We start from the raw sequence: 140,022 nt of genomic DNA, 5'->3' as shown, positions 1-140,022 counted from the left end.
TCACCATGTAGCTATGAAAGAGAGGGACACAGGAATATTTCCTGATCATAAATGTAATGTTTTAGCCAATGGACTAAAACATACATTGTTTTGGTAGTGACCACTGATCTATATAATGACTCTATTATAGATCAGTGGTAGTGACATGAAAATGAAAATGAGCAACATATTTTTTTACATAAAGTTATTTAATTTACAAAGATATTTTTAACAACAATGATATTTCAATATCTTTTTAATAAATTTAAATGTAGGGGTTAGGGTTCGGGACAGCTACCTCCCAATTGGAAGTGCCCACTAAATGATAATTTTAAATATATTAAGCTTACTGATATTTTAAATATTATTGTGGCTTTCAATAGATTATAAAAGGATATTAGTAAACAATTAAGGTTTTGAATACTTAAATGCTTTTTAAATGTGTTTTTAGGTTGTGGGACAGCAATTTGCACCAATTCTGTAAAATGGCCCACATATACAGTGCTTTGCGAAAGTATTCATACTCCTTTTTTTGGTACGTTTTGTTCTGTTGCAGCCTTATGTTAAACTGCTTTAAATTACTTTTTTTCCACATCAATCTACATCTCATACACCATAATGACAAAGCACAAAAAGGTTTGTAACAACTTTGCAAATTTATTAGAAATAAAAAACTGAAAAGATCCCGTTGCATAAGTATTCATACCCTTTTCTCGGACACTCGAAATTTAGCTCAGGAGCATTCATATTGCTTCTAGATGTTACTACACTTCGAGTGGAGTTAAACTGTGGAAAATTTATTTGATTGAGTATGATTTAGAAAGGCACACACCTCTCAGAAAAGGTCTAACAGCTGAAAATGCATATCAGAGCAAAAACCAAGTACTGAGGTCAAGATGCGTTAAGACAATGATCTAGGGAAGAGTTCAGAAAAAAATCTGCTGCATTGAAGGTTCACAGAAACATTATCCATAATGGAAGATGATTGGAACAACTAGGACTCTAGAAAATGTCTGCCAGCCCCCATCCAAGCTGACAGAGCTTGAGAGGTGAAACGGTGAGGCAAAGAATGGCAGATAATTGCCAAATGCAGATGTGCAAAGCTTGTCACATCATACCCAAAAAGACTTGAGGCTGTAAAGGTGCTTCAACTATGTACTGAGTTAAGGGTATGAATACTTACACAATGTACAATGTACTTATTTCAGTGTTTTATTTTTAATAAATTTGTGCTTACTGATATTTTAAAATATTATTGTGGGTTTCAATAGATTATAAAAGGATATTAGTAAACAATTAAGGTTTTGAATACTTACATGCTTTTTAAATGTGTTTTTAGTTTGTGGGACAGCAGTTTGCACCAATTCTGTAAAATGATCCACATATATGTAAGATTCAAATTGTATTTGCAGAACAAGTGCTCTGACTCATCTTTCTGTGTGGTATCTGTCAATACAGTGTATGTGCCTACAACTGTCAAATTCTGCCATAACCGCCTGGGTGACAGTATGCTTTAAATAAGCAGAAATAATTCTCAGCTATTCTCACTTCTGTTGAGATTTATATCAAATATTTAGTGGTAATTAAAAAGCTAGGATCATGTTAGCTAACACATTAAAAATCAATGATGTGCAGGGAGTGATTTTAGGGTTGTAATTTATGCTGTTATCGCGCAGCTCCTCTGTTCCATCCTTGTTGCTGTGCTAAAAAGCAATGAACTGAAGTGCCTGTGCAGTAAATCATTTCTGACAAGTCAATTTCCTTTAATTCACCTCTTTAATGAAGATAAACAACTTTTGTGTTGTTTGGAATTTGTAGCTTAAGTAAACAGGGCTGAAAGCGATCTGCATAACAGCTGCAAACTGAAAAGGTTTTCTCGGTGCTAAGCTTGTCAATGTCACTAATGCGTAGGAGTGAATGGAAGAGGGATACAGAGACAGAGAAATACTCTACTTGAGGTTATTTGAGTTTATCTAAAATCCAAGGCTTTTTGACTAAGGAGCAAAAGTTCAGAGCCCATCTTTCCGATTTGTGCTGTGATTGCAGACAGTGCTTTTATTTGAATGAGTTCCGTCTGCAAATATGCACTCAGCTGACCTTGGATATGATTTCTCAAGCAGACAACTGGAGGTTTATAGAATTTTTATTTGAATAGAAAATGTTTTGAGAAATAGAACTATCAAACAGGCTTTGAAAATCATAACTTACATGAGGATTTGAGGCTATTAGGGTGCCCAGTCAATATCAGGTCATAAAAATAAGAACTTGCATAACATTTTGGCAACTCAATTGACACTGGTAGATCACATGAGAATGAAAACATGGTGAAAGTAGGGTGACCATACGTCCTCTTTTACCCGGACATGTCCTCCTTTTTGGCTATAAAATTATGTCCGGGGGGATTTCGTAAAATATCATAAAATGTCCGGGTTTTTTACGTCATTTCACTGACCGTCATTAATTCAACACTTTAAATGCAGCCACAGCACACCGGCATTATTCTGAGGTACCTGCAGGGATGTACTGGCCATCGGGAGCACCGGGACATTCCCAGTGGGCCGATCACCGAAGCGAGGGAGACCTCCCCCATATTAGGCGCTATTTTAAATTATAGCGCATTCAAAACCGCAAATAGCCGAAAAGTGTGAAGCGGTGGGATCAATCACCCGCACAGTGCTGACGAAGGCGCGCTGCACTTCTGCCACGATGTACAGTGATAAACAGTGTAAGTTGCTTGATCCATTCAGATAACACACAGAATTGTGTTATACAGTCATGTGATATGAGAACATTAAAGGATCTGTAAGTTCTGCTGGGCTGGCTGAAAACAGCCACGACATTGGATAATGTCACTGCATGATCAAGTGGAAAACGCCAATAAATAATTACTGTCAAACAAAATTATTACAAATTTCATAGTTTATTATTACTATTTATTTTAAAAACCATATAACTAATGTTTTCTTGTGACCACCGTCTTACTAATACTAATATTCTAAGCAATAATTTCTTTCTTTTAAATGTTTAGTTGTAATTCGTTTTAATTGGAGTAAAATGTTAATTCAATAAGCTGATTAAAGAATTAAATATGGGTCTTATATAAATTAGGTGTTTACTTTACATAATAAAGTTCTTAAAGGGACAGTTCACCCAAAAATAAAAATTGTCATCATTTACTCAACATCATGTAAATTTAATCCTGTATGAACTTTTTTTCTTCTGTGTAACATCAAGGAAGATACTTTGAGAAATTAAAAACTTTTTTGTCTATAGAGTAGAAATCAAGGGTAACCAAATATGTTTGATTACATTCTACAAAATATCTTTTGTGTTCCACAGAAGAAAGTAAGACATACAGTTTTGGAACGACATGAGGGTGATGATTATTGTTACTGAATGTTTTTTTATTACATAATTTATTAGCAACAAATTTCCTGCATTCTAGCTCAAAATCAATGCTTTACTGCATGCATTTCTCTGTGACAAAAATGCAATTAAGTTTGTTGCATTTGAATTCAGCAGTATTTATCATTATTTGTTTATGTCCTGTTTTATTCATTTATGTACTCCAATTAAATACCATATAACCCTGCTGAAATAAACAGCTAAAACCAGCCTAGGTTGGTTGGCCAGTTTAGGCTGGAAGTAGCTGGTTTTAGCTGGTCTTTTAGTTGGTGGTTTCCCAGCCTGACCAGCTAAGACCAGCCTGGCCAAGCCGGAAAAGTTGTCAAAACCCTTCTAAAACTAGCCTGCTGACCAGCTAAAACCAGCCAATCAGCACAGGCTGGTTTTAGCTAGGGTTTTTTTCACCAGGGAACCCAAGAAAACTTTCATGTGGAACTTGTGGGCCGGATGGGCTGAATTTGTCCAGGGCTGAATTTTAACCCCAGTCCAGCCCTGGGTACCTGTCTGATGACGTTAAAGACCCAATTGTCAAAACAAAACAAACGAGACAAATTGCAAAAAAAAAAAAAAAAAAAAAATTTTAACAATGCAATTCTTATTTAAGCATTTTATCTATTATTTATTTATGTTTGCTTTAGTCCTGTATAAAGAAAATACTTAAAGAGATTATATTTTTTACAGGGCAATAAGGTTTTCATGTAAGATTCAGTTCAAACAGAAAGAGAATTTAAATAAATGTGTGATTTCTAAAAGCGCTTTGTCAACATTGAGCACTTGGGTACTTTTGCTGAATCGGGGGGGGGGGGGGGGGGGATGTCCTCTTTTTGGATTCTCAGAATATGGTCACCCTAGTGAAAGTACAGATTACATTCATACTACACACTTTTATACTACATCCAGCTTATTCTTCAACGCAGAAGTAAGTTGCTAATGGAAGTAACAAGAAGAAATATAGCTGCAAGGAGAAATTACCAGGGTTCAAGCTCTTTAAAGCATTTGAGCACATATAAAAAAAGACATTTAGCAAGCCTGTAACCACCTAAATCAATTATTTAAAAAAAGCTTTTTGACAAATCTAGGTAATTTACCATAGAAATATTATGTTTTTTTTAATGTCCAGTAAAATGTACCGCAGTGTTTTTTTGTTTTGTTTTAGGATTTTGAGTAAATTTGGACAGGCCCCTTTTCTGAACGACCCCATTATAGCTTCCAAAAAGGTAAATTTCAACATTTTTTGGATAATTATTGACCTAGAGAGTCCAGAGAATTGTACAGTGTTTTTCCCAGATTGAGTGAAAAAGCCTATAGGATTAGTTCACAAAAGAAGGTTTTTACACCATTGCAATCATTTAACAAACGATTTGATTGACAGCAGTGGTTGTAGAGGCAATGTTGTCCGGAATAAGGAGTTCTATCATATGATACGAATATTGCATGTATGTGTAAAAAAACGCGCAATCTACAATCGTTTACGCCCTTGAAAAATGCAATATAGCCCCCAGTGGATGATTTCTTTCAAATTTCTCACAGACCTTTTTTTATTTTTTAGGCCGTGAGTCGAACAGGCTTCACAGGCAAGTTTCAGCCTCCATTAACCTTGTCTAACAGATGCTCAAACTTCATCGGCCAATGGCAGCTATGTTTTTTTTAATTATGCAAATGTCCTAAAAGGCACTTGTGAAATTTTGGACCATTTTCATGATGATAGGACAAAGGGTTGCGTAGGTATAGCCATTTTTATATTTTTTCCCTCTTGTAGCGCCACCAAGTGGCTAGGCTCCGTAATTGTTGTCCTGTGACCCCAGATTGAGCTCTTACACAAGTGTTCTGAGTTTAACGAAAGTATCTCATTCCATTCAGAAGTTATCAGCATTTTACTAAAAGTGACCCTGCCCCTTTTGAACATTTTGGCGTCCCTTTGCGACGGTGAGTCGAAAGTTCAACTTTTTTTTGACAAATATTGATTTTCACTCTAAAGAGAATCTCTCTGCATTGGTTTGGTTCCGATCAGGCTAAAAAACCTAGGACTAGTTTACAAAAGTAGGTTTTTCAAAAAATCCAAAATACCTGAAAATTTCAGTTTAAGTGTTATGAGCGATTTCATACTTTTGATCGCTGTAGCACCCCCGTCAGGCCGATTGGGGCGAGCCTTGGTGACGTTGTTGGTGGTGTGAGTACTACCATCCCTCCAAGTTTCAAGTCTCTACGACTTATGGTTTGGTCTTACCGGTCGGTTTGCACTACAAACCAGTTTGTTCATAATTAAAGGTGCAATGTGTAATATTTCAGAGGATCTCTAGACAGAAATGCAATATAGTATACATAACTATGTTTTCAGGGATGTATAAAGACCTTACTTAATGAACCATTATGTTTTTATTACCTTAGAATTATCAGTTTATATCTACATACACCGCGGGTCCCCTCACATGGAAGTCGCTGTATTGTTTCTACAGTAGCCCTAAACGGACAAACTGCTCTACAGATCGCGTTTTATCACTGTTGTTCTAGCGGAAAAACACTGACACAGTGATGAACAAGTAACTGTAATATTCACAATAACATCGTTTTATTTAATTATTAAGTAAATATAATTACTTAATTTACGTTTTAAAAGAAACCTCATTACTCTTTGCTGTCTAAAACGACGACATCTTAATCCCGTGTGGGCCACCGTAGCTTCTGTAAAGGGAGGGGTGAGCGGTGGACGGGAGCTGTTGGTTGCAATTCACAATCTCACCGCTAGATGCCGCAAAAATCTACACACTGCACCTTTAAAGGTCCCATATCGTACACATTTCTGGAGGTTTATTTTATTTGTTGATGTCCTTAAGAATATATATTTGCGGTATAAGTGCCAAAATCCATCTCAATATATTTTTACAGCTCCTTTTTTAGGAGCTCTGTCAAAAACAGGTCGATTTTGGCCCATCTAATTAATATTCATGAGCCTCTCTTCTGATTGGCCTGTTGTTTTCTGAGTGACGCACAACCAGGCCAATCACAGGTAACTACGGTCATGTATGCTGTAAGCGTAAGCGAGCTCAGAGCAATAGAGAGAGCTGATACTCAACAGGATATTTTAGAATGATCATTAATGTTTTTTCTTTTACAAACACCGAATGCAGTAGGCTACATAACTGTTGCTTTAGTAAAGCCCCTTTCACAATGCGCGCTGATTCTGGAAAATTACGGGAACAGTGTGAACCAAAGCCAGAACCTAAAGGCAGTGTTGTAGTAATGATGCACGTTATCAAGCGACTCTTCACAACGAAAAAATACGTTACCTGCAAAGTGGAATGAAGCAGCGATCATCAGGCAGAGCCAGCTCCTCACTATCAGCGCTGAAGCACAGTTTGTTCAGGTTAGTTTCAGTTTAGTGAAACGTATGCGTCGCATTACATCTCACATCCAAACGTCACATGTCTTTATGGTTTGTGTGTAAAGCACGCACAGATTCCGGAAAACAACTGTGAATGAACCAAATTAAACAATTCCGGAACAAATCGTGGGACACATTATCCGTGTATTTACCGGAATCGCTGTGTGAAAGAGGCTGAAGTTGACGTGCCGCTGGTCTCTTATATTAACGTTGTTCTGAAGCCTGTGCAATGATCGTAGCTTGACATCTATTGACTGAACAGGGTTTTCTCAACTTGTTTTCCTGTTGTTGTTGCTCAATGGAATGGATGCGTTGTTGTCTGGGGGCAGTGTTGGGCAGTAGCGTCGCTACAAGTAGTGACGCTACTAGCTTAACTACATTTCTCAGTAGCGTGGTGGTAGCGTCGCTGTTTTCTGAATCAAATAGCTTTTCAGTAGCTAAGCTATTATTTTGATCAAGTAACGCGGTAGCGTCAACAAAAGCTACAAGCTATATATTGTTCTATACTTTAAGCTCAAATCGGAAATATAACTGCTACGGATCACTGATCCCGGGTCAGTAAGCGACGCCACCGCCACTAAACCTCGTGATGCCATTGGCTCATTAAACTGTCAGTCAAACCGTATTATTCCTCCCGCCTCTCTCGTGAATGAAGTGCGGCACGCAGTTTGAAGCATCTCAGCGTGTTTGCAGACTTGAGGTAAATAAAGAAGTGTTGATTGAAAGTACATTAATAAAGGAGGCTAATGTTCTTTTTTTTTTTTTGCATTCGAAGATATGAGAAAAGTGTGTCTTAGTCTAGCACTGGTTGTCGAGACTTTTGTTGTCTATATTTTAGCTAAATGTCAGAAAAAAACTGAGCGCCCACATAGCAACAGAAAACTGTATAATCTGCAATGCTAGTGATGGGCGCCTTGATTTTAGTATTTGAAGCAGGCTAGTGCTCTGGGAAGATCTCAAACTCAGAAGTACAAGATGGGCAGAGAGTGGGTGTCAAATTCATGGCGAAAGGCAAAATATTTCGGTTCGTTAGTAAAAACAAACAAACAAAAAACGTCCAGGTTCCATAGCAAAATAAGAATGAAACCGTGTTCTAGTCTAAACGAATTATAATAATCTTTGCTAATATTCTGAATACTTCAAACTGCTTTGGACTTTGCAGTAGCAAATTATGCCTTTACTATGACCAACATGACAGAATATGATATTCAGCTGTTTGATCGCGCTGGTGTCTTACGCGCACACTATGTTCATTTGAAAAATAAAACACAGTCACCCAAAAGTTACACTAGTCAATTTAAATAGTGTGTATAACATGCAGTTCAGCATGACCACCGGTCCTGTGGCACATTTTTGCTCATCATGATATTTTCCGTCGACGTGCATGAAGTACAAAGCACCCAATGCATAATAATTTTGCTTCAAATACATTGCAGATATGGAAACATTTGTATTTGTGGCAAGAGAGGTAGTCTACATAAGCCCATCTTTACTTTCACAATTTGTTTTGGATTGTTTAGGCAAATTTATTTATTTATTTATTTCATCATTGTTCTGTTCTGAATAAGATTAAAGTTAAAGGATTTGTTGTGGAGTGAGGGAAATAATGTCATAACATTATGCTGTAGGCCTGTTTATTTCAGAATATAATAAAATGTGTCCCTGGACCACAAAACAAGTCTTAAGTCGCTGGGGTATATTTGTAGCAATAGCCAAAAATACATTGTATGGGTCAAAATTATTGATTTTTCTTTTATGTCAAAAATCATTAGGAAATTAAGTAAAGATCAAGTTACATTAAGATTTTTTGTAAAATTCCTACTGTAAACCTATCAAAATGTAATTTTTGATTAGTAATATGCATTTTTAAGAACTTAATTTGGGCAACTTTAAAGGTGATTTTCTCAGTATTTTGATATTTTTGCACCCTTAGATTCCATATTTTCAAATAGATGAATCTCGGCCAAATATTGTCCTATCCTAACAAACTATACATCAATAGAAAGCTTATTTATTGAGCTTTCATATGATGTGTATATCTCAGTTTTGTAAAATTTAACCTTATGACTGGTTTTGTGGTCCAGGGTCACAAATGTGACTTATAGGCCTAGCCGCTGTGACCTGTCGGTTAAATTTTTACGTTAATGCATTTTACCTTCTGCAAACGAAAATAGCCGCTTGATTCGGTTATATATTCTTACTGTCAGTTAACAAATTTACAATAGAATTTAGCTTTGCTTCCCAGATAGTAACAGAGTCTGGGCCAAATCTGGCTTACATTCCACACTTGTCTTTTATTCACAGTCTTGACTGCAAAAGTTTGTGATTTGTTTTTATTTTTGTATTTGTTATGTACTATAGATTCTGACAATTAAAAAAATCAGGCTCCTGTATTCATGAAATCAATCACTATCTTTGTTCAAACACGGCAGTAAATTAAAGTGCTGTTTTTGTGCGGTCTGTCATATTTTAGTAGCTATATACAACAAATCTACAGCGCTTCCTTTAGGCTATTTATTACGAAGCTGTCAACACTGTAAACTCTGACGACATGCAATCAGTTGACGAACACCCATTCATATATAGACTATGTTATTCAATAATATGTATAAAATTATTTTATTTACAAATTTTGTGTTTTCCCTGTTTTATTCGTTTAATATTGTGAGACTGGTGCCATTGCTTTTTTGTTTTTATTTTTTTCAAGAAAGAATTCAACCCCCCAGAATATGAGATAAATCCAGCCCTGTACATGATACAGATTTTTGTTGCCAAATTGGTTTGGAAGAGTGGTTGAATAAACAATTAAACTGAACTTGCATGCCTGTATGACTGACAATTTAATTGATCACTGAGAGAGCACTGACTTTGTATGATGTTGGTTCAATAGAAAAATGAAATTTTAAAAAATAGCTTAGATGTAGTGAACTACTTTTGCCATGATGCTGTAGCTTAGCTTGCTACATTACCAAAGGCTGTAGCTTTAGTGTAGTTAAGCTTCATTTAATGAAGAGTAACTGTTAGCTTAGCTCACTACATTTTCCAAGTAGCTTGCCCATCACTGTCTGGGGGTTTGACAAAAGGAGGGTGGGATGTTGGTTTGTGACAGAAGGCGGTGACTTGAGTCGATCGGACGTCACATCGTTACGGAAGTCACAGCTGCTCGTGAAAATGAACAGCTACTTTAAGCAGGCTGTGTGCAGTTTACTGTGGATTGACTGTTTTGAAACTCATATGGTAGTTAGATAGCCCCTAGACCTTAGTTATCATGAAAAAAGCCAGGAAATTTTGATTTTGACGATATGGGACCTTTAAAGTCCCCCTGAAATCAAAATTAAAGTTTTTTGTCTTTTAATATGAATATATTAGCCTTAAGGTGATCTATAAGCTAGTGTGCTGCAAAACAAAGACAAAATTCGCGTTTACAAGATATGGGCATTCAAAACTTACAGTCTCGTCACTTCCGCCAATACGAATCAAGGATTTGGATGATATCACCGTGCACTTCAGTTTCTCATCAAACGTTCTGTCCAATCAAATGCTCTCTAGAGTCCGTATTGTCCCGCCCCCTACACAGAGACGCGGAGCTGATCATAAGCGCTCATATGTGTGGTCGGCATGTATTAAACTACACAGCCTCAGCATGATAATGATCACGATTTCGTTTTAGCAAGTTTCATATTGAATCTGTGGGGTAATTTATTAGTCTGTGGCTGTCATAAGCTTACAAATGCGGCTTTTCCGAGCTCAACGGCTCTTCCCCGAGCAGATATAAATGGAACGCTATTGGCTATTCAAAATTAGTGGGCGGGGCTGGGCGATATCTTTTTGTTTCAGTTAAAAGTACGTCACCACGTAGAATAACGCTGCGTGTTTCAAGGCACTTCAGTGGACCTTTAAGATAATACATTAAATAATATGGTAAGACATACCAATATCAAGCAGCAAAACAAGCTGTTTTGTACAGCTAAAATTAGCTGGACACGAATAAGACCATAGCCAGACCTATAAAATTTACAAATGGCCACGCCTGCTTTTTTTTAATGGTCATTAAGCAATTACTTATTCAAAAGAAAAACCTACTCTGAAAGTGCGCCGTGCTTTACTACAAGGGTAATAAAACAAATGGTTTCATTATAAATTGCAGCAATGCATAATACATCATATAATGAACAAGATAAATGACACGTTTGTATTTCCAGCTATTTCAGTCCATGCACAACGTTATTTTCTTTAAACTGCGTTATTTTGTGATACCTTTTCACATCAACAATACTAAACCTGTGAGAGAACATTGCTGAGTAAGTCGCTGAAGATCATGTGCCTGAAAAGCTGAGATTGGAGAAAGCGAGCAGTTGCACCTGGTTGATCCAGAGCCAGAGTTTTGTCCTAGGAAGTTTTCTTTCAGACTCTTCAGCAAGCTACAGCCATCCTCTTAACCTGGAGAGGTGGCGAGACGTGTCTGTTTACAGAGAACAAGTGCTGTCTTTTTCCTCACTGCAGGTGCAAGTATCAAACCTAGAGGAAACAGCTCAGATGTGGCATGAATTCAAAAGGGAATGAGATGAACATTTGACACAGTCTTCCTTATAGCCACAATAGCGATACAAAGCAGAAAAATTTATGTCATGCATTTATTTGACCATATTTGATGATCGTCGTGTTTTTTCATTTTCTCTTTGCTGGATTGTTTTTAGCAAACACGTTTCTGTGATGAAAAGTTCTCTTCAAGTTTGAGTTTATGTCATGATTAGGTTGCTAAAACCAATCAAGCCTTGAATTCAGCTTCTTTGCTGACAAATGTCCTGTCCTTCAGTAATACTGAAGTGAATCTCATGAATGCACCTGGAACAAAAGGTTTTTTATTCCCCCATAATCTGTTTTCAAGGGCATTCGCTCCATTTCATTACCTAGTGCATCACCACTGGGGAATCATGTCAGTGTTCCTATTTACATCTCTCTGTAGAGAACACCACAATGTGGAGATTGAATGTGGTTGCACAGGTGAATTGTGGAAATGAAACCCCCAGAAATCCATCGACTTGCCTCAGCATGGGACTCAGCAGAGTTTATAATCGCAGTCTGCTGGCACGGAGGCCAGGATCCGCTACTGTGGTGGTTATTTGATCCAACTGTGGATTATCCTTATTCATGTGAAACGCGTGGTACATTTTGTTTACACTATAATTAGGCGGCAGATAATTATTATACTTGTCACCCATTTTTATTTTGAGAACGTTTATACTTCCCTACATTTCAAAGCTTACATTTTACTTCATACAGTTCAGAACAAAATATTCTGTTCTTCTTTAAAAAAAAAAAAACGATATGTCGCAATGGTGATGTTGAACTGGTTCATGAATGATTCGTTCATGAATTGGACTGATCCGTTTACCGCAGTTCTCGAGCACTGATTCAGTGATTCATTCTGTATTGAGCTGACGACTCACGATATATATCCTAATACAGAGCTTTAACATGTGGAGGATTTGACTGAGGCAAAACATAAGTTACTATCCACATTTTCCTGTAATGATGCGTTCACACCAGACGCGAATAGCGCAATTTATAGTTCAACGTGAATAGTTCAAGCGTAGTTGGAAGCTTGAACATTTTGAGTTTACTCGCTTCATTTGCGCGTGATATTCACTTCACAACAGACGCGACTTCGCGTCAAGGAGGGGCTTCTGCCACTCGTCAGCGGGAAAGTAGTTGTAAAATACGGCGAGTAAGCTCAATTTGCTGGCTAGCTTGTAGTCTCAATATGTATATATACATAGCTCAAATTGAGTAAAGAGCATTTTTTACAATTTACCAGATTGTCCGACCTCGTCACTCACTTTCTTCCAAGCAAGATCCTTTTTATTCCTGTTTCTATAAAAGTAATAAGATGTTTGGTACAGCTCCGAGTATTTGCCCTCCATTGTTTTTCGGATTTTTGCCTCCTTCACTACTAGAGCAAGCTCCTGGTTGGTTAACGCGGCATGAATTTTCGCCAAAGTTCAGATTTTTCAACTTGTGCGATTCGCGCGAATCACGCATTACGCGCGTCAAACGCCCGGAACGCTCAATTCGCGCTGTAACGGTTCTTAATATTCCAATGGCTGATTCTATACCCCGTGGTTGCAAAATCCGTTCTGTGAACTCTTCTACTGAGTGTTTGTTTGCAGATGCATTTTCGAGTGACATTTGCTCCATCAAGACTTCCTTTTTAGATCTGTCTGTGGCAGCTTTCTCAATTAAATTTTCACTGTAACAATGTCTTGAACTCTGTTGCCCCTATTAAAATTATGAAACACAAACTTCAGGTGAAACCATGGCTTAATAATGTTACTAGGACTTCTAGACAGGAATGGAAGAAGGCTGAAAGAAAGTGAAAGAAGGATAAGCTCCAAGTCTCATATGATATCATGAGAGCCTGTATGACAAATTATCAGCACTCAGTCAAGACTGCCAGGGAAAGTTATATTGCTAGTTTGATTTCAAAACATGCTCACAGTCCTAAGATTTTGAACACTATTGATCAAATCCTTCTACTCTTTTATTTCCTGATGCCTTTCCACAATTTGTGAAAAGTTTCTGCATTATTTTGTCGATAAAATCAACTGTATTCGTTCCTGTATTAGGCAGTTTGACCCGGATGTCTCTATTACTGATCCATGTTCTGTTTCTCTGACTGAGTTTGACCCTGTTTCTCCCTCCTTTCTCTCTGAAGTGCTTCAGAAAATGAAGCTTTCCTTCTGCTCTCTTGTTGTTGTACCTCCTCGTTTAGGTTTTAGGAACAGTTGAACCCTTAATTTTACTCATTTTAAATAGTAGTCTATCCCAAGGCACTGTTCCCTTAATTTTAAAGCATGCAGTGGTAAATCCCCTTAGAAAAAAGGCCAGCCTTGATCCTTATAGCCTCGATAGCTATCGTCCTATCTCAAAACTATCTTTTTTATCTAAAGTTTTGGAGAAAGTGATTTTTCATCAAGTGACAGCATATCTAACTTCAAATAATTTGTTAGACAAGCATCAGTCGGGTTTTAGGAGGTATCATAGTACGGAGTCTGCTTTGTTAAAGGTGTTGAATGATCTGTTAGTGGCAGCAGACCACTTAGGAAAGTCTTCCATTCTAGTCCTTTTAGATTTAAGTGCAGCGTTTGATACCATTGATCACAAAATCCTACTTGAAAGATTGAGAATTTGCGTGAGTATTCAAGGCTCTGCGCTAGAATGGTTTAAATCCTACCTCTCTGGCAGATCTTTTTCGGTGGAGATTGGAAATTTCTCTTCCTCTTCAGTTCCTTTAAATTGTGGTGTGCCTCAGGGTTCTATTTTGGGTCCATTGTTATTTTCGTTATATCTGCTTCCTTTGGGTCGTATTTTTCAGAAATATAACATTCCTTATCATTTTTATGCGGATGACACGCAGGCTTATTTTCAGCTAAACCATAAGGACAATTGCAATATATTTCCTTTGCTAAATTGTCTGACCGAAGTTAGATCCTGGCTCGCTGCAAATTTTTTAACATTGAATGACTCCAAATCTGAGATTGTAGTTTTTGGCCCACCTGCCTCTATTACTTTGATTAACAATCAGTTAGGCTCACTATCTGCTAACTCCCATGCTCATGTGAAAAACTTAGGGGTGATATTTGACAATGATTTAAAGTTTGATAAACAAATTAACGCAGTTGTTAAAAACAGTTTTTATCATCTTAGATCTATCGTGAATCATTTTTATCGCCAAAAGACTTGGAGACTGTGATTCATGCGTTTGTTACGTCTAGGCTCGATTATTGTAACTCACTTTATCTTGGTGTGTCTAGATCTACTTTATCTCGTCTGCAACTGGTACAGAAAGCCGCTGCCAGGTTCCTTACCGGAACTAGAAAGAGGGATCATATATCACCGATTCTTGCTTCTTTACACTGGCTGCCCGTTGAATATCGCATTAAATTTAAGGTGTTGCTGTTTGCTTACAAAGGATTACATGGTCAAGCTCCTGAATATATTTCAGATCTCCTCCTCCCTACACTGTAAACAAAATCTGTAGAAATTACAGTATTACTGGCAGCTAGTTGCCAGTAATTTACTGTAGATTTAAATTTATGCTATTTACTGGCAACAGTTTGTTCAAAGTTAATTGAACATTAAACATTTACAAGTCTTTATCTTTACAGAATAAAACTAAAATAACAGCCTCATGCAAAGCATTCTGAAGGAAAAAACAGAAAAAGGTTGATGAAGGTTTCTGGTTCTCAGAATGCTTTGCAGTAGGTTGTTATTTTATAGTTTTATTCTGTAAAGACAAAGACTTGTTAATGTTTAATGTTCATTTAACTTTGAACAAACTGTTGCCAGTAAATAACATAAATTAAAAATCTACAGTAAGTTACTGGCAACCAGCTGCAGAACTACAGCAAATTTTTTACAGTGTAGAAACTGTGGTAGAACATTACGGTTATCCGATAGGTTGCTTTTCGTGCCTCGATCACGTCTGAAATTAAAAGGTGATCGTGCCTTCTCGATTGCTGCCCCTAGATTGTGGAACGATTTACCAGCATATATTAGGTAGTCTCCAGATATTGTAAGCTTCAAATCTCATCTTAAGACATATTTTTATTCTTTAGCCTTTTGTTTTTATTTAAGTATAAGTGTATGCATGTGTGTAATTTATGCATTGAAATTGTTGAATATTGTTTTGTGAAGTTATGTTTGAATTGTACAGCACTTTGGTCAGCAGTCGCTGTTGTAAACGTGCTTTAGAAATAAAATTGCCTTGCCTTGCCTTGCCTAGTGCAAACAGTTTTAACGTTTATGGCACTTTGTTATTCTTCTCTTTATTTACGTGGCTAATGAACCGAAAGTCTTGCACATTGACTTACTTACTTCCCCATTCCCCGTTGAAAAATAAGGTGGAAAATGACGTATTTTGACATTGTTTTTTGTAAATATGTTGATACCATTTTGGTTATAAGTGACTGTAAGTAAGTGCTAAATCAGCTGTAGTTGTTTATCATGCTTAAGATGACATTTCACCATTGTTTTTTAGGTTGTTTCATTTGTTACCACACATTTTGACTGATATTGAAAGTTTGATCACTGAGGGGCAGTTTGCTTATTTGCAGAATATGCATCCATTTGCTATCTTGTACATCTATTAAAGGAGAAGTTCACTTCCAGAACAAACATTTACAGATAATTTACTCACCCCCTTGTCATCCAAGATGTTCATGTCTTTCTTTCTTCATTTTTTTTTAAGAAAACATTTCAGGGTTTCTCTCCATATAGTGGACTTCAAAATCCTACATCGCAGTTTTACCTTTTTTTGTAAAGGGCATTTGATCTTCTTTGCACGTTTACTTTGCAAACACTTGGTCGGTACTTCTGCAGCGATGTAGGATGATTTTGAAGTTGGAGGAGAAAATGAGATGGGAGTTTTTTAACATAAAAACTGTACTGAATCGGAATACACAGAACACACGCAGAGCTAGACAAGTTGAGCATTTAAGGTTAAAAAGTATACAAATTGGCAATTTTTTTTTAGAAAATAACTGGTCGTTTCACTAGATAAGACCCTTCTTCCTCGGCTGAGATCATTTAGAGCCCTTTGAAGCTGCATTTAAACTGCATTTTGGAAGTTTAAACTCAGGGGCACCATAGAAGTCTACTAAATGAAGAGAAACCCTAAAATGTTTTCCTCAGTCCTTTATGACTGAAGAAAGAAAGACATGAACATCTTGGATGACAAGGGGGTGAGTAAATTAACATTTTGGCGATACTCTGATGTTAACAACAGCATGGACTGCACGGTTAATGTACTACTGAATACATTGATCTGCTAATTTATGCTGTCTAAACCACAGAAAAAAATGTGTGGAAGCTGTTAAATCACATACAGAAGGATTTAACAAGCAGAAAAGGACGCAATATTTTGACAAACTAAAGATACATACAAGCAGTATTAATTAAGATATTAGCCTAATATTTCACCTATCTGACTTGAAATGATAAGAACAAACACGATTGTTGAGAAGATTCTTGCCCTGAAAATCCTGGTTCAGTTTAGCTGACCACAAATGCATTTTGTTCCTCAGACCGTTTCTCAGTATCTTTTGTCATTTAGATACTTATTTTCCATTCCATTTGGTGGAGATTTTACTATTTTTATTTGGCTATGTTTGTCTTGTGCCAAGTGATTTTTAGTCTTAAACAACTCTCAGTTTTTAAATGGTGAAAATAGTGAAAATGGTGAAAATCTATTAGGTCTACTGCAAAATGCTGCAAACCTTTACCCCAAAAACCTTGTGAGTCTAAGAGGAGATCCTAGAGCTGTAACAAAATGAAGTATTGACTGCTTGTCAGAAGAAAGAACACAATCATTTGTCTCCACTGAGAGGCAGGAACCAATCTTGAGAATGCAGGCCAAACAAATGATGGTGTGTTTGTCTGAAATAACGGAGTGTCTGCCACAAAGAGGTGAATACTGAGAAAAACTGTCTACAAACCATCTCTGGCACAAGATATTTATATTGGATAGGAAGCAACAGAACCATCCACAGTTTGCAAAGAATGTATTTCCCCACATCTCTATAAATAATTGTTTATTGATCATTGAAGGAACTATATGATTTATGAAACTGCTAGCCTAGAAAAAAACCCTCCATCATTGAGTCAGTATGATTAGTCTTTCAGAGCAGGGTGAAAACGCAGTGCCACGCCTGGCAAAAAATGTAATCATTTTCTGTCATTTACTCAGCACATGATTTAAGAGACTGCTGCAAGAGGATCCTTGACTGCTTTATGTAGGGACCGTGTTGGGGAGGAAGTCAAAACTTTAATAAAGATGGCACAAGTAAACATTTAAAGGGGTAGCTCACTGGAAAATGAAAAATTTGTTATTATTTATTTGCCTTTTTTTTCTTCTGTGAAATACAAAAGGATAAATTAGGCAGAGTCTTACACTGCCCTAGAAAAGGCAAACAGGCAAATTTTTATTTTTTGTGTGAAGTCTACAAAACCTGTCAGACCATTTGTACTGAGGTGACTCAAAGGTGGCTATTTCAATTTCCCAGATTTCTCAGCTGTGAAGGGAAGTGGAGATAAAGCAGTAGTCAGTGATCAAAGTTTTTTTCTTTCGTTCTTTCTTTCTTGTTAAATCGCCAATAGCCTTTAGTTACATTACAGGGGAAGGACATTGTCATTTTAGAGCATTAGTTTGGACAAAAAATTGTGTAGTGCAGAATGAGTCCTAAATATTTTTGTCCAGTTTCCCAGAAAAGAAAGACTATACATTTCTAAATCTGTATGTCTCCTAAAATGTAATCTTTAGACTAGCATATATACAGTTGAGGTCAAAAGTTTTCATACACCTTGCTGCGTCTGCAAAATGTGAATTATTTGACCAAAATAAGAGGGATCATACAAAATGTATGTTTTTTTTATTATTACTAACCTGAATAAGATATTTCACTTAAAATATGTTTACATATAGTCCACAAGAGAAAATAATAGTTGAATTTATAAAAATGACCCTGTTCAAAAGTTTTCATATGCTTGATTTATAATACTGTGTTGTTACCTGAATTTTTTGTTTAGTGATAGTTGTTAATGAGACCCTTGTTTGTCCTGAACAGTTAAACTGCCCGCTGTTCTTCAGAAAAGTCCTTCAGGTCCCACAAATTCTTTGATTTTTAGTTAAATCTTTTCACACTAAGGACAACTGAGGGAATGTACATATTCTTCATTCTGTGCAAAAGTTTTCACCCCCTGGCTTGTTTTTCCTTCTGAAGCATCAGTGAGAGTTTGAACCTTCTGTAATAGATGCATATGAGTCCCTCAGATGTCCTCAGTGTGAAAAGATGGATCTCAAAATCATACAGTCATTGTTGGAAAGGGTACACAAAAAATACACAGAAATATTTGTGGGACCTAAAAGATTTTTTTGAAAAAAAAGCAGGACAGTTTAACTGTTCAGGGTAAACAAGGGATTCAACAACGGTTGAGCAATTATCACTAAACAAACAAACAAACAAACAAAAAAAAAACAGCTCTGGATCATTCAGGTAACAACACAGTATAAAGAATCAAGCGTATGTAAACTTTTGAACGAGGTCATTTTTATAAATTCAGCTATTATTTTCTCTTGTGGACTATATGTGAACATCTTTTATGTGAAATATATTATTCAGGTCAGTAGTACTAAATAAAAAATAACATGAATTTTGTATGATACCTCTTATTTTGGTAAAATAATTAACATTTTGCAGATTCTGCAAGGTGTATGTACACTTTTGACCTCAACTGTATGACTTCATAAGCTTTGTAAAAGTTTAGATTTATTTAAACTTAATTGTTTTATTGTTTACTCTCGAACTGTGCATGTAAATTTTAAAAGGCACGATACAAACAGTATTAATTAGAATTAGGGATGCACCGATACGTATCGGCCAATCACTTGCGCGTTTTGTCAGTAAAGCCGGTTCTGTAATCAGCGGTAAATGCCATCAGGTGCGTGATTTCACATTGAGCCGTATATACTACACACAGCCGTTGTTCACTGACGAGTTGCGCACATTCACACTGATAATGAACATTGATTTGCGCAGCTCGTCCGTAAACAACGGCTGTGTGTAGTATATACGGCTCAACGTGAAATCACGCACCTGATGGCATTTACCGCTGATTACAGAACCGGCTTTACTGACAAAACGCGCAAGCATTATCGGCCGATTCGTATCGGTGCATCCCTAATTAGAATGATGCACGACGCAATATTTTCAGACGGTATTATTCATCTGGAAATAAACAAACATTGCATAACTGAGCAGAAAACAACAAACCATTTGCCTGAGGGCAGCAAGGAAAGTGGGAACTGGCTACCGGGTCATTTGTCATCTCTGTACAAAGCAAAAGCCCCCAGGACCTTCACACTGAGACACACTCATATATAAGGACTTACTCACAGTGAGAGGATCCTGGAAAGCAATATACACCGATTCTCATTCAGACAAAGCAAGAGATTGCTGCCTATTAATCATCTCAGGCCTGGACAGAGAACAACGGCCTTCCTTTGAGCATGTCTCCTGTCGTCAGCCTCTTTATGGGATTTGGAGGAAATGGGTCATGACTTCCTGCGCTCATTTTATAGCTGAACGATCTCACCTCCAAAGGTGAGGTTTAACAAGAACTTATGAGCCTGTGTGTGGGGAACATAAAGTTTGAAGGGAAAGTTCAGCAAGAGAGGCTGGTGTAATGCCATTCAGGGCTGGATATAGTAGAGTGCTGAGGTGGCTGACGCCCATCAAATTGTCTTAAAGTGCGACATTCAAATTGACTTGTGAAACGTTTTCCTAGTGAGTATTCATTAGTTCTGTCATGACAACTCTTGGAGAGTTTAGCATGGTAATGTAAATTACAGTGTTAATGTGTTTGGTCTTAGTGGAATAGATGTTTCCACTAAGCTGTTTCTGCTGCTGCAGCAGAGCAACTACTGAAACTTGCTATTGCCAAAACATCCACAGACATAATGCTGTGAGCATGTAAGAAATACTGCTGCTGCACATGAAATCACCCTGTAGCAGATCTATACAAGTGGAGGTGGGGAAGTGGAGGGTTTCTAAAGCACGCTGCAACTGCTAAAGCAAGCATTAGTCATATATTTGAATGTTGAACAGCAAGATCATTGGCTATTGATACAGGAGATAATCAGCTGTGCCGTGTGATAATGATGTTATTATGTCAAATTTAGTTAGACCTATCTGACTGCGGCATCTAGAGTTTCATGCCTGAACTTTGGATTTATTATTTATTACATTTGTATGAGTTTCTTTCTTCTCTTGAGCATGAAAGAGGATATTTTGAAGAATGTTGGTAACCAAACAGTTGACAGTAGCCATTAGCTGGGTTTTCATCCAAAGTTGCAAATTTAACTTGGAATATCGCATAAAACAGTTGCAAATAAGCACAATATCGTAATAATCGTATAGTATTGTTCATAAATAATAAATTACTTGCCTCAGTGGAGCAGATGAAACACAATAAATGCGGTCATTGCTTTCAGAGGTGGATGCCTGCTGTTTGGGAACTCGTGTAAGACAATTCTGGGAGGCAATTATACAAAAATACTTTGACGGCAGACTTTGCTCGGGCATTTAAGAATGACCATAAGAACATTTCAGATGCTGTGCAACAAAATTGGTCCTCTGGTTAGTAAGGTTGTGTGTTAAAATTGCAACATAAACAAGCAATTCTCACTTTTTTCTCAGAATTGTGTGATATAAACTCGCAACTGTGAGTTATAAAGTCAGAATTGAGTGATATAAATGCGCAATCGTGAATTATAAATTCTGTGATTCTGACTTTTTTCCTCAGAATTGCATGATATAAACTTCCAAATGCAAGTTAAAAAGCCAGAATTTCAAAATATAAACAGGCAGTTCTGACTTTTTCCTTAGAATAGTGTGATATGAACTTGCAATTTTGAGAAATTACATCAGAATTGCGAAACATAAACAGCCAATTTTGATTTTCTTCTCAGAATTGTGTGATATAAACTTGCAACTGCGAGTTGTAAAGTCAGAATTGAGTGATATAAATGCGCAATCGTGAGTTATAAATTTTGAACTGTGAGATATAAACTCGCAATTCTGACTTTTTTCCTCAGAATTACATGATATAAACTTCCAAATGCTAGTTAAAAAGTCAGAATTGCAAGATATAAACAGGCAGTTCTGACTTTTTCCTCAGAATGGTGTGATATGAACTTGCAATTTTGAGAAATTAAGTCCGAATTGGGAGACAAACACAGGCAAATTTATTTATTTTTTTCTCAGAATTGTGTGATAAAAACTCGCAACTGCGAGTTATAAAGTCAAAATTGAGTTATATAAACGTGCAATTGCGAGTTATAAAGTTAGAATTGTGAGATATAAACAGCAGTTCTGACTTTTTCCTCAGAATAGTGTGATATATGAACTATAACAAAAATATATATAAAATATCACATCAGAATTCTGGGATATAAACTTGCAATTCTGACTTTTTTCCCTCATAAACTTGCAATTGTGAGTTATAAGTCCAGTTTTAAGAGGGGAAAAAAATGATATTTTCTGAGAATAAATCTCAGAATTGCGAGTTTATATCCTGCAATTCTGACTTTATATTTCAGAATTGTGACTTTGTATAACGCAATTCTGAGAAAAAAATATCAGAATTGTAAGATAAAAAGTCGCAATTACCTTTTTTTAAATTCTGTGGCAGAAAAAGGCTTCCATAATTTTTAATAAAACATGCTTTTTTGGAAATAGACTCATTCTCCAACTCCCCCCGAGTTAATAAGTTGAGTTTTACCGTTTTGAAATCCATTCAGCCGTTCTCCTGTTCTGGTGATATCACTTTTAGCATAGCTTAGCAAAGATCATTGAATCCTATTAGACCAACAGCATCGTGTTCAAAAATGACCAATGAGTTTCGATATTTGTCCTATTTAAAACTTAACTCTTCTGTAGTTATATCGTGTACTAATACCGGCGGAAAATGTAAAGATGCGATTTTCTAGATTAGGAACTACCCTTTCATTTCGGCGTAATTGTCAAGGAAGTTTGCTGCCATAATATGGACGCAGCAGGCGGAGTATCACGCAGCGCCTGAAATTAGTTCCCAGCTAGGTTAGCATTTGCACATGTGCTGTGTGATATTACTGCGCCTGCTTCTGCCATGTTACGGCAGCAAACTTCCTTGACTATTACGCCGGAATGGGAGTGTAGTTCCTAATCTTATCGGCCTAGAAAATCGCAGCTTTACATTTTCCACCGGTCTTAGTACACAATATAACTACAGAAGAGTCAAGTTTTAAATATTACAAATATCGAAACTCGTTGGTTATTTTTGAATGCGATGCTATTGGTCTAATAGGATTCAATGATCTATGCTAAGCTATGCTAAAAGTGGTATCGCCAGAACAGGAGAACGGCTGAATGGATTTCAAAACGGTAAAACTCAACTTATTAACTTGGGGGGAGTTGGAGAATGAGTCTATTTCCAAAAAAAAGTGGAGTGTTCCTTTAATACATTTTGTCAGGTTACATGGTTACTTTTAAAGGGCTGTCAATGGAGAAAGATTCTTTTTTTCCAGAATAGTGTGGTTACATCATCTTACCAGTAGCAGATAAACTCTGACACATTAAACATAGCAGCCTAGATCCAGATTTCATTCATTTTTTTATTCAGCTTCAATCTTTTTACCAGAAGATCTGATTAAATGCAGTCTGAAAGTGTTGCTGAAACTCAAAAAGATGCGTCTGACAGCCTGAGGAGTGGGAAATGATGAATATCTGAAGTTTTCTTCTCAGCTAGAACAGCGAGCCTTGGGGCAATCTGAACCGAGCAAAGGCACAGACAAAGAACAATTGCACACTGCATATCAAAAATCATCTTCTGCAATCTATTATTAATCTAATATCACTGATAGCCCACCAGAGAATAGCAGTGTTTTCTCATTCACTCGTTTGTCTTGATGTCCACAGTTTCATCAAAGCACAACCGCTACCGAAACGAGCCAAAGTTTGGCTGAAAAGCAGTCAAGTGAGAAGCTTTCGGAAAGTTAAGCCTGATCAAGTTTTGGGTATTTTTCCTTTTCCTTTTTGAAGTTTGTAATGGAGTGCATATAACCCATACAATGTCTCAAGAGAGAATCGGGGTGTGAGCAAAACCCCTAGCGAGCCAATTAAACCTTGCAGAGCAAATAGAAAACAACATAGTATGCGTAACAATCTCCACTAGGAGTGCAAGACTTCAGTAAACTAATAAATGTTTTATCAAACCGTTTACACTGTCCAGCTCTAGAGAGACTATCTCTCTCTAGTGCACTACTGAACTTTTCATTGTTTTTCTGTTTACTATTCTGTCTGTGTAGACACTGCAAATATTGCTCTGAACATCTGAGCCAATAATCTTGAAGTTGATCGGTGAGAATGATACATGGCTTCTTATCTTATATATTAAATTCCGCCTGCCTTATCAATCAGTACTCCTAAAGAAAGAGTTCATCCAAAAATTAAAATTGAAACAGATTTGAAGAATTTTACCTTTACATCACTTGTTCACCAATGGATCCTGTACTGAATGAGTGCTGTTGGAATGAGATACCTAGAATGATAATAAAAGGATCAAATTTGAACATTTTTGTGATGGTTCTGTTAGGGTTTTAATACATTTTTGGCAGTACATCCTTGCAGTTACCCGGTTAAATGTCAAAGGCAAATGTAAGAAAACTTACAAAAGTAGCACAAAGAAAGAGAATGTCCTTGATGTCAAGTTATGGATAATTCAGAAAATCTCAGTGTGATCACATTGCTCATCCCTCCCATATTTAAGCTTCATGTTGAGATTGAATCTCCACAAGTGACACCAGAATTCACATGGAATTATAACAGATTGTAAGATATTATGGCTAAAATATTGAAATTCGTTTGATCATAGAGCATATAATCACATATGCAGTGGAAACAGACATGGTACTTTATTTAAGGCCAAGTGTGTGGATGAATCTGCAGAAAGAGGACTTGAGAGAAGCGCTATGTTTAATGTGAAGTTTGATGTTTCGTGTGGAATGGAGAACGTTCAAAAGAATCTGTGATCAAAGGGTGAGAGAAAGAGAGAAGTTTCAAAAGCAGATGGGCTGATCTTCATGTCTACTTCAGACAAACAGGGCATTTCAGCATTCTCGTGTCACTAGCGCAGGCATATGTATTCATTTTAACTAAAAAAAAAAAGCTAAAAAAGATGTCAATGGGTCTCCTGTTACGGCCAAAACTATGTATTTGCACAATTCTGACTTTTTTCTCAGAACTGCGTGATACAAACTCGCAATTCTGCCTTTTTTTCTAAGAATTATGATATAATCTCACAGTTGTGAGTTTATATCTCACAATTGTGACTTTTTTTTCTCAGAATTGCAATTTATAGGCTATCTCGCTAGCCTGGGTTTCCCCATCCTGCCTTGCGCAGCGCGATTTTATTCACGCTGCTAGTCAGTCTGGAAACCATGGACCTAATTTTCACCTAAGATAGGGAACCAATCACAGAACGGGGAGGGAGCAGCAAGACGATGACGTATTCTATGCGACTCACCGAAGCAGTTTGTTACTATGGATCCAGCATGGCAGCAGACGCGAAGTTATCTTTCGTGTCTACACCGGACGCGAGCGGCGTGACCAGACGCGACAAATGACATTAGAACCTATTATGCTGTCTACACTGAATGCGGCGCGACGCGGCCCGACAGTAATCTGCTGCCGCGTTCTATTTATGACGTGCTCACACAAAGTTTAAATGATTTGCAACGGTCGCCTTGTCGCGTCCGGTGTAGACACGGCATAGTGTTCTAAGTAGTTTAGAACGCAAGTTTATTTTGAAAAAAGAGCAACTTTTGGCGTTCGCTCTACATACGTCATCCGGTATAATTGAAACGATTGGCTATGAGCTACGCACAGGCGCATTTGATAGACATTCGTATCGCCCAATAAACGGCTCTGGGCATTCGTAAACCACGCCTCAAATACGAGAAAATGAACATGTGGTTCCCAGACCACGAATCATGACGAAGTCATAACGTGGTCTGGCGATAGCCAGGCTACTATCTCGCAGTTGTGACTTCAGATTTTTTTTTCTCAGAATTGCGAGCTTATATCTCACAGTTGTGACTTTCTTGCAATTGTTGTCACGTTAGCACAGAGGAGGTCAGGGTCCAATTGCAGGGAAGGTGAGTTTTAATGTAAAAATAAACAAACAAACAAACAAAACAAAGGCCAACACGGCACAACAAAACACAAACAAGGCAAGGTCAGGAACATAAACTTCGAGAACGAGAATGACGAAAAACAAACCACACAGAAACCAGGATACAGGAAACAATGCAGCCAGAATGAGTAGTGGGAAGTGGGCAACTTTATAGTCTGTATAATTGTGAACAGGTGTGGGTGAGACGAGTGTCATGATCACAAGACAGGTGTACACAATCAGGGGAGTGAAGTGCGGGAGGAAGGGAAACAGCGACATCGCGTGGAGGATGGAAAAGCTGCAGCCCAGAGTCATGACAATTGTGACTTTTTTCTCAGAACTGCGTGATACAAACTCACGATTCTGACTTTTATCTCACAGTTCTGACTTTTTTCTCAGAACTGCATGATACAAACTCACGATTCTGACTTTTTTCTCATAATTATGATATAAACTCACAATTGTGAGTTATAAAGTCAGAATTGTGAGATATAAACTCTCTCTATATAAATATATATATATATATCTAAAATCTTGCAGTTGTGACTTTTTTCTCAGAATTTCGAGTTTATCTCACAGTTGTGACTTTTTTCTTAGAATTGCAAGTTTATATCTCAAAAGTTCTGACTTCTCAGAATTGCACTCAGAATTGCCAGCTTATATCTCGCAGTTGTGACTTTCTCAGAATTGCACGTTTATCTTGCAATTGTGGCTTTTTTTCTCAGAATTGCAAGTTTATATTTTCCAATTGGGACTTCTTTTCTCAGAATTGCGAGCTTATAGGCTATCTTGCAGTTGTGACTTCTCAGAATTTTATATTTTTATAGTAATATGACAACAATCACAAATCACACACAGAGATGGCACTGTCATAGTGTTTGGGAATATTCATGCAGAATTTAAACACATAACCAAATGATATTAGATTAAAAAATAAAACATTTTAGAAAAGAATGCAACATCACAGTTGTTTGAACCAATGGGCATTAAGATGTGTCGTCAGCCAGTCGTTTCCCATCGTGCTTTTGGTCAGCGCAGTCGGTGAAAAGCTACTGCGCCCGACTGCTCAATCCGACACAGCCGCCTCGCCATCGCGAGAGTTTTTTGGCACACGTCAGCACGATGTCAGAGCAAGTCGGACGTAACTCGGACACTTTTCTAACCGGCATGCATCTTGCGTTGATCACCGGTGATCGATTCTGCGCAGATTTTGCTTATCTCAAACGAGCCTAATGGGAAGCGTTGACGCTTGCGCCCCGTGTGAACACACCGTCACTCCTCTTCTATGGGTGAGCATCCATTATAAAACACTCACAGGACAATAATTTGGACAACTAGGCAAATGTTTTGAAATTTCACGCAAAAATACGATAGGGATCAGAGCCCCGAGAGTGCGCATACGCGTGCCTAATGTACGACTCTGATATACGCGAGTGTTATACATAAGACACGCGCAAGTTCGTTGTTATTACATTAATCGTATTACATTAACGCTACGGTTAGCTTCATGCATGCAGCCGAGAGACGTAACATTAGTTTGCGTACAGCGTTTGAAAGTTTTGAGCCGCCATTCAGTCTGTATTTAACAGTGCGATTAGGCTTGCTGCGCCGAGTCTGAAGCAATCAATCACAGAACAAGAGAGAGGCTGTGCTTTTATTATTTTCATTTAGCATATTAATAATGAAATTAAACAGTTATAGAATAATATTTAAATTAATTTTAAGATATCTCGCGGCTCCCCTGGAGGATCACTGAGGCCCCCTAGTGGGTCGCGAATTTAAGCAATGATGAGCCAAATTAAATCAGAGGGAGGACCAAAAATGTCCACCCTGTTAGGGAAAAATGAACAACAACAATTTGAAAAATGTATGAATTAAATGTATGGACATTCTTTGAGAGACATACAGCCAATTACAATGCTAATTTTGTTTGAACTTGGTTGTGGTGGAAACACTAGCCTATGGAAAACATACAATGTGTAAAATGTAACAAACTTTAAATACACTACTTCTTCAACTTGCTGTCACTATCACTATGTACACTAAATGTGTCCACCCTTTTAGGTTCTCTTACAAGAGGGAACGAGTACTGCGTAAGAAGTATCTTACGCTAGGGGAAAATCCTTTTCTGCGAGATATTGAAGCCAAAAATTATCCTTAATTTTGAAATAATGTAAAGCGCATTGCAGCAGCATACAGACATAGGCGAAACAGCTTGCGCGCCTATTGGCTGCTCTGCGGCAACTGCAGCAGCCTATTAGAGCGAGGCCTGACGCGACGCCAGATCCAATGGGGGCATTTCGCGCCCTTTGCGTCGCTTCGCGCCCTTTTCGTAGCTTCCCGCCTAAAAGGGCGTGGTCTAGACCTATAAATATCGCTCATAGGCAGCTATTATCTGATTTTTCATCCTTCAAGCGAAGCACACGCATCGCTGGAGCCGGATAAGAAGCCGCCGTTTGACTGCAAGCATCTCAGCGGGACGAGCCACTGAAGCTGCTGGCCACGCCGCCTTCCGTGCATTCCTGCTGCGCTTTCCGGCGCCTATATCCTTTATAATCTACAGTGTGTGTCGCCGTTGCGGTACACACTGTTTCTCTAAAAAGAGCAAAGCGTCTTTTTAAAGATGCCTTCATACGGCTCGTGCAGATGCCAATGGTGACTCTGAGGACTTGCCTTGCCTTCTTCACTGAGACTGCTCCCCCGCCCGCCGCGGTGTAGCGCCGTAAAAAGCGCCGTGCCCAGCGGGCCCCGGACACTTCCCCCAGCCGACAAAGCTCGCCGGTTCGCCCGCCTGCTTCATCGACCTCGTCAGCCTCTGTTCCGGACGTAAAGCGGCCGCTGTCTGCCACCGCTTCCATCGACGCCGCTGACGAGGGGGGCCATGAAGGAGGAAGAGGTTTCTGATTCTGATTTCCGTTTCCCGCCAAAGCAGGAACGCGCATGCTGCTCAGAAGAGGCGATAGCAGCCCACTTATGTCTGCCCTCCGCTGGACGGCGTGCTAAGTCGGCCCTCCCCTCTAAAGCTTGCCGTCAGACGTCAAACCTGCTTCGCCGCGCTTTCGCCGCCGCCTAGCCGCGTCAGCGCTGCGTAACATGGTCTCTCACCGTTGCTGAGAGGCACCCGTGGTTAACGCTTTCTGACGTTTTTCTCGTCTGGCCGCCGCCCCGCCAGACGCGGCCCGCGGCCCAGGATTGAGTTGAAACCTGAGCCTCCGAAATCGTCCTAGCACAACTGGGAAAACGACGGTGTACGAGTCCCGCTGTTGCCGGACCCCCACCAAAGTTATTCGCTCGTCCAGTTCCAGGAAATGTGACTGTTCCAGTGTTTTCTGCAGCCAACAAACCGGCTCCGTCGCCCGTTTGCCTGCACACAAAAGTCGTTCCCACGGCTACACAGATAAACCCCCAATAAAGTGTATTGTCTGGTGTCCCGGCCACGGCCGATGGTGTTTCATGTGTCGTAAGAATGCCCACTAACCAGTGCTCATCTCTAACGTTACACACAAGCACAGCGCACATAAAATCGACACAGATCGATTGCGCTTCACAACCGGCCACGGCCGATGGTGTTTCACGTGTAAGAATGCCCACTAGCAGTGCTCATCTCTACACACAAGCACAGCGCACATAAAATCGACTCAGATCGATTGCGCTTCACACGTGGTAAATATGCCCGCTTCACAGTGGCCACAGACACCACATTATGCACGTCAAACGGTTTCTGTGAAAACGAAACCAAAAGTGCATTCGCCCTACGCAGGCGAACGTTGTTTGGAGTGTGTTAAATGTGCCCGCTGCCCCACAGCCACATCCACACACAGACATAATAGTTCCCGCTATCAGCGTGCCCCATGCCTCAAATATCACGAGCACGTTTTGCATGAAATCAGCGTGCATTCGCTCCATGCAAGCGAACGATGTTTGGAGTGTGTTAAATGTGACTGTTCCAGTGTTTGCTGCAGCCAACAAGCCGGTTCTGTCGCCCGCTTGCCTGCACACAAAGGTTGTTTTCACGGCTACCCAGATAAACCCCCAATAGAGTGTATTTTCTGGAGTCCCGGCCACGGCCGATGGTGTTTCACGTGTAGTCAAAAATGCCCACTCCTCCAGTGCTCATTTCTACACACAAGCACAACCTGTCATACAGACCCTGCGAACATAAAATCGGCTCAGATCGATTGCGCTTCACATGTGGTAAACGTGTCCACTTAACAGTGCCCACAGACATCACATTATGCACGTCAAAAGGTTTCTGTACAAACGAAACTAACGTGTATGCAGGCGAACGGTGTTTGCAGTGTGTTAAATGTGCCTGTTGCCACACAACCACATACACACACAGACATAATAGTTCCCGCTATCAGCGTGCCCCACGCCCCGAATGTCACGAGCACGTCTCTGGTGCCACAGCATACCGAAACCACTCCGTTAATGAAAGAACGGAGCGCGCTTCGTATTCAGCCTCTAGCTATTCATGCAAACGCATTGGAAAAGCTTCCAGGGGTCTCGAAATGGGTGCTGGACATTATAAAAGGAGGCTATTCGCTACAGTTTCACCGACGTCCGCGCCGCTATACAGCGCGCGTCGAGACCACAATGCAGACAGAAGCAGCACACCTGCTTCGAGCCGAAGTGGCGAAACTATTGAGCAAAGGGGTCATAGAGCCCCTTTCTCAAGCTCAAAGCGAAGGGAGGCTGTACAGCAGATATTTCCTGGTACCGAAAAAAGACGGGGGTCACAGACCCATATTAGATCTAAGGCAACTGAACAAAGCGTTGGTGAAGCGTCGGTTCAGGATGCTCACGACCAGAAAAATCCTCGCGCAAGTTCGCCAAGGAGACTGGTTCGTGTCAGTGGATCTGAAAGACGCGTATTTTCAAATACAGATAGCGTCACGTCACAGGCGATTTTTGAGACTCGCCTTCGAGGGCCAGGCATATCAGTACACAGTCCTGCCGTTCGGTTTGTCCCAGGCACCCCGTACATTACGAAGTGCATGGACTCAGCGCTCGTTCCTCTCAGACTGAAAGGCGTGCGCATACTGAACTATTTGGACGATTGGCTGATTCTAGCGCAGTCTCGCTCAGTGCTTGTACAGCATACGACCATGTTACTCGATCACCTCGAGAATTTGGGTCTCAGAGTCAATTGGGCGAAGAGCTCACTATCCCCCAGTCAGAAAACTTCCTTCCTGGGCACAGAATTGGACTCGCTGTCAATGATAGCGCGGCTGTCACCACAGCGCGCAGCAGACATTCAGCGCACAGCGGGCTCGTTCCGCTGCGGCGCGTCTGTCCCGCTCAAAAAATTTCAGAAAATGCTGGGTCTCATGGCCTCAGCGTCATCAGTTCTGCAGCTGGGTCTGCTATGTATGCGCCCACTGCAGTTCTGGCTGAAAGCGCGCGTCCCGCGTCAAGCGTGGGCGCCCGGTCGGCTTCGTATCACGGTCAATCAGTAATGTGTCACAGCCCTGAATCCGTGGAGAGCAATCGACTGGTACCAGTTAGGTGTAAGCCTGGGGACTTCCTCGAGAATAAAAGTGGTGTCTACGGACGCGTCCACCTCGGGATGGGGGGCTCTGCTCGAGGGCAGACCGTCTTTTGGCCAGTGGTCAGAACGGGAAAAGCTCCTGCATATCAACTGCTTTGAAATGTTGGCAGTACAGAACGCGCTGATGCGCTTCTGTCCCCAAATAAAAGGAAACCATGTATTAGTCCGCTCGGACAACATGTCAGTGGTTTCCTATATAAATCGCCAGGGCGGTCTCAGGTCCAAAAACCTATACAGACTTGCAGAACGCCGCCTGGTATGGGCTCAGCGCAACCTGCGCTCGCTGAAAGCAGCGCATGTGCCGGGGCTTCTAAACATAGGGCCAGACAGACTGTCCAGGAACAATGTTCCAGCAGGCGAATGGTCTCTACACCCACAGACAGTACAACTACTGTGGAAGAAATTCGGCAGAGCGGAAGTAGACCTGTTTGCGTCTCCGAACAACGCTCACTGTCTGGAATTTTACTCAAAAAGCAGAGACGCGCTGGCCCACGAATGGCCCCGCCGTCATCTCTATGCTTTTCCCCCCGTCTCTCTCCTACCTCAGGTGATAGAGAGGGTCAGCGAAAAAGGATGTTCAATACTGCTGATAACGCCGTTTTGGGAAAACCAGCCCTGGTTCCCAGCGCTGATGCAGCTGACGAGCACTGTCCCGTGGCCGATACCAGTGAGGAGAGTCCTTCTCTCTCAGGCCAGCGGCTCGATTTGGCATCCTCACCCAGAGCTGTGGTCCCTTCATGTCTGGGCCACCAGCGAATATATGATGAACTCCCTAAAGGACTATTAAACACGATCACGCAGGCTAGAGCCCCGTCTACGAGACGGCTCTATTCCTCAAAATGGTCAGTGTTTTCGGGCTGGTGCGCAGCTCGCGGCTCGTCACCCACTAACTGTGGTGTGATGGAGGTGCTTTCCTTTCTACAAGAGCTGCTGGACAAGGGCAGAACCCCGTCCACGCTCAAAGTCTATGTGGCGGCCATAACAGCGTTCTCGAGCACAACGCTAGGTCAGTCAATAGGAAGGAACGATTTAGTTATTCGCTTCCTGAGGGGAGCTAGAAGACTAAATCCCCCCAGACCTCCCACAGTCCCCGTATGGGACCTTTCTGTGGTACTAGAGGCCATGAAAGGTGGACCATTCGAGCCTCTGCAGACTATTGATTTGAAATACCTGTCTCTTAAGACCGTGTTTCTGCTGGCTCTCGCTTCAGTGAAGCGCATAGGGGATTTGCACGCACTCTCTGTGAGCGCGACGTGCATGGAATTTGGACCTAATGACTCTAAAGTCATACTCAAACACAAACATGGTTACGTTCCAAAATCACTCAACACACCGTTTAGGGCACAGGTCATCGCGCTGTCAGCCCTACCGGTCAATGATGAGGAAACGGACGCGAGCCTCCTATGCCCAGTCAGGGCATTACGAGCTTACGTGTCTCGCTCGTCTGCTTTTAGACAGACAGAGCAGCTTTTTGTTTCGTTTTACGGGCGTCCCAAGGGACTGGCCGCGTCGAAACAGAGCTTATCCAGATGGATAGTTGATGCTATTGCGTTGGCATATGCTTCCAAGGGCATGCAGTGCCCGCTAGGTGTCAGAGCACATTCCACGAGGGGCGTGGCCTCATCGTGGGCGTGGTCGAGTGGGATTGCCTTGCAAGATATTTGTACGGCGGCGGGCTGGGCCTCTCCGTCTACATTTATAAGGTTTTACAACCTGGAGGTTCCCGCCTTACAGGCCAGATTGCTGTCAGTCTAGATGTTCAGTGTTGTCTGACCTGATGTTATCAGCTCGGAATGCTGCGTCTACTGAGCACAGCTCTAGGGTCGACAGTGAAAGTGATAGCACAAGATGTGTCTGAGCAAACTGTGTGAAGACCCTTATTCTTACGTCAGCTCAGGCCGTAACCCCGCCCTGTATGTACGTTTACTTAGCGTCTGAGTGACGCTGCACTATGTGGAAGAGTGCGGCATTGCCCCTCCCTCTTCCCCGGACTCCCTGTGAGTTCCATAGGTGATTATGAACTGTATGAACCCCGGGCTTTCGCCCTTGGGTCTTTGGTGTCAGATCTCAGCATGCACGGCGTTTTACACTGGGTCCCCTAGCGTAAGATACTTCTTACGCAGTACTCGTTCCCTCTTGTAAGAGAACGTACTCGGTTACTAACGTAACCTCGGTTCTCTCTAGAGAGGGAACGAGTACTGCGTATCTTGCCGTGCATGCGCACGCTCTGGTTGCTTTGATGATGAAAAACCAGATAATAGCTGCCTATGAGCGATATTTATAGGTCTAGACCACGCCCTTTTAGGCGGGAAGCTACGAAAAGGGCGCGAAGCGACGCAAAGGGCGCGAAATGCCCCCATTGGATCTGGCGTCGCGTCAGGCCTCGCTCTAATAGGCTGCTGCAGTTGCCGCAGAGCAGCCAATAGGCGCGCAAGCTGTTTCGCCTATGTCTGTATGCTGCTGCAATGCGCTTTACATTATTTCAAAATTAAGGATAATTTTTGGCTTCAATATCTCGCAGAAAAGGATTTTCCCCTAGCGTAAGATACTTCTTACGCAGTACTCGTTCCCTCTCTAGAGAGAACCGAGGTTACGTTAGTAACCGAGTACGTTTTCTGACTTAACAGGGTGGACATTTTGACCTTAAATCAGCAAAAAAAATGCTAACACAAAAGGTCTGTCAAATAGAGGGTTTGCACTTATGTCATGGTTTGGTCAGTTACTCAGGTGCGTGGCTATATTGTAGATATTCGGATGTAAACAACAGCATGGGCTGCACAGGTTAGGGTTGCCACCCGTCCCTTAAAATACGGAATCGTCCCGTATTTGAGAATGAAATTGCGCGTCCCGTTTTGAATCAATACGAGACGGGTTTTGTCCCGTATTTTTTTTTATCATCGGGAGAATTCCCCGTGGCCTAGCAGTCAATTTGGCCCGCTGCCATTTTTTTTTTTTATATTTTATTTTCATATATATTGTTGTTTCTGTTGCCTGCCGAATGTACTAAAGTGATTATTTCCAAATTCGCCATTCAATAATAAAACTCTTAATAAATCGTAATCCGGTTCGTCTTGACTGACAATGCAATTCGCCTCGCGCACGCTCGCTCCGCCCATTCGCGCGTCCGACTCGAGAATAGAGCGCCCAGGTGGAGCAGAGAGGCAAAACTGTCCTGTTCAGGACATCATTTACAGGTCAGATACATTTGTAAATAGACTATTGTAGTTTTGTCTTTGTTTACTTAGTTAAGCATTAAACTGCTTGCAAATATTATCAATACCAGTCAGTTTGCTGCAAAATTAACAAAATTACATAACTGTTGTAAAGAGTTGGAACTTAGCAGACAAATATTCACATTGTTTTATAACAAGTTTAGAGGGAGCTATGGCTAGCAACAATATGGCCCTTACAAAAATTAACCATGTTTTCACTAAAAACCAAAAACCATGGTTACTATAGTTAAACTATGGTAACCACAAATTAACAAAGGGTTTGCTACACTTTATGGTATTTGTAGTAAAATTTTGGTTAAACAAATTGTAATCAAAATGCCAAAAAAAACCAAAAAAAAAAAACACGGATACTACTATACTTTTACCATAGGCCTAAAAAACCTTTAATTATTTTGCATGGCACCAGCCAATGGATTTAAACTTTTTTATGTGATAATGATAATGGCTATATATATATATATATATATATATATATATTGTCCATGGTTTGTTGTGGGTTTTTGGGATGGCCTGGATGAGTGTGAGATTTTCAGACCCCCGACCCCCTCCCCCCTCTCCAAACAGTATGCGTCCCTTATTTTTTTGTATTAAAAGTGGTAACCCTGAATATGTTATTTTGCTAATTTATGCTGTCTAAATGTGTGAACAAACATGTGGAAGCAGCTAAATCATATAGAGAAGGACTTAGTAAGCAGAAAGGGGTGCAATATTTTAACAAACTAAAGTTAATAGGTGGTAAAGATACATACGAGCAGTATTAATAAGAGTTTAGCCTAATATTTCAGCTACCTGACCAGAAATAATAAGAACAAACATGAATGTTGTCAAGATTCTGGCCCTGGAAATCCGAAAACTATTGCTGATATACCAAACAAGGTGAAAAAATCTAAAACAATCAGTCATATTAAGTGTTGTATCCTTTATCAAAATGGCAGACACAGGCCTGGGGACATAGGAAAAATTGTGACATTTGGTGATTAAAAATGCTAGAAATTGTTTAGAATAGTAATAAAAGAAAAACTTACATATGTCTACAGTTTAAAAGGTGTTATTTATGTCAAAGACAACTTAAAAGTTCATGTTGTTGAAAATTATAAGCTAATAATATTATGATCTACCCTGGAAATCCAGAGGTCTCGCGAGAGCACAATTAGGGTCTGGATTTTTCCAGGCTAATTATGATCTTTACTGGGGACACAAATGGCACTGAAGCTCAGGAATGACTCTAAAACTATAAACAAAGTTTGTAACTTCATTTTAAATGAATGTGGAGAAAATTAATGTGAAAGGAATTATGTGTAGAACTATTGCATACAAATAAATGCAGAGAAAAAAAAAACGTAATCTCCCCGTCGGGGAATCGAACCCCGGTCTCCCGCGTGACAGGCGGGGATACTTACCACTATACTAACGAGGAGTGAGTGCAAGGAATTTTAGGAATGTAAAAAAATGTAACTGTAAATTCCTCCTAAACATTACTTATAACTTCAAACTTCAATTTTGAGTTAGAGGAAAATTCTGTCAGTTCAAAAGAAACAGCTATGAATATTCTGTGAAAAATTACACGATTTCTCAGCCACAGCCAAGACTGTATTTTTTTTTTAATCAAAAGTAATCCAATAGCGCCACCTGGTGGATTGTTTTAAGTGAGATTCTGGGGTTCTCATGCTGACAAGCAATATCTGATTCAAGAACACCAACAAAAACGACATAATGATCATGGTCCACTTTATTGTAACTTTGTCTTCACATTACAGAGAAACAGCTTGCATTTACATAAGGCCATGAATGAATATTTCAATGTGGAAAAACTGATGATGAAATGAAAGACAAGCAAACTCCTATGGTAAGATAACCGAGTAAATATTGTTGGACATGGTTTGTGAGATAAAATCGCAATACAAAAAAAAGACTCATTTACAGTACTTGTCATGAGGAGATGTCATGTTTTAGATTAAAACTTAGTAATAAACATCCAGGGATACGTGCAAGGTGTTCTGTACAAATGGTTTTGGGAGGGTTACAGTTGAAGTCAAAAGTTTACATACACCTTGCAGAATCTGCAAAATGTTAATTATTTGACCAAAATAAGGAATTATTTTTTATTTAGTAATGACCTGAATAAGATATTTCACATAAAGGACATTTACACATAGTCCACAAGAGAAAATAACAGTTGAATTTATAAAAATGACCCCATTCAAAAGTTCACTTACCGATTTCCTAATAACGTGTTGTTACCTGAATAATGATCCACAGGTTTTTTTTTTTTTTTTGTGATAGTTGTTCATAAGTCTCTTGTTTGTCCTGAACAGTAAAACTGTGTGGGACCTGAATGATTTTTCTTAAGGAACAGCGGGCAGTTTAACTGTTGTTACCTGAATTTGTTGTTTGCCCTGAACACAGTAATAAGAATCAAGCGTATGTAAACTTTTGAACAGGGTCATTTTTATAAATTCAACTATTATTTTTCTCTTGTGGACTATATGTAAATGTCTTGAATGTGAAATATCTTATTCAGGTCAGAACTAAATAAAAAATAACATGCATTTTATATGATCCCTTTTATTTTGGTAAAATATTACCATCTACATTTTGTAGATTCTGCAAGGTGTATGTAAACTTTTGACCTCAACTGTATATTAAACCACTCAGTTGAGAATGATATAACCATTGGCCCTTTATCTGTAACAGACGACCTAGTCAAAGTATGTCCAAGTGTGTACATACTACGTCAACTCCAGCACCTGAATATAAAGCACTTCACGTAGCATAAAAAATAAAGCACATTAAAGTCCCTCATGCCTATAGTAGCTCAAATACATTAAAAAACGAATAAGGTGACACGTAGATGCCCACTACAGGTCCTGCTGAGGTTCCATTCCCCTCTGTATGGTCTTTTCGGACAAAGGCTGCATAATTACAACTTTCTGTCTGGGTACTCAGAGCGTCCTGCTCTCTGATGTCTCACTTCCAGGTGTTTGCTCTGGACTCTGTCAAAGTGCTGGAGCAGTTCACTATAGTCGATGTGCGGCTGGGCTAATCGCTTATCTTTGACGGGTGCCTTTCGGTCCTCACTGAAAAAAAAGAAAAAGCATTTCAGAATAGGCCGACTATCAAATCTAGAACTCAAATCTAAACTAGAGAACTTACACAGTCCTCATGAGTTCGGGGTTTGGTACACAGCTGAGCCGATGCGAGAGCATCTGGAACGCCTGACTCTGAGGAAGCAACATCAGCAGGCCGTACAGAGCCTTGATGAGATACGGGTTATGCTCTACATCCAGTAGCTGCAGACGAAGGTCTGCAAAGAAAACAAGTGTTAGTGTGGAGAGCTGGCAAAGAGTTTTAAATGGTGGATGAATGCGACTCACAGGTGAAGATGGGGCTCTCGATTAGCTGCACAAGCTTATCCACCTCCATCAGGAAATCCACAGTTACCTCCAGATCTCCACTGATCAGCTCATATTAAGGTGTTTTGGAAATTGGAAATTTTGGTCATTTTGGAAATATATTTACAGAGTTCTGACATTTTGATTAGACAGATTCAATTAAAGGTACAGTATGTAACTTTTACAGTTAAAGGGCGCAACAAGCAAAGGCTGATGTTTTTTTCCCGCATCAGTCCACACTCCATACACCATAATGACAAAGTAAAACTGAAATTTCTGGGACACTTGAAATTTAACTTAGGAGCATTAGGATCGCTTGTAGATATTGTTAACCTGTGGCAAATTCAATTAAATGGGTATGATTTGGAAAGGCACACACATCTCAATAAAAGGTCTAACAGCTGAAAATGCATATCTAAGCAAAAACCAAGCCCCGAGGTCAAAATAACTGCCTGTAGAGCTCAGAGACAGGTTTGCGTCAAGCCACACATCTGAGGAAGAATTCAGCAAAAAAAAAACTGCTGCATTTAAAGGGGTCAGCGGATGCCCATTTTCCACAAGTTCATATGATACTTTTCTAATATACTTTGTATAAAAAATTCTATGTAAAAATTCTATATGAAAATTACATTGTCAAAATCAGCTCTGCAAAATATCAGCTCATTTTATCACATGGGCCCTTTAAATGCAAATGATCTCTGCTCACCCCGCCCCTCTCTGCTGAGGGATTACAAGATGTAATGTTTACTTTAGCTGCATTTAGCCGTGTTTATCGGCGAAACTTGCCAACAAGCACATTATTAAGAAAGGCCATTTGGAAAGATGCATAAAAACCCTCATACTCACTTCTGCTGTGGGTGAAGCTGCATCACGAATGATTCACACAAACATAGATACATATGTAAATTGGGATCTGCGCTTTCCTTTTAAAACGAAAGTAACGTCCTCTGCCTCTTAAGCGGCTCAGATGTCAGGAGTAAATGACTACTGCTATGTTCATTATAACATCCAACAACAGAACACCTCAATCGCTCAATTACAGTCTTCCTCTGCACCTGAGTAACACAATGGCGTTCGTATATTACTTTTAAAGATTAAAAAAATACCACTGGGTGGATTTTTATCATTGTGGGGTGGTTGTGTACACAAACTGACAACACACATTAATGTTCAAACAACATGTAAAAGTTAGTTTTGCATCCGATGACCCCTTTAAGTTTCACAGAAGCATGTAGACTATGTTAACCATAATGGAAAAAATCTAGGACTCTTCCTAGAGATGGCCTCCTGGCCAGACTGCGCAACTGATGGAGAAGGGCATTGGTTAGAGTGGTGACCAAGAAGCTGATGGTCACTCCAGTTGAGCTCCATGATCATACATGCAGATGGAAGAAACTTAGAGAACGACAAACATCAATGCAACACTCCACTGATCTGGTCTTTATGGCAGTGTGGCCAAACTCAACAATGCAACAAAGCACCTAAAGAACTCTTAGACAGTGAGAAACAAGATTTTTTTGGTCTGATGAACCTCAATTCCAACCATCATTGTCTGGAGGAAACCAGGAACTGCTCATCACCTGCACAGTAGCATCCCAAAGGTAAAGTATGGAGGTAGCAGCCTCATGCTGTGGGGCTGTTTTTCAGCAGCAGGGACTAAAGGGACTCATCGGAGTAGAAGGAAAGCTCAACACAGGAAAATATAGAGATAGCCTATATTCAAAACCACAGACTGGGCAGAAGGCTCACCTTCCAACAGGACAATGAACCTAATCACACAGCAAGAGTGGCTTATAGATAACTCTGTGAATGTACTTGAGTGGCCCAGCCACAGCCTGGGCTTGAACCCAATCAAACATTTTTGGAAAAACCTGAAAATGTGTGTCTGTCCCCATCCAAGCTGACAGAGCTTGAGAGGTGAAGAGGTGAGGCGAAAAAAGGACTTGAGGCTGTAAAGGTGCTTCAAGTACCACGTTACGGGTATGAATACTTATGGAATGTACTTATTTCAGTGTTTTAATTTTCTAATTTGCAAAGTTTGATGTTGAAAAAAGTTATTTAAAGCAGTTTAACATAAGGCTGCCACAAAAAAAAAAAAGAAATACTTTCGCAAGGCACTGTATATATGAACTAGCAACTAGTAAACAGATTACAGAGTCAGTCTGAAAAAGAATGATATATTATGAACTCTTTACAGCAAGGATACAATTTCTGGATGAGGTCATAGGCATGGCGATAGTTCTGTGTCAGGAAACAGAGCGACACAGTGGCTACTGGATTGTGACACCAAGAGCGATAGAGGCAGCAGAACAGAGCACAGCTTTCCTGATGGGTAAAAAGCAGAAAGATAAAACAATGATAAGTACAGATACAAAACCTCAAGTAAAAACAGTCAGACTGGTTTGTGTGAGGTACTCTAAGTCTTAAAGATGGTACCTGTGTGCGCAAGTCCTTGAGCTGGTTCCGTAGCTGGAACAGTTCAGCCGAGGTAAGCAGAATAGTGTTTAGTGTCTGCACCATGGTGGAAGCAAACTTCAGATCTTCCTCCTTCAGTAGGATGTCTGCCATAGAATGAAATATGTTCTCCGCATGCAAGAGGAGACACAGCTGCCTGTTGAGAAGTAGAAAAAGTTTACTGACAAAATCTGTTGAAAATTTAAACCTTTGAGGAACTAGGATGGTTGATGGTTTTACCTGATAATGAAAGCCCCTCTCATTTCTAGAAGCTTCCTCTCTAAACTGAAGCGCTTGAGCAAATTAATCATGAACTTGTAGAAGTATGAGTTCATGCTGGGAGTCGAGGGAGATAAATCTGTCACCTTAGAACCTGTCGAATAAAAAGAGTGTTTGATTTCATGTTCACAAATCACATTTTGGTATTAATTTGTTTTTCAAACAGATATAAAGAGGACCAGGAATTGGTTACCCACCAACCACTACTGGCTGCCCATCTCTGATCCCACCTGGAATATGGAGTTCTGTTTTGCTATCTGTGTTGTCGCATGATCCAGACGTGTCCGTCTGACCAGCAGGTGATGATGCAATTTCTGCTAAAACCTCCAAGTCTTTTAAAATCACCTATAAGAGATATTCATTCTTTAAAATAGCTGCGTCTGGAAGATCAGCACTGACATGATTAGAACTTATGATGACTTACTTCATCAGATTCATCTGATAGGGTCTTCAGTAACATGGGGAACAAACTATCTGTGTGCTTGAACATCTGTCGTGGAAATATAGTGGAATGAGTCAACTTTAGCATTGTGCTTTTTAGCATTAAAACTGTGTATTTAAAAAGATAGTTCACCCAAAAATGGAAATTCTGTCATTAATTACTCATCCTCATGAAACCGTAAGACCTTCATTAGTCTTTGGAACACAAAGTAAAATAATTTTGATGAAATCCAAGAGATACTAGATGTTCTTAGTATCTTACTGGACCTTGAACCTGGACCTAATTTGTGTTCTAAAGAAAACAAAGGTTTTATGGGTTTGGAACAACATGAGGGGGAGTAATTAATGACAGAATTTTCATTTCTGTGTGAACCATCCCTCTAAAATGGCATCTGTAGAAACCTTGCGAGGAGTCTTGATGTACAAATGATATAACCACTTCAACACAGCGATGCGAGTCATCATTCCGGTGGATGTATCGTGTAAATGTCTGTCCAGTACTTGCACTATGCCATCCAGATCCAGATTTACCGCAGACCTGTCAGAACTAGACAGAATAGAGTAAATCAGAAATCTTGTAGAAATCCTACAATGGCTTAAGTGCTTTTAACTAGACAATTTGTTTAGTCTACTTCCTGTTCTTCATGTATTATGTCATAAAAATAGAAAGATATAAAGTGTTTTCTTGTCAGTGACTGTCAAAACATACCTTGCTGGAGTGAAGAAGGAGATGTTGCTGAAGCCTACTGATTCCTGAGACTCATTTAGGGAATCTAAATCCAAAACGGAGATATAAAATCAAAGCAGGCAAAGGTTTTCAAATTACTCTTTAGTATTGCATTTAACATTTTGTTCCGAAAACAACGAAAATGTTAACTACAGGGTACTTGTATTAAGAAAACACTATCAATGACTATTAACCCTACTGTATTTGTTAGAATGTCCAAGGATCAGCATTCTCCACCTAAAATGATCATGCAGACCAAACTGTAAGTTGTACAGACTTGAAACTGTTAGTCGCAGGAAATAACTAAAGTGCCTTATATCATTGGAATCCTTGGGTCACGGCAGACTTAACGGATTAATTCGTCACATGAAATTTTTTTGAAAACTTATATTTGCGACCTAGGCCTAGGTTTCTCGCACAATCGGAAACCAAACAAGTGCAGAAAGATTCTCTGGAGAGAATCAAATTTGAATTATTATAAAAAGTCTAAATTTTGACTGTTGCAAAGGGACGCCAAAACATTCGAAAGGCGTGGGGCCACTTTTACTAAAATGGCTGTAAGTCTTAAATGGAATAAGATATTTTCGCCAAACTTGGAACACGTGTAAAACCTCAATCTTTGGTCAAATTTAAAAAAAATGTGCAGTTTGTCACCCTAGTGCCGCTATAAAAGGGAAAAAACATAAAAATGACTATAACTATGCAACTAATTGACTTTAAAACGAGTCTTCTATTTCTTTGTCCAAAGTGTCACAAGTGTCTTTAAGGATATTTGCATATCTCAAAAAACATGGCCACCATCGGCCAATTAACTTTCTAAAATTCTAAAATGCCAAATATACCCAAAAGTCTGTAATTAAATGAAAACTTTGAACTATATGAAATTAGATTAGCACATCCAGCATATGATTCTAAAGAAGCATGCCAGCTTTTATGGAAATCAGACAATAAGTGGCCGTATAACAGCCATAAATGTTAAAAACATCACATTTCTATAGTAAATTACCTGGAAATGCTCTTTTTAATTATTGATTTAGGTCGTTACAGGTTTCTTAAAAAGTGTCTTGTTTTTTTTGTATGCCCTTAAATGCCTTAAAGTGCTTAAACCCCGGTAATCACTACTCGCAGCTGTTTTTATTTACATCTACAATACAAAGGTCGGTAAAATGTATGATTTTAAAGATTTTTAAAGTTAACCCTAACCACATTTACTTAATTAAAAATACAATAAAACAGTAATATTATAAAAATATATAATTTAAAATGAGTGTAACGGATTTTAATATATTTTTGTAGTTTCAGCAGCCATTACTCCAGTTTTCAGTGTTACATGATCCTTCAGAAATCATTCTAATATAATAATTTGGTGCTAAGGAAGTTTTTTTTTGTAATTTTCAGTTAAAAATAATTGCTTTGCTTAATACTTTGTGACACAAGATTCTCTAATGAATAGAAAGTAGACTAGAAAGAAAGAAACTTTGAGCAATTAAAAAAAAAAAATTTAGCTAAAAACAAGAATTCATTCATTAAAAAAAAAAAATACTAACCACAAACTTCTGATAAATAATATAAATAAAAAATATAAAGGAGCATGTGCAAAAAGAAAAAAAAGTGTGGATGCATTGGCCGGGAATCGAACCCGGGCCTCCCGCGTGGCAGGCGAGAATTCTACCACTGAACCACCAATGCGTTCATGACATCTAAACGTCGCCCCCTGGCTTCCAAGGTGAGGGACCTTTCAAATACAGTCACCATATTTGCCCACTAGGTGGCACACTTCAGTCCCTCCAACTGTCTAGGAAATTTCCTGAGCAACTACCACATTTATTCACTAGGCGGCACTTCAATCTCTAACGGTCTTGGCACTTTCCTCATATTGATAGACAGGGGGCGACATTGTCTTTGCAGATATGCATTGGTGGTTCAGTGGTAGAATTCTCGCCTGCCACGCGGGAGGCCCGGGTTCGATTCCCGGCCAATGCAATCACTTTTTTCCAGACCTTACTTTTACTCTTTTAAATTTAAATAAATAAATAAAATTAGAAGAAAATAAAAAAAATAAACTTGCCATTCAGATCACCCTCTTTCTTGGGAGTCTCATCGCTCGGGGGGGAGGTCTTGGTCTGTGACTCTTCATCATCTTCATCATCTTCAGGAGTCACAAGTTTCATCAGGCTATGATTACATGCACTGGCAGCCTCTTTAGTACCTGGAGATGGTTTATTGAGGAAAAAGATTTGAACAGAGACATTTAGCTACAAAACATGCATTTTTTATTAGGTATGCAACCACAGTTTAGGATACTCTTTTTGCGGTCATCATAGGAAAGGCAAGGCAGCACTGCTGTCAGTATGCCAGAGGAATATGGAAGAACCACTCTTCCAGCAAGCTGAATGAATTCTCTCATCCATGTCATCGATGTTAACTGGATGAGATCATTAGCTGCAGAAAGACAAAATAAAAGAATTACTTTACTTTCTGATAATAAGAATCATACAAAGTTTTAAATCTGACTCACTTGACTTTGATTCATCAGACACTTGACAGTGGATGACTAAAATGTTGGCCATTTCTGCAAATTTGACACTGGATGGATTCTTCTTAATTTCTTTCAGGAATTCCCCCAAAACCACCTCACACCTATTGAACAGCAGTGGTTAATGCTCTTTCAAAATAGAAAAGGGAAACAGAGAAAAGAGGAAGACGGAGAGACTATCTCAGGTAAAGGGAAAGATGATGAGACATACATCCGCCTGATTTCTTTGCTGCTGTCTCCAAGAATCTGAAAGAGTCCGTCTAGAAATTCTGGTAGATAGTCCAGGAGGTTGATATCAGGAACCGACTCCAACACGTGGATCTGGAGTCAAACCACAGGAAATCAATAAAAAATAAAATTAAATATTAAGCAAAAAAGCTAAACTTGAAAAACACAAGTTTGGCAACTGAAATAAAATAAGTTGAATCTGAAGTACTAAAATTACTCAAACTAAAAATAAATTAAAGCTAAATAGAAATTAAAAAATATATATTTTTAAACTCAACTCACCCAGGAGATAATGAATTGGCGGGCATACTGGTTGTTTGAGTAAATCCTCTCCCGCAACAACGGGACAAAAGCCACTAGGTCAAATTTGTTGCTCTCGGTTACAATGTCCTTCAAATAAAAAGCGGAAGTCATTATTTCTTTCGATACTTCCAGACTTGAACTGTTGAATTCACGTTTCTCACTTCAAACTTACCTTAAGAAGCCGATCGAGGAGCTCAGATCCACTCTTTACGTTTGGATCAGGATCTGCAGCAAGCTGTAAAGAGGAAACAGGGAGAGGAAATTATAATATAAAAATTAGGGATAATTCCGTAATGCAAATTCCAATGAAAATTATGTTCAAAATGTCAGGAAAATTTTCATTAAATTTTATGGTATTTTAAAAAAAGATTATAACAGAAAAGAAATAATAGTAACACTTTACAATAAGGTTAATTAGTTAACGAACTAAGAATGAACAATACTTCTACAGTATTTATTCATCTTAGTTCATGTTCATTTCAGCATTTAATAATGCATTATTTAAAAAAAGTTGTTTGTTAACATTAACAAAGATTATAAATGTATAATGATATATATTGTTCGTTCATGTTAGTTAATAAATTAACTAATGTTAAAAAATGACATTATTTTTGTATTATATGCTACTGTAGTATTTTTTTAGATTTCAAATTCTTTTATTTTTATCATTTCAGTTTTAGTCAAGTTTTAGCAATTTGTTTAGTCATTCTGTCATTTTTATTGGTTTCAATTTTTATTTTTTACACATTTTAATTTCTATTTAGCTTTCATTTATTTTAATTTATTTATTCTTAAGTTTTAGTAAAAATCTTATTTCAGTTAGTTGACAAGGCAACATTTCTAATTTTTCTTTAAATTATTTAAGTTTTCACCTAATATTTATTTTGTATTTTATTTCAGCTTAATTTCAATTACCATAAAGTACTTTTAAGATCATTGAGATGCTAATATAGTTTATTAATGTTTCAAATTCATTTTTTATATACACAGATTTAATTTAAGCTAAAGTTTAATTCTGCTGCGTTTTGTCACGTTGTTTGTTTTTATTTTCCTATACATTTTTTATTTTAAAATTAAAAAACTAATTTTAATTTTTTTAGTGCATCAAATGAACCTAAATGGAAATAAGAAATGTTGCATCGGCAAAAAGCTGAAAGAAAAAAAATATGATTAATCGCATCCAAAATAATAGTTTTTTGTTTATATAATATATGCGTTTACTAAGATGAACACATGGAGTATATATTTTTGAAAAGATTTACATGTATTTATTTATATTCATATTATTTATATGTGACCCTGGACCACAAAACCAGTCTTAAGTCGCTGGGGTATATTTGTAGCAATAGCCAAAAATACATTGTATGGGTCAAAATTATTGATTTTTCATTATTGATTATTGATGTCAAAAATCATTAAGAAATTAAGTAAAGATCATGTTCCATGAAGATTTTTTGTAAAATTCCTACTGTAAATATATCAAAATGTAATTTTTGATTAGTAATATGCATTGTTAAGAACTTAATTTGGACAACTTTAAAGGTGATTTTCTCAGTATTTTGATTTTTTGCATCCTCAGATTCCAGATTTTTCTCGGCCAAATATTGTCCTATCCTAACAAACCATACATCAATAGAAAGCTTATTTATTGAGCTTGCATATGATGTATACATCTCAGTTTTGTAAAATTTAACCTTATGACTGGTTTTGTGGTCCAGGGTCACATATTATATATAAATATATTTAATGTATAAACATAACATTTTTCTTAAATATATACATGCATGTGTGTGTATTTACATCTACATAATAAATATACACAGTACACACACATACATTATGTACACAAAACTATTTTGGATGCGATTAATCGTGATTAATCATTGCCCAGCACTAAAATATAGATTTCGGTCAACATTAATTTCAAATAACAAAAATGTTAACTATAATAACCTATAGTTGACAACAACACTGTAGTATACCCTAAAATATTTTACTATAGGTGACCCTGGACCATAAAACCAGTCATACGGGTCTTTTTTTAAATTGAGATTTAGCTAAATAAATAAGCTTTCCATGGATGTATGGTTTGTTAGGATAGGACAATATTCTGCAGAGATACAAGGAATCTGAGGGTTAAAAGAAAATCAAAATATTGAGAAAATCGCCTTTAAAGTTGTCCAAATGAAGTCCTTAGCTATGCATATTACTAATCAAAAATAAAGTTTTGATATATTTACAGTAGGAAATTCTTATTTCTCACATATTTAAATGCCACTGGTTACTACAAATATTTCAATGAACTAGCATGGAATACCACATCTGATTTCTACCTTTCATGCATGCATCTAAACATGAATGGGCATAAGTTTACCTTGCTAAGCCCATCAAACAGCACATTGAAGTGGGGCAGCACTGCTCCCCTGGCAACCTTCACTATATTATAAAGGGCCTCACAGGCGTAGTAGCGCAGACGGCTGTCAGAGTCATTGAAACATGTAAGAACCGGATCAATGAGCTCTTTCAGGTACAATCCAGAATCCTGAGTAGTACAAAAGATAAGATAAACATAAGCAAAGCCTCCATATTTGATTTGGAATTTCAAGTTTACTGAATGTCTTGTAATCAAGTATTCAAAGGTGTATTAAAGAAGTATTTAGCACATTTAGTTCACATACTTTTCCCAAAGCAATGGAGCACGCCGCTAACCCAATAAGGCCTCCTTTTCGGCTGTGAGGGTGCTGGGAAAGTGCAAACTCTGTGGCAAGTATCTGGATAACATGTCTGATCTGTGCAGAGTTGTTCTGGGCTACGAATTCTCGCACAAGCCTAGCAGAAAATTGGGAAGAAGATAAATAAAACACAGCAATCAAATACACTGGCTGGACATCAAGAGTACTTGAAACTGCTGTTTGGACTATGGGCTATTGATCATAAGCATGACTAATGAGATCATGTGGCATGTCAGATGACCAGCTCTTCATTTGAGCAAAGTAACAAGGATCAATTACTTATTACTGAAAGAAACTAACTATGCATGTTAAACTATGCTGTAGAATGCGTGTCAGTGCAGTAAAATAAACAAGTTTAAAAGCAAATTAACATGACATACTCCGATACAAAAAGCATATCTTATCATTTATGACTATTAATAATAGATTATGACTCACTTTTCGATCTCAAGAGCTGCCACCTTCCTCTTCTCGTACAGTTTGTCGTTGAGAGCTCTCACAATGTTTGGTGTCAGTGGAGAAAAATCCTTTTCTGTGTTCATTTTGTCAAAGTATTTGGGGAAAAACACCTTAAGTTACGCATAAACCACAACTATGTTAAAATTAATCTCTCAGTGAATAAAGAGAAAGTCTCATTGGATGACAGTTCAATTAGTGTTTGACTGAATAAACATATTAATGTTTCACCCAAGAGATTTTGCTCGTATTGTTTACAGACAAAACGACGCCCTAAAATGTGTTTCCGCGGCGGATTCTCATCACAAGCATCACTTAATAAAATAACAGGACCCTGCTGTCTGCGACACTAAACTGAAAGCGGGGAGCAGAGGATGAGAGCAGTTACTGCCAAAGCAAAATAAAAGCCTTGGCACCTCTATGAACGTAAATAACGCAGAGACGACGATCCGAAAAACCGCGATTGCTTCTGTACAGAAGGTAAACCTGATGAGTATTTCTTCGCGGGTGATGACAGAGGTAGATCGCCCTGTTTTCAATATCAGCAATTGACCAAAGCCGCCATATGTCCCGGCTCACATGACTTCCTACAAACACCAGCGACTGGTAAATCGAGCGCAGATCAATGGATTTGTTTTGATTACGTCACACGAGTCACATGTTCTTTGAAAACATATGACTGGAAAATAAATGCTGTTAAACGCTAACATTTGAAAATAGGACTGGTTTAAATAGTTTTAATAATAGTTCATTCATAGTGTATTTATTTGAACATTTTGTATAACCAAACAAACAAACTATGTAAATGCATTATATGTGTCATATTCTATTTTCTATATGCGTGCCACATTATTTATTTATTTGTTTCTTCATTATTATTTTATTTAATATTTTTTCGTCGTTACCGACGCATAAATGTCATGTAAAAAAAAAAGTGATTGGTGGTTTAACGTTTCAATCAGACGACCAGAGGCAGTTACAGGTGTCACACATTAAATCAATTTAGCGTTTCCTGTGATGGATTTAATTCCTATTTACTTGAATGAGAGCTGTTTGACACGTAGACTAGATATTAGGCTATTTCAAAATTGCTATTTTCTAAAACCATATTGCAAAAAAAAGAGGATTTGCCGATACAAATGGCGCACTATCAAAAATCAAAGGTGTGAATGTTTTTTTCCTCAGTATTTTAATGTCATAGTGTCAGACATTTTTTACTTATTGTCATTTTTTTCTCTCATAGGTGTTTCTGCATCTTATAACCTTACTTTGTGCAGCTGGGAGTATTTCTGGTAAGGTCACATATGTGATGGAAATATTTCATCTTGGTCAAGTCTGGTTGTTAAAGCACTTTTTCATTCAGGTGAATGTGAGGTGTCACAGTGTTCCGACCCAAATACCTGCGTTTTGTCGCAGAGGCGAACTTGTAACTGTGCGGTTGGCTACTTTGGAGATCTCTGTGACCAAGGTAAACAAGATTCAAATTGTAATTGCTTATATTTTTGTCCAACTTGTGTTTAATTATGGAGGGTTTGCCCTTGCGTCATGATTTGGTCAGTTACCCAGATGTGTGGCCATATTGGCAATACTCAGATGTAGACAACAGTATGGATTGCATGGTTAATGTACTACTGTGTATTTTGTTGTGCTAATTTCTGCTGTCTAAACCACAGAACAAACGTATGGATGCTGCTAAATCATATAGAGGAGGACTTAGTAAGCATGAAAAGAGCAAAATATTTTGACAAACTAAAGTTAATAGGTGGTAAATAGTACAACGTACGAGCAGTATTAAGATATTAGCCTAATATTTCACATACCTGACTGGAAATGATAAGAACAAACATGAATGTTGTGAAGATTCTTGCCCTGGAAATCCTGGTTTAGTTTGGTCAACCACAAACGCCTTTTGTTCCTCAGACAGTTTTTTGCACTTTTGTCCTTGATTTGTTATAACTCTTGGCAGTCTATAGTACTTTAAATGTTTGTTTTCCAGTCTGACCGATAAGTACAGCCCAAAACATGACAATAATTGACCATTTTCAGTTGCAATTATCAGAAAAATATGCGAGTTTCGTTCAGTTCAGTGGTATTGTTTACATCCAGTGTCGCCAATATGGCCAATTGATGACGCGTCGTGAAAACACCATTATTTTTTTATTTAGATATTAGGAATAAAATGAAGAAGTTGTTGTCAATGATTTTTTAAGTTTTGTCTTAAAGGAGAAGTTCACTTTCGGAACAAGAATTTACAGATAATGTACTCAACCCCTTGTCATCCAAGATGTTCATGTCTTTCTTTCTTCAGTCGTAAAGAAATGGTGCTTTTTGAGGAAAACATTTCAGGATTTAATATAATGGACTTCTATGGTGCCCCTGAGTTTGAACTTCCAAATGCAGTTTAAATGCAGCTTCAAAGGGCTCCAAATGATCCTAGCCAAGGAAGAAGGGTCTTATCTAGCGAAACGATTGGTTATTTTCTAAAAACATTTATAACTTGCATACTTTGTAATCTCAAACTCTCGTCTTGCCGAGCTAGACAAGATGAGCATTTGAGGTTAAAAAGTATATGAATTGTAATTTTTTTTTTTTTAAGAAAATAACCCATCATTTTGCTAGATAAGACCATTTTTTCCTCAGCTGTGATCGTTTAGAGCCCTTTGAAGCTGCATTTTGAAAGTTCAAACTCGGGGGTACCATAGAAGTCCATTATATGGAGAGAAATCCTCAAATGTTTTCCTCAAAAAACATAATTTCCTTATGACTGAAGAAAGAAAGACATGAACATCTTGGATGACAAGGGGGTGAGTACATTATCTGTTTTTGTTCTGAAAGTGAACTACTCTTAGGAAAAAACATAAAGACATTAAGCATTTTGCTTAAGAAAATGGAAGTTAACAAGTTTTTAATGTCTTGTGAATCTTGTCCTGGTTGTTTGGCTAACTAAGTACCAGCAAAGACTAACAAATTTGCTGTTCTTTCGTGTCATGTTTTACTTAAAATAAATAAAAATTATAGTAATCAAATATTTCTTTTCAAGTCGCAACAATGAATGTGACGTGTGGCAAAGACTTCATTTCCATCATAGTGGATGAAGAGTTCTTCAAGTACTACAATGTGGGAGTAGATGCTGTTCATTTGACTAACGCCAGCTGCCGGGCACATAGAGAGGAGATCTCTGGATCAAACTATTTCACAGTGCACACACCAATGGACCAGTACACTGCCTGTGGAGGCAAACCAGTGGAGGTGAAATACCATTTTGTTTTCTCAAACTATGCAAGCATCAATGCATGTACACATTACATGTCCCTAAATGGCATCCGCTCTTAACAGAAGAACATAACGCACATTGAATACTCCTTAACACTGATGTCTGACCCAGTCGTCTATGGAAACATTGTGAGAGATCCAGCTGTGCAGATCGAGTACAAGTGCATCTATCCATACATCCGTAGACTCAGCCTGGCATTTCCCATCATCTCTTTCTCCAGGTAAAACACTGCTTTAAAAGGAATTGTTCACTCAGTGATGCTCTTCATTGGTTAACCAATGCTCTTCAATTGCTCACCAGTGGATACTCTGCAGTGAATGGGTGCTGTCAGAATGAGTTCAAACATTGACAAAAACATCACAATAATCCACACCACTCGGGTTTATCAATTAATGTCTTGTGACGTGAAACGCTGTATGCTTGTAATCCATTTTTAAGATGTTTTTAACTTTAAACCATTGCAAGACATTAATCTATGGACTGGAAGTGAAGGAATTCAACCCATTTGATTTGTTTTTGAAGTGAAAGAGTGTTCAAGGTGGATGAAGTGGATGCCAAAGTGGAGATGAGCTTGTTTAAAGATCACACATATACTGAGGCTTTCACCAGCGCACCTACTATTAAGCTTGGGGATCAACTCTATGTCCAGATCCAAGTGACAGAGCCAGAAGATTTCTTCCATTTGAAAGTGAACGAGTGCTGGGCTACCCAGACTCCTCAAGCTAATGATAAGTCGGGCTTTAGCCACACACTGCTTCTAAACGGGTGAGTAAGTATTGTAAATTATATATCTGTCAATTTTAAATCCAGATGTCCCTTTTTAACAATTAATAACCAATAAGATTACCCAATAAATATTTCACCTTATAGAAGTGTCTTTGTGTTTCTATTTGTCTTCAAGGTGCACAAGTGACAAAACAACTTCATTTGGTAATGGTACGGCACACCCTGCAGAAAGAAACGGCGATGGGTCGACTGTCCGCTATTCGTTTGATATGTTTCGGTTTGTATACGAGCCCCACAGTTTCTACTTGCACTGCACTGTTCATCTCTGCACACCTGAGGATGGAAAGTCTTGTGTTCCTGTAAGATTTTTTTTTAACCAGCTGGTTTGGACAATGATGTTTTCCATTTGATAACTTGTTAACTGATTTATTTTAGGAATGTAAGACTGTATCCAAAAGAGAGGTGGTTATGGATGAGCAGGCTCAAGGCCTGCTATCTTATGGACCAATCAGACGAGAGCTACCAGTCAGACCCATGATAAGTATGTTTATGTAGTGTCCAACGACATGTAATACATACAGTTGAAGTCAAACGTTTTCATACAACTTGCAGAATCTGCAAAATGTTAATTATTTTGCCAAAATAAGAGGGATCATATAAAATGCATGTTATTTATTTAGTATTGACCTGAATAAGATATTGCACATAAAAGAGGTTTACATATAGTCGACAAAAGAAAATAATAGTTGAATTTATAAAAATGACCATGTTCAAAAGTTTACATACACTTGATTCTTAATACTATGTTTGTTACCTCAATGATCCACAGCGTTTTTTTTTTTGTTTAGTGATAGTTGTTCATGAGTGCCTTGTTTATCCTAAACCGTTAAACTGCCTGCTGTTCTTCAGAAACATCCTTCAGGTCCCACAAATTTAGTTTAACATTTGTGTATTTGCACCCTTTCCAACAATGACTGATTTTTAATATCCATCTTTTCACTTTAAGGACAACTGACGGACTCGTATGCAACTTTTACAGAAGGTTCAAACGCTCACTGATGCTTCAGAAGGAAAAACGATGCATTAAGAGCTGGGGGTGTACATTTTTTCTTATTTTGCCTAAATATCATAATTTTACTGCCCTTCAGAAACTACAGAAGATACTTACATGTTCCCCAGAAGACAAAAAAAAAAAAATACTAAAATAATATTCAAAAAGTTTTCACACCCCGGCATTAAATGCATTCTTAAATGCTTTTTTTTTTTTCCCTCTAAAGCATCAGTGAGTGTTTGAACCTTCTGCAATAGTTGCATGTGAGCCCCCAGTTGTTCTCAAGTGTGAAAAGGTGGATCTCAAAACCATAGTCATTGTTGGAAAAGGTTCAAATACACACAAATGCTGAAAAACCAAAGAATTTATGGGACCTGAAGGATTTTTTGAAGAACTGCAGGCAGTTTTAACTGTTCAGGACAAGCAAGGAACTCATGAACAACAATAACTAAACAAAACAAAAAAAAAACGTTGTGGATCATTCAGGTAACAATGCATTATTAAGAATCAAGTGTATGCGAACTTTTGTACAGGGTCATTTTTGTAGACTAGATGTATAGTCTTTCATGTGAAATATCTTATTCAGGTCAGTACTAAATAAAAAAAAAAATAACATGCGTTTTGTATAAGACCTCTTTTTTGGATTTCAACTGTCAGCTCCATACTTTTTTCATGTTTAAACCATATGGATTTTGTCTAATTTTAGATCTGCTCGCATTGGTCCTTCCACTGGGAGTGATTTGGACTCTGGGCATCTTCCTTTTCATCCTCATCAGTATCGCCAAAGCGGGAAATCGACGACACATGACAAATAGCTAAATAAATCTCATTTTCACCCAACACATAGTGGTTTGTGTGGGGTACAAAAGCTACCTCAAGTACACAAGCTAACTATTAGCATGTTAGCCCAGAGCGAACACTCCATGATAATGGACCCTCAGTGAACTTTTGATATGTTCTGTCAGGGAGATGTAGTTTTTGAAGTAAAATTATCTTGAATGTGATTCACAGAGAAAATGATTGATCAGTCAGGGCTGCTTTTTTTTCTTCTTGCGTACTATGAATTCCACTTTATATTTTACAGTACTGAATTTGAACAACAGGTGGCAGTGATAACTAAATATGGAAATTACATTTGCTTAACTGTTTGTTCTTTAAATAAACCATTTTCAGTACAGTTCCATTTATCGGCATTTTCTAAACAAATATATATGGATTGTTTATTATATATGCACACCATGAAGTGTCATGATATCACAAAGCTAAACAGAGTAAGTGGGCAGGGAATCGGGTGCGGCTGCATGCTGCAGATCGGCATGAGATCCTCAAGAGCTTTCATGCTCATATTTGGAGTCCTCCAACAGATTGAGGATCCTTTCGAGGACGCGCCGCCTGGTCCTCGGCATTTCCAGATGGGTTTATCCAGGCGGTACTTATAGCAACACAGACAATGCAATGTAGATATCAACAAGTAGTCTTTTTATTCAATATTTAATGGATAGATAGCTGCTGGTCATGCTAATGTTATAGTTTACAATCGTGTACGCGCCACTGGAGACCTATTCGAACTGTATGTACGGATAGCGAAAAACTTGACGGGAATAAGAAAAACGTCAATAAGTTGGTGGGTTTGTGGTCTGAGAAGAGCAATGACCTTATTTTGGCGATAAAAGACTAGAATCTCCCAGTTTGCGATCTAATCTAAGCGGTTCTCGTGGAGGAGGTGGTTGTGTGGTCGTTTGTCATTGCTGTCCCGGGAGTGAAGAGATGTCAGCCCGCAGGAGTAGATGGCATCGGTCGCTGAGACCCGTTTCCATGATTTTCATCTTGCTGTTTGTCAACATTGCTGAAACAACTGCAGAAGATGACGCTTTCAACGCAGAGGTCTGTAGATTTCAACGGTTTGAGTGCTGTACTAAAATACTGGCGATATAAAACAGACTTAGTAGGGTTTATATTTGTACATATTGAGTTATGCAATTCTGTTTGCGTTTGGTCTTAAATGATTGGAAAAGAGTTTTAAGTTTAGTTTAGAGAACAATGCATCAAATTTAAGAAAACTTGAGGATTAGATAAGTTATTCACACTTTTCAATTTATACTACCAGTCAAAAGATTTTAATGCTTTTTTAAATGAGTCTTTTCTGCTCCCCAAGCCTGCATTTATTTGATCCAAAGTACAGCAAAAACAGTAAAAATGTAAAATATTTTTACTATTTAAAATAATTGTTTTCTGTTTGAATATATTTTAAAATGTAATTTTATTCCTGTGATCAAAGCTAAATTTTCAGCATCATTTCTCTAGTCTTCAGTGTCACATGATCCTTCAGAAATCATTCTAATATGCTGAGATTTTCAGGATTCTTTGATGAATAGGAAGAGCCAAAGATCAGCATTTATCTGAATTAAAAAGCTTTTGTATTTTGTTTGGGAAAGAAATTATAGAAAGTAATACTTTTATTTAGCAAGAATGTTTTAAATTAATTAAAGGTGATGATAAAGACATTTATAATGTTACAACAGATTTCTATTTCAGATAAATGCTGTTCTTCTGAACTTTCTGTTCATCAAAGAAAATTATACTCCGCTGTTCTTAAAGGGGCTATATGTAATTTTCTGAAATTTAAACTCGCGACTGACACCTGTGGCCAAAAAACGGAACTGCTCTTCCTTTCTGCTCGCTCTCGCAGTGTGCGCTTGTACGTGCAAACTTCAAGTCATCCGCTGCAAAAAAAGTCAACATTATGTTTACAGAGGTAAGAACAGTCAAATACATATATTGTTTGAGAAACTAAGTTTGTTTGCAATAATAGGCTAATTGCTGACTAGTGGTGGCGGCAGAGTGATCTGAAACGTTTAACATGAACGCGCTTGACGTCACATCCGCAGACAGCGCGCGAAAAATCCGACCGACAGAAAATAGGAAAAATAGGATACAGGCTAGGTGCACCCACTGTGAGCTGACAAGGTGTCAGTATGCTCATCAGGAGATGTTTGAGTCATAAATGGTCAAATAAAAAGGCTATTGTTACGTTTATTTTGGGGAAAAAGTTACATATAGCCCCTTTAACATAATAATAATAAATGTTTTGTGAGCAGCAAATCAAAATATTAGAAAAGTTTCTAAAAGATCATGTGACTAGAGTAACAATGCTAAAAATTCAGCTTTGAAATCACAGAAGTAAATTACATTTTAATACATTATCAAATAGAAAACAGTTACTTTAAACAGTACAAATATTTCAAAATTTTACTGTTTTTGCTGTACTTTGGATCAAATAAATGCAGGCTTGATGAGCAGAAGAGACTTTAACATTACAAATCTTACCGTTCAAAAACTTTTGACTGGTAGTGTATGTGCTTAAATATCGTGTTTACTAATAAATAAATCCTCTCACGCATTCTTCGGATAATTACTCAATTTAATAACTATCATTGTCATGTGATAATTGTGCACCCTGACAATTAGACACATCCAAAAACTAAGAAGAAAAATAGATTTAAGTTTATATAGGTCATAAAAGCTGTAATTAAATATAATGCTGTAACAACACCATGCGTTTTTATTATTACATTAATTATATATTTTGTGCAATAGTCTAATGGTCACCCTGTTATTGTATTAGAAAACAGAAATAACTTAACGAAAACTGTACTGTTTGACATTTTCAAAATAAAAAATTAAAATAGAAAATTTGGCTTCTTATAGAGCCATAGGGTTTAATTGGGTTACCTGGTATTGAATCCAATCTTATCTGTTTATAACCATTTGGTAATTTCAAAGTGGAGAATTATAATCATCACCACATCTGTCTTGCAGTGTGTAAGGATGTGCCGAAGGATGTTTACATCTGTCCTCATGGGCGGACCATGTGGCAGTAGTCCTAACTAGAACCATATTTAGATATTAAAGGATTAGTTCACTTACAGAATAAAAAATTCCCGATAATTACTCACCACCATGTCATCTATGATGTTCATGTCTTTTTTTACTTCAGTTGCAAAGAAATCAAGTTTTTTGAGAAAAACACACAAGGATTTTTCTCCATATAGTGGACTTTTATGGTTCCATACAGTTTGAACTTTCAGGAATAAGGGTTTTATTTTAAAAATAAAAATGTATATACTTTTTAACCACAAATGCTTGTCTACAAATGATTTTTTTTATACAGTTTATACAGTCTTTATGTAGTTTAAGGCTTAACTTATTTCAGACCTCCATAACGTCTCCTGATGAATTCTAACGAATAGTTGAGTAATTATAAAGCAGCTTGTCTATTAATGTCTCCCTGTTCGTTTATTTTTCCTTTTTGTTGTGCAATCCCATCGTCACCACACTTCTTAGAAGTAGTTGTTGCAACACGCTGTCAACTCTCCAACATTTTCTGTCTTTCTTGTTCCTCAAAGTCATGGCTGAGAACATATGGCTACCTATCCCAGGCTAGCAGACAGATGTCCACCATGCAGTCAGCCCAGATCCTTTCTAGTGCCATTAAGGACATGCAGCGCTTCTATGGCCTGGAGATGACCGGACACATGGACTTGGCCACTCTGAAGTATGATTTCCTCTTATTCAACTGCCTGTGGAACAAGAAGAAGATGATCTCAGTCTGTTTTGATTGTGTGGAAACTACGGAAATAGAAACTGTTATACCACATGCAGTGTAACTAGGTCATCTAGCTTACATAACATTGTTTTTATTTTATATATAATTGTACATGTGTAATATTTTTTCAGTGCCATGAAAAGACCTCGCTGTGGAGTGCCTGATCTTTTTGAGGAGTCAACAGAGGGAGGTCATCGGCGTAAGCGGTACGCACTTACTGGCCACAAATGGGATCAGGACAAGCTGACTTACAGGTGAATTAAACCTCAATACAAAGACAAATTTAACTTGCATTGATCACCAGAAAAACGTCTTTATTTCCTGCCCAAGTATTCAGAACCACTCACCCAAAGTGGGCCAGGAGCAAACCTACGAGGCTATTCGCAAAGCCTTCCAAGTTTGGGAGAAAGTAACGCCTCTGAGGTTCGAGGAGGTCCCGTATCACGAGATAAAGAATGGCAGTGAGGGGCCTGACATAATACTACTGTTTGCCTCTGGATATCATGGTGATATGTCTCTCTTCGATGGGGAAGGAGGCTCTCTGGCACATGCTTTTTTCCCTGGTCCTGGAATGGGAGGAGACACACATTTTGATATAGACGAGCCATGGACCTTGAACCAACGGGAGGGCTCAGGTGTGAACAATTTTCTGCAGTTTTTTCCTACTTCAAAGTAAAGTCACTTTTTTACTGTACTGTATTAATAGCTTAGCATTTACTTTTCCACAGAGAATGTGTGGATGTTAGCAGCTTTAAATGTCTTTAAGCTGTTCAGAAGCAGACTTAACCCTTTGGGGTTTTTTAGTTTATGGTTTAGTAATTTAATAAGGTGCTTTTGTTTGGTTGTAGGTGTTGACTTGTTTCTGGTCGCGGTTCATGAGTTGGGTCATGCGCTGGGGTTGGAGCACTCCAACAACCCTTTCGCCATCATGGCGCCTTTCTACCAGTGGATGGACACTGAAAGCTTCTCATTGACTGAAGATGATATAAATGGCATTCACCAGATCTATGGTAAGCTAGTCTGAGAAACTTCCAGTTTAGTTAATTTACCCTGCTATCCATTATAGATAGTTAAATAGGTCCTGGTTGGTTCTTTCCTGGTTGAATCAGTTTTTTTTAATGAATCGATTAACTGAGTGATTCACTTGTTAAGACAGTCACTTGTTTCATTCCTGAATGAGTCAGTGTTTTCAAATGAATCCGTTAGATGAATGATTCAGTGATTCTTTTATAAAAACAATCGCATGTTTTGTTCCTGGTTGAATCTGTTTTTAAATGAATTGATTAACTGAGTGATTCACTCATTGAGACTGAATGAATCAGTGTTTTTAAATGAATCAGCTAGATGAAAACATTGATTAATTCAGGAATGAAACAAGTGACTGTCTTAATGAGTGAGTCATTCCATTAATTTATTGAAGGAAAAAACACTGATTTAACCAGGAAAGGAAGCCAGTGATTGTCTTTTTGAGCAAATCATTGAATTATTCAGTTAACAAATTCATAAAAAAAAAACACTTATTCATCCAGGATCAAAACAACTGACATTACTGAATCATTCACTCATTTAGGAACATCATTCTAGTTTTAAAACAAAAACAAACAAACATACAAACCCAAATTTGTGTTTTTAACGAATCAATTAACTGAGTGATTTATTTGTTATTCCTGAATAGATCAGTGTATTTAAATTAATCAGTTAAATCATTAATTTACTGATTTACTCATAAAGACAATCACGTTTCATTCCTTGTTAAAGCAGTGTTTTTTAATGAATCGATTGAGGGATTTACTCGTTAAGACCATCACTTTTTTCATACCTGAATGAATCAGTTAATTCAGTGATTCACTTTTAAAGATAATCACATTGCGTTTCTTGTTAAATCAGTGTTTTTTAATGTATTGATTAACTGAGTGATTCACACGTTTAGACAGTCACTTGTTTCATTCCTGAATGAATCAGTGTTTTTAAATAAATCAGTTAAATGAGTGATTCTCTCAAAGACATCCACATTTTATTCCTTGTTTTTTTTCATGTATCGATTAACTGAGTGATTCACGCAGTAAGACAGTCACTTATTTTATTTTTGAATTAATTAGTGTTTTTTAAATGAATCCGTTAAATAAATAAATCAGTGAATTCAATAAATTTCGTTCCTGGTTGAATTGGTGTTTTTTTTAATGAATTGATTAATTGAGTGATTTAATCATTAAAACTGTCACTTGTTTTATTTTTGAATGAATCAGTTGAGTGAAGATGTGGTTTCTCTTGTCTGGTTTAACGATGTAATTTGCAGAAAGAGTCACTAAAAAAATCCCCATTACTAACACAGTCAAGCAACCCAGAGCGATATATCCCAGGTTTATTGGACTAAATAACAGCACTCTTAGAACGCCACATTCATTTTCAATGAGAGTTGTTGATACAATTTAATTGCAGTCAGTGTGAACGCCTTTTATACAGTCCAAATTACACTTTTGTAGTTGTGCAATATGCAACTCTGAGTTCACACAATGCAGATCATTCATTATCCAATGATTTTTTTTTTAGGCATTTATAATACATTTGTTATCCACACTCTGCTGTTTTATGTGCATGAGTCTTTAGTCCAGTTGCATTAAGTTTGCACCAATGAGTCTGTTTTCACCATTTGAAAGCCTTCCACTGCTGGCTGAACGAGCCTCGTGGGCTTTCTGCTGGATGGAAAAGTGTTTCGTTCTGCGTCTATGCGGTATGTGTGGAAAAGAGGATGATTAGCTAAGTGTGAAAATACATTATGGTTTGATATTTACAGGACCTCCAGAGACTGTCACCACTCAAGCACCTCCCACCACAACCCTGTTTACAACCACTGCTGAGCCAGAGCCCACCACTACAGTGGCCCAACCGAAAACAACTAGACCCTCACGGCAGCCCACCAAGCCCTGGGTGCCTCCAGTCCAGCCCACCAGGAGGCCCCATAGACCCCAGCCCACAGCACGCTCGGATCAGGATGCACCGGACATCTGCGAGGGGAACTTTGACACAGTGACCATGCTGAGAGGAGAGATGTTTGTGTTCAAGGTTAGAAACTTTGACATATACATTGTAATAACATTGTATATAGTGGTTATTCATAAAAAGCCAACTTCTTAGCAACACCTTTGGATCAGGTGTCTGCAGGCAGATGGTCGAACTTTTCTGATAAAGCATAAAAATTTATGTTTTTATTCTTCGTCAGGGTCGTTGGTTCTGGAGGGTTAGGAGGAACCGGGTTCTGGATAATTACCCAATGCCAATCTCCTTCTTCTGGACGGGGCTTCCAGAGGACATAGATGCTGCCTATGAACGGCATGATGGAAAATTTGTATTCTTTAAAGGTCTGAGTCATGAGATGAGTATTTAATAACTAGTCCTGGGCAACGATTAATCGCGATTAATCACACTAAAATTAAGTTTTTGTGTACATAATATATGTGTGTGTATTATGTGTCTTTATATATACATAATAATATTTACACACATACATTATTTATTTATATATATATATATATATATATATATATATATATATATATATATATATATATATATATATATATATATATATATTGAACATATTTGCATATATTTATATTTATAATATAATTTATATTTAATATATAAATATATAATTTTGAAATATATACAGGCATGTGTGTGTATTTATTTATATATATATATAATTTATATATAAATTATATATATTGTGTGTGTATATATATATTATATAATATATATATATATATATACACACAGTACACACACATGTATTATGTACACACAAACTTAATTTGGATACGATTAGTCACAATTAATCGTTGCCTAGCACTATTAATAACTTAATTTTAGTGCTATTAATAACTTTTAGTGAGGTTTATGCTTAAAATCAAATGTCAAATCAAATCGATTAATTGCGATTATGTGTGTATATTTATATGTACATATAAAAATACATAGCACACGCATATATGTTATGTAAACATACAATTTTATTTCATATGCGATTAATCGATTTGACATTATTTTTTTCTTTTTTTTTGCCAATGAAGCTATTATTGTGATATAAAGTTATTAATATGACAGTGATAGAGTATGATAGACATCTTAAAAAATGACACAACATCAAAATCATTTAATATTTCCCAGATATCAGTCTACTTCTCCTTTAAACATCTGGTCTTCTTGCTGTAACAGCATCTTGAAGTCAAATTATGTCACTTGTAAAACTCTCCGAGAGGAAAGGAGGAAAGTTTGGCAGCATCGCAGGACTTCGCCTGCATTGTGTCAGCTTCAGCTCCAGATGCTGACTGCTTTGGTTTCATTTTGAGAGAAGAAACCTGGAAAATTTGCAGGAGGGAATGTGTAGTAGAAGGAGCCACAGTTATTGTTTTGTTGTTTATGCAGATTGTGAGACTTGAGGTTTCATTTGTGCATTTGTTTGAGGAGAACTTTGCTTTCATGCAGCACAGAACATCTTCTGTGCAATCGCAGTAATTGAATAGAGCTCTCTGTGATATAATCTCTCAGCAATGCAACCCCTCCCGTTCAAGTCTTTCCATCTAATGTGGCTTTTTGTCCATTCCCTCTTTGTATTTTGTATCACTCCCGCAGGAAGTAAATACTGGCTTTTCAGAGAAGCAGACGTGGAGCACGGATACCCGCAGGACTTGTTTCGTTATGGTCAAGACATGCCTGACAGAGTGGACACAGCAGTGTGGTGGGAACCATCTGGCTATACGTACTTCTTTAGAGGAGACAGGTAAACATTCTGGGGCCCTTGTGGAAAAGGCCAGATGTGTCAAGTGCTTGAGAGTTAGCCATTAACAGAACAACAAAATATTTCTTAAGAGGGCCATTTAATCTGGATAGTACCCCTAAAAATAAAAATTACCCCATGATTTACTCACCTTCAAGCCATTTCAATTACGATGCTAAGAAAACAGATCGATCTATCTAGTCTTAAGTAGCACAGGTATATTTGTAGCAATTGCCAAAAATACATTGTATGGGTCAAAATGATCAATTTTTCTTTTATGCCAAAAATCACTAGGATGTCATGTTCCATGAAAATATTTTGTAAATTTACTACTATTATTAGTATAATATGTAAATATATTAAAGTATTTTTTTTAATTAGTAATATGCATTGCTAAGATCTTCAGTTCGACATCTTTAAAGCTGATTTTCTCAATATTTAGATTTTTTTGCACCCTCAGATTCCAGATCCAAATATTGTCATACCCTAACAAACCATACATCAATGGAAAGCTTATTTATTCTGCTTTCATGTGTATATATAAATCTCAATTTCACCAGTCACATACCTGCTTTTTCCTACAATGATATAAAGAATTAAGATAATATCACAGTTCAAAACTTGTTAAAACTTCAAAACACGCTTGATTTTTTTTTTTTTTTTTTTTTTTTTTTTTTCTTTTTTTAATTATGGAATCAATATTATCTGGACAGTCAAAGTTCTGTAAAATATATACGAAATATATTATATTTTGTGAACTAGCCCTTTATATATTAGTATAGACATAGAATTAAAGTTTTGTTTTTCATTGCTGCTTTCTCTTGAAGATATTGGCGTTTTAGTGAAGAATCCCGTGCCGTGGATAAAGACTACCCTAAACCCGTGAGCGTGTGGGGATCCATTCCTGGCTCCCCGAAAGGGGCCTTCCTTAGCGATGATGGAGGTGAGTCAGGCTGGGGGGACGCTGCCGGAGAAAATTTCACAGCTGAATGCAAGAAAAAAGAGAGACCAGTCCATTAATCCAAAGCTGAGAGGGAAAATGTGACCTCATTGCTGAAAAACTGGGGCGCAATAAGACCTTTGACTTGAAAACTTTCTGCTTTCACTTTTAATTTCATGCCATTGTTCATGATGGTCTTTGGCACGTCTTTTTATAGTTGTGGAATTCAAAGTCTGGCTACAATCTCGTTTGATCAAGCATTTGCAGATGATGTAATTTTATGCAATATTTATTTGCACTAATTCACATTTTCCACTCTTTTCCACACAGCGTACACTTATTTCTACAAAGACACCAGATACTGGAGATTCGATAACAAGCGAATGAAGGTTGACGCTGGATACCCGAGATCCATTTTAAACGATTTCATGGGCTGCCGGGTGCACTTTGATGTGGAAACGGATCCCATCGAACCCGACCAACGATCGCCTGAGACGAACGACAAGAATGAAGACCCCGACGACTACAAAAATGGTGATGAAGATGGCGAAGAAGACGAGAAAAAGGAAGTAGATGTCATTCTAAGAGTGAACGAAACTGATGAACACGTCATGACCCTCATTTTAGTGATTGTGCCTCTGGTTCTGGTGCTGTGCATTCTGGGAGTCATATACATCATCATCACCACACTCCAGAGGAAAGAGACGCCCAAAGTGTTAGTTCACTGCAAAAGATCCCTGCAGCAGTGGGTCTGAAAACATTCGCACACTTTCGCTACCCAATAGCCAAATCTTTCCGCACGTACGTTTTCCGAGAGAGACACACCTTGTCGTTCATGGTGCTCATCCAATCAAAAACCCCGTTCCCATTGTAGAATTTGCACTTTTGATTGTTTTGTGGTCATTTTTTGTACGTTTAACGTGTTCGTCCGTCTGCAAGTTTTTTGTGTTTTCCTCTTGAGCCCGTTCGGTTGTACACTGTGGGAAACGTTGGGATGTATGAAAACAAGCTCAGATCAGCACATTTCTTTCACATCCTCTGCTAACCAGCCTCAATAATGGAGGAAACCGCAATCTCCGTGGCGAGGTCTTACAGAAAGCGTAGGGTTAAAAAAAAAAAAAGTCAGGCTTAATAAATTGTCACACGCACATTTAGCAGGGTTTATAGTCTCTTCCCCCTTGGAGCCTTGCCTGACTTGCATTACACAGATGTTGCTGATTTTGGACTTTATGGAGAGAAAAAGAGGGGGATGGGGGCTTGTAGCCTCCCAGCATTTCCTCTGCCTGAGTTCCACTGAGCGTGCCAAAGACGAGGAGGAGGGAGAAAATGCGATTCGAGGCGTGGCCACACTGTCATCGTGACCTACATCTTTCTTTCTCCCCCCTCAAAGTGTGTCTTCCTGTGGGACTTTCCTTTGTACTTCCAGTCTCCCCCAGTTGTGAAGTTTTTGGGAGGCATTCCTACCCTGGGATTGTGTCCGTCAGTGCCTTTCAAGGCTGCATCTGTGCCTTAATAGTGCAGACCATCACCACTGTGTTGGAAATGTACTTATTTTCACTGGCTTTTCGTAGTAGACTTTGTGCAGTTTGGAAAAAATGCTTTTCTTTGTTCACGTGGCCTTAAACCTGTGTTGTTGTTGTTGTTTTTTTTGTATTTCGTGTCAATATGAATGTGTTTGTGCTTTTTTTTTTGTAGTGCCGAATGAAAAACTCTCCCTTAATTTGATGTTTTTTATGATTTTTGTTTTGTATTAACAATCAAGTAAATCATGCAGGGCATGTATTGCTTTTGTTCACAGATATTATCTGGTATATAGCTTGCTCACAATAAAATGGAGTATACGGATGTAAGTTTTAATTTTGAATTAAATTTTTAGCTTCCTCTGCTGATCGTGCACTTCCTTCGTTTTGGTTTGAGTACAATGACACACTTTAACTGTGTATATATCGCTTCCATTTTTAATCTAAACATATCAGTTGCATTATGGTAGTGTTGTGTAAATGTTATTTTCCTGTTATTGTGCTGAGGGTGCCAGATGTAGCCGCCCACACATTGAATCAAGTCCACCTCTAAAGTGATTCCATTTGCTGGAAGAATGTTTACGAAATCTAGGAAAAGCCTACAAATTCAATTTATGATGCATGTCATGTGTTATTTTGACCATAAATGTCTTCTTCATATAATTATTAGATTGTAAAATCAAGTATTTCTTTTTTTAGCATTTGTTTTTAGCCTGTTCAGTTGCCATTGTTAAATTGTTTTATATGCATCACATATTTTGGCATTATGGCTATCCCAACCTATGAACTAGCTTAGCATACTGCTAACCAATTAGCCCACTAGCTACCTTCGCAAATGTTCAGTATACATTTTTATATGTATTATGTTTTAGTTTGGAATTACAAATGGCTACCCCAACTACAGTCCATTAGCTAGGCAAATACCCTTCACAAATCTTCAATCTTATATTTTTATCATTTTTATAATATCCAATAATGGAGAAGTTCACTTCAAGAACAAAAATTTACAGATAGTGTACTGACCCCCTTGTCATCCAAGATGTTCATGTCTTTCTTTCTTCAGTCGTAAAGAAATAGTTTTTTGAGGAAAACATTTTAGGATTTTTCTCCATATAGTGGACTTCTATAATGCCCAGAGTTTGAAATTCCAAAATGCAGTTGAAGTGTGGCTTCAAACAATCCCAAATGTGGTTGTAAACGATCCTAGTTGAGAAAGAAGAGTCTTAGCGAAACAATTTTTTTGTTCATTACAATTTATATACTTTTTAACCTCAAACGCTCGTCTTGTCTTGCTCTGCCTGAACTGTTTCGGTTCAAGACATGTTAGGGTATGTTAAAAAAAAAACCATCTCATTTTCTTCCTCAACTTCAAAATCATCCTACATCAGTGTTTTACCTTTTTTGTTAAGGTTAACAAAGGGTTAAGGGTTTTGATCTTCTTTGCATGTTCACTTTGCAAACATTGGGTCGGGACTTCTGCAGCGATGTAGGATGATGTTGAAATGATTTTTTAAGTTGAGGGAGAAAATAAGATGGGAGTTTTTCAACATACCCTAACTGTCTTTAACTGGAAAAAACAGAGTTTAGGCACAGCAAGACGAGACGAGCGTTTGAGCTTAAAAAGTATAAATTGTAATTTTAAAAAAATTACAAAAAAACGATCATTTCGCTAGATAAGACCCTTCTTTCTCGGCTGGGATTGTTTACAACCGCATTTGGAATGGTTTAAAGCCGCATTTAAACTGCATTTTACAAGTTCAAACTCTTGGCACCATAGAAGTCCACTATATGGAGAAAAATTCTGAAATGTTTTTCTCAAAAAAAAAAAAAAACAACTTCTTTAAGACTGAAGAAAGAACGGCATGAGTACATTATCTGTAAATTTCAGCTCTGGAAGAGAACTCCTTTTTTGTTTGATCAAGTGTTACAAAAAACAACCAGAGATTGTCTTAGTATACTTTTTGCAGATGAGAGGGTCTGTATTACTTACAATTAGAAAATGCGTAATGGTCACATTGACATGTGCGTTGATAACCAAACACATTACAGCCTTGGCGTCGCCGGCACTTAATTTCAGTCAGAGTTGTGCGACACTTAGGGTGTGTTCAGACTTGTCATGTTTAGTTTGTTTAAAACGAAAGATGGGTCACGGTCTGCTTCCAAACCAACCCTGGTGCGGTTCGAATGAAATATGAACGCAACACGGACCACATACCAAATAAAGGGAACAAGTCGTGTATCCAAAACAAAATGAGCAGAACGCAAACCTAGAGCAACTATATGTCACTCAACTTGACCAATCAGCTTGTGATTGTGTCACTATGCCTTTAGCTTTAATATATTTAGGTTCGCTGTCAAAGATGCCAGTGTGAACGCTAAGCGGACCAGGACCAAATGTATCATTTTCCTTTTTGGTCCGGACCAAATGAAGCAAATGAACTAAACTACAAGTGTGAACACTAAAAAACGGTCTCTGGTCTCCTATCCATTAGCATTCTTTTTGGGCTAAAGGCTGCAGGCTTGCCTTCTAGTGGCTTATCTGCAACCGTAGCTACTAAATCAGAGAATCTCTTGCCAAATTGGCAACCCTGCTTGCAATATGAAACAAAGTCTCAGCTTTCAAATTTTGTAAGTTTTATAATTAAATTCAAACAATAAATACCGTTTTGGTACACTTAATGTGGTGGAAAGCGCAATGGCTCTGGCTTCAGTTAAAGCAGAAAAACAGAGTTGCAACCAGCTTTGATCTTGCCGGCGTTGCCGCCACATGGTCACATGGAGCTCTCCAAACAAACCAGCATACATATGAATGGGTTTAAGTAGGATAGACGACAGCTTCATTATACAGGTACTTGCAGCAATTTTTAGTAAACATTACAGCATATTATGCATTGATTATTACAATTAGCCTAGTGTATGTTTAAGGTTAAAATAGAGAAAATGGTTTTATATTCCAATGCAAAGAGGCAAATTAGTGTCATTTGGTGGTCAGAATAAAATAAATTTCACTTGTGATGCCATTGTTTACCCACTAGGTACCTGTATGGCTCTACTAAATATACCTAGAATACTGCAGGTCATACCTGCTTACTTATTTTTATGTTCTTCATTTGAATAAATATTTAGACATGATTAAACACTAGATTTTTAAATGAGAAATTTAAAAGTTAATAACTTACATTATTTTTTTAATGATACTCGCATAATTACTCAAAGAACAAAATATTTTTATACCCTTACATTTACAGTATATACACACAAATTGGTATTGAATCAAGATCGAATAAACAGATTATTGTTGTAATTTATTTTTATAATTTTGTTTGTTTAGGCATTACAAACAGCTACCTCTGTAACACCTTCAGTGAACTAGCTTAGCATACTGCTAGCCAATTAGTCTATTAATTGAGCCCAAACCCTTTGGAAATGTTTGCCCTTACGAAAATTATCCATGGTTTTACTACAAATAATACCAAAAAACCATGGTTACTATAGTTAAACCATGTTAATTACAAATATTACATTTTGTATATGTGTGTGTATTTATATATAATTTCAGCTACTTTTTCAGGGAACCAGATGAACATGTAGCCTGCTAATTTAGCCTAAACCCATTGTAAATGCTTAATTATAATTTTTTGTTTAATGAGGCATTACAAATGGCTACCTCCAATGGTAGAAGGGCGATTTGGTGGTAGAATTGAATTGTTCATGACACTATGGATCCAAAAAGTTTTTAGTTGCAAGATTGTGTAGTTACAACATCTACCAGAAGAGGCTAACTGGATCAGTGGTTGAGGCTCCAGCCGTTTTTGTTCTATTAGACGTCATACCTCCCAAATAAGAGACTTGCATAATCACCACAAGCTCAGACATTCCAGATTTTTCTCTGTCTATTGATATATTAGGCTTACTTATAATTTAATTGAAACCTTGCAGTGGGTTATATCAACAGGAGTAAACATGCAATGGCCTACATTTCTCATTTTAATTCCCAAAACAACCTCAAGGGACCATTCACTTCACTCTCTCAAAGCAGTATCCTGTTAGAGGATTAGATTAACTCTCTTCTACATTTCCTCCAATCAGATTCGAGGGCAGAGTGGTGACATGGGCCAGAGGGTGCTGATAAGAGACATGCTTCAGGGGCTTACCTGAGATCAGATTAGGGTTTGCCTGAAAACGGCTGAGGTTTGTGTCTGTAAGGCAACAGCTCGCCCTTGATCAGCAGCATCGGCCTTTCGCTGGTTCGGAGCTAATCCTGCCTTCATCTCATTATTGGATCTGCTGCTGTTTAGCTGCTCAGACCTGGCACAGCCATGGCATTGGCTTCTGAAAGCAACAAGTTAGATGCGGTCACCCTCAAAAGTCAAAGAATCACAGTAAACTGGGTTACTTATGTAGCCTTTGATGAACCAGAAATACAGAACTCTGGTGCAGGGTGTAGAGAAGCGAACAAAATTAGCATGTAGCATGAATTAGCACTTTGGATGCTAATTTCTCTCGTTGTCAGCTCTGATTAGTTAATCACACAAAACCCAAATCTGGGTGTGAGGACATGTTTTATTTATGTTGTATACTTTTATCCGTAGTTTAGCTACAGGGTTCATCTCTGACATAGGAATGATGACATAGGCTCATTTTCTAATTGCATTTATGGAGCCCTCATAATGTCACCAAGCTAATTATTATTTGACGTGAATCTCCATCTACATCATGTGTAGTTTATATTAAACATATATTATTACCTGTGTATGCTAATACATACTCTGGGTTCCCCCCAGAGCACCCTCATAATCACATGACAACTACCATGAAATGTACTGAAATGTAAATTTTGTCAGCATTAGCTCTGTTGTCATTTCAAAGGGAATGATAGTATATATTTTTTATAATGTTAAGAGTTAGAGTGGATAAATTGTACACCGAAACCTTCAACATATCACCCATTTTCTTCACATTGGCTATACATTTAACCTGGTTAACAGCTCAAATTGTTTTTAAGTATAGTCTTATGAGGGGTAGCACTGTCCTTCAAGATTTAATCCCGTTAGCCCAGTCCTGTCGCAATCCTAATCCGCACAGATTGCTGAAGTCCGTTCTGAATGGTCTCAATCCTCACGGAATGTCCAACCACTGCTAATCATTCAGGTAAAAAACTTGATTATAATAACTGTATTCCTATCTGGATTTTGTCAGGATATATCGCGTTTTTATAGCGCTCTAAAAGGGAGCAATGATTTAACGTTAGATCTGATGAGCGTTTTAGGATTAGCTAGTACATTACATTAATTCTTGTTAGCATAAGTAAAATTACATATATTTTGAAGCGGACTCACTTTAAATAGTTTGAACACTATACAATAAGGTTGTAGCCTATATGTTAATGCTGTTTAGCATGGTAGCTAGTATTTATAAATTCTGCTTAATGTTCGTTTCTGCTTTCTATTCCGTTCAAAAGTTTGGGGTCGGTTAGATTTATGTTCACCAAAGCTGCATTTATGTGATAGTGTACAATTGTGAAATATTACTACAAAAAAAAACAAAGAATCTGTGGGAGCTGAATGATTTTTCTGAAGAACAGCAGGCAGTTTAGGACAAACAAGGGACTCATAAACAACTAAACAAAAAAAAAACCCCAGCTGTGCATCATTCTGGTAACAACACAGTATTACGAATCAAGTGTATGTAAACTTTTAAACAAGGTCATTTTTATAAATTCAACTATTAACTTCTCTTGTGGACTATATGTAAAAATCTTTTTCATGTGAAATATCTTATTCAGGTCAGTACTAAATAAAAAAATAACATGTATTTTGTATGATCCCTCTTATTTTGGTAAAATAATTAACATTTTGCAGACTCTGCAAGGTGTGTGTAAACTTTTGACTTCAACTGTACATAAGCAGGGCGAAAAATGAAATTTGAAAATGAAATTTTTCGAATAACACAAATCAAAAACAAAACAAGTGCAGTTGAGCCTATTGATGAACTTTGTTTACAAACAAAACTAGTATTTTGAATTACATTTAGAGTATTTTTGCAGTTATAGATGCTGACACAGATAGTTAGGGTCTTGGTCTTCAGGGCTAAACTTGATTGGTGTGTTCATTTTGCTTTGTGCAAAAAGTGAAAGATCAAAAAATTGATTTACTGGCTTTTCCTTGACTTCCAGAACAACCATGAAAAAGTAATCGTTTTCATGGCTGCCATATTGGACCTGGGGCCTCATTTATAAAGACTTGCGTAGAAACCATCCTTGATTTTATCTAAGAACTTTTCTGATTTGATCGTAAGAGCGATTCAGAGAAAACGAACGTACCACGAAATCCATGCGTACGCCAGTCATTCGGTTATAAATCACAAATGATCGTGGAATTGTGTGCAGCTGAATGTTCCGCCGTCGAAACGCCCCTGCTTAATTAGTTAACATATAAAATGAGCTCATTCCTAAAGCAAAAACTCTGTGACAATGGCAAGTAAAAAGGAGCGCAAGAAATCAAATTATAGTGAGGCTGAACTATCTGCAATACCAGGCATTACCACAAGGAAACGGTCGTACGCCAAGCTGGAATCTGACGTGGAGATAAGTACTTTTCCACGTCAAAGACGGTTTTTATAAATCTGTACTTTGACGTGGATTTGATCGTACGAACACTCTAAGATCAAATCAGTGCGTAAGAAAGTTTTATAAATGAGGCCCCTGATCTGTGTTTCATAACACTCTCATATTTTATATGAGGCAACTGGGTCCAAAATAATTTTAGAGCAAGCCTGTCGTGAGAACTAGTCTGCAGACGCACAAAAAACGACTTCCATTGTTCTCCATTAAGCATATCAAACCTCTTGTGTTTGCTAAAGGATGTGGCAAACCTGACATCATTCTATTTCTGAAACTGTTGTGGGGTTTCCCTGGACAAGCGCCCTGATAGTTTAGATGAATAAGAAACCTCATTGGGCTTTCCCAAGGATGAAATCCTTGTCCTGGAAACAACTCCCTTTAAATATTGTCGACTGAAGCATATGAAGGAAGAATTAGCTCTGAAGGAGGGTCCTGGGTTTTAGGTTAAGCTTGAAGAGGATGAAACATAATTAACTGTAACTCATTTCAGGTTAAGATTGTCTATTCGTACTCCCTGTTGAGTCAAACAATGCTAGATAATGGAATTTCTCCACGGTCTGTTCCATCATCAGTGTGTTTAAGAGATATTTATTGACTTAATAGAGTTTTGTCTTTCTCTCAGGATGTTTAACTGGGTGGTAAAGGTCGTACCACATCCTCCCGATTCACAGGAGGATCTGAGGGACGAGGCATTCACTGCGGTAAGCCCACAAGCCCATTAACATGGGCTCATAATACACATAATACACACCTCACAAATTTCTGTAACTTTATTTAACAGTGAAAATTGACACTAAATGAGGTCATGACCTACAACAAATGTGTTGTAAAACAAGTGTTTTACAAACAACAAATTCAACATGTATATAGTTATTAGTCATTTGAAACCCCTGGCCTGGGGTTAACATACAGTGGTGTGAAAAAGTGTTGGCCCCCTTCCTGATTTTTTTTTTTTTTTTTTTTGCATGTTTGTCACACTTTAATGTTTCAGATCATCAAACTAATTTAAATATTAATCAAAGACAACACAAGAAAACACAACATGCAGTTTTTGAATGAAGTTTTTTATTATGAAGGGAAAGCAAAATCCAAACCCGCATGGCCCTGCGTGAAAAAGTGTTTGCCCCCTAAACTTAATAACTGGTTGGGCCACCCTTAGCAGCAACAACTGCAATCAAGCGTTTGCGATGACTTGCAATGAGTCTGTTACAGCGCTGTGCAGAAATTTTGGCCCACTCATCGTGGCAGAATTGTTGTAATTCAGCCACATTGGAGGGTTTTCAAGCATGAGCCACCTTTTAAAGGTCATGCCACAGCATCTCAATAGGATTCAGGTCAGGACTTTGACTAGGCCACTCCAAAGTCTTCATTTTGTTTTTCTTCAGCCATTCGGAGGTGGATTTGCTGGTGTGTTTTGGATCATTGTCCTACTGCAGAACCCAAGTTCGCTTCAGCTTGAGGTCACGAACAGATTGCCGCACATTGTCCTTCAGGATTTTTTTGTAGAAAGCAGAATTCATGGTTCCATTCATCACAGCAAGTCTTCCAGGTCCAGAAGAAGCAAAACAGCCCCAGACCATCACACTACAGCCACCATATTTTACTGTTGGTATGATGTTCTTTTTCTGAAATGCTGTGTTACTTTTACACCAGATATAATGGGACACACACCTTTCAAAAAGTTCAACTTTTGTCTCATCAGTCCACAGAGTAATATCCAAATAGTCTTGGGGATCATGAAGATGCATTCTGGCAAAACTGAGACGAGCCTTTATGTTCTTTTTGCTCAGCTCAGCGTCTTGGAACTCTGCCATGCAGGCCATTTTTGCCCAGTCTCTTTCTTATGGTGGAGTGATGAACACTGACCTTAATTGAGGCAAGAGAGGCCTGCAGTTTTTTAGATGTTGTTGTGGGGTCTTTTGTGACCTCTTGGATGAGTCGTCGCTGCGCTCTCGGGGTAATTTTGGTCGGCCGGCCACTCCTGGGAAGGTTCACCACTGTTCCATGTTTTCGCCATTTGTGGATAATGGCTCTCGCTGTGGTTCGCTGGAGTCCCAAAGCTTTAGAAATGGCTTTATAACCTTTTCCAGACTGATAGATCTCAATTACTTTCTTTCTCATTTGTTCCTGAATTTCTTTGGATCTCAACATGATGTGTAGCTTTTGAGGATCTTTTGGTCTACTTCAATTTGTCAGGCAGGTCCTATTTAAGTGATTTCTTGATTGCGAACAGGTGTGGCAGTAATCAGGCCTGGGTGTGGCTAGAGAAACTGAACTCAGGTGTGATAAACCACAGTTATGTTTTAAGGTTATGATGATCTGAAACATTAAAGTGTGTCAAACATGCCAAAAAATAAAAAATCATTAAGGGGGCCAACACCCCCTGTTGTGCTCGAGTGGGTAATGTAAGTTTGAATCTTGCTTGCAAGATTTTCTGAATCTAAATGTAACTTTATTACTCCTTAGATATAAAACAAATGCTAATGTATTATTGTTTTGATGTCCTCTCATGTATTAAACCACTAATTATTTTAAATCTTGCTCTGTTTTTCTCTGAAGAATGGAAAAACATCAAATCGAGGTACATTTACAGCACTCTAATTGATTTATGTGTTATAACCTGATTGTTTATTAGGTTTAATGTAAAATATATGGTCCCACTTTATATTAAGTGGCCTTAACTACTATGTACTAACATTAAATACCTAGAAGACTATGGATTTACTGCGTAACTATGTTTTTCTGCATAATTCCCACATTGATGCTAATGAGTTTGGAGTATGGTTAAAGGGATAATCCACCAGAAAATGAAAATTACCCAATTATTTACTCACTCTCAAGCCATCCTAGGTGTATGTGACTTTCTTCTTTTAGACAAATATGTACTGGCTCTTTTAAGCTTTATAATGCCAGTGAATGGCTGTTGAGATTTGGAAGTCCAATAAAGTACATCCATCCATCATAAAAAGTGCTCCACACGGCTCTGGTGGTTAATAAAAGCCTTCTGGAGTGAACCGATGCATTATCATGTGATAATTTTTACTTTTGGGTGAGCTATCTCTTTAGGTTTTTGGGTAAGGATTGGGTTATGGTTGTTATTGGACTGTTAAAATGAGCAAGTACTTTAAATGTTGCTCCAATAAGTATATTGCATCAAATAGTTCAGTACATAGTAGTTAAGACCACCAAATATAAAGTACTGCACTGTCCAAATATACTATAGTACTATAAAAGCAATCAAAATATAGTATAGTAATGCACAATGTGCCTCTATATCACACTTTATGTCTTGAAGACAAGTTCAATTCAACCAAAACAGGCAGAGAAGAGGACCAATCATCTCAAACATCAAAGGACAGGTAAGTCTTGACCGATCTTTCCTGTAAAGTACACAAAGGACATTCTTTGACTGTCCGAACATGAAACATACTGAAATCTGTTTGTTTCAGTGTTCAGAGTGGTATGTTGAACTGGATCTCCAACGGTTTTGCAAGCGCACTGCCCCAACCTGCAGGGAGTCCTCTTCTTATGAGAGCCAACTCTGATGCTAAAGTATTGATTTCATGTCAACTAAAGTAGATATTTAATACCATTTGGTATTGCATATTAGTGTGCACTCAAAGCAAATTTTTTTTCTATTTTGCAGTCGCTTCAGGATGAAGGATCTGCGGACAGGTAAAGTGAAGAATAGTATTCTTATCAAGAACATCAGTCCACTGAGGGATCATTGTGCATGAAGAGTGTTTAAGACTGTACAGTGAGCTCTCTGTCTGCCAGGGCTGGAGTTATTGGCTGGATCTCACAGGGAATTGGAAAGGTGGTCCCGCAGCCTGATGAGAAATACATACAGGACGAGACACCAGAATCTGAAGAAGTTACAGAGGTTTGCAAACGATGTGCAAGACTTTATTTGTATAAGAAAATTAGGAGTTACCAAAAAAGAATTTATAATCTTAACCTTAATATATTTTTTAAAGCTTAGATACAGTGAATGTGCTTAAAGATATATATATATATATATATACACTACCAGTCAAAAGTTTTTGAACAGTAAGATCTTTAATGTTTTTTAAAGAAGTCTTATCTTCCCACAATACCTGCATTTATTTGATCCAAAGTACAGCAAAAACAATTTATTCTTGTGATTTCAAAGCTGAATTTTTATTATCATTACTCCAGTCACATGATCCTTCAGAAATCATTCTAATATTCTGATTTGCTGCTCACAAAACATTTAATATTATTGACTTTTATGTGAAAACAGCTGAGTAGATTTTTTTAAGGTTTCTTTGAAGAATAGAGAGTTCAGAAAAACAGCATTGATCTAAAATAGAAATCTTTTGTAACATTATAAATGTCTTTACCAACAACAATTTAAAGCATCCTTGCTAAATAAAAGTATTAATTCTTTCCAAAAAAAGAAAAATACTGACTCCAAGCTTTTGAATGGTGTAGTGTATAATGTTACAAAAGCTTTTTATTTCAGATAAATGCTGATCTTCATCCAAGAATCCTGAGAAAAATGCACTCAACTGTTTTAAATATTGATGATAATAATAATAATAATAATAAATGTTTCTTGAACAGCAAATCAGCATATTAGAATGATTTCTAAAAGGATCATGTGACACTGAAGACTGGAGTGATGATGCTGAAAATTTTTTGATCACAGGAATAAATTACATTTTAAAATATATTCAAATAGAAAACAGCTATTTTAAATAAAGTAAAATTTTTATTTTAAATAAGTAAAAATATTTTACTGTTTTTGCTGTACTTTGGATCAAAAGAATGCAGGCTATATATAAAATTACTATTATTATTTAAATATTGTATTATTATCAATTTGGAAACAATAACTATATTTAACTAACCAAAAAAACCTTTGATTGTTGGCTTGTCTGAAACTCAAAAAAATTACTATTTAATCATATATCACTAGAAATCATCAATCTTTGTTCACTTGTCTGAAACTATACAGTGCCCTCCACTAATATTGGCACCCTTGGTAAATATGAGCAAAGGTGGATGTGAAAATAAATCTGCATAATTTATCCTTTTGATCTTTCATTCAAAAAATTCACAAAATTCTAACCTGTCGTTGAAGTAAATTAAAAGAACCTAGGGGTGAAATCTCATTATGAAATAAATGTTTTTCTCTAGTTCATGTTGGCCACTATTATTGGCACCCAATTACTGCAACGTCCTTTTCCCAAGATAACAGTGCTGAGTTTTCTCCAACAATGTCTAATGAGTTTGGAGAACACCTGACAAGAGACCAGAGGCCATTCCTTCAAACAGAATCTCTCTAGATTCTCCAGAATCTCTCTCTTCCCAGCTTCATGTTGGTGCTTCTTCTCTTCAGTTTCTACAGGGTTCAGGTCAGAGAACTGGGACGGCCATGGTAGAAGCTTCATTCTGTGCTCAGTGACACAATTTTTGTGTTGATTTTAATTTTTGTTTTGGATCATCGTCCTGCTGGAAGATGCAACCATGACCCATTATAAGATCAGATCAGAATTACATTCTTTGGTTTTACTTCTTGTGATGGATGATTAAGGGAATTTGAATTTTGTGTTCCTCATATTTATAATCCTGTGGAACAGAAAGTCATGGCTGGACAATTTTATACTCCTAGAGTGGTGTGCTAAAAAAATTGTAATATTAATGGGAATATACTTTAGAGATATTTTACTTAGACAAATTTCTAGGGGTGCCAATAATTGTGGCCAACGTGAACTAGAGAAAAACATTTATTTCATAATGAGATCCCCCCCCCCCCCCCCCCCATTTTCCATCGTTTTACTTCAATGAAAGGTTAAAGGTTATTTTGTGAATTTTTTGTATAAAAGATCTAAAGGATAAATGATGCAGGTTTATTTTCACAGTCACCCTTGCTCATATTTTTTTGTAAGGGTGCCAATATTAGTGGAGGGCACTGTATATACTATCATTAAATGAGTTAATTAATTAGAATTCATAATTTCCTAATGTTTCCTTTGTTTTATTTTCTGTCTTCATTTTCTTTTTCTGTTTCCTTCAGGTTTATGAGGCAAACGAACTTCCAGGTGTGTATCAGTCATTTTGCTTTAAGAAAAACAGCCAAAGCATTAGTTGAGTTAATAAACACAATGGTGGGTTTACTATTAAAACTTAAAAAATTTACTGTGTATCTCTTACCCCAGATCAGGAGCCTTTGCCACACATACCAGTAGTAGAACTGGTCTCAGAAGACGAGGCATCTGAGGTGGAACCAGCCGCTCAGTCCCCTCCTAAGTGAGTGTCATTCTGTAAAGCACACAAGGAAAAAAGGTGACATTAGTTCACCCCAAAATGAAAATTCTGTCAGTAATTACTCACCCTCATGTCGTTCCAAACCCGCAAGACCTTCGTTCTTCTGAACACAAATTAAAATATTTTTAAAGGGGTCATCGGATGCCCATTTTCCACAAGTTCATATGATTCTTTAGGGTCTTAATGAAAAGTCTCTAATATACTTTGGCTAAAAATTCTCAATAGTACTGTAAAAAAACACCCTTTTACCATGTCAAAATCAGCTCTGCAAAATATCAGCTCATTTTATCGCAAGGGCCTTTTAAATGCAAATGAGCTCTGCTCGCCCCACCCCTTTCTGCTGAGGGATTACGAGCTGTAATGTTTACTTTAGCCACATTTAGCTACGTTTACAAGCAAACAAGCACATTATTAAGAAAGGCCATTTGCAAAGATGCATTAAAAAACCCTTATACTCACTTCTGCTGTAGGTGAAGCTGCATCACGAATGATTCACACGAACATAGATGCATATGTAGATTGGGATCGGCGCTTTCCTTTTAAAAGCGAAAGTAACATTGTCCTCTGCCTCTAAAGCGGCTCTGATGTCGGGAGTAAATGACTACTGCTATGTTCATTATTACATCCAACAACAGAACACCCCAATCGCTCAATTACAGTCTTCCTCTGCACCTGAGTCACAAAATGGCGATCCTATTCAGACTGTTTCAACTCAGTGAGGGCGGGTCTAAGGTAAAATGCTCATCTCAATCAACTGTGTTTCGTCACAACAACAAGAAGCTGAGAATGACCTGATTTTAAAAAGGGGATATTACTTTTAAAGATTTAAAAAATACCACTGGGTGGATTTTTATCATTGTAGGGTGGTTGTGTACACAAACTGCCAACACACATTAATGTTCAAACAACATTTAAAAGTTAGTTTTGCATTCGATGGCCCCTTTAATGGAATAAAATATTTTTAATGAAATCCAAGAGCTTTCTGACCCTGCATAGACATTCCACATTCAAGGCCTAGAAAGGTAGTAAGAACATCATTAAAATAGTCTATGTGATATAGTGGTTCAACCTAAACTTTATGAATGTACAAGAATACTTTTGGGGCAAAGAAAACAAAAATAACGACTTTATTTAACAATTTCTTCTCTTCCATGTCAGTCTTCGATGCAAATTTGAAGACACAGGGAACTTTTCTTTTAAGCAAATCTCTGACAAACACTTCTGCTTATTTCAATGCGTAAACAGTGTAATGAACTGGATAAAGAACGGCTTCCAGAACGCTATACCGCAACATGTGACCAGACCCCCAAATTCCAGTTCTTCCACACCGAGGTCATCACAGTGCTCCAATAAAGGTATAATTTAATCCATATGATACAGAAAATAGCTATATTTTTAAAGATAGTAACTGTTTAGCTTCATATTTGGTTTGGTTCAGTTTATTCACCTCCTCCAGAGTCAATAACCAGCATAACGGAGATCGATTTAAAAACTCCCAGGTGAGTCACGTCAAATTTGATTAGCTCTTTCGCAATTACTTACAGTAATATTGGCACAGATGTCCACTTAATGTCTCTCTTGTTTTCAGTATGGTGGGCTGGATTGTTCAGGGTCTGGGTCTTTCGATGCCACAGCCAGCACTTAAAAACAAAGAAGAATGTTTGGTAAGCTTTGACTTTAATAGAGAGCAGGTTTAATAGTATTTCTCCATACTGACTCCCTTTCTTTCCACCAGGAGGACGGGAAGATTGTGCAAAATGGTGAGTAAGATGTTCCTCTTTCAACACTGTTTACACTGTTTTTAATAACTCAGTTTGTTTCCTGGAAACTCTAACATGGTTTTAGTGGAATATGAAAACACAAAGATCACTGCATGGGTAACAACATGACCCACTCTGTGAGACATTAAAATATAAGTAGAAAACTTCAGGGTTAGCAGTTGTGTCACAGTGTAGGACAAACTCATAACTCAGTCCATCTTCTCCTTCTGTTACAGGGGAGAGGACACTGAGAACGCTTTAAACAAAAGGAGAGAGAGCGCAGCACAGCATTACACAGTCACAGAAAAATGGACAGTGGAGACAGATGCATTTGACGACAGTGACTTTGTAGCATACTTCAATGGACCAGGCAGCTATGAAAATCTATTGAATGTAATGGCCGACTTTCTCTGTACTGTATAACAAATATATTTTTAATAACGTTTATGTTTAACGTACTGTGTAACTAGCCAAAAATATATTTTTAATAACATTTATGTTTAACGTACTGTGTAACTAGCCAAAAACATATATTTTTAATAACATTTATGTTTAACTTACTGTGTAACTAGCCAAAAACAAATATATTTTTAATTACATTTATGTTCATCTTAAAATTAGACTTGTTGTATGAATAGCTGGCATCTCTCAGATGGGTGTTTGTTGTTGCAGCAGTGATCTTTCTAAACTGACATTTAGATTGGCTTGACTGTACATGTCGTAAAACATTTATGATCCTCATGAGATGTAATTATCATTCATTTTACTGCAAGTTTCCCTAGTTGACTAATATGTGTTAAAAATGTACTCAAATTAAATGAGTAGAAAGAACACATTATTTTTTTAAAAACCAACAGCTGTATTGCCTTGACTATTCTACGTGGCTACTCTGTGGCTGCTTTTAAGGCTGCTTTTAAGACATGTACGTTACCGTTCAAAAGTTTGGGGTCAGAAAGATTTTTTAAATGTTTTTCAGAGTCACATGATCCTTCAAAATTATTGTAATATATGACACTGGATCACAAAACCAGTCGAAAGTCGCCAACAATATTGTATGGGTAAAAATGATACATTTTTCTTTTATGTCAAAATTATTATAATATTAAGTAAAGATTATGTTCCATGAAGATATTTTATGAATTTCCCACCGTAAATATATCAAAACTTAATTTTTGATTAGTATTATACATTTCTAAGAGCTTCATTTGGACGACTTTAAAGGCAATTTTCTTAAAATTTAGATTATTTTTGCATCCTCAGATTCCAGATTTTCAAATAGTTATATCTTGGCCAAATACTGTCCTATCCTAACAAACCATGCATCAATGGAAAGCTTATTTATTTAAAAACAAACTGACCCTTATGACTGGTTTTGTGGTCCAGGGTCACATATGCGGATCTGCTGCTTAGGAAACATTTGTTGAAAACATTTGTTGAAATGATGTTGAAAACAGTTGTTCTGCTTAATAATTTTGTGGAAACCATGATAATTTTTTCAGGATTATTTGATGAATAGAAAAAGGGTAAAATTGGCAATGCCTTTACTGTCACTTCTGATCAATTCAGTGCATCCTTGGCTGAATAAGAGTAATGATTTCTTTTAAAAAATAAAAAATCTTACTGACCCCAAATTTTGAACAGTAGTGTACACTTTATATGATATGATTTATTGTCATTTAATCTGTATTTAATATATATTAATATTTTATATATGTAATGTTATTGTAATATTGTAATAATGAATTCAGTAACTTTGCTCACAGCCATAAGTAATAAAATAAATAATAAAATATTTGAGATTTTAAAATTTTAAAGTCCATGGAAATGCAATTCAGAGAATTGTTTCTAATCATATGTGACTGGACGGGTATATTTGTAACAATAGATATTTAGTCAATTTCCTACCGTAAATATATATAAACATAATGTTTGATTAGTAATATGCATTGCTAAGAATTTAATTTGGACAACTTTAAAGGCCATTTTCTCAATATTTAGATTTTTTAGCACCCTCAGATTCCAGATTTTCAAACAGTTGTATCTCGGCCAAATATTATTATATACCAACAAACAACACATCAGTGGAAAGCTTTTTTATTCAGCTTTTTCAGATGATGTAAAAATCTTAAATTAAAAAAAAGGACCTTTATGACTGGTTTGTGGTCCAAGGTCACATATTATAAATGTTTGAAATGTAGCGTATTGCTGAAAACAATCACAAAGACTGTGAATTGTTTGTATGTGTACGCCTTTTGTTCCTATTTTCAGCAGCAATAATTATCAAAATATGCGAGTTTCATTCGGTTCAGTGGCGTTGCTTACATTCATTGCTGCCAATATGGCCGATTGATGGCTATTGAGAGAGACGGCATAATAACGTATTTAATTTACTTGTCGTTTTTTACTTGTCGCCTTTTATAAAGTGCCTTTATCTTATTAATCTTACAGATGTTTCTTATTTTTCTTATTAAGCAATCAAATGTCAATCTGTTAAAATGTTTGAAATGTTAAAAGTAAAGGACAAAACAAGTTTTAAAACTTTGAAGTTTTAAAACAGTCCTCAAGCATGGTTGTATCTTTAGCAGGCAGTGCTCGGTCAGCTACTGCAGACCTTGTTCTTGAGGAGGTTGACTCTGAAGATGAAGCTCAAGAAAAGGAAATGTGTCCAACAGCGAATTCTCCGTCAAACTCACAACCTCAGTCCCAACCACAAACACCTTGCTCACCAGAACAATCTCTTCCACTGAGTGTCACCACACCCTCACAAGCACACATAGAACTGGAGGACGCAGAGACTCAAACTGCACGATGGACGCCTATGATGGAGAGCATCAGGAAAGAGGCGGAGGACACCGCCATATTAATTATGGAGGAACGGTAATAACTTTCTCTCTTGGTGGAAGCACAGTGGCAGCTCGATGATTAAGTGAAAGACTTAAAGGAAGAGTTCACCCAGAAATGAAAATTTGCTGAAGATTTGCTCACCCTCAGGCCAATCTAAGATGTACACGAGTTTGTTTCTTTGTCGGAACAGATTTGGGGAAATTTCGCATTTTGTGACATTCCAGTGAATGATTGCCATCAGAATGAGAGTCCAAACTGCTGATAAAAACATCACAATATTCCACAAACCATCAATTAACATCTTGTGATACAAAAAGCTCCATGTTTGTAAGAAACAAATCCATCATCAAGGCATTTTTAACTTCAAATCATTGCTTTCAGCTAAAATACAAGTACTCTATCCATTTATATCTATAATATTGATTTCTCCAGTGAAAAGTTGCACAGATCAAGCACTGTTTAAAAACAAAAACAGTCCAAAATAGTTCCAAACAAATATGTGGGTGGATTTTTATGTTGGAGTCGTTGAAAGAAGTGCTATTATGGATTATGGATTTATTGATGGATTTGTTTCTTACAAACACATCTTTTCACTTCACAAGATGTTATTGATGGACTGGAGTCGTGTGGATTACTTGTGGATAATTGTGATGTTTTTATCAGCTGTTTGGGCTCTTATTCTGATGGCACCCATTCACTACAGAGGATGCACTGGTGACCAAGATATGTAATGTTACATGTTCTGATGAAGAAGCAAACTCATCTACATCTTGGATGGCTTGAAGGTGAGTACATTACTCATTTTGGGGTGAACTATTGCTTTAATAGTGGAAAAACAGACTTATTTGTGGTGCTGTTCTCTGGTGTAGGTTGATACAAGAGCGTCTGGCGATGGCCCGAATGGCAGAAGAGGTGGCACGGCAGACAGCAGAAATGGCTGTCAGAGAGTTGGCGCATGCCCGGTTTGGCATTCAGACCATTGCGGAAGAGCCAGAAGATGTTGATCATGAGTAATTTATTCACATCAACAAAAAAATCAATCCTTTTGTCCCTCTAATATGAAATATTTTGTATCATCCTTGATATACAGTTGAAGTCAAAAGTTTACATACACCTTGCAGAATCTGCAAAAATGTTTATTTTACCAAAATAAGAAGGATGATATAAAATGCATGTTTTTTTTTTTATTTAGTACTGATCTGAATAAGATATTTCACATAAAATACGTTTACATATAGTCCACAAGAGAAAACAATAGTTGAATTTATAAAAACGACTCTGTTCAAAAGTTTACAGTCCCTTGATTCTTAATTCAATGTTGTCATCTGAGTGATCCACAGCTGTTTTTTTTTTTTTTTTTGTGATAGTTGTTCATGAGTCCCTTGTTTGAAACTGCCCGCTGTTCTTCAGAAAAGTTCTTCAGGTCCCACAGATTCTTGGTTTTTCAGCATTTCTATGTATTTGAACCCTTTTTAACAATGACTGTATAATTTTGAGATCCTTCTTTTCACACTGAGGACAACTGAGGGATTCATAAGCAACTATTACAGAGGAATCAAAAGCTCACTGATGCTTCAGAAAGAAAAACGATGCATCAAGAGCTGGGGTGTAAACTTTTGAATAGAATAAAGATGTGTACATTTTTCTTATTTTGTCTAAATATCTTATTTTGTCTAAATTTTATTTAGTACTGCCCTTCAGAAGCGACAGAAGATACTTACATGTTTCCTTGAAGACAAAAAAGTCAAATTTACCCTGAAAAGCTCTTAATGCATTGTGTTTCCTTCTGAAGCATCAGTGAGCTTTTGATCCCTCTGTAATAGTTGCATATGAGTCCCTCAGTTGTCCTCAGTGTGAAAAGATGGATCTCAAAATCATACAGTCATTGTTGAAAAGGTTTCAAATACACAAAAGCTGAAAAACCAAATAATTTGTGGGACCTAAAGGATTTTTCTGAAGAACAGCAGGCAGCTAACTGTTCAGGACAAACAGGGAACTCATGAACAACTATCACTAAACAAAAAACACAGTTGTGGATCATTCAGGTAACAACACAGTATTAAAAATCAAGTGTATGTAAACTATTGAACAGGGTCGTTTTTATAAATTCAACTATTATTTTCTCTTGTGGACTATATGTCTTTTATGTGAAATATCCTTTTCAGGTCAGTACTAAAGAAAATAACATGATCCCTCTTATTTTGGTCAAATAATTAACGTTTTGCAGATTCTGCAAGGTGTATGTAAACTTTTGACTTCAACTGTACATACCAAAACCTTAACAACTTTAATGTTTCTGTGTCTCAGATTACAAGAGCTGCAGGAAGAAGAAAGTGATATAGAAGTCATACGGAATCAAATTACAGAGTAAGACATAAAATTATCATAATAAACATATTGAACGACTAAACCAGCAATAACCAATATATACTGTATATTAATTCATGCTGGTCTAGGCCGGTCTTTTCAGCTAGGAAGACTTTTTTAGTATAGTTTCTATCAGCTGTAGTCATGCTTTCACATGTTGTGTCTTACTCTTTTCACGTTAGTCTTTGTTTGCGATACAAAATTAAACTTAACCTACCGTCTCTGTATTTGTATATCAGTGGTGGCCACACATAATTACAATACACGCATTTCCGGTGCACTGCTTAATATTTCAATATTATGTCGTGTCCTAGCAACCTCATAGCATCCCATAGAGGCGGCTAGGTGCCCCTCCGCGGTTGCTATAGTTACTAATAGCGCCTCTGATGCTTGTTTTCTGCCTCGTCTCTGTGAAGGATGGCGCAGGTTCTTCACTTCCAAAATGAATATTTTTATCCTTCTGTTTAATCGCTTCAAAATATCATACAACTTCCATCGCGTTATTTATAAACAAACGGCACAAAAATGGATGGATATGGACACTGCATGACCTGATGCGCTCAGAGACCGCGTCTGATTTCTGAGTAAGTTAATTAGAATGACACGACGATAACGCGTAACGCTAGCTTATAGCTTTCTGTTTATACTATTTTGGAAATGTTTAAAAGAGATTTTGGAGATTTTTAAGTCAAAACAGGCACATCTTAGTCTGTGTTGCTCCATCATGCGAAAATTGTGCTTATGTAGGTTTATATATAGCTGACACAGATGTGTTAGTTGCTTACCGATGTGATTAGCTTGTTGGTTATATAATAGCTGATGTCTGCATCATGCCTTGTGTATCCACAGGTGTCAAGTACCTTCAGTTAAAGAGTTTGTTCCAGAAGGACAAGAAGCAGAGGCCGTAGACACTGCAGCGATTGTTGAAACCCCTGTGGAGGAGTTCAAGTCCTCTTCACCTGTACAGGAGGAACCAGAGGAACCAGAGCCTGAATCTGAACCTGAACCTGAGCCTGAGGAGCTTCACGACAAGGAGGAGCCCAGGGAATCGAGTGAAGCTGAAGAAGAACCTGAGCCAATCACCCAGCAACCTCAGTCTATTTCCAGCACCTCTGTTTCACGAACTGATTCACCAGTAATTCATTCATACTGTCGATCTAACTTTAAACTTTGTTTGACTATGACTAGGTCTTCTTGTTAGGTTACTTACTATTCAGCAAGTACATCAAGTACATAAAAGTCCCTCTGGAGTTAGACTGAATAAAGTACACAGTGCTCATAAGCACTCTGCCACAGTGATTATATTTTTTTTCCTGGTACTAGTGCAGATTTTTGCCTCTCTGTGTGACAATGTTTGAAATAAATGTCTCATATTTCTGTTATTTTGCTTTGTGTAGGTGGAGAGTACAGCTCCTGAAGAGGAAAGCAGTGGTGAGTGTTCATCTCAGTCATTCAGAATAGATAATGTAAACACACATAATGACACATAATGACATCCCCTTATTTACAGTTGAAGTCAAAAGTTTACATACACCTTGCAGAATCTGCAATTACCAAAATAAGAGGGATCATACAAAATGCGTGTTAGTTTTTATTTAGTACTGACCTGAATAAGATATTTAGCTTAAAATGTTTACATATAGTCCACTTGAGAGAATAATAGTTGAATTTATAAAAATTATCTGTTCAAAAGTTTACATACGCTTGATTCTTAATACTTTGTTGTTACCTGAATGATCCACAGCTGTGTTTTTTTTGTTTGGTGATAGTTGTTCATGAGTCCCTTGTTTGTCCTGAACAGTTAAACTGCCTGCTGTTCTTCAAAATTCTTTGATTTTTCAGCATTTTTGTGTATTTGAACCCTTTCCAACAATGACTGTATGATTTTGAGATCCATATTTTCACACTGAGGACAACAGAAGGACTCATATGCAACTATTACAGAAGGTTCAAATGCTCACTGATGCTTCAGAAGGAAAAACAGTGCATTAAGGGGTTAAATCTTTTGAACAGAATGAAGATGTGTAAATTTTTTTCATTTAGTATTGCCCTTCAGAAGCTACAGAAGCTACTTGCGTGTTCTAAGAAGAAGCTTGACAAAATAAGTTACATTTAGCCTGATCTTCAAATTCAAAAAGTTTTTCTTCTAGAGCATCAGTGAGCGTTTGAACCTTCTGTAATAGTTGCATATGAGTCCTTCAGTTGTCCTCAATGTGAAAATATGGATCTCAAAATCATACAGTCATTGTTGGAAAGGGTTCAAATACACAAAAATGCTGAAAAACCAAAGAATTTGTGGGACCTGAAGGACTTTTCTGAAGAACAGAAGGCAGTTTAACTGCTCAGGACGAACAAGGGACTTGTGAACAACTATCACTAAACAAAAAACACAGCTATGGATCATTCAGGTAACAACACGGTATTAAGAATCAAGTGTATGTAAACTTTTGAATGGGGTCATTTTTATAAATTCAGCTTTATAAAGACACAAAATACATACCAATAAGTACATATCACTGCAGTTTCCAACAGAAATGAACACCAGCGAGCACTTGTAATCGTTTTCGTTCACAGTTATGATTACAGCTCCATAAGTTTTGCTTTCTGCTGTTGTGCTGAATTCTGACCGCCGCCAGGTTACTACCCCCCTAGTATTGGTAGTTTTAGGGTAAGTTGTGGGGTTAGAATTAGGCAATCATCTAGCGATTTCAACGAGAGGGAGTAATAATTTGGCAGGGGGATGAAAATAGGCACAACAACAGACGTAACAAGCTTGATTGGTAGCTCAGCCAGCACAGAATTGGACTTAAGAGACCGAATCCTTGGGTACAAATCCCGTGAAAAACATGACTAATGATGAAAGACCTGAAAGATGAAAGATCAGAAAACAAGCTTAAACAGGATGCTTGGTATTGCGTTTCTGCATTACATTCACTTTTGTTCATACTATAGGGTAGGTTTAGGTGTAATGCAGATGGAACGTTATTTTAAAACGTCACAGAGGAATAAAGTTATAGTGCCACTCAATGGACATTTCAAGTCTGAACTGCCGTGATGCCATATGTACACTCATCTGTTCTGGAGAATTCTTTTAGCGCCACTCAGTCGACATTTCTGTTGGAAACTGCAGTGATATGTACTTATTAGTGCGTATTTCATGTCTCGTGAAAACGTTCCCACAGGTATGTTTTTGTCATGAGACCAGGTTGGTTTTGGGACCACTGTAATTGCATTTCCAGACATTATTCTCAGAATGTATGACAGAGCAGCAAATATTGTAAACATTTCATGTACCATACAATATAATTGCCTATGTGCTGCTATCCCCACAGACCCGTCCAGATGTGGTGCACTGAAGAGATGTTTCATGCGTGTACCATATGCACCACAGGCCCTTGACAACTTCAACGAGTTTCTGACAGACATTGGCTTCACTTTGCCCAAAGTGCCTTCCATGCCCAATCTGCCCCCTGCTCTCTCTCAAATCACCCAGCATCTGCCTCCTCAACTGACACAGCTGCCGCAACAAATTTCCCAGCGATTTTCCAAAATCACCCCACAGTTCCCAAACCAAACGCTTTTTAGCACTCCTCATTTTCCCAGCTTCCCTGTGCAATTATCCAGCCTCCCGCAACAGCTGTCCAACATTCCACAACAAATATCAAACCTCCCACAAAAGGTATCCAATTTTCCACAAAGGCTGACCAGGATTCCACGGTTTTCCATCTTTCCGCAACAGGTCTCCAACATTCCACAACAACTCTCCAGCATTCCGCAAAAAATCTCCAGCATTCCACAAAAGATAACCAGCATTCCACAGTGCGCCCAGCAGTGCTACTCTAACATTCAGAGCCGTCTCAACAAACTTAAGCCAGAACAGGATGCCCAAGGAGCAACCGCAGACGAGTAGGGATATGGAGTTGGACCGTCTCGTCCGCCAATCCCCACTCCATTCCCCCCGTACCCCTTCACCCTCTTCCCCAAGCTCCGTCCAAGACCTGCCCAATGTGCCCTCTTATCCCCGTCTGCCACCCATCACCCCTTCCAGGCAGTTGTCAGGCGTCTCCAACCCTGCCTTCCACATTGAGGACGACCCCACCTCTGCTAGACCCTCAGGTGATCCACGCTGTCGCCTTTTTTTGTTAGACTAGTCTGTGCTGTGGTTTTCTTATGTCTTGCTGCCAATTGTGACTTAGAGAAAATTAGATTCTGGGTGCCTGTTGTGTCCAAAGTGACCACTTTATGTTCCAACCATTGACCTCAAGCTGTAAGGTGCATTTTACGTCAAGGTAAGTCTGTAAGGATGCTACTGAAGCTGTCAGTGTCAAGGTTTCTCCTATGTTTCTTTATCAAGTATTGTCTAATCTCCAGTGAGCTCCAGACTGAGTGTGCACCCAGCTGTGAATGTGGAAGATGTTGACTCTGACCGAGGGAAAGGAGGAAGAAGATCTCGCCCCATACCACCAATAATAAACCCACAGGACCCCAACCTCAAAACCCTCACCGTCCCTGGTGCCCGTAAAGCCAATCGGACCAGGTAAATCTTCCTTGTTTTATTTATAAATTGATGTGGAAAACCTCAGAGAAAAAGTGTGGTTACATTAGCAAAATTTCCCAGGCAAAGGATCTAATGTCTATTGTCAATATAGCAATAAAAGCAAAAACTATTAAAGGGATAGTTCACCCAAAAATGAAAATTCAGTCATAACTTAGCCAGTCTCATGTCTTTCCAAATTCGAGAGCATTCTGACCCTGCATAGACTGCAACGCAACTGACACGTTCAAGGCCCAGAAAGGTAGTAAGAACATTGTTAAAATAGTCCATGTGACATCAGTGGTTCAACCGTAATTGTATGAAGCTTAGTAGTTGCGTTGCTGTCTGTGCAGGGTCAGAAAGCTCTCTGATTTTATCAAAAATATCTTCATTTGTCTTCCAGAGATGAACAAAGGTCTTACGGATTTGGAACGTCATAAATATGCAAATCATAATCCAGAGTTTACAAATATACAGTGAGAAAATATGGAAACCTGACTATTCAGCATCATGAAGTGCAGAGTGCATGGAATTAACTAATTAGGTTCTACTGTGAAAAGCCCAACTGATACACAAATATTGATAAACATTTTATGTTTTGTTTCTTTTCTGTTGTCTGTGCACACACACATAAACACTCACTTACGCACATACACACACATATGTCACTGGATGCAAACAGTGTATGCAGAGACAGAAAACCACAGACAATTTGGACCAAGATGTAAGATGCTTTAAATAAGTCTGTCAGAACAATCCACTCCATATCCTCCACTTCATTTTGTGCATTTGTGTGCCTATTATTATATATGTATAGACTTTCTCATTAGCTTAACATATTCAAGGTTTTTTCATTTCATTTTTCAATGCATATATTGTAACTTGTCCTATTTTTGTGATTAGTCTTGTTGGGCCTCATCATGACTTGTCTTGTCGTCTTCTTACAGCAAGAGACTTTACTCACAAGATGATGAGGAAGAGGAGGAGTTAGAAACTGCAGTCCGGGCCTGGCCAAGCCAGAGTAGCATCTCAAGCGCAGATGACGGGTAACGAAAAATATTATTTTAAAATATGAAATTAACATGAATGAGCGTAGAATGAGCATTATAGAATAATAATAAAAAATGTTTCATGTACAGCAAATCAGCATATTAGAATGATTTCTGAAGGTTCATGTGACACTAAAGACTGGAGTAATGATTCTATAAAATTCAGCCTTGAAATGACAGGAATAAATGATATTTTAAAATATATTTAAAAAGAAAACTGTTATTTTAAATAGTAAAAATATTTCAGAATTTGACTGTTTTTGCTGTACTTTGGATCAAATAAATGCAGGCTTGGTGGGCAGAATAGACTTCTTCAAAAAAACATTAATAATCTCACTGTTCAAAAACTTTTATCTGGTATTGTAAATATGGGATTGTTTTGGTGTATATATATATATATATATTAAATCCAGTAATTATCTTCTGTCTTCAGGCTAAATCAACGGCCAACCTCTTCAGCCAGCCAAACTAGTACTGTAGTAAATGAGAGGTTACAGGAGCTGGTCAAGCTGTTCAAAGAGAGAACAGAGCGAGTCAAAGAGAAGCTGATTGATCCAGATAACTCGGATGATGACACACCACCTGCCTGTGAGTTAAACCCAAAATATCACACCAAGTGGCATTAATTGTAAAGAACATCAGCAGATACACACTTATTCAAGCAAATTATTTCTCAAGAATGAGTTTGCTGAAAAAACAATACATATAATATGCTTCATGAAGACAAAAAGTATTTGGATGCTGGTTGTCAAACATTATTGTATAAGAACTTAGTTCCTAGTTAAAAGGAACTGCGGATATTAAGACTATGGCTTAATATAACGTAAATTATGTCTCTTACTGAAATACGTAGTACAAAACCCATGAAAGATTTACGTTATTTAAAAAAATCTAAGTTTTATACATATTTTGGACTATGGGGGACACCATTATTTTAATGATGCCGTACCATCGATTTTCCCCACAAGGAGTCTAAACATCCCCAGATGTCGAGTGAAACCTGCACAAAGAAACTCCTTCAGTGGCTTCGTCATCATGACAAGCATCGACATGTTTATATTCTACCAGGATGGCATCTAGCATTTCTTGTCTCTGCTGTTTGTAAGCTCTTTCAGTAGCTGTGGTCTACTAAAAGCCTCAAAGGCATCAGGGCTGAAGTGGAGAGATCAAAGACGCGGGTCTTTAGGAAGTTTTATTCATTCACAGGCATAAAAAAAAATCATTTCTTTGGACATGCCACTTAAGTTGATTTTTAATATAATAAATGAAATAAAACTAGTACATTTTAAGTGTGACCCAAGTGTATGCATACTTTTGAGGTGTACTTCAGTTTCAAAGTGAATGTAACCAAATAATATTGTCTTTTATGAACAGCCCCAGCTAAGCAAGCTCCAGCTCCTCCTCCTCCTGAACCTCCAGCAGAGCAGAAAACAGAGCCGGAGGTACCCGAGGCCCCTGCTGAGAAAGAAGAGGAGAAAACAAAGCTCCTGTGCTGTAAAGTGAAACCTCAATCGAGGATTGGTCGGCTTCTGCGCTACCGTTTTCCATCCAGCATCGACCCTTTTACTAGTGAGCACTCCTCTCCTCACTTTTTAATCCTTAATACTTGCCTACAACTGTCTACATTTCAGCCGTCTTGGCATTCCATACTTGCACATAAATCCGATGATCATGTCATCCAGAATGTTCATGTCTTTCTTTCTTCAGCTGCAAAGAAATTAAGTTTTTAGAGAAAAATATTCCAGGATTTTCTCCATAGTGGACTTCAGTGGTGACCAACGAGTTGAAGATCCAAATTGCAGTTTCAATGCAGCTTCCAAAAGCTCTACATGATCCCAGCTGAGGAGTAAGGGTCTAGCAAAAACAATTAGTCATTTTCTAAAAAAAAAAAAAAAAGGAACTTGTATACTTTTTTAAAACAACAAACACTACCTTGAATTCATGCATTCCGTAATCGTGTTGGACAGGTCACAAGCGGTTAGTTTATCGTCCGTGTACTCTGCATCGTCTGTTTCTCCCCCAACTTCAAAATCGTCCAACATCATTGTTTTTCCTTTTTTGTAAAAACACATCTCAGGAGGGATTTTGTCCCACTCCTCTTTCCAGATCCTCTCCCAGTCATTAAGGTTTTGAGGCTGACGCTTGGCAACTCAAACCTTCAGCTCCCTCCAAAGATTTTCTATGGGATTGGGGTCTGTAGATTAGCTAGGCCACTCCAGGACCTTATTGTGCTTCTTCTTGAGCCACTTCTTTGTTGCCTTGGCCTTGTGTTTTGGGTCATACCCATCCACAACCCATTGTACATGTGCTTTCTTGAGCAGGGGGACCTTGCAGGCGCTGCAGGATTTCAGTCCTTCACGGCGTAGTGTGTTAGCAATTGTTTTCTTGGTGACTATGGTTCCAGCTGCCTTGAGATAATTGACAAGATCCTCCTGTGTAGTTCTGGGCTGATTCCTCACTGTTCTCATGATCATTGGAACTGCCACGAGGTGATTCCATTTGCGAATAATCACACCAACTGTTGTCACCTTTTCACCAAGCTGCTTGGCGATGGTCTTGTAGCCCATTCCAGCCTTGTGTAGGTCTACAGTCTTGTCCCTGACATCCTTGAACAGCTCTTTGGTCTTGGCCATGGTGGAGAGTTTGGAATCTGATTGATTGATTGATTGATTGATTGATTGATTGCTTCTGTGGACAGGTGTCTTTTATACAGGTAACAAACTAAGATTAGGAGCACTCCCTTTAAGAATTTATTTACTTGTATAAAAGACACCTGGGAGCCAGAAATCTTGTTGATTGATTTTGGAATGCCTTTTTCTGGATTGTTTTGTTGTTATTCTGTCTCTTACTTTTAAATTACACCTACCACCTACCTTTGTCAGTGGGCAAACATACAAAATCAGCAGTTTGCCCACTGCATGAGGTCGAGCTAGTGCAAGACGAGTATTTGTGGTTGAAAAGTATATAATTTTTATATTTTTTAGAAAATTACTGATCGTTATCGCTAGATCAGACCCTTTTTCCTCAGCTGGGATTGTGTAGAGCCATTTGAAGCTGCGTTGAAACTGCAATTTAGACCTTTAACCTTTTCATCCCCATGAAGGTCCACTACATGGAGAAACATCCTGTAATGTTTTCCTCAAAAACATTAAATAATCATTTTGGTACACCACAATACTTATTTTCCATAAACCAATACTGAAATATTCCATTGCTCTGTATTCTCTGTAGATCTGATCTACGTACTTTGGCTGTTTTGCGTGTCTTTGGCCTTTAACTGGAACGCATGGATGATTCCTGTACGTTGGGCATTTCCTTATCAAACACCAGATAACATCCATGTATGGCTGTTGATTGACTACTTATGTGATACTGTCTACATACTGGACATCCTGGCCTTTCAACCCCGACTGCAGTTTGTGCTTCATGGAGACATTGTGGTAAATATAGACAAGCGCAAAATATTAGAATATGTGAGGTAAAATAAATGTTTGGTGTTTTTCAGCTGGTGTTTTTTATAAAATGTTCATTTCTAGTCCGACAAGAAAGAGATGAGAGATAATTACATCAAAGCGGTACGATTCAAGGTAATGAGACTTTTTTTCAGACAGACTAAATGTGATGCTTTAAGGTACTGGACACATTCTGTAGTCTAAGGGTCTCATTTCCTATGTTGCAGCTAGATGTAGTCAGTCTACTTCCTCTGGAGCTTCTCTACTTCAAAACAGGGATTAATCCACTTCTTCGCTTACCCAGGATCCTGAAGGCAAGCTGCTGACCATCTAGCTAGGCTTTAGGAGGATCAGTCCATGATAAACATTCTTAGCTAATTCTTTAATGTGTCCTTCCTTTGTGCAGTTCATGTCTTTCTTTGAGTTCAACAAGCGTCTGGAAGCTATACTGACCAACGCTTATGTTTACAGGTTAGCTGTTAGTCTCTATAAACCTTTCTGTTGAGAATTTGTTTAGCATTTTATTTGAAGTGTTCATATCTCTTATTTTGTCTCTCAGAGTTATTCGAACCACCACCTACCTGCTGTATGCCGTCCACTGCAATGCCTGTCTGTACTACTGGGGCTCTTCATATGAAGGTCTGGGTTTCTCAGAATGGACCTATGATGGGACAGGCAATAGGTGTGTGAATCAATTCTTTTATTAGCTTTCAATTTCATCAATTTTCATTTTTGCACCAAAACAGTTTCATGTTTGGTCGTGTACCTTTAAGAATTGAATATGTAAATGACCTGTTATGACTGGCTGATATTGATGCACAAACATAATGTTGTTCATTATAGAAGGCCAACCTGATGCATAGTCATTAATATGTAAATATGGGCTTGCATATGTTAATGTACTCATGTTTATGAATGTGATTGTGCATAATATTTTAGTTTTCTTAATCTTTAAGCATAATATTTTGAGATATAACATTTATGTTAACTTTGTTACTTTTTCAGTTATTTTCGCTGCTACTACTTTGCTGTGAAGACTTTACTGACCATCGGTGGCCTGCCAGAGCCCACAACACTTTTTGAGATTGTGTTTCAGCTCATCAATTACTTTATTGGAGTATTTGTGTTCTCCATCATGATTGGTCAGGTAGGGCTATTATCATGGAAGGCATCAACTGAATGTTTTTTTTTTTGTAGTGTTTAATATCATTAATCGAGGCTTGTGTTGTGTCAGATGAGAGACGTTGTTGGTGCAGCGACTGCAGCCCAGACAAACTATCGTGCCTGTGTGGATAACACAGTGAAGTACATGGCCTCCTACCGTATCCCTAAAGATGTGCAGAACAGAGTGAAAACCTGGTACAGTTACACGTGGCAATCCCAAGGCATGCTGGGTAAGACCGTAAGACAGACATTAACACCAATATACAGTACATTAGAGACAGTCATCCATAATGGCCATTCGATAACTTTAAAGGGATAGTTCACCCAAAAATGAAAATTCTGTCATTAATTACTCAACCTAATGTCGTTCCAAACCCGTAAGATCTTTGTTCATCTTCAGAACACAAATTAAGATATTTTTAATGAAATGCAAGAGCTTTCTGACACTGCATAAACAGCAACGCAACTACCAAAAAGAAATTGTTGAATAAAGTCGTTATTTTGGTTTGCACACAAAAAATATTCTCGTAACTTCTTAAAATTACAGTTGCACCACTGATGTCACATAGACGTGTCAGTTGTGTTGCTGTCTATGCAGGGTCAGAAAGCTCTAGATTCCATCAAAAATAACTTAATTTGTATTCTGAAGAAGAACGAAAGTCTTACGGGTTTGAACAGAGGTGGGTAGAGTACCCAAAATCTGTACTCAAGTAAAAGTACAAGTACTTATGGAAATATTTACTCAAGTATGAGTAAAAGTAACAATCTTAATAGTTACTTGAGTAAGAGTAAAAAAGTATCCGATAAAAAAATTACTCAAGTAGCTAGTTACTAGTTACTTCTTGATATGAAGTGAAGACCCTTAATTTCAAACTGTTTGGAAAGCTTCCGCACACCTCTCCTTGAAAACATTATTTATATGTGTGTGTGTGTGTGTGTGTGTGTGTGTATATATATATATATATATATATATATATATATATATATATATATATACACAGGACTCGCAAAATCTCTGGTAGCCCTTCGGGCAGGTACTCTTCAGATTTTGGTAGCCCGAAAATTAATTTAACTAGCCCAAATAAAAAAAGACCTTTTTTTAAATATAGAAAATCAGATAGGAGTCTAATCAAAAATGTTTTTAATACACAAATATAAACAAATATCAAGGAAGTAATTTTATTTCATTATATTTATTTCATTTAGTGTATCTGCAGAATTTTTAAATATTAATTTTTAAGACCTGCGCAAAAGTAAAATAAACAGTAATGGGATTGGACAATGTAAAGTAGAATATTAAGCCATAAAATGGCATGATTTAACATTCAGATACAGTTTCACACAAAAACAAAATATGTTACACTATGGCATTTCATCCTTTATAACATTTAAAGGGATAAATTGAGTATATAATTTATTATATTTATTTGAAACATAAATATTACTGTACTTGTTTAGATTTTTAGAAGGCACCTTAACTTTTTACATTTACAACTCTGTGTTTGCTGCATAAAAACATGGGGCGATAATTGCAATCATTTGACCATAAACAGCTGAAAAGAATGTTTTGAAATGAAAAATTAATTATCTGTCACGAGGGGGCGCTTTAGGAGCGCTGAAATATTACGGTTTCCATAGTAACAGCTGTATACACAGCAGTATTAACGCAGTTTTATCAGACATGAAATAAAAATTCCAACGACAGGTTTCTGAGGACAGTAACAGAGGAACGCCATCAAATGTAGCGAAGTAAAAGTAAAGTTTTTTCACTATAAATGTACTTGAGTAAGAGTAAAAGACCTATCTTTAAATATACTCTAAAAGTACTAGTAGTTACCCCAAAAATTTACTCAAGTAAATGTAAAAAAGTAAATGTTACTACCCACCTCTGGGTTTGAAACAACAGAAGAGTGAGTATTTAATGACAGAATTTTTGTGTGAACTATCCCTTTAAGATAAAAATTGACATTTTGTGTTTTCATGCAGATGAACAAGAGCTACTAGATCAACTACCTGACAAGATGAGGCTGGATATAGCAGTGGACGTCAGCTACAACATTATCAGTAAAGTGCCACTCTTCCAGGCAAGTGCCAAAACATAAAATTCTGCACACATTCTAATAAATATAGTAAAATTCTAATAAATATAATTATAACAAATAATTAAAGTGCATAAAACATTACATTTTTACTTTTAAATCACTGAAGTGCATGGCTTTTTTCCTAGTTTAAGTGTGTTATAATATATCCACTTTGTTTTTCTGGAACAGTTCTTTAACCTGCATCGACTTTGTTGCTGTATTCCTTATCTGTATCTCTTCTTCCCTGCATTGTGACTTTTGCAGGGCTGTGATAGACAGATGATTTTTGATATGCTGAAGAGGCTCCGATCAGTAGTGTACCTTCCAGGAGACTATGTCTGCAAAAAGGCAAGGAGCATAAAGATGATGTTTAGCCTACATAACATACCTTCAGACCTACTGTTTGTGTCGACAAATCCGTTTACTATAGCAGTAAAGGTATAGATATAAATCTCTGATGTAGACATTTTTTTATATATATTACAGGATGAAGTGGGCCGGGAGATGTACATTATAAAGGCAGGAGAAGTCCAGGTAGTTGGTGGTCCTGATGGAAAGACAGTGTTTGTGACCCTGAAAGCAGGAGCTGTGTTTGGAGAAGTCAGGTAAGAACTGCTATATTTAGTTTTGTCAGTCCCTCGTTGTCAAATTTGCTCTTAGTTCATATCTTCTTTTCCAATAAAGCTTGCTTGCTGTGGGCGGAGTAAACCGACGGACAGCTAATGTTGTAGCACGTGGTTTTGCTAACCTCCTCATCTTGACCAAAAGGGATCTGAATGAGATCATGGTGCACTATCCAGAGTCTCAGAAACTGCTGCGCAAGAAAGCAAGGTGAGTGCAGCTGCTGGAAGGAAAATAATGAGCCATAAAGATTTCCCAGGTTTTCCTTTCACTTTCCACTGAGATGATTTAATGATATTTTGCTAGTATTTTATTAGGTAATTTCCAGCCCTAGTTTTGTTCAGAAAATGTTTAGTAATGTAGAAAATTCATGTTGTTCCAAACATGTAAGACCTTCGTTCATCTCAAAAACACAAATTAAGATATTTTTGATGAAATCCAAGCACTTTCTGACCATTTCTGAATGGGCATTAAAGACTGACATGGAAGAGAAGAAAGTGTTGAATAATGTTGTTCTTTTTGTTTTCTTTGCACACAAAAAGTATTCTCGTAGCTTCGTAACACTGAGGTTAAACCACCGATATCACATGGACTATTTTATTGATGTCCTTACTACCTTTCTGGGCCTTGAACGTGGTAGTTGTGTTACTGTCTATTGAGGGCCAGAAAGCTCTCAGATTTCATCAAAAATATCTTAATTTGTGTTCCGAAGATAAACATGGGAACAACATGGGGGTAAGTAATTAATGGCAGAATTTAAATTTTTGGGTGAACTATCTCTTTAAGGAAAATGGTAATGAAGGATAAAAAGCCTGCTGAGAAAAAAGAGGAAGAAAAGGAGCCCATCCCAATTATTCCTCCTCGTGCTGAGACACCCAAACTGTTAAAAGCGGCACTGGAGATGACAGAGAAATCAGGAATGAAAGGAACATGGTCCAAACTTAAAGACAAGTCCAATAGATCAAGTGTCTCTTTGCAGGTACATACCTTTAATTTGTCCAAAGAAATATATATATATATACATATATTATATTATTTATATACACAGTTGAGGTCAAAAGTTTACATCCCCTTTCAGAATCTGCAAAATGTAAATTATTGCATGTTATTGTTTATTTAGTACTGATCTGAACAAGATATTTCACATAAAAGATGTTTACATATAGTCCACAGGAGAAAATAATTGTTGAATTTATAAAAATGACCATGTTCAAAAGTTTACATACACTTGATTCTTAATACAGTGTTGTTACCTGAATGATCCACAGCTGTTTTTTTTTTTTTTGTTTGTTTGTTTGGTGATAGTTGTTCATGAGTCCCTTGTTTGAACAGTTAAACTGCCTGCTGTTCTTCAGGAAAATCATTCAGGTCCCACAAATTCTTTGGTTTTTCAGCATTTTTGTGTATCTGAACCCTCATATGCAATTATTATAGAAGGTTCAAATGCTCACAGATGCTCCAGAAGGAAAAACCCTGCATTATGAGCTTTTTAAATTTGAAGATCGGGGTAAATTTAACTTATTACTTCTGGGAAACAAGTATGTATCTTCTATAGCTTCTGAAGGGCAGTGCTAAATGAAAAAAAAATACAATATTTAGGCAAAATAAGAAAAATGTACACCTCCATTCTGTTTAAAGGTTTTAACCCCCGACTCTTAATGCATGGTTTTTCCTTCTGGAACATCACTGAGCGTTTTAACCTTTTAATAGTTGCATATGAGTCCCTCAGTTGTCCTCAGTGTGAAAAGATGGATTGCAAAATCATTCAGTTATTGTTGGAAAGGGTTCAAATACACAAAAACGCTGTAAAACCAAAGAATTTGTGGGACCTGAAGGATATTTCTGAAGAACAGCAGACAGTTTAACTGTTTAGGACAAACAAGGGACTCATGAACAACTCTCACTAATGTGGATCATTCAGGTAACAACACAGTATTGAGAATTAAGGGAATGTAAACTTTTGAACGGGGTCGTTTTTATAAATTCAACTATTATTGTCTCCTGTGGACTGTGTGTAAACAGCTTTTTCGGTAAAATAATTAACATTTTGCAGATTCTGAAAGGGGGGTGTAAACTTTTGACCTCACATATATAATTAAAACATTTAAAATGACATTAAATTAATATAATATAGAAAGTTTAAGAATAATAATATATTTTATCAAACATATTTCTTTCACTTCTTTTTTATCTAGCACTCCATCTCTTCTTCTGCGGCGCCCAACTCACCAGTCCACGAACCGCACTCAGATCAAGACGCAGACACTCTGTCTCAGATGTCAGACAGTTCGATGCAAATCCCCACGACCCCTACCGGCGCTGGAGACAGGAATATATTTGCTGAAGAGGGCCCAGCGGAGGAGGAAACTAAATAGCAAATCTAACGGCAAATAAAGCAGCTATCAGAATAATTTGCAGGACACTGTTGTGCTCAGTGTTTTGCTCCTAAAACGGGTCTTGAGGTCAGGTACAGTTAGTGAACTCAGGAATGAACAAAACGTCTTCTCATTTAGTTTTCTAATTCAGAATATATACTAATGATACAGTAATAAGCAAAATAATACTTCGCATATATCAATAAGCATATCAAACTAGCTTAACCTGTGAGGTCTATCCAGGACGTCTAAATGAATTTAGGTTTGGTTAAAAGTCAGTTCTAAAATATTGTAGTGAATTATAGAAATATTCAAGTGTACATACATCAGTTACATCCCTAATGAAGAGCCATTGCATTTAAATAGACCTGAAATCTCATTTGCTTCTGCTTTCCAAGAAAGTGCCTTAATAAACCCTAATCACTGTTAAGCACTGTTCGCTCCCTCAGTGCTCACTGCTATATGAGCTTATATATTTTAAGCGTTATGTAACATTTTGTCCCAGTTTTACAGTGTATTTCAGTGTCCTAACAGTTCACTTAAAACACAATGCTTTTCAGCTGTGTGGCCTGTTTCAAACATTGTAGGTCTAAACTAAAGATGTTACATTAATATGATATGCACAACTACTCTAACATTTTCTCTGAATGTATAAACTGCATCTTTTGGAATTATTGTTATTCTTTCAGGTCGGTTAGTTTCTCTCAAATCTAATAGTGCTGATTTTATTCTTCTGTTTTTATTTTTATAATGTGGAAAGCTTTTTCTCCCATTAACAGCTTTTAAAAATCAAGAGCAGATGGGCAGAAGGTCTGAAAATGAAATTTGCCTTTTTTATATAAACCGCTGATGATTTGTTTTTAAGTGTGTTTTCTCGTTTTTATAGCTTCCTTGATATATATGTGTGCATCAAACACTAGGATCTTAGTTATGCTTGTTGGACAATCACAAGTAAAATTAAATAGGCCTATATATTTTTGAGCTAGCAGCTAGACATAATGTACAAGCTTTATTTATGAGTATTATGTACTTGTGCAAATGTTAATTGCTGACACTGTTTATTATTTGTATTATATTGCTGTTTCTGAATGTTTAATATGTGTATAGTACATTCTGAGCAGCTGAAATGTTTTATGTGAATCAACAGTGAATCAATTGTAAATAATTCAAATAAATGTAAATAATAATGAATAATAGTCTAGGTCAGTGTTGAGTGATTTTAAATGACGTGGTTTGAAATTGTGTTACAGAATTAAAGCAAATGAAGGAAGGTTTGTCTGTTTAGTTGTCTTTGATGCTCCGCTGTACAATGTTTTTCTGTTCTTCTTTTTTTCTCCCTTTTTTGTTGCAGAAAACAGAAATATACATACACATGATGTACACAGTGCACTATTGTTACATTAATAGTAGCATCAAAACAATAACATTATAAATCATAAAGTTTTGTTACAAACTCTTATTCTTATAACGTTACAATAAAAATATATCTGAACTAGTTAGCAGTAAACCGTAAAACTGTTTGCACTAGTGTTTTCATAATTAATATAATAAACTAAAATAATATGGTAAGACGCATTAGTTTGCAGTATTGAACAGCAAAACAAGATGTTTGGTACAGCTAAAAATAGCTGGACACGGATGAGACCGAAGCCAGACCCATAACATTTACAAATGGCCACGCCTACTCTTACAGCAAAAATATATGTATTTTTTTTATTAATATTTTAAGTTATAGAATGCACATATAGTCTCCATGTCTCTAATAATGTCAAGACTAGAAAAGTTTCAAAGAGCCAACTGAACACCAGATGTACTTTGCTTACCTCAGGATAAAATAGTTTGTAGTTGGTGATATACTGGTGCGAAAAGCCTTAATAGGCATATATATATATATATATATATATAGCAAGTTTTGACCAGAAATGACACAGGCTTCTCCCAAAAGATAATAAGATGATGTACAAGAGGCATCATTGTGTAAAAAATATATTTCTCAACTTTTATTTACAATTGAAAATCCAAAGTTCTATACCATTCCAAATAGTCCAAGCTGTTCTAAAGCATCCTAATTACCCTGATTCACTGGGACCAGCTGTTTTAATCAACTCAACAGGTGAAAAACAGAAGCTTTCTGCTGTTGGTTTTTGGACAGTCATGGAACCCTAAGAACACCATCCTCACTGTCAAACATGGTGGTGGGAACCTAATGTTTTGGCGATGTTTTTCAGCCGGTGGACCAGGAAACCTAATCACAGTAAACAGCACCATGAAAAAGGAGCAATACATCAAAATTCTCAACAACAACATCAGGCAGTCTGCAGAGAAACACAGCAAAAGCGGTGAAGAAATGGTTAGCAGACAAAAACGTTTTGCAGTGGCCCAGCCAGAGACCTGACTTAAATCCAGTTGAGAATCTGTGGAGGGAGCTAAAGATCAGGATGATGGCAAGGAGACCCTCCAACCTGAAAGAGTTGGAGCTCATCGCTAAAGATGAATGGGCAAAAATACCAGTGGAGACATGCAAATTATAGAAAGCGTTTGATTGCTGTAATAGCCAATAAAGGCTTTTCTATTGATTATTAAGAAGAGTATGAATAATTTTGGACATGCCACTTTTTGTTCAAATGTAAATAAAAGATAAGTAATAATTTTTTCCACAATGATGCCTCTTGTACATCGTCTTATCTTCTGGGAGACGTCTGTGTCATTTCTAATCAAAAAAAAAAAAAAACTTGCTGGTTGAATAAAAGTAACTTTAAGTCAGAATTTGCCAGAGGTATGAATAATTTTGGGCTTGACTGTATATATTTATATAAAGTCATTTGATGCATAAGTACAGCATTTTGTGTCATTATTTTTAATCTTAATGCAAATCTCCAATAGGTCCTGTGGTGCTGGACCTCAACACTGCTTCCCATGAACTGTCAGTGACCATTGATCTGTCTTCTATATCGAATCACGAAGATATTACGGATGAATACATGCCGGATTGGCAGCCTCTCAATAGAGAGAGATTTGCTGATTGTCCCTGTGTGCTGGGCTATGTGGGATATTCCACAGGGAAACACATCTGGGACGTTGACGTGGAGGTGAACACATCCTGGATGGTGGGTGTTGCCATAGAGTCTGTCCAAAGAAAAGAAGCCAACGGCTTGCCCAGTGGAGTCTGGTGTATCGGGTATGACGGGGAAATGCTTAATGTCACAGATCCTCTGGAATCACGCGTCCCACTACACAGATTTGCGAAACCCACAGTAGTGAGGGTGAACCTGGACTTGAGCGCAGGACAGCTGTCGTTCTTGTTACTGCTATTAATTTGACCTTCGTTTTAAGGTCACTAAAGTTTGTAATGGCATTGAGGTATGTTCAAAGATTAGTGAACGATTTACTGGTTTAATTTTATATATTATTTTGAATGAGACTTGTTTGTCCTTGTGGTAAATCTTAAGTTACAGAATCCTGTAAAAATATGTTTTGCCATTCCTCTCATTTGTGGAATAAACCTTGGTTGACTTTAATGTACTGAGCCTTTTTATTTTAGTATAAACTTAAATCACACCCTCCTCGATACGACGGTGTTGTAGAGCCACGTTAAAAAAAAAAATTATGAGAGTTAAGTCGAAATGTTTCGAGAATTAAATCGTAGCAGTTAAAGTTATAATATTTTGAGGGTGTAGCCTGCGCATGTATATGGCTGAATTGGGAGCACCGGAAAAAGTTGCCAGGCCACCGGAATTTATTTGAATATGTGTGATTATTAGCCTAATTTAATTAAACAAATGTCTCACTATAATTGGAAAGATCACTGATTCACATTTGCTTAAACTGAGGTGAATACAGCGATCTGTCATACCACAATAAAGAGAGTGAAAAACACATTATTGTAATAGACATTGTTTGTATTTTGTTATAAACGGACAGATTTTGAAAGCTGAGAATTTGGAATAAAAAGGCTACTATATACTCTCAAAATATTATAACTTCTAAATTCTTGTAATTCTTGACTTTATTCTCGTAATTTCGACTTCAGTCTCGAAATATTTTGACTTTCTTGTGGAAAATTTTAACTTTATTCTCGTAATTTCGACTTTATTCTCGAAATATTTAGACTTTCTCATAATTTTGACTTTCTTGTTGTAATTTTTAGACTTTATTTTTGTAATTTCGACTTTATTCTCGAAATATTTAGACTATTTCATAATTTTGACTATTTCTGAAATATTTCGACTTTATTTTTGAAATATTTCGACTTTATTCTTGAAATATTTCGACTTTATTCTTGAAATATTTAGATTTTCTTATAATTTTGACTTTATTGTTGAAATATTTTGACTTTATTGAAATATTTAGACTTTTTCATAATTTTTACTTTATTCTCGAAATATTTTGACGTTTCTCGTAATTTCGCTTTATTCTCTAAATATGTTAACTTTCTCAAAATATTTTGACTTTATTTACATCTCTGAAATGCCTCTCGCGCATGCAAGTGCAGCTCCTATCTCTTTGAATGGTGAAACATAAAATTCCCCAAAACTGTTCACCAAGTTTACGATTAAATTTAAAACTATACGAGTGACACGTCTTTGGTATTCTATAGACCTTTTTTCTGAGTAAACGATGAGCGCCGCCATTACGAATTCTAACACCAGATTGGATGCTCTTCTATCTCCATTGGAACCCATTCAAATAGCGTCCATCTGTTTTTAATGTAGCTAAACTTTGAGGAGTGAGGCACTGACAAATGACGGTCATTGGGACCTTGCAAAGTGATGGCGCTATAGAGCCATGTGCTTTTTTAAAAACATTTTAATAGGTTTAATATTAGATTAACAGCTCGGAATATACCTTACTTTGACTAGAAACACTGGAGACCGGAATTGCAAAGCATTCTTCAGGTTAAGAGTCAGGCGTGACTTCAGGAACTTCAGGACTTCCGACTTCAGGAAAAACGTCTATAGTCTTTGACCATTTGTTGATTTTGAACCCAAATGCCATTCAACATTCTACATTCCAAATCATTTTATGATGTCATAATGGGAAAAGAGTGTATACTAGTGTGAACAAGCTTAGAACCTAGAAAGAAGGATTCCATAGAGAAGAGAAATATTTGTCTAAGCTAGAAAATGTTTATAGATAGCTGTGGAATATCTCTTGGCTATCGCCCCTTTCTGCCATCAATCACCAGGCAGTATAATTATGTACTGATGCAGTCAGAGCATCTAGAGTCTTTGAAGCCCACTGACCAGACACCCACACACCTACAACTCCTGGTGACTGGAAACAAGCATAACATTGGACTGATCGACACTAACCAGAGAAGTCTGCCAACAACTGAAAAGAAGTCAAAAGGCAAAGAAGTTATGACGATCCCGACGCTGCCACCGCTGGTTCGTACAGCTGCTGTCAAGATGGACAAACCCCAAGCTCCATGTCTACAACCTGTTGGTCTGCCACAGGTTCTGACTCGTCGGGTAACATCTGTGCCTCGAAACCGTGATGTGGAACCACCCAGAGCAGACAAGCAAAGCCCGGTTCGTCAAAAACAAAGGAACCGGGGATGTGAAAACAAGCGGCTACGCAAAGATAAACCGCAGAAGCCAATCAGACACCTAACTGTCACTGACATGCCACCAGTGACTGAGTCAGTGAGGACTTTACTGATGTCCAAAGCAACCACTCAGCAGCGTGCACACCGCCAGCGACCTGCAACAACAAACTTCCCGCAGCGAGCTGAAGGCGACACAAGAAACAGATGCAAAATCTGCGTTAAAATGTGGGTGTGTCCAGCAACATGACAAAACATGACCGAAAAATAAATGAATAAAAATAAATAAATAATGTGTAGCTCACTTTTTTTTTTTTTTTTTTTTTTACCTTTTTCTTCAATGTGAAAGTAAGCCTATAGGTGAGACTTCCGGTTCATTATCCGCTATAGGGAAATAACCAGAAGAATAACAATGTGTCCTGCAGTAAACGGTAAAACTGTTTGCACTACAAACGAGTGTGTCCATAATTAAGATAATACATTAAAATAACATGGTAAGACACACTAACCTGCAATATCAAGCATAAAAATTAGCTGTTTTGCACAGTTAAGAATAGCTGGACATGGATGAGACCCATATAATTTACAAATGGCTGCGCCTATGAAAAAAAAAGGTGGATAAGTTATTGCACTCAGCGGCCATCTTCGAAATGCCTTTGAAACATCTTGGGCAGCTATTTTAGTCAGTCAAGTACATCTTATCTCTTTAAATGGGGAACATCAGAGTCTCCAAAACTGTTCAACAAGCTTATGATTAAATTTCATATTTGAAATCTGGCAACATCTGTGTTTCTTATGCTCAAAAAGTGTGTATTTCTCAGGCTAGACCAGCCAATGCGCATTTGCAGTTGGCATTTCAGACAGGTTTGCCATGTCTGTGAAAAACAATCCAATTGTTCAAAGCTAGCCTAATCATGGCCAAAACTAGCCAAGTCGTGTAAAGGGGATATTGGCATTCAAAGTTTCTACAAGTTGCCTTGTGGGGCATCAAAACCTTCCGGTTTTCAACTCAGTCAAAATTTGGGGAGTGGGGGTTCTGCTTCAACCTTCAGTACCAAATGGCACATTTAATGTAAACAAAGTTTTGTCAACAATGACCATGAGATTGTATGGCATCCCACTCATTAGGATAGGTTTCAGAAGAAATAAATGTTATTAAACATGAACTAAATTCAAGTTCAAATTCAAGAGTAGTTCACTTTTAGAACAAAAATTTACAGATAATGTACTTGTCATCCAAGATGTTCATGTCTTTCTTTCTTCAGTCGTAAAGAAATTATGTTTCTGAAGAAAACATTTCAGGATTTCTCTCCATATAATGGACTTCTATGGTGCCCCCAAGTTTGAACTTCCAAAATGCAGTTTAAATGCCGCTTCAAAGGGCCCTAATGATCCCAGTTGAGGAAGAAGGGTCTTATCTAGTGAAACGATCGGTTATTTTCTAAAAACATTTACAATTTATTTACTTTTTAATCTCTACACAGAGTACACACAGAGCTAGACAAGATGAGTGTTTAAGGTTAAAAAGTATATAAATTGTATTTTTTTTTAAATTAACTAATCGTTTTGCTAGATAAGACCCTTCTTTCCTCAGCTGTGATCATTTAGAGCCATTTGAAGCTGCATTTTGGAAGTTTAAACTCTGGGGCACCATAGAAGTCCATTATATGGAGAGAAATCCTGAAATGTTTTCCTCAAAAAACATAATTTCCTTTCAAATGCAAGAAAGACGTGAATATCTATATACTATATATTGTTATTAATAATTTTATATATTACTTTAAATATAGGCCTAATGATGTTTGCTTTTATATTATATTATAATACAATATATTATATTTTATTATTAAGTTATATATTATACATAACTTATTTGTGTATATTTACAATGTTTTTTAAAGAAGTCTCTTCTGCTCACCAAGCCTGCATTTATTTGATCCAAATACAGCCAAAACTAACATTTTGAAATATTTTTACTATTTAAAATAACTGTTTTCTATTTGAATATATTTTAAAATGTAATTTATTCATGTGATTTCAAGCTGAATTTTTAGCATCAATACTTCAGTTACATGATCCTTCAAAATTTATTCTAATATCTGGTTTGCTATAATTATTATTAGTATGTTGAAAACAACTGAGTAGAATTTTTTCAGGTTTCTTTGACGAATAGAAAGTTCAGAAGAACAGCGTTTATCTGAAATGGACTTCTTTTGTAACATGTCTTTACCATCACTTTTGATAAATTTAAAGCATCCTTGCTAAATAAAAGTATTAATTTCTATAATTTCCTCTATAATAAATGCTGACCTTTTAGATCTTTCTATTCAAAGAATCCTGTAAAAAATTACTCAACCATTTTAAATACTGATAATAAATAATAATAAATGAATTTTAAAAAAATTCTAAATGATTTCTAAAAGATCATGTGACACTAAAGACTGGAGTAATGATGCTGAAAATTTAGCACTGATCACAGGAGTAAATTACATTTTAAAATATATTCAAATAGAAAACAGTTAAATACTTGAATAGTAAAAATATTTAAAAGTTTTACTGTTTTTGCTGTACTTTGGATCAAATAAATGCAGGTTTTGTGAGCAGAAGAGACTTATTTAAAAAACAAAAAATCTTACTGTCCAAAAACATTCGACTGGTAGATGTATGGCTCATTTTTATGTCCTCATATTACGTTTAAATCATATGTTTAAATGAAATACAGCGCCATCTTTCGGCAAATCCAAAGTCAGAGTCCGCCTTTCATTAAACTACGTTTCCCAGAAAACTTTGCGCGCTTGCACGTGATGTCCACCGCTCTTCCTGTGTCCGTTCTGTATTATTTTCTGTTTTAAAATGTTTTCTTGCTCGCTTGTTGATGAACTAACATTTCTGGAGGTTTTAGGAACTGGCAGAATTTAGTGTGGATAATCTTACGATTCGGTTCATCCCTTAAAACTGCGTAGGAGGAAAAACAGGAGGGTGTTATCAGATGGTCCCGTGTTCATGAAGTTGACAGTCCACGACCTGCCAGTCCCTGAAGCGATTGAATGATAAACAACTTTAATCTGTGTCAACGATTTAATATTGATATTAAATTGATATTAATGACAATAAATAAGACCAAATGCCTGAAGTGAGCTCATAGTCATGGAGAGTCCACATCTACCTACTGAGGTGAGTCCCTATTGACGTCTATACATTTACTTTACATTGTAACGTTACTTTAATCATAGGACAGGATGACCAGGATGTTTTTGACACTGTAGCATGTTAATAGCATTAATAGATATGAAGAATGAAACTGTCCCACTTTTTCTTTTTTCTTTTTTTTACCCCAGTTAATATGTCTCAGTATTTGTTCGTTTTTCAAAGTCATTTTCTGTATATGGGGCAAGTTGTCACAACAAAACCTGCCTTTAAACAGCCTATTATGGGCTTTGAAGCTAAAATTGTGTGTATGTTGACGTTAATACATTTTGAATATTGTTAAATGTGTAATATTATTATTTAAACACACCCATATATATATATATATATATATATATATATATATATATATATTCAGTGAAGCCCGAAATTATTCATATCCCTGGTAAATTCTTACTTAAAGTTACTTTTATTCAAAAGTCTCCCAGAAGATAAGACGATGTACAAGAGGCATCATTGTGGAAAAAATTATTACTCATCTTTTATTTACATTTGAACAAAAAGTGGCATGTCCAAAATTATTCATACCCTTCTCAATAATCAATAGAAAAGCCTTTATTGGCTATTACAGCAATAAAACTTCCTATAATTGCTGACCAGCTTTTTGCATGTTTCCAGTGGCATTTTTGCCCATTCATCTTTAGCAATGAGCTCCAACTCTTTCAGGTTGGAGGGTCTCCTTGCATCACCCTGATCTTTAGCTCCCTCCACAGATTCTCAATTGGATTTAAGTCAGGACTCTGGCTGGGCCACTGCAAAATATTAATGTTTTTGTCTGCTAACCATTTCATCACCACTTTTGCTGTGTGTTTTGGGTCGTTGTGCTGAAATGTCCACTGGTGCCCTAGGTCAAGTTTCTCTGCAGACTGCCTGATGTTGTTGTTGAGAATTTTGATGTATTGCTCCTTTTTCATGGTGCCGTTTACTGTAATTAGGTTCCCTGCTCCACCGGCTGAAAAACACCCCCAAAACATTAGGTTCCCACCAACATGTTTGACAGTTTGGATGGTGTTCTTAGGGTTGAAGGCTTCTCCTTTTTTTACCCCAAATGAAGGCTACATCATTGTGGCCAAACAATTTAATTTTTGTTTCATCTGACCATAAAACAGAAGACCAGAAGTCTTCTTCCTTGTCCAGATGAGCATTTGCAAAGGCCAAGCGGGCTTTTGTGTGCCTTATCTGGAGAAGTGGTGTCCTCCTTGGTCTGCGTCTGTTGAACTCAGCGGTGTGCAGTGTCTGTGGACTGTCTGCCTTGAGATGTTGCCACCAGCAGAGCCCAGATTCATCAGGATGGTCTTGGTGGTGATTCTTTTTTTTACCTCTCTCACTATCCTCCTGGATAGCACAGGTGTCACTTTTGGCTTCCGACCACATCCTCTGAGATTTTTCACAGTGCGGAACGTCTTGTATTTTTTAATAATACTTTGCACTGTAGCCACTGGAACTTCAAAACATTTAGATATGGTCTAAATGTTTTTCACCTGTTAAGTTGATTAAAACAGCTGTTCCCAATGAATCAGGGTAATTAGGATGCTTTAGAACAGCTTGGACTATTTGGAATGGTATAGAACTTTGGATTTTCCCATAGACAGTGACAGTTTGCAAAGGGTATGAATAATTTTGGACATGGCACTTTTTGTTCAAATATAAATAAAAGCTGAGAAATATTTTTTTCCACAAGGATGCCTCTTATGTGTCATTTCCGGTCATAAAAAACTTGCTGGTTGAATAAAAGTAACTTTAAGTCAGAATTTGCCAGAGGTATGAATAATTTCAGGCTTGATTGTATATATTGCCCCAACCTTGATTATGTAGTTTACTCTTGTCTTAATACTTGCCAAGGAGAGCATAACCTGTGACTTTTCTCCTTTCTGCTCCAGATAATTTCCTACATATTGAGTTTCCTTCATGTAACCGATCGAAAGGAAGCATCACTGGTCTGTAAGAGTTGGTACAATGCATGCCAAGACCACCAGTTTCAGGTTTTCCTTATTTTTATTTAAACATTTACATGATCTAAAACTGTTTAGCCCACTTCCATAATTGTTTAAATTTCCATTCCAGAAAAATGTCACCTTCAAGTTTCCTGTTTCCACATCTTCACTGGACTTTATCCGTGCACTTGCAAGACGCCCTCACTTTGGCTTAGTCATCAGTCATCTTGATGGATCCAGCCTGTCAAGACAAGTACTGATGGAGGTGGGGCTTCACCTCGGCCCTCGCTTGGACAGTTTGTCTCTTCCTGGCAGCAGCATCACAGAGGCCTCGCTGCTCGGCCTCCTACCACATCTGATCGGCCTCCGCAAACTGGACCTCCAGGGGCTGGACAGCCTCTTTATGTCTGGAGCATTTTTGTCTAGAGAGGAGCACCGTCGACAGGTTACACCTTTAAGAAATTATCTTAGAATTGCTGTTGCAAAGCGGGTAGAACATTTCTGGAAACTTTCCAAAATTGTCAGACAATTCCCTAAATTTTTAGAAAGTTACCAAACTTTCTGGAAGTTTTGGAAATTTTCTGAAGATTTTCCACCAAATTTTCCAACCCACTCAAAATAGAATGTCCAATTTCTATACTGTGTACTAAAAATATTAAATTTATAATATAATAATATATAATTTATAATATATACACTACCAGTCAAAAGTCTCTTCTGCTTACCAAGCCTGAATTTTTTTATAAAAAAAAACAGTAAAATTTTACAATATTTTAACTATTTTAAATAACTGTTTTCTATTTGAATATATTTTAATGTAGGAATAAATAATAATTTATTCCTGTGATTTCAAGGCTGAATTTTAAGCATCATTACCCCAGTCACATGATCCTTCAGAAATCATTCTAATATTCTGATTTGCTGCTCAAAAAACATTTATTATTATTATGATTATTATTATTATGATTATTATAATGCTGAAAACAGCCAAGTAGAAATTTTTTTTGGCACAAGCTGATCGGTTCATTTTGCATAAACAGCCAATGAGCTTGCTGCTTCACATTTAAATGGCTGGTTAGCATTCACTAGAGCATTTTGTAGCACGCTTTCAGAGTTCCTCTGAAACCATCCACTTCCCCAGCTCTACCTGTACAGATCTGCTATGAGTTATCATATATGCTATTTGTGCTGCGGCAGTATGTCTTAAATACTCACAGCACCATATTCGTGTATATATTGGCAGTAGCAAGTACTTGTACTTGCTTTGCAGCAGCACCATCTTATTACCTAACATTATCTAATATCATGTAATCTTTGTGCAATAATAGGTCCAGAACGCTTTGAGGAACCTGGAGGAACTAGACCTGTCTGATCTGCGCTACCTCTCAGACCTTTCTTTTAACCGCCTGACGAGTTGCACGCCCAGGTTACGCCATCTGTCTCTGGCTGGATGTCACATCGCTTTCGAGTTCGATCCATACCGAGGTTGCCCGGTTGGGTTTGGCTCTTCTGCTCTGGTTTCTCTCCGTAACCTCTTGAGTCTCTTGCAGAAGCAGGCCTCCACGCTCCACAGCCTGGATCTGAGTCGCACCAGCATCACTCCCGAGTCGCTCCGCTCCATAGCTCGGGTGCCCGGCCTGCGTCTGGAGGCACTGAGTCTACGCGGTTGTAAAGAGCTGACGGACTACTCCGTGGAAATCCTCTGCAAGCACCAGAACGGTCTGAGGACGCTGGACTTGAGCGCGTGTACTGAGTTAACCAGTAGAACGGTGCTGGCTGTGGCCACTGAGCTGAAGGAGCTGCGGTCGCTGTCTCTCTCACAGGACTGGAAGATTACGGATAAAGGCCTGGCCGAGCTGATGACCCTGCCGTGCTTGAGGAGTCTGGATCTGTCGGAGTGTTTGCATGTCTGCGGTGGAGACCTGGTGAAGGGATTGTCCTCTCCACAGCCCAGAGCACAGCTGGAGACCCTCAGCCTGAGAAACTGCACATACATAAGGGTGAGGCAAAAGTGCTGAATGGCATGTATACATAAATTTTCTTTATTATGTCAGTTATCAGCCAGTATAAGAGATTTTTGTTATACTATTGAATGAAATTATATTAGATATTTAATTGTTCTTGGTCATATTCTCTACCTTTACATTTAGATTACCTTTGCCATCAACTCTCATTTAAAGCTAATATTCAAAAACAAATTTCAAATTTCTTTAACAAATTTCAAAATGATTATCTATTTTTGATACTGTAAATTAAAATGTGATGCCTAAATCCAAAGAAAACTATTTAATTTAGTTTTAAGTGGTTTATTTTTTATGTATATATTAACAAAATTATTTGTTATATATTATTCATAATGTTTTCTTATTTAAAATATAGAAATATACACATGACAATATTATAATTCTAGTATAATTTGTAATTAATGAAATAGTGTTAAAATTACTAAAATAAGTATCTGACTGTTATATTGGCTCAAATTTACGGTGAATATATCATACAATTTTAGTTTTGATATTTTGTGTTTTAAAAAAGTTTAAATTAATGTCCATTTTTAATTTATGTTTTTTATGTTTTGATGCCTAAATTGGCAAATAAAACAAAATATATAAAAGTAATTTTCGCATGTTGTTCTTGCCAGAATGTGAAGTAATATTATACAATATTTTAGATAAAAAAATATCTCAGAATGAATATCCATTTTTGATACTTAAATTATAATGTGATTCCTAAATCCACAGAAAACTGTTTAATTTAGTTTTTAGTGCTTTATTTTTTGTCTGTATTAACAAAAATATTTGTAATATTTTATTAATTATATTTTCTTATAGTTTAAAATATGAAAATGTACACATGATAATATAAAAAAATAATATAATTTGTAATGAGCAAAATAATATAATAATTACAAAAATAATTATTAGATTATTATGCTGGCTAAAATTTAGGGTGAATATATCATATAATTTTAGTTTTCATAATTCGTATTTTAAAAAAATTAAACTAATGCCCATTTTTAATTTTGTCAATTATAATGTTGGGATGCCTAAATTGTCAAATAATTTTGTTTTTATTTTTCGTTTATTATTAAAAATATGTATAATATATATTTTTTATAATTTAAGTTTTAATTATATATAAATAATTATTAGCATGTTGTACTTATATATACATGTTGAATATATTATACAATATTTTTGATAAAAAAAATCTCAGAATGAATATGCATTTTTTTATACTGTAAATTAAAATGTGATGCCAAAAATGTGAAAATGTGATGACTCAAATTTAGGGTGAAAATCACACAATTTTAGTTTTGATATTTTGCGTTGGAAAAAAATTAATTTCTAATATTTTAATGTTGTGATGCCTAAATTGACAAGTAAAACTATTTTTTTTTCTTAATTATTATTAAAAATATGTATAGTATATATTTTTTTTATCATTTCCATTTTTTATTATATATAAATAATTATCATACTTGCCAGATATCTCAGAATGAATATCAATTTTCAGTCTGTAAATTATAATGTTGTGATGCCTAAATTTACTTAAAGTTTTTAGTGTTTTATTTTTTATGTATGTATCAAAAATATTCATCTTGTTTAAATACTTTGCCAACTTATAATTATATGTAAATGATCATTTGTTTTTAATAAAATATTATCAAAATCTAAATCTAATCAAAATAATTGTTAGCTTATACACCCTGTGTCCTCAAACAGGATGCAGTCATGTTCTCCCTGACGCAGCTGCTCGGTCATAACCTGAGAGAGCTGGACCTCACTTCCTGCGTCTACCTCACTGACCTGAGTGTTCGCGCCATCGCAACGTACCTGCCTGCGCTGGTGGTGCTGCGGCTCGGCTGGTGCAAGGAGATCTCTGACTGGGGGCTGCTGGGGATGGTGGAGCCCACAAAAGATTGTGAACCAAGAGACAAAGAGGTGGGATTGCCCTATTTCTATTAATTTTTTTAGCTAATGTAACATTTTAATAATCATTGCACACAGTTCACTCATAAATGTTCCAAATGTAAAGGAGGATAAAGGCCCAAGCTTTACTAGGACGTTTGGAAACATGGGGTTTTTTCAGCCTCCCAGTCTGCCCTTCCAGGAGAAGCCACGTCTCGTGACAGAGGAGGACCTCGGAGCATTTAGGGATCAAGAAGGAGCGTCGCTTTTGGCTCTCAGGGGTCTTCAGGAGCTGGACCTATCGGCCTGTTCCAAGTTAACTGACACCAGTATCACACAGGTCGGTACCTCAGTGACTAAAACATGCACGTTCAAATAATAACAACAGGATATGATGTTAAAATGTTCCTGGCTACCTCAGGTACTCCGTTTCCCAGATCTGCAGCGTCTCTCACTTTCTGTGCTGCCTGAAATCAGCGATGACAGCTTGGTATCAGTTGCTCTTCACTGCCGCAGCCTCACCAGCCTGACACTCAGCTACTGTCCCCAGATCAGTGACCAGGGCATGGCACGGGCCCTTCCGCTCCTCCACAGACTGCAGCATCTGTTCCTGGCCTGCTGTGACGCGATTACTAATGAGTAAGTGACGTCATCGTGTCATCCATGTTTTTGTACTTAACAAACTTACAGGAGAAGTTCACTTCCAGAGATAAATTACTCACCTCCTTTTCATCATTTCATGTCTTTCTTTCTTGCCTTCGTAAAGGCATTGCCCTTGAGTTTGAACTTAAAAAATGCAGTTCAAATGCTGCTTCAAAATGCTCTAAACAATCCCAGCCGTGGAAGCTAGCTAAATGATTGGTTATTTTCTATACTTTTAACCTCAAATGCTCATCTTGTCTAGCTCTGTGTATTCTGGTTCAAGACAGGGTAGGTCGAAAAACTCCCATCTCATTTTCTCCTCCAACTTCAAAATCACCCTACATCGCTGCAGAAGTACCAACCCAGTGTTTACAAAGTGAACTTCAAACACTCTTTGCAATAAAAAAGGTAAAACAGCGATGTAGGACGATTGAAGTTGGAGTAGAAAATGAGATGGGAGTTCTTCGACATTTGTCTCGAACCAGAATACACAGTGTACACGCAGAGCTAGACAAGACCAGCATTTAAGGTTAAAAAGTATACAAATTGTAATTTTTTTTTAGAAAATAGCCAATCGTTTTGTTAGATGAGACCCTTCTTCCTCGGCTGGGATCATTTAGAGCCCTTTGAAGCTGCATTGAAACTGCATTTTGGAAGTTCAAACTCATGGGCACCATAGAAGTCCACTATATGCAGAGAAATCCTGAAACGTTTTCCTCAAAAAACATAATTTCTTTACGACTGGAGAACGAAAGACATGAACATCTTGGATGATAAGGGGGTGAGAAAATTATCTGTACATTTTTGTTCTGGAAATTAAAAAAATTGAAAGTTAAACTTCTCCTTTAACACGCTTAATATGTTCCTGCAGAACTCTTTCTATAATTGCGCTGCACTGCGACAGACTCCGGACCCTCGATGTGTCCATGTGTAAGGACATAACCGTGCACCAGGTGGACCTCCTCCAGTCTCGGCTGCCCTTCCTCGAGAAAGTCCAGTGTCGCTTCGCCAACGGTGCAGATTTTACTATGGTACTATGAATCTGTAATAGTGTGTTAGTGTCTGTCAGCGTTGCTGCCAGAAGTAAATTTTCTGTTCATTGCTTCCATAGGAATTTAAAAAAAAGTTTTAAAGTCTGTGTTAAGCAATATTAAATAGTCACATTACAAAAAAAATATATTTTTTAAAATTTAAATGATAAAAAAATAGCAATAAAATAAGGTATCAAAATCTTGAAAAGAATAAGCAGTATAGACCAATTTGATGTAGATGTCACAGTTACGTAACTTGCAGCTGCGCACGCATTGTGGTGGCAGAAAAACACTGCTAACAAGTGGAGGTGGTAACATAGCGGACATATTGTATTAGCCTCACAGTTACAGAATGAAATGCTATTTAAAGGAGCAGTAAAGATAATGTACTCACCCCCTTGTCATCAAAGATGTTCATGTCTTTCTTTCTTCAGTCGCAAAGAAATTATGTTTTTTGAGGAAAACTTTTCAGGATATTTCTCCATATAGTGGACTTCAATGGTGCCCAGAGTTTAAACTTCCAAAATACAGTTTAAATGCAGCTTCAAAGGGCTCTAAACAATCCAGCCTAGGAATAAAGGTCTCATCTACCGAAACAATCGGTCATTTTCTAAAAATCTATATACATTTCATCCTCAAATGCTCGTCTTGTCTAGTTTTGCCATGTACATGTGTACTCTGTGTAATCGGAGTCAATGCATTTAGGGTATGTCGAAAAAATCCCATTTTCTCCTCCAACTTCAAAATCATCTTACATCGCTGTTTTAACTTTTTTTTTTTGTAAAGGCCATTTGACCTACTTAGCAGTTCAAACTCGCAGGCACCATAAAAGTCCACTATATGGAGATAATTCCTAAAATGGAAAAACATCATTTCTTTACGACCGAAGAAAGAAAGACATGAATATCTTGGATAATAATGGGTTGAGTACATTATCTGTAAATTTTTGTTCTGGAAGTGAACTACTCCTTTAAACCTATAACATTTTCATAACATTTACCTCACAATTATGACAGTTTTCTTGCAAATGCAAGTTTATGTCTAGTTCGGATTTCATAACTCGATTTAACTCAGCAATAGCGAGTTTCTCAATTCTGAGGAAAAAAGTGTGGGATAAAACCTTTTTTTATTATTTTATTCAATGGCAGACTGCTACGTGAAAACTGTAATTTTCTGCCTAGATAGGCTCCGCCCACAAGTAAACGTCATCACTATTTGCAAACACAGAATTAGTATTTTTTCTGCTCTCAAATGCTAGTAAACACTTGTAGGGAAGCCGCTGCCTCTTAAAACTGTCAATTACAACCTGAATGGATGTATTTAGCTTTGTCTTCCTGTTTTTATACCTGCTGAAGGTAATGATCGATAAGTAGTTTGACCAATAGCGTGCAGGCATTGTACATAATTAACCAATCGTGGCACGTGAGAAGGTGGGAACTACAGAGAATGGCCAAAGCGATGCAAATAAGTGTACATGTTAGATATGTGTTCGTTCATTTATTCCACTTGAAACGTGCTGCACAGACCGATCATTGTAAGCACTGTGAGAGCTAATCAAAAGCACAAGGAGCCGTCTGTTTTCTATAGCTTTCACGGATGTCATACAACAATCAGTCTGCAAACAGCCAAATCCTGGATATTTTAGGCAATATAGAAATCCTGGCCCAGATGGGTCCAGTAAAAATGGTACATATGGTTACCCTATCTCTAATAATTCTCTGAATTGCCTTTACACGGACTTTAAAACATTAGAAGCCATGAGCAAAACCTTCAAGAGCAAAACAGTATTTGAAAAGTGGACAAAAACACAAAGGTCCAGCACTTGACTGAAGGAAAAAAACTACTATCCCATGAAGAACTGTGAATGACAATCTAATTAAAAACAATGGGGAATTATTAAGCTATTAATTTAAAGGTTGATTAAATTTACAGAAACAATATATTTAAAGTTTCTTACCAAAATATGGTTCCCTGCAGAGCTCTTTTGGTGTTATTTGCTCACCGTGATTCTCTAATTGGTGGCATTTTCCACAAAGCATTATGGGTAATGTAGTTTCCCACCCCAAATAAATAATAAAAAAATAAAAAATAATGTAAACTTAACAAGTCATGGTTCAAAATCTATTTCATTATAGAGAAAATGAACAGAGCTTTACTTCTGGAACATGACAGTTGAACTTATATTTAAAGCACTTTAAACTCAGGCATGAAAACGTAATCAACTTCTAAATGCTGTATTGTTTTTGCTTAGGACCATAGTTGTATTATTAATGTGGTGAATCACTGCTTCTGAATGAAACTGACACCGCGTCTACACCTGAAGCGAGTAGAACCTATTATAATCGCTGCTGTCTACACTGGATGCGATGCAGCGTGACGCAACAAGACAAATCTCAACAGTAAACTGATACCTCATACTATTTATGACACACTGACACAAAGTTCAAATGGTTTGCAAGGCTCGCTTGTCGCGGCCAGTGTAGACAGACTTTAGCTGTCGCATCCGGTGTGAACGTGGTCTGAAGGTCCAAACATTTCAAATGATTCCAGTAGTACTGTAAACATGATCTGCTATTGATTAGTAGATATAAAGTATACATCAGTAATTATTTTGTAAGAATTATATTCTTTTGTCTTTGATTAAATGTGCGGTCTTTATAAGGCCACACTTTACAACATATTTGTTTTTTCAGCGCCAGATAAGAGTGAACTTTCAGGTTGCATGACTATGAGTAATAAGCTCAAAGGTCTAGTTTTATAATAGTCTGTTGCTCAACCTATATATACACAGCTATCTACCTATATAGGCCTTGCTACAGAACTGGTGCTGTCCCACAACCAAATCTTATTCATTTACTAAGATCCTTTCATTATCTGTTGAACCCACAATAATATTTAAAATGTCAGTAAGCTTAATATATATAAAATCATCATTTATTGGGTACTTCCAATTGGGAGGTGGCTGTACCGAACCCTAACCCCTAAATTTCAACTTATGAAAATGATATTGAAGTAATTTTTGCATTTTATTGCAAATTTTTAGTATGTTAAAATTCTCTAATGTGATGTGGTCGAAAACCAAAACATTAGTCGCTACCGAAACATGGGATTTTTTTGTCAAAAATAAAGTATCAACTAAGATGATAGTGTTTGGTTCAGTGTATATTCAAACTGATGAATCTTTAACTTTGAAATCAGTGTGAATAACTTTATGCCTTTTACAAAGAAAAATTGGATTCAAAATACAACAAATCTCATAAATCACACTTAAAATATTGTTAAAATCATAATTATTGATTTACCTCTGAAAACTTTTTAATAAAACAGCAAAAATATATTTACAAGGAGGATGTTAGCAATATCTTAATAGGTCAATATAACCCTTTTAATTAAATTATATATTACTGTGTTTCGGTAGTGACAAATTTGGGGAGTGGACAAATATTCCAAAACTTTCTAAAAAAAACCAATGAGAATTAACTACTGAAAAGTGTAACTTGGATATTATACAATTAGCATACAAACAAAATTTGTAAAAAAAAAAAAAAAAAAAAAAAAAAAAACTTTTCTTTCCAAGACATATCCAACTCTGACTTTGAACCAATTCTATAGAATGGCCCATGTATATATTCTAACTAACTTGAATAAATTTTTAGCAGACACTGTTATACTGAAAGTTGAATAAATGCACACAATAAAAGACATTAAGGCTATTATAATAATAATATATATTCTTTAATTCCATATAAAGGATAAACAAATCTTGAATTAATATCACGTACCATTGTCAGCTGGTAAAGTGGCCACATCGTTGATCAAGATTGTTAGGCAAAACCAAAAGTTTAACAAGTAAAGCTATATACAAAACAGCAAATACAGTACATGGATTTTCTTTTTCTTTTTTTTGCTAGATCAATGTTGTCATTAGATCAATATCAGTGGATTACACAAGTGGTTATCACAAATCCTGTATATTTTTCCACACATTAAAGTTGTCAGCTCTATTAATGCATTTTAAAATGCCACCACATACATTTTTGATCTTGATGCATTGTATGCATTATAAATCAACATACGATGAAGTGCTTGTTACATGGCGATTAAACCACATTTAGATCTTTAGCCAAAACATGATTATCTTCCATACAAAATACCAGTTTAAAATCCTACACGGCTAGTTGTATTTTAAACCAAAGGGAAACTGGCTATAGCAAAACGGAGTAGTTGGACCAAAAATAAAATGAAGGGAAATTATGTACATCAAGAAATCACACCAAACCACTTGGCCAAACTACTCCTCTAATAACACACAAATTATTAGAACTCCAAACCATTTTCCATATGGAGTTTAATCCCACTTCAGTACCAAACATATTGATCACCTATTTATTCCAGCAAACTGAACCTAAAATGAAAACTGTCATTAATTACTCACCTTAATTTTGTTCCAAACCCATAAGACTTTCGTTCATCTTCACAACACAAATTAAAATATTTTTGACGAAATCCTGTATAGACAGCAGCACAACTGACACGTTCATAAATTTACAGTTGAACCACTGATGTCACATGGACTATTTTATCGATGTCCTTACTACCTTTCTAGGTCTTGAACGTATCAAAGCTCTCGGATTTCATCAAAAATATCTTAATTTGTGTTCTGAAGACGCATTTGGAACGACATGAGGGTGAGTAATTAAAGGAACACTCCACTTTTTTTGGAAATAGGCTCATTCTCCAACTCCCCCCGAGTTAATAAGTTGAGTTTTACCGTTTTGAAATCCATTCAGCCGTTCTCCTGTTCTGGCGATATCACTTTTAGCATAGCTTAGCATATATCATTGAATCCTATTAGACCAATAGCATCGCGTTCAAAAATGACCAACAAGTTTCGACATTTGTCCTATTTAAAACTGGTCTCTTCTGTAGTTATATCGTGTAGTAATACCGGCGGAAAATGTAAAGCTGTGACTTTCTAGACCGATAAGATTAGGAACTACACTTCCATTCCGGCGTAATAGTCAAGGAAGTTTGCTGCCGTAATATGGACGCAGCAGGCGGAGTAATATCACGCAGCGCCTGAAATTAGTTCCCAGCAAGTTAACGTTCAATGTGACCGCCGTGATATTACTGCGCCTACTTCGGCCATGTTACGGCAGCAAACTTCCTTGACTATTACTCCAGAATAGAAGTGTAGTTCCTAAACTTATCAGCCTAGAAAATCGCAGCTTTACATTTTCCGCAGGTCTTAGTACACGATATAATTACAGAAAAGTCAAGTTTTAAATAGGACAAATATGGAAACTCGTTGGTCATTTTTGAACGCGATGCTATTGGTCTAATAGGATTCAATGATCTATGCTAAGCTATGCTAAAAGTGATATCGCCAGAACAGGAGAACGGCTGAATGGATTTCAAAACGGTAAAACTCAACTTATTAACTCGGGGGGAGTTGGAGAATTTGCCTATTTTCAAAAAAAAGTGGAGTGTTCCTTTAATGACAGAATTGTCATTTTTGGGTGAACTAACCATTTAAACTGTATAACATCATACCAGATGAGTACCATTCCCACAATCATGAAGGGAACAAACTTTTTTTTTTTTCAAGTCCAAATGTTTATAACATACACTTGATTCTTTTTTCCCCCTCCCAAATAAGCTGCTTGTTGCCATTGAATGCCTTTTAGTACAATTTTGGTAGAAGCTAAATAAGTAAAAAGGGGAAAAGTACCACAAAAAGTGTGCGTTTTGACAAAAAAGGCACGTTAGATACAATAGGCCTTTAACTAATAAAACCACTCAACGCAAGGCACTTATATTACAGCTCAAACAAACACGTTCTGCAATTACAAAGTGCTCTTTCTCTCTCCTTATCAAGCTCTGTAATACTATCAAACGTCTTCCAATCTGAAACCTGCATTTCTGCTGCCACCGAGTGGCCATTTCCAGTTGTTTCCTGTCTTGGCAATGCAATAATAACCGCTGCGGACCACATGCTTATGGCTCTTGTGTTATTGTTCGGCTTGGCTGAAGTCGTAGCAGAAGTTGAAGTTGCTGGGTGGTTTGGGGATTGGCGGTGCCGTGTCTGGGATCGGGACGTTTTCCAGGTCTAGGAGGCGGAGCTTGATTTCCATAGAGAGGAGAATCTCTAGTTCGCTGCGCATGCTCTCGCTGCTCATATCTTTACCCAGAAGCACGTTAAGCCCATCTGTCCATAGACAGAACTGAAAGACAAGAAGTGAAAGATAAAATTAGGGCTGCTAAAGTTTTCCCAGTCGGTTAAATTAGCAATGGTTGAGCTGAGTTAACAGTACAATAGCTCAGAGCTCCCAGCAGTTCAGTAGTGGAAAAATATGTTAAACTCACATCTGTTCTGGAAGAGGCGATGAAATTCAAGCTGTACTCTTCAACGTCATATGTGATGCTGAAAGCCAAGTCCAACACTTCCTGCGAAACCAACCACAACCCAGAACACAGTTACAGTTCAGTTTTGTTATCCAATGAAAGAAGAAAACCTGCAAAATTTGAATAACTTTTGAATTAATGCCAATGTTTTAAAGTCAACACATTTTGGTCATTTTCCACCTATTTTGATACTGTTCAGTTTCAATTTTGATGTCACAAAGCCAATTTGTTTTTAAATAAACTAATAAATTATTCTTATTATAATAAGACCATGAATGAGAATTAACCAAATAAATATGCTAAATTTCAAGAATGCACGGCATATTGGTATTATACAGTATATTGGATTTTAATCAGTATTTATAAGTCAATATTAAATATTTCATTCATTTTATTCTTGTTTCCCTATTTTTTATTTAGCCCACCTCTGCCATAATCTAATATTCAATCTTTAAAAATATGAATCATTTAAAAACACTGTTAAATGCAACCTTTAAAAAATCCTCAATTAATATCCATCAAATTGTTATAATGCAAAGCCTAAATTGAAGAATACATTTAAAAAAAATGTTTTAGTTTTTAGTGTTTTATATTTCATTTAGATAATTATTAAAATTAGTCATTTTTTATTTAATGTATTAAATTTTAATAATAATAATAATAATAATAATATACACACACAGCATTGATTTGAATGACTTGAATGTATTTTTATATTAAATATATAAATAAAGAACACCACATTAAATAATTTTAATTTTTTTATTATTTAAAAATTATCATCTTTAATTATAACATCACCTAGAATTATAATATTAAATGTTATAATGTAATTCACTTAGATTTTTAAATAATTAATTTTAGTTTTTAGTGTTTTATTTTAGATAATTAATAAAATATATACACACACAATTTTAATATTTTAATGCTTTTTAAATATACATATACATACAAAACATTTATTTTAATTCTTTTAATGTATTTTTATATAAAACATATAATTAAAAAAAAAACAATTAAACCACATAAATAACAAAATAATACCAAATAATCATTCATATATTTTTTTATTATTTAAAAATGATCATTTTAAATGATAAATTATCACCTAGAATTTTAATATTGAATATTATGATGGTAACGCCTACATTTGCTTATAGATTTTAAAATAATTTATATTAGTTTTTAGTGTTACATTTTTAATTTAGATAACTAGCAATTTTAAATTTAATGCATTTAATTATTTTAATATTTTGTATGTATTTGTTTATATAAAATAAAAATATATAATTAAAGAACACCACATATATAACTAATTAAAGAACACCAGATAAGTAATAATTTAATACATTTATTATTAAAAAAAATGATTATCTTAAATATATAAATTAATACATTTCATTTAGATAAATTTCATTTAGATTAGAAATGAGCACCTAGAATTACAATATTGAATGTGTGTGTACATATAGTGTGTACACACAATTGATTTTAATGTATTTATTATATTTATTATATACAATATCTTAGGGGATATTTTAAATAACATCAAATAGAAACGAATTAAGAACACCAAATATATAATAATTGTTTTTGTTTTTTTATTTGAAAATGATCATCTTAAATGATAAATAATCATCTAGAATTAATAACAATTCTGAATCTCTAGTCAAATTTGATTTTATTTGAATTTTGAGAATGAACAGAAACCACTACAAGCACATTAGCATCATACCTTAGTCTGTTTCCCTTTGTTCTCCTTCATGTGAGGACAGTCTTTCCCAGTTACCACATTTTTGATGTCAGCGACAGGAACTGAGGGGATATCAAAATGTAACAATTTATTTGACTAAGGTCAGCATTCACCTGCTCAAATCCACTCCTCATCCTACAGCAGTGAGACTCACTCTTTTCCTGAAGAGCCTCAATAGAAGGAGTCTCCGAGTCTTCTTCCACATCTCCATAGTGCAAGACTTTGTGATTAGGAGAGAGCCGACAATACCACAGCTTGTCTGGAACAAAAAAAAAAATTTACAATTACAATTTTCTCCAGACAGAAGATCCTGATAATGTTTTTGGTGTCTGAGAGGAGCATGCATTCTCACCTTGCCTCCGTCGGCTGCTGATCTTCCGGAAAAGCGTTCCATGACAGAGACGGTTCAGTCTCTGCTGTCTGATGAGCTCCAGAAGCTCTGGCTTTAGACGTTCCTTCAGCTCACTAGACACAAACACAAGAAAATGCAAGTGATAGAACAATATCTGAGAAATTGTGCCAGTTACAGACTCTCTAAAGTTTTGAAACACTACCTTCAAAGCTTCAAAACGACATGATTTCAGCAAACAAGCCTTCGTTAGGTCATAACATTTTCAAACGTTTAGTCATATCAATGGTTCACCACTAGGTTGCATTGAATCAGTGTCTATATGTGACCCTGAGCCACAAAACCATCTTAAAGGAGAAGTCCGGTGTGATATTGACCTAAAGTGTGTTGAATCATACCGAGTGTGAACGTACCTTGCATATCTCATCTCGGTTTGTGTCCTGCAGTCCAAAATCTGGGGTTAGTTAGCCGATGCTAACAACAGGTTGTCAATGAAGGTGAATAGTTAGTTTATTTACAAGAAGATTTATACAGACAGTACCTGGAAGAAATTTACCGGCCGCCGCCATCTTGAATTTAGTCACGATAAGTCGAGTGACGAGCAGGAAGGAACTTATCAGGTTGTAGTTTCCTTCCTGCTCGTCACTCGACTTATCGTGACTAAATTCAAGATGGCAGCGGCCGGTAAATTTCTTCCAGGTACTGTCTGTATAAATCTTCTTGTAAATAAACTACCGGTGCTTTTTCTGAGTTCTCAATGTCTCGTTTTAAATGTCAGGGCCCTTGGAAGTCTACCAATGAAGTGTGGAGCTACTTTGTGCCTCGTAAATGGCGTAAAACAGTGATTTATTTACATGGCTTCTCCGATGCCCGATTCACTCTCATTGACAACCTGTTGTTAGCGTCGGCTAACTAACCCCAGATTTCGGACTGCTGGACACAAACCGAGATGAGATATGCAAGGTACGTTCACACTCGGTATCATGATTCAATACACTTTAGGTCTATATCACACAAATACATTGTATAGGTCAAAATGACCAATTTTCTTTTTCTTTTATTTAACTTCATTTGGACAACCTTAAAGGTGATTTTCTTTATATATATATATCTTTTTTTTTTTTTTTTTTTTTTTTTTGCACCTTCAGATCCCAGATTTTCAAATAGTTGTATCTCAGTCAAATATTGTCTATATTCCATAAAACCATAAATCAAAAATTGACCCTTATGACTGGTTTTGTGATCAAGGGTGGTTTATGGTTTTTACGTCATCTCAGATGAGTTTCATAATTCTGTAGACATTTTTAATGCCACGAAAGGGTGGAAATAAATATAGATGTCTAAACGTGAGGCTTCAGTGAAGGTAACAGTTCTAGCAAGCAGCTTTTAGTCAATACAACTGAACAAGTACAAACTAGCAACAGTATTACAATAATATTAATACTGATATTGAAAGCTTTGAAACAGTGAATTATTTTGAAGCAGTTGGCTCATTTAAATTAAATATTCAAAAAAATGGTTTCCTCCATTACTACTTACAGCACAGGTGGAGCGAGCGTCTCCTCTTGGTGGAGTCTCTCAGTCTGTCTCAGTTTGAGGATCTCACTGTAGTTCAGTGCGTTCACCTTATTTTTGAAAAGCTCCAGAGATGTGGGTTTGCTGGACAGAGTCCTGGTGATCTGCTCTCGGACGACCTGCATCACCTTTAGAGAAGTAACAAGATTTTTTTTTTAAATCAGATATATTGTATTTGCAATGTCCCGCTGCGTGTCTGTCTCCTCCAATAATCCTTGATGACTACTCGCACACAGACCGCTTGACCTCACTCACCCACCCCTCAACAACATGTCTCTGGGGATCAAGTCAAGAGAATGGAGGTGAACTAAAAGGGGTGATGGGGAAACCTGAATGAAACAGCAGGGGAGGAGAAACGGACACTGAAATGATGGGTTTCTCTTGCAGCAAGCGTCCAACTGTGACACAGACAGAACTGCAATGACAAAGACACTGCTCACTGCAGACTCTGAGGTCAACAGTTTTGAAAACAAAACAAACTAAATTCTTAATTAACTGCTGTAAAAATGACATTATCGTTAAAATACATTATGGTCAGTGTTTAATTTGTGTTTTAATTTATTCCTGTGATGGGAAAGCAAAATTTTCCTTTAGAAATCATTCTAATATGCTTATTTGCTGCTCAAGAAACATTTATTATTATTGGGCCATTCTACAAAATTGGTTGGAAACGTCTTGAAAATAAAGTCTTTTTCCAAAAAAATGGTAATATGTGACCCTGGACCACAAAACCAGTCATAAGGTTAAATTTGAGAGATATATACATATGAAAGTTCAATAAATAAGCTTTCTATTGATATATGGTTTGTTGGGATAGGACAATATTTGGCCGAGATACATCTATTTGAAAATCTGCAATCTGAGTGTGCAAAAAAAATCAAAATACTGAGAAAATCACCTTTAAAGTTCTCCAAATTAAGTTCTTAATGCATATTACTAATCAAAAATTACATTTTGATATATTTATAAAAGGAATTTTACAAAAAATTTTCATGGAACATGATCTTTACTTAATTTCCTAATAAATTTGTGGCATAAAAGAAAAATCAATAATTTTGACCCATACTATGTATTTTTGGCTATTGCTACAAATATACCCCAGCGACTTAAGACTGGTTTTGTGGGCCAGGGTCACATATATGCATATTATAAAATAGGTACACATTTCTTGTAATTGTGCAGTTAATTCTCATATTGTATTTTTGGAAAGTTTGGGAATATTTATCCTCTCCCCAAATTTGTCACTACTGAAACACAGTAATGTATAATTTAATGAGAAGGGTTATATTTACCTATTTAGATTTAGCTTACATCTACATTGTACTTGTTTATAAAAAAAAAAAACATTTGAGGTAAATCCATAATTACATTTTTAACAATATTTCAAGTGTAATTTCTGAGATTTGTTTTATTTTGAATCCAATTTTTCTTTGTAAAAGGCATAAAGTTGATCATACTGATTTCAAAGTTAACTCCTGTGCGACCTTATGGACATTTTTGTCCTTTTCAGTTTCGTTTTTTGTTATAAGTGTGCCTGTGTTAATGCCAACTGCATACATTGCAGGTGTTTATTTTTAATGAAATTTTAATATTTTACCCTCACTTCCTTAAAAAAAAAAAAAATGTACCCTCCGTACAAAAATGCTCACACTTTTTGAACACATTTACCTCAAAATTATGGGGCCTGTCTACTCACCATGTAGCTATAGGAGAGTGTGACACATAAATATTTCCTGATCATAAACATTTTTTTTTTACTTTTTAAAAGAATCAAAAAGATAAATTATGAAATGAGTCAGAACAAATTCACCTTTTCAAATTCGTCACATAACTCTGATAAAAAGGTATGTACATGTACAATCAACCAAAAATTCAGATAACTGTTAATATGACAATATTTACACAACTATCAATACATTGTTGACCAATTACCAAGCATTGCTTAATTTAGTTCAGTATGTGGTGTAAAAATGTAAAGAAAAACACTTAAGCAAAACACGGTCAGGTCAAAATGTCTGAACATTTTTTGGTCCCAAATTTTACTGGTAATGTTTTGGTATAGTATGTCACATTTTATTTTGCTATCCTCACTTACATAAATGAACTAACCAACTAGTAAAAACAATCTCAAAAATCATATCTGGTGTCTGAATAGTTTTTGGGTTGACTGTACATACTAATAGCATCTAAATCTTCTTATTATTAAAATAAAACAAACATATTTATTTGTTCACTCGTCCTACAACACAGAGACAAAACACTCATCCTACCTCAGCTATAGTGAAAACAGCAACTGCAGTCCCGTCACAACCACAGTGACACTAAGCATGTGTGTGTTAGTGTTTGGGTGTGTGTATGTGTTAGAGAGAGTGTATGGTCCCTCCCTCTATATGCCCACCAATAAACTCAGCAAACCAGCCGGCAATGCAATATGCCAGCAACTATTAACGGTCGTTAAAGACAAGCAGCACAGTCAGGGTGCAAAGAAAGCAGGGAAAAAAAGCAGTGAAATGAGTAAGTTATTAGAAAACACACACACACACACACACACACACACACACACACACACACACACACACACACACACACACACACACACAGTGTGAGTAATTTCCCTTCCAAGAGCTCAACTTTTCTCAGGTCTGACGTCAATTGTTGAATCGTTTAACACCGAGCCACATGTTTCTTAACTCATTTACGTTTCCAAAAAACCTCGAATAAAGACAAAAAGGGCACTGAAAATGCTATTTTGACATTTCAAAACACTAAGCTATTTTTGGGATGTGGTTTACTGCTGATGTGTATTTCTGCTAGGAAGCGGGATTCCTTTTGTTCCTCTAATACCCCTTTATAAAGTCTCTGCCCACGCGGTTGGTGTGGTGGGGGCGACGATAAGCGAAAACAAAAGACAGGCCGGTCAGCTGGATGGCTGGAAGGTCACAAAGGTCACGGGGTTTATGGCCTGAAAGCGGTTATTAAACGGAGGTCTGTTTTGTTGCAGCGCTGAATAGTTTTCTTTAACATCAGAAAAGGAGACGCAACAATTTAGGGAATGTTGATATACACAAAAGCACTTAAAAGAAGGAGTTTGTCTGTTTGGCTGAGGAGCGGCATGCTTGTCATTCCACTAGGTTGACATTTCTCAGACACGTCCAGATGAACCGATCAATATCCATTTGTTCTATAAACTATAAATCACTGCTGCAGCCACATCTGTGTGATTGAATTGCAAATTAAAGCTTTCAAGAAGTGATAAACACACTTTGATTTTAAAATAATAGGCAATAAAACTTCAACAATACACTAGTTTTCTAATGACTTGTTTACATCTTTAAAGTCAACATGATATAGCATTCACAGATCATTTTAGGTCCATAATGCAATTTATTTTCAAATTAATGTTCTTAATACACTGCCAGTCAAAAGTTTAGGTTCAGTTAGATTTTTAATGTTTTTTAAAGAAGTTTCTTATGCTAATCAAGGCTGTATTTATTTGATCAAAAATCCAGAAAAAAAATGTAATATTGTGAAATATTATTTCAGGGTTAAAAAAAAAAGAGTTTTCTATATGAATATATTTTAAAGTGTAATTTATTCCTGTGATGCAAAACTGAATTTTCAGCATCATTACTCCAGTCTTCAGTGTCACATGATCCTTCAGAAATCATTCTAATATGAGGATTTATTATCTATGTTGAAAACAGTTGTGGTGCTTAATATTTTGTTGGAACCTGTAATCATTTTTTTTTAATAAAACATTTAAAAGAACAGCATTTATTTAAAATTATATTTTGTAACAATATAAACTACTATTTAAAAGTTTGGGGTCAGGAAATATTTATTCTAATACCTTTATTTAATAAGTGTTAAATTAATAAAAAATTAAAGCAAAGACTTATATTGTTGGAATAGGTTTAAATTATGAATAAATGCTGTAAACTTTTTATTCATCAAAGAATCCTGAAAAAAAAAAAAATATTCAAACGCTCACTGATGCTTCAGAAGCAAACACGATGCATTAAGAGCCGGGGGTGTAAACTTTTGAACAGAATGAAGATATTTTGTCTAAAAATCATATATTTTTCCAGTTAGTACTGCCCTTCAGAAGCTACAGAAGATACTTACATGTTTCCCAGAAGACAAAGTAAGTTCAATTTACCCTGATCTTTGAATTCAAAAAGCTTTTAACACATTGTTTTTCTTCTGGAGCATCAGTGAGCGTTTGAACCTTCTGTAAAAGTTGCATACAAGTCCCTCAGTTGTCCTCAGTGTGAAAAGATGGATCTCAAAATCCTAGTCATTGTTGGAAAGAGTTCAAATACACAAAAATGCTGAAAAACCCAAAGACTGTGGGATCTAAAAGACTTTTCTAAAGAACATCGGGCAGTTTAACTGTTCAGGACAAACAAGGGACTCACTATCACCAAACAAAAAACAGCTGTGGATCATTCCGGTAACAACACAGTATTAAGAATCAAGTGTATGTAAACTTTTGAACAGGGTCATTTTTATAAATTTAACTATTATTTTCTCTTCTGGACTACATATAGACTTTTATGATATATCTTTAATGTAAAATATCTTATTCAGGTCGGTACTAAATAAAAAAAAATAACATGCATTTTGTATGATCCCTCTTATTTTGGTAAACTAACATTTTGCAGATTCTGCGAGGTGTAGGTAAACTTTTGACTTCAGTTTTCCTAGGTTAAATTTAGTTTTTAATATTTACAGTTTATTTCAGCTTTATTTTAAGGTAGCAGTAACCCTGGTCAGAGATGGTATGAGCTGACCAACATAATGAAAAGGAAAGAGGATGTGAAAAAGTCCCTATCAGCAGCACAGATATGGTGGAGGTGATGATCTACCTTATCAAAGTCTTCCTGCGTGGCTCTCATCTCCTTCCACGTCTTGTTGAGGAGCTGAATGCAGATGCAGAAAAGCTCTTCCAGCAGTCGGTCTTGAGCGAAAAAGATGGGATGATAGTCTGAACCGGTCTCAGAAGCTGCGGAAGAGATACCAGTAAAACCATTATATGAAAACATATAATGGCACGAGAATATAGAATGTTTTCTGCAGGATCATGTGACACCAAAGACTATAAAATCATCTGATCATCGCCACCATCTCCAGCGCTGTGTCAGTTCACTCACGGGGTTCTCCGATGCGCAAGATCTCGCACAAGATGAGAGTGAGCTGAATGCTGCTGCGGGCAAACGGACACTCGTGCTTGTCCTCTCTGCTGCTGTTCTCGAGCACAAACTGAGACAGAGAGACAAACAATTATGGGCCTAGACATACTATTATACACTACCAGCCAAAAGTTTTTGAACAGTACGATTTTTAGTAAGATTTTAAAAATATTTTAAAATGCAATTTATTCATGTGATTTTAAAGCTGAATTTTTTACATCCTTTCCCCAGTCACACAATCCTTCAGACTGCTACTCAAAAACATTTATTATTTTTATCATTATGTTGAAAACTGCTAAGTAGATTTTTTCAGGTTTCTTAGATAAATAGAAAGTTCAGAAGTATTCATTTCTATAATATGCTGATCTTTGGATCTTTCTATTCATCAAATAATCCTGAAAAAAAATGTTTTAAATATTGATAATAATAATTATAATAATACGTTTTTTGAACAGCGAATCAGCATGTTAGAATGATTTCTGAAAGATCATGTGGCACTGCAAAAATGATGATACTGAAAATTCAGCTTTGAAATCACAGCTTCGAATAAAATACATTTTAAAATACATTCAAATAGATAGCAGTTATTTTAAATAGTAAAAAAAATTACAATATTACTGTTTTTGCTGTATTTTGTATCAAATAAATGTTTTGTTAAAACATTAAAAATCTTCAAATTACCAATCAAAAACTTTTGACTGGTAGTGTAGATGCATTCATATAGTGACATTTTTCACTCACCCTGCTGTAAGCATCAGGGTAACGAGAGGCAAAATACGCCATGGTGTCCAACGCCAGGAGACCCGGAGGACACCGGCTCAGGTCCTGACCAGGGTTACTGTTATTCTAACACACAAACACACTCGAATTTAGGATTTGAGGTTCGTCATGGAGCAGTATTCACACTTAAAGTTTTTGTCATACTCACAGAGAAGCCCAGTTTCTTAAATTCTTTAGCGCAAAGGGAACGTCTACGTTCGTTACTCAAACTGCTCTCGCTTTCCGTCTCAAACGCAGCCTGCCTGAGTCCATGAAGCATGTCCCTCTGGTCCTAAAGAACATCAGAGAAATGTTGTGTGAGAAATAAAACTGCACTGAGCAACTCCAAAAAAATCACATAAAGATGCAGAATGAAAGCAAACCTGGTTGTAAGAGTCTAGAGGCGTCCTCATACGGGCCTCCAGGTGGTTGAGACGGACCGTCTGCAGCACATACAGGTAGTGGGCCATCTCATCTCCAACTGAACTAGAGCTGTGGATGATGTTCTGCAAACAGCATCAGATATGTTACATGATATTTAATGTTTATATGTGACCCTGGACCACAAAACCAGTCATAAGTAGCATGGGTATTATTTGTAGCAATAGCCAACAATACATTGTATGGGTCAAAATTATCGATTTTTCTTTTGTGCCAAAAATCATTAGGATCCTGTTCAAGTAAGATATTTAGTAAATTTCCTTCCATAAATATATCGAAAGCTAATTTTTGATTAGTAATATGCATTGCTAAGAACTTTATTTGGACAACTTTAAGGGGAGACACTGCAGGGAAAAACATGCACCTGTCAAGTTTGAGATTTTGGGTTTTTTGGTGTTTCATTAAGTGTTTTTTTTTTTTCAGACTAGTGGAAAGAAAACACCCAAAAGGCACTGACTGTTCATTGTTTCTTTCATAGCATTTTATCTATTTGTGTCAATAGATTACAATTACAATGCATATTTTTAAAGGCCGTTTTCACAAAAAGAGTTTTTTCTCCTACACTGAGCCATAAATCTCCACTTCAGTAGCACTTACACACACCAAACTTTACATGTTTATTCCTGTCTATATTCTGAAGGTTTTTACAGAGGGATTTGTTCATATATAATTTGCTTGATTTTATACATTTTATTCCCCCCAAAATGGTAAAAAATGCATTGTTTTCTGTCTGTTTTTTCTGAATTATGGCATGACGAATGAGATACCCAAAATTCCCTCTGTAAAAACATTTGACTCTAATATGTAAAAAAAAATAAACAAGAATTTTGAAACTGTCTTGATTCAGTGTTTAGATTTTTGTACTAGAAATGTATGCAAATTAGTACATATTTCATTAAATAATGCCTCATTTGCATATTTAAACCTAACATTTTTAAAAACTTGTAATACCAAAAATGTTTGCAATTATCAATGTAATCAATTAACTGAGTAACTATGGTGATAACTATTAGTTAAATTTTTTTTACCCTATTCACCTGCAGTGTCTCGCCTTAAAGGCAATATTTTTCTTTTTTGCACCCTCAGATTACAGATTTTCATATAGTTGTATCTTGGCCAAATAATCCAATCCCAACAAACCATACATCAATGTAAAGCTTATTTATTCAGCTTTCAGATGATAAATATAAATCTCAATTTCAAAAAAGTGGGCCTTATGGTTTTGTGGTCCAGGGTCACATGTTGTTAGAAGTCAAGTATATATTGAGATTGTGATTGGAAATGTTCACTGTGACAGGATTTTTTTAAAACATGAATGAGCAAGAGCTTCAAAACTTTCTCACCTTGTGAATATACTGGCGTAGGTTCCTCTTCTCAAGAAATTCAAAGAGCTCCTGAAATGATTTCAAGTTCAGAAACACACCCAAAAATAATATGCAATATCATTTAAACCAGTTTTATTAAACAAAATCTGACATTTTCCAATGCAACTGACACGTTCAAGGCCCAGAAAGGTAGTAAGAACATTGTTAAAATAGTCCAAGTAACATCAGTAGTTCAACCTTAATGTTAGGAAGCTACGAGAACTCATGGTACTCTCATGAACGCACATCGAAGACTGACACAGAAAAGAAGAATTGTTGAATAAAGTCGTTATTTGTTTTATGCACAAAAAGTATGTTTCTGGGCTTTAAACGTGGTAGTTGTGCTGCTATGCAGGGTCAGAAAGCTCTTGGATTTCATCAAAAATATCTTTGATGAAATCCATAATTTGTGTTCTGAAGATGAATGAAGGTCTTACGGGTTTGGAATGACATGAGGGTGACCAATTAATGACAGAATTTTAATTTTTGGGTCAACTATCCCTTTAACTAATAAAAGGTGAACTTATTTTGATTGCACTACTGTTATCCCAACAGACAGTGGCAGCAAAACTTAGATATCAGAGAGACAAAACATTAAGCTCTCATCCTCTCACCTGTCTGTCTGCCTCGCCACCAGCCAGCAGCATCGCCATCAGCAGAGCCATGGCCTTAGTCTGTAGCTGCTGGTTTGTTCTACGGAACATCAGAAAAAAACAGGGAAAATGAGAAATGTTTATGTTAGAATGCTGATTTAAAAATCGAACACATGCTAATCTTAAATGTGATTAATATCTACAAGTCAAACCGAAAGGTATTTTCAGAAAGAGGAAGAAACATTCACTTGCATGACAAAGGAAGTAACGTTTATTTGTGTGTTGAGCAGAAGATAGGACAATGACGCCCTCTAGAAATATATTTCTCTTTTTGAATGGAATGCAACTGCTGTGTAATTTGATAATGTAATTATTAAAGTGAATTAATTTAAACAATGGTGCTTTTATGATTATTCAATTTACTGTTGCTGGACTTTGTTTTAGTAAGCATTGTAAACTGTTATTAGACATCTGCTATTGAAACCGTATGTTAGTCACTGTTTTCAGCATAAATGAACCTCAATGTAGAATCATGATTGTCATCTATTGTCTTTTATGTGGTGTATTTCATACCCCCGTCTATTGTAGTTCCTCTTCCACACCCATAAAATAAACATTGGCAATACAAATAATCAAGCGCCCACTTCTGTACTTACACCTGCAGATGGGAAATGAGTCTCTCCAGGGTGATTTCCTGTTTGACCTCATTAAACAGACTATTGCTGCTGAGCACCATGCTCTCCAGGATAGCCAGTGACACCTGCTGGATAGACGTGTCCAGAACCTTTGCATTCACAAAACTGGCGATCTGAAAAACAAATACAAGTGAATAGTAAAAATAGACATAGGTAACTAGGTAACCAATTAAGTGTGTGTAGCTTTAGTACCTTTTTGGTAAAGACACTGGACAGATTCTCCCAGGACACAATGCCATGATCCATAAGCTCCATGAAAGCAGTGAGAGTGTGTGTCATTATCAGAGGAGCCCTGGAGAAAGAAAAATCATATTTTTACTGGTTTATACTTAACTTTGAACAGTAATAAAAATGTCATAAGACAAAGAATAGACATGCAGGAAACTGACTCGTGAGCGTCCTCTACTATCTTGACGAGCAGGGAGTGTCCATCACGGCTGATAAACTCTTGAGCAAATGTGATGTCAGTGGAGACATCAGCAAGCAACTTCAGAGAGTCACAGCGCACGCCGGAGTCTGAACTCTGAATGCCTTTATACAGATCTTCAGCACAACGGCCCTGACAAATATAGTGTTATAAATCACCAAGCAAGAAAATGTGGCCATTACATGGTACTGTGGTTGTGTACATTTGACACTAACAAAAAGAATGAGTGAACAGATGTGTTTAGATACACTGTGCGAGTTAAATACTGTTGTTGTCAAACTCTGGTTGCAAAATGACCATTTTGGGCACATGAGGTTGTGTGATACTCACTGGTGCTTTGGTTAAACGCAGGATGCTGCCATTTTTTATGTCTAGGCGGTTCTAGAACAAAAGTCATAAAGTAGCCAACAGTTAGTGTACAGGAAGTGATAGTGTTATTATTAGACATTGTTTTCACTGGTACAAATGTGTGTAAAAAAGAGACAGACAGATAGCAAGAAACCAAAAAACAAGACAGACAAAGATGGATACAAATAAAGTCAGAATGACAAAAACAAATAAGAATGACAAAAAGAACAATAAAGCAAGCAAGAAAGACACACAGACAGAACGAACGGACAAGAACAGTCCAGAAAAAAGGTCCAAAACCTCTTTATTGCTTTAAGACAAAAACAAAACAAAAAGAGATAATCAGTTTAACATTTCTAAAATTCAAACAAAGAGAACAAAACTAAATTAGCTCAACATCACCCCAAAAAACACATTTTCTTCGACAAAACATAAAACATTTTTAACAGTCAAGAAAGAACAGCCAAAAAAGAAAGACAAAAACATAGAAAAAAAAAGAACAGCCAAGAATAAAAGAACGGTCAAGAAAGAACAGCCAAGAGAGAAAGAACAAAAGAACAGCCAAGAATGAACAGCCAAGAAAGACAAAATAGACGGAATTACAGAAAGAATATTCAAGGACTAAAAAGAAAGAACAGCCAAAAAAGAAAGACAAAAACATAGAAAGAAAAAAACTGTCAAGAAAGAACAAATCAAGAAAGAAAGAACCGTCAAAAAAAAAAACTGCCAAGAAATTAAGAAAGAACAAATCAAGAAAGAAAGAACAGCCAAGAAAGAAAGTCAAGAAGGACAAAAAATATAGAAAGAAAGAACAGCCAAGAAAGAAAGAACGAAAGAACAATCAAGAAAAAAACAACTAAGAAAGAACAAAAGAACACTCAAGAAAGAAAAAGAACAGTCAGGAAAGAACAGCCAAGAAAGACAGAATTAGAGAAGGAAAAAAGAAAGAACAAAAGAATAGTCAAGAAAGACCAAAAACAAAGAACAGCCAAAAAAGAAAGTCAAGACAGACAAAATATAGAAAGAAAAGGAACAGCCAAGAAAGAACAATCAAGAAAGAAAGTCAAGAAGGACAAAAAAAGAAAGAAAGAAAAAAAAGAACAGACAAGAGAGGAAGACAGAACAAAAGAAAGAACAAAAGAACAGCCAAGAAAGACCAAAAAGAAAGAATAGTGAATAAAGAAAAATATAAAAGGAAAAGAGAAAGAACAGTCAAGAATAAACTGCCAAGAAAGAATAAAAGAACAGTCAAGAAAGACCAAAAAGGAGGATCAGTCAAGAAAGAAATAAAGTCAAGAAAGACAAAGAAAGACAAAAAAAGAAAAATAGAATGAACAGTCAAGAAAGACAATAAAAGAATAAGAAAAAATTAAAGAAAGAAAAATACACCGCGTTCCAAATTATTATGCAAATTGGATGCAAGTATCATAAACATACATTTTTTAGTTTTTCAATTAAACTCACGGATGGTATTGTGTCTAATGGCTCTTTGGACCACTGAAATAAATCTCAGACACCTGTGATAAATAATTTGCAAGATATGCCCAATTAAAGGAAAAGTACTTAAAAAGGACGTTCCACATTATTAAGCAGGCGACAGGTTTCAAGCAATATGGGAAAGAAAATGGATCTCTCTGCTGCCGAAAAGCGTTAAATAGTGCAATGCCTTGGACAAGGTATGAACACATTAGATATTTCACAAAAACTTAAGCGTGATCATTGTTCTGTGAAGAGATTTGTGGCTGATTCAGAGCACAGATGGCTTTGTGCAGGTAAAAGCAGAATGAGAAAGGTTTCTGCCAGACAAATTCATCGGATTAAGAGAGCAGCTGCTAAAATGCCATTACAAAGCAGCAAACAGGTATTTGAAGCTGCTGGTGCCTCTGGAGTCCCACAAACCTCAAGGTGTAGGATCGTCCAGAGGCTTGCAGTTGTGCATAAACCTACTATTCGGCCACTCCTAACCAATGCTCACAAGCAGAAATGGTTGCAGTGGGCCCAGACATACATCAAGACTAATTTTCAAACAGTCTTGTTTACTGATGAGTGTCGTGCATCCCTGAATGTTCCTAATGGATGGAGTAGTGGATGATCCATGTCCCAACAAGGCTGCGACTTCAACAAAGAGGTGGTGGAGTCATGTTTTGGGCGGAATCATAAGGAGAGAGCTGGTTGGCCCCTTTAGGGTCCCTGAAGGTGTGAAAATTACCTCGGCAAAGTATGTCGATTTTTTGACTGACCGTTTTCTTCCATGGAACAAAAAAAGAACCATGCCTTCCGTAGCAAAATCATCTTCACGTATGACAACGCATCATCTCATGCTGCAAAGAATACATCTGTGTCATTGGCTGCTATCTGCATAAAAGATGAGAAACTCATGGTATGGCCACCATCCTCCCCTGACCTCAACCAGATTGAGAACCTTTGGAGCATCCTCAAGCAAAAGATCTATGAGGGTGGGAGGCAGTTTGCATCAGAACAGAAGCTCTGGGAAGCTATTCTGACATCCTGCAAACAAATTAAAGCAGAAACTCTCCAAAAACTCACAAGTTCAATGGATGCAAGAATTGTGAAGGTGATATCAAAGAAGGGGTCCTATGTTAAGTTGTAACTTGCCCTGTTAGGATGTTTTTTTATTGAAATCGCTTTTGATTTCAGTAAATATGACCACCCAATGCTGCAATGCTGTTTTCAGTTCTTTACAACCTATACAATGTTTTAACTCTGTTGTGCATAATAATTTGGAACAGTGCATTTTCAGTTTTTTATTTTTGAAATAAATACTGTGATCATTAGGAGGTTTGTTCAATAAAATTCGAATTATACCCGAATGGTTGATTACTTGAAAATTATACTGACTGTCATTTGCATTGACTAATTATAAAAATCAGGAAAAGATACCATTTGCATAATAATTTGGAACGCGGTGTAGTAACAAAAGAACAGTCACGAAAGACAAAAAAGAAAGAAAAAAGAACAGTCAAGACAGAAAGGCAGTCTTTAGTAGAGTGTTGATTAAATATGGCAAAGGAGTTGTGTTGTGTTGTTTTTGTCTGTAGTATTGCATCACTACTAGTTTATTTTCAAGCTCTCAGAGTGAGCGTCTGGAAATCTGCTGCAGATGCTGCTGGCACTTGAAGGGCCCTACTTACGGTGTCCAAAAACCCATTTGGAGAACAGCCTAAGGCTTGGTGGTTTATGTGCACAACTGTAATTCAAGCCTTTGCCTCTACTTGTCTGGGAACTCACAATCTCCACACTCTCACTTCACACACACACACACACACACACACACAAACACACACACACACACACACACACACACACACACGCGCACATCTGATGATACAGACACATAATACTACACACTTTCATCAGCTCTCTCAGTCACATCCCCAGGAATCACAATACAGTCAGACAGACAAAAACAGCCACAACATGAAGTCCATGTCTGACCCCACCCAAGGCCAACAACAAATATACACCGTCAGATAAGTGAAGCACAAATGACTGGATTATAGTCCCCATACACAGACACTAACAAGCTCATACACATATCTAGGTGGAAATGACCTACAGATTCAGTGATGTACGTCTGGATCCCATCTGCATACTGCAGAGCATAGTTGTCAGGACCCGGAAGATTCCACCTGCAAAAATAATACAACACCCTTTACTAAAACAGCTATTTTACATCATGGAAAAATATACACAGATATTTCAGTGATGGAAAAACACACAAACACCTTAAAAACACACACTTACTTGTCACAAACCTCTTTTATGACAGCAGTGAGGGGCTTTTTCTGAAATAAAGGAAAATTATGAAATGTAAGTGTTCACTAGCTAACAAGACAAAATGCAAGCAAGGGTCAATGAGATGATGCTATATTTTTGTCTGAATTTATTTAAAAATACATTAAAAAAA

The 140,022-nt window shown here is 36.9% G+C and overlaps 6 protein-coding genes and 3 non-coding genes across 10 annotated transcripts in view; 5 read left to right on the top strand and 4 right to left on the bottom strand.

Moving 5' to 3' along the window:
• Positions 1 to 35,663: 35,663 nt before the first annotated feature.
• On the bottom strand, positions 35,664 to 35,735 carry trnad-guc (transfer RNA aspartic acid (anticodon GUC)). The gene has a single exon. It is a non-coding gene; the product is annotated as a tRNA-Asp (tRNA).
• A 294-nt stretch (positions 35,736 to 36,029) lies between these two features.
• On the bottom strand, positions 36,030 to 48,449 carry vac14 (vac14 homolog (S. cerevisiae)). The gene is made up of 19 exons (XM_073831824.1): positions 47,849 to 48,449; positions 47,357 to 47,507; positions 47,053 to 47,220; positions 44,851 to 44,913; positions 44,658 to 44,765; positions 44,359 to 44,468; positions 44,130 to 44,251; positions 43,916 to 44,053; positions 43,680 to 43,820; positions 41,594 to 41,657; positions 41,287 to 41,431; positions 40,868 to 40,933; positions 40,641 to 40,788; positions 40,405 to 40,537; positions 40,147 to 40,321; positions 39,917 to 40,035; positions 37,693 to 37,772; positions 37,472 to 37,622; positions 36,030 to 37,395 (listed from the first exon to the last, which is right to left on the bottom strand). Exons 1-19 carry the CDS (start codon positions 47,950 to 47,952, stop codon positions 37,239 to 37,241), a joined length of 2,343 nt encoding a protein of 780 aa, XP_073687925.1. The 5' UTR covers positions 47,953 to 48,449; the 3' UTR covers positions 36,030 to 37,238.
• trnag-gcc (transfer RNA glycine (anticodon GCC)) lies at positions 43,230 to 43,300 on the bottom strand. The gene has a single exon. It is a non-coding gene; the product is annotated as a tRNA-Gly (tRNA).
• Positions 43,524 to 43,594, top strand: trnag-gcc (transfer RNA glycine (anticodon GCC)). The gene has a single exon. It is a non-coding gene; the product is annotated as a tRNA-Gly (tRNA).
• Positions 48,450 to 49,234: 785 nt separating the features above from the next.
• zpd (zona pellucida glycoprotein d) lies at positions 49,235 to 53,736 on the top strand. Its single transcript, XM_073831388.1, has 7 exons — positions 49,235 to 49,334; positions 50,907 to 51,115; positions 51,203 to 51,360; positions 51,663 to 51,905; positions 52,042 to 52,225; positions 52,302 to 52,407; positions 53,624 to 53,736. Exons 2-7 carry the CDS (start codon positions 50,915 to 50,917, stop codon positions 53,734 to 53,736), a joined length of 1,005 nt encoding a protein of 334 aa, XP_073687489.1. The 5' UTR covers positions 49,235 to 49,334; positions 50,907 to 50,914.
• A 516-nt stretch (positions 53,737 to 54,252) lies between these two features.
• On the top strand, positions 54,253 to 65,136 carry mmp15a (matrix metallopeptidase 15a). The gene is made up of 10 exons (XM_073831796.1): positions 54,253 to 54,801; positions 57,324 to 57,472; positions 57,655 to 57,777; positions 57,854 to 58,158; positions 58,372 to 58,533; positions 60,318 to 60,586; positions 60,744 to 60,882; positions 62,156 to 62,303; positions 63,128 to 63,243; positions 63,571 to 65,136. Exons 1-10 carry the CDS (start codon positions 54,685 to 54,687, stop codon positions 63,993 to 63,995), a joined length of 1,953 nt encoding a protein of 650 aa, XP_073687897.1. The 5' UTR covers positions 54,253 to 54,684; the 3' UTR covers positions 63,996 to 65,136.
• A 4,700-nt stretch (positions 65,137 to 69,836) lies between these two features.
• LOC141301383 (uncharacterized) lies at positions 69,837 to 101,185 on the top strand. The gene is made up of 40 exons (XM_073831622.1): positions 69,837 to 69,911; positions 72,005 to 72,083; positions 73,942 to 73,963; positions 74,678 to 74,741; positions 74,832 to 74,934; positions 75,029 to 75,057; positions 75,160 to 75,265; positions 77,426 to 77,450; positions 77,568 to 77,658; positions 78,922 to 79,031; positions 79,115 to 79,175; positions 79,265 to 79,340; positions 79,412 to 79,440; positions 79,673 to 79,848; positions 82,019 to 82,313; positions 83,150 to 83,290; positions 84,588 to 84,647; positions 85,497 to 85,782; positions 86,045 to 86,078; positions 87,980 to 88,326; positions 88,387 to 88,553; positions 88,633 to 88,763; positions 89,019 to 89,184; positions 89,864 to 89,905; positions 90,129 to 90,227; positions 90,664 to 90,818; positions 91,605 to 91,799; positions 93,462 to 93,670; positions 93,767 to 93,817; positions 93,910 to 93,996; positions 94,089 to 94,153; positions 94,242 to 94,364; positions 94,688 to 94,829; positions 94,917 to 95,076; positions 96,833 to 96,930; positions 97,192 to 97,275; positions 97,414 to 97,532; positions 97,612 to 97,758; positions 98,335 to 98,527; positions 99,744 to 101,185. The coding sequence occupies exons 2-40, from the start codon at positions 72,006 to 72,008 to the stop codon at positions 99,921 to 99,923; spliced, it is 4,746 nt and encodes a 1,581-aa protein (XP_073687723.1). The 5' UTR covers positions 69,837 to 69,911; position 72,005; the 3' UTR covers positions 99,924 to 101,185.
• A 7,124-nt stretch (positions 101,186 to 108,309) lies between these two features.
• On the top strand, positions 108,310 to 118,799 carry fbxl9 (F-box and leucine rich repeat protein). 2 transcript variants are annotated; one of them, XM_073831862.1, is made up of 8 exons: positions 108,310 to 108,642; positions 110,556 to 110,657; positions 110,740 to 111,054; positions 111,938 to 112,609; positions 114,335 to 114,553; positions 114,723 to 114,860; positions 114,942 to 115,159; positions 116,034 to 118,799. In XM_073831862.1, the coding sequence occupies exons 1-8, from the start codon at positions 108,616 to 108,618 to the stop codon at positions 116,200 to 116,202; spliced, it is 1,860 nt and encodes a 619-aa protein (XP_073687963.1). In that variant the 5' UTR covers positions 108,310 to 108,615; the 3' UTR covers positions 116,203 to 118,799. The 2 variants fall into 2 exon arrangements, with proteins under 2 accessions (XP_073687963.1, XP_073687962.1); XM_073831861.1 differs by having other exon boundaries at positions 114,648 to 114,860.
• Positions 118,800 to 119,906: 1,107 nt separating this feature from the next.
• The window catches only part of elmo3 (engulfment and cell motility 3), a 33,757-nt gene continuing 13,641 nt past the window's right edge, over positions 119,907 to 140,022 (bottom strand). Inside the window, exons 3-21 of the mRNA XM_073831860.1 lie at positions 139,860 to 139,900; positions 139,672 to 139,744; positions 136,077 to 136,127; positions 135,709 to 135,878; positions 135,512 to 135,611; positions 135,281 to 135,432; positions 134,646 to 134,724; positions 134,011 to 134,061; positions 132,610 to 132,732; positions 132,396 to 132,518; positions 132,209 to 132,313; positions 131,429 to 131,537; positions 131,144 to 131,280; positions 126,240 to 126,403; positions 124,704 to 124,816; positions 124,506 to 124,610; positions 124,334 to 124,413; positions 122,560 to 122,640; positions 119,907 to 122,417 (exon numbers count right to left, since the gene is read on the bottom strand). Coding sequence (XP_073687961.1) covers positions 122,205 to 122,417; positions 122,560 to 122,640; positions 124,334 to 124,413; positions 124,506 to 124,610; positions 124,704 to 124,816; positions 126,240 to 126,403; positions 131,144 to 131,280; positions 131,429 to 131,537; positions 132,209 to 132,313; positions 132,396 to 132,518; positions 132,610 to 132,732; positions 134,011 to 134,061; positions 134,646 to 134,724; positions 135,281 to 135,432; positions 135,512 to 135,611; positions 135,709 to 135,878; positions 136,077 to 136,127; positions 139,672 to 139,744; positions 139,860 to 139,900 — 2,070 coding nt within the window. The 3' untranslated portion in view covers positions 119,907 to 122,204. The remainder of the gene's footprint in view (positions 122,418 to 122,559; positions 122,641 to 124,333; positions 124,414 to 124,505; positions 124,611 to 124,703; positions 124,817 to 126,239; positions 126,404 to 131,143; positions 131,281 to 131,428; positions 131,538 to 132,208; positions 132,314 to 132,395; positions 132,519 to 132,609; positions 132,733 to 134,010; positions 134,062 to 134,645; positions 134,725 to 135,280; positions 135,433 to 135,511; positions 135,612 to 135,708; positions 135,879 to 136,076; positions 136,128 to 139,671; positions 139,745 to 139,859; positions 139,901 to 140,022) is intronic.

Source organism: Garra rufa, chromosome 25 (assembly GCF_049309525.1).
Source record: "Garra rufa chromosome 25, GarRuf1.0, whole genome shotgun sequence".
NCBI classification, from domain to species: Eukaryota; Metazoa; Chordata; class Actinopteri; order Cypriniformes; family Cyprinidae; genus Garra; species Garra rufa.
The sequence above is the reverse complement of the archived record's forward strand: the minus strand, read 5'-3'. Positions and strand labels throughout refer to the sequence as shown.

Coding starts and splice junctions, on each gene's coding strand:
- vac14 (XM_073831824.1), bottom strand. CDS start 47,952: ATGAACACAGAAAAGGATTTTTCTCCACTGACACCAAACATTGTGAGA. Junction 44,252..44,358: donor AGCAAAGAAATCAGGCGGAT/GTATGTCTCATC, acceptor GCTGTTCAATAG/GTGTGAGGTGGTTTTGGGGG. Junction 40,789..40,867: donor TATCAGATGAATCTGATGAA/GTAAGTCATCAT, acceptor TATCTCTTATAG/GTGATTTTAAAAGACTTGGA.
- zpd (XM_073831388.1), top strand. CDS start 50,915: ATGAATGTGACGTGTGGCAAAGACTTCATTTCCATCATAGTGGATGAA. Junction 52,226..52,301: donor ATGGAAAGTCTTGTGTTCCT/GTAAGATTTTTT, acceptor GATTTATTTTAG/GAATGTAAGACTGTATCCAA. Junction 52,408..53,623: donor ACCAGTCAGACCCATGATAA/GTATGTTTATGT, acceptor GTCTAATTTTAG/ATCTGCTCGCATTGGTCCTT.
- mmp15a (XM_073831796.1), top strand. CDS start 54,685: ATGTCAGCCCGCAGGAGTAGATGGCATCGGTCGCTGAGACCCGTTTCC. Junction 54,802..57,323: donor ATGACGCTTTCAACGCAGAG/GTCTGTAGATTT, acceptor TGTTCCTCAAAG/TCATGGCTGAGAACATATGG. Junction 60,883..62,155: donor AAAATTTGTATTCTTTAAAG/GTCTGAGTCATG, acceptor TCACTCCCGCAG/GAAGTAAATACTGGCTTTTC.
- LOC141301383 (XM_073831622.1), top strand. CDS start 72,006: ATGTTTAACTGGGTGGTAAAGGTCGTACCACATCCTCCCGATTCACAG. Junction 72,084..73,941: donor GGGACGAGGCATTCACTGCG/GTAAGCCCACAA, acceptor TTTTCTCTGAAG/AATGGAAAAACATCAAATCG. Junction 89,906..90,128: donor CAGACAATTTGGACCAAGAT/GTAAGATGCTTT, acceptor GTCTTCTTACAG/CAAGAGACTTTACTCACAAG.
- fbxl9 (XM_073831861.1), top strand. CDS start 108,616: ATGGAGAGTCCACATCTACCTACTGAG. Junction 110,658..110,739: donor GCCAAGACCACCAGTTTCAG/GTTTTCCTTATT, acceptor TTTCCATTCCAG/AAAAATGTCACCTTCAAGTT. Junction 111,055..111,937: donor GAGAGGAGCACCGTCGACAG/GTTACACCTTTA, acceptor GTGCAATAATAG/GTCCAGAACGCTTTGAGGAA.